The sequence below is a fragment of the Salmo salar genome, chromosome ssa06 (assembly GCF_905237065.1).
Source record: "Salmo salar chromosome ssa06, Ssal_v3.1, whole genome shotgun sequence".
NCBI classification, from domain to species: domain Eukaryota; kingdom Metazoa; phylum Chordata; class Actinopteri; order Salmoniformes; family Salmonidae; genus Salmo; species Salmo salar.
Window position 1 is genome coordinate 19,475,275 of NC_059447.1, and position 144,179 is coordinate 19,619,453.

General features: G+C 41.2%; 3 protein-coding genes across 6 annotated transcripts; 2 read left to right on the top strand and 1 right to left on the bottom strand.

Moving 5' to 3' along the window:
- Positions 1 to 17,439: 17,439 nt before the first annotated feature.
- LOC106606526 (uncharacterized protein DDB_G0271670-like) lies at positions 17,440 to 108,250 on the bottom strand. Of its 3 annotated transcripts, XM_045719897.1 has the most exons (7): positions 108,192 to 108,250; positions 100,255 to 100,443; positions 98,539 to 99,104; positions 97,989 to 98,015; positions 97,405 to 97,745; positions 96,789 to 96,883; positions 88,492 to 92,189 (listed from the first exon to the last, which is right to left on the bottom strand). In XM_045719897.1, the coding sequence occupies exons 2-7, from the start codon at positions 100,368 to 100,370 to the stop codon at positions 92,102 to 92,104; spliced, it is 1,233 nt and encodes a 410-aa protein (XP_045575853.1). In that variant the 5' UTR covers positions 100,371 to 100,443; positions 108,192 to 108,250; the 3' UTR covers positions 88,492 to 92,101. The 3 variants fall into 3 exon arrangements, with proteins under 3 accessions (XP_045575854.1, XP_045575853.1, XP_045575852.1); XM_045719896.1 differs by lacking the exon at positions 108,192 to 108,250 and having other exon boundaries at positions 100,255 to 101,540; XM_045719898.1 differs by lacking the exons at positions 88,492 to 92,189; positions 96,789 to 96,883; positions 97,405 to 97,745; positions 108,192 to 108,250 and adding an exon at positions 17,440 to 17,633 and having other exon boundaries at positions 100,255 to 101,540.
- On the top strand, positions 30,136 to 57,355 carry LOC123743397 (nuclear GTPase SLIP-GC). 2 transcript variants are annotated; one of them, XM_045719894.1, is made up of 16 exons: positions 30,169 to 30,263; positions 33,445 to 33,526; positions 33,747 to 33,862; positions 34,406 to 34,495; positions 34,649 to 34,740; positions 34,839 to 34,923; positions 35,478 to 35,526; positions 39,068 to 39,154; positions 40,807 to 40,900; positions 40,996 to 41,212; positions 52,031 to 52,255; positions 52,461 to 52,661; positions 54,439 to 54,699; positions 55,106 to 55,199; positions 57,115 to 57,236; positions 57,337 to 57,355. In XM_045719894.1, the coding sequence occupies exons 2-13, from the start codon at positions 33,454 to 33,456 to the stop codon at positions 54,691 to 54,693; spliced, it is 1,584 nt and encodes a 527-aa protein (XP_045575850.1). In that variant the 5' UTR covers positions 30,169 to 30,263; positions 33,445 to 33,453; the 3' UTR covers positions 54,694 to 54,699; positions 55,106 to 55,199; positions 57,115 to 57,236; positions 57,337 to 57,355. The 2 variants fall into 2 exon arrangements, with proteins under 2 accessions (XP_045575849.1, XP_045575850.1); XM_045719893.1 differs by lacking the exon at positions 57,337 to 57,355 and having other exon boundaries at positions 30,136 to 30,263; positions 57,115 to 57,235.
- Positions 60,688 to 86,679, top strand: LOC106606552 (NACHT, LRR and PYD domains-containing protein 1). Its single transcript, XM_045719895.1, has 11 exons — positions 60,688 to 62,118; positions 62,243 to 62,360; positions 71,237 to 71,321; positions 73,166 to 73,317; positions 73,422 to 73,498; positions 73,675 to 73,880; positions 74,040 to 74,290; positions 77,065 to 77,184; positions 77,414 to 77,564; positions 81,777 to 81,818; positions 82,258 to 86,679. The coding sequence occupies exons 1-11, from the start codon at positions 62,078 to 62,080 to the stop codon at positions 82,554 to 82,556; spliced, it is 1,542 nt and encodes a 513-aa protein (XP_045575851.1). The 5' UTR covers positions 60,688 to 62,077; the 3' UTR covers positions 82,557 to 86,679.
- Positions 108,251 to 144,179: the final 35,929 nt, after the last annotated feature.

The window sequence follows — 144,179 nt, forward strand, 5'->3', positions numbered from 1 at the left end:
AGTGCGGTAGGCGGACAGAATACTTCGGCTATCCCGAACTGATCTATCCTCTAATTCCTAACCTTACTTGCTCTATGAATTAATATTGACTGACATAAATCCTACCGTTTGGCCTAACAGACTAAATCTGGAATTTACAACTCATTGCTATCGACACACGACCGGAGGCACTCTCAAAATAGCTTGTTCAACTGGGAACACACAAACACAACCAATTTGTATAGAAAGCAGTCTGTTTGTACAATTCTGTTTGCACAATTGATATATAGAATTCAACAGCAAAGTCCAATTCTATTTTAGGTTTCTCGCACAGGGCGTCATATATGTTATCAAATTGACCCAAACATGCGGCCTAGTTTTATCTTAGATTCCTCACACGGGGCGCCATATGTCGTGTCTTTGGCATCATTAAAGTGAAGACTTATTTTATCAAATCAATTCTCTAATTATTATTACATGATTAAACTAATCATGTAAATGTAATTAACTAGGAAGTCGGGGCACCAAGGAAAATCTTCAGATTACAATTTTCCTAATATAACTTTTCAGATACTTTAATATCTGATCAATTAGTCTTCTAATTAATGAATAATTATTTTCCTCACGTTAATCTCATTCTAAACGTCGAAAGGTGTTGGTTATCTGCACGAACCCAGTCTTTGCTATGAATCATCCATACATCAATTGTCTTAATCATTTATTTACTAACGAACTAAATAATCACAGAAATGCACAAACAAACAATAGAAATGTGGTTATAAGGAATGTTCCCTAGTGGGCTAAACAGATATGGCGGCTTGGTTGGTTGAGGGAAGTGGGTGTGGACTGAGAAGGCCGGGGAAGACAAGAGTCACTACATGATAATTATAATAATTGAAATGCTAACCCTTTGCACATTAACGCTCACTCATTCGGGAATAATTGCAATCTATATATATTTACACTCAGTGTGTCATCGTGATCTCTGTTGGAATCGTCCGTCTTTCTGTTGGAAAGTTCATCGGCCTGTCTCTCTCTTCCACAAAGTCTGTGGTTAGAATGGATACCTCAGAGTAACATTCAGAAATTTTCTTATAGAATAGATGTTTCGGCAGTTGTGGGTCTTCGCATTCAGTCAACATAAATTCTAGCTGCAGGCTAGTAATTAGTATTGAAAATTTGCTCTTATTCTGTCAGTATCGGTAGTCTCAGAGTTTAACCATTTCCACCAGTGTTGCCAATGCTCCATGTGGTTTGGTTAGGAATTCAACAACCGTGGAATGCATGGTCTCTACTCAAACCTTAGCCCTCTCGGTAATCGAGGTACACATGGTCTGAAGTGGACTTCTCCAGGTGGGGGTTATGGAGTTGGAGTTGGTTTGAAATGTTTCTGGGGTTTCCATGAAAGTACATTCACACATTGTATTTATTATGTACAGTTTACCAGTACAAGAATGGCTTTACATCAATGTTACTCTCACTTTTATACATTACTGGATACAAACCTAAAAAAAACTGAAACCATATCATGACCAAGACTGGGCATCGATAAGGTATTATTTATGCATACATTTAAGCAATGAGATATATTAGATACACAGAACTAGTCAAAAACAGCAAAAAGGGCTGTCCCATGACGCCAGATCAATGTCTGTGCTCATGGGACAGGCCAATGACTTAGTTAAACTTTAAAAGGGAATTGGATTCTCTTTCGTTAAACAGTTTAAAATCACACTACATAATTTCACAAATAGTTTAATCTTTACTCATTCATTTTATACAATAATTAGATGCATACCTCCTAATGGAGGCACTTAACAGAGTTATGGTAATGTGGCTGTATTGTCTCTCATGAGGTCAAAAACATTAAACAAAATGGACCGGTCATAGCTGGATTCTCCACCGACCGTTTACACATTCTCCAAAACATGGACATTGTGCAGTTCTCAAGTTCTGTGACGTAGAAGAAGTTCCTTTGTTCTCTCTATGTGAAACCCTCTCTCTATACTGCCTGGACCTTAGGAGAATCTCCTCTAGGAATTTATGACCTGAGATAACAGAGCCTGGGTGTAGGGGGAAGAGAGAGGTGGTGAGAGAGAGGGGGTTGGTGCTTGCTATATCCAAAGAGGGCCACGTCATGACACAGTGATGTAACCAGTCAGGATGCTCTCGATGGTGCAGCTGTAGAATTTTTTGTCATGCCCTCTTCACAACTGTCTTGGTGTGTTTGGACCATTCTAGTTTGTTGGTGATGTGGACACCAAGGAACTTGAAGCTCTCAACCTGCTCCACTACAGCCCCATCAATGAGAATGGGGGCGTGCTTGGCCCTCCTTTTCCTGTAGTCCACAATCATCTCCTTTGTCTTGATTATGTTGAGGGATAGGTTGTTATTCTGGTACCACCCGGCCAGGTCTCTGACCTCCTCCCTATAGGCTGTATGGTCGTTGTCTGTGATCAGGCCTACCACAGTTGTGTCGTCTGCAAACTTAATGATAGGTTTGGAGTCGTGCCTGGCCACGCAGTCATGGGTGAACAGGGAGTACAGGAGGGTACTAAGCACACACCCCTGAGAGGCTCCAGTGTTGAGGATCAGCGTGGCGGATGTGTTGCTACCTACCCTCACCACCTAGGGGTGGCCCGTCAGGAAGTCCAGGATCCAGTTGCAGAGGGAGGTGTTTAGTCCCAGGATCCTTAGCTTAGTGTTGAGCTTTGAGGCTACTATGGTGTTGAACGCTGAGCTGTATAAAATGAATAGCATTCTCACGGCCTTGTGAATGTTGACCTGTTTAAAGGTCTTACTCACGTTGGCTACGGAGAGAGTGATCACACAGTCATCCGGAACAGCTGATGGTGTCATGCATGCCTCAGTGTTGCTTGCCTGGAAGCGAGCATAGAAGTGATTTAGCTCGTCTGGTAGGCTTGTGTGAAATAAGTTTATTCGTCACGTGCACAGGATACACTGTGTGAGTGTGTGTGCATGTAAATGAATGAATGTGGGTGTGCGAGAGTCTGTGTGGGTGGGAATGTCTGGAGTGGTGTGCGTAGACAGCCAGTGATTGCAGGTAGACAGTCATTGATAAGCTGTTCAGCAGTTTTTAATACTTCAGAGTTCGCCCTCAGTGATGAACTGTGCAGGCTTCACCACCCTCTGTAGAGCCTTGTGGTGGAGAGGGGTGTAGCTGCCGTACCATGCGGTGATACAGCCAGTCAGTATGCAGCTCAATGGTACATCTGTAGAAACTGGTGACAGGTTTTTTTGAGCCACCTGAGAAAGAACAGGCGCTGGCGTGCCTTCTTGATAAATGCACCAAGGAGTGGAATGTTACCACAAACACACCAGGTTTCTTCAGGCTAGTAGTGTGTCCTAGTGTTTACAATCTTTTGTTACCATGTTCATTTTTAAATGTATGTTGTCTTCGTAACACGATTATTTCTTTGTAATATGGTGGTGCATTTCCTAATTTCTCTCATTTACTTATATTAATGTAGTGAATATAAATTACAGTTTTAATGTTGAAATGTTGACATTTAACACCATTCAGTTTCTACAAATGTGTTGAACCAGAAGGGTGCAGAGTCATGTTATTAATAGTCAGATTGTATGTTTCTGACTGACTACTCTGTACTCTGGTAGTACTGTAGCCTACACAGGTCCATCCACCACAGAGATAGAAGGAAAATAAATATCCCAGAGGAAAAACTTTAACCTTGTGATGGTCCAATTGTTGCTGTTTACCAACGTTTCCACTCTATTCCTCTGGAATGTTGCCTTACTCTACTTTTGGAATAGCAAGCCTCTATTGAAACGGTGTAGTCAGAACATTATATGCAATTTTGAGTTTATGTATTTTTGTATTTTTCAGTTTATTTAATTGGTCTGAATTTTCATATCTTATCAAAAAGTCCTTTATTACTCAGATGCTTACTAAGTTTGTCTGCTTTTGAATGGAAGCATATTATTTGAGCTACTACAGTTTATTAATCATGTGTTGTTTTATTTTTCATTCATTCAAAGGATTCAGGTGACTATTGTTTATGCTTGAATTATTGATTAACCTGTTGGGGGTGGGGGGCAGTATTGACACGGCCGGATAAAAAACGTACCCGATTTAATCTGGTTACTACTCCTGCCCAGTAACTAGAATATGCATATAATTATTGGCTTTGGATAGAAAACACCCTAAAGTTTCTAAAACTGTTTGAATGGTGTCTGTGAGTATAACAGAACTCATATGGCAGGCAAAAACCTGAGAAGATTCCTTACAGGAAGTGCCCTCTCTGACAAAATCTTGTTCTTCTTGTCTCTGTTTATTGAAGACTGAGGATCTTTGCTGTAACGTGACACTTCCTACGGCTCCCATAGGCTCTCAGAGCCCGGGAAAAAGCTGAATGATATCGAGGCACCCCCAGGCTGAAACACATTTGCGCTTTTGGCAAGTGGCCGATCAGAGGACAATGGGCTTAGGCGCATGCACGAGTCGACCCCATGCTTTATTTTCTTTCGTCTTTTTACCTAAACGCAGATTCCCGGTCGGAATATTATCGCTTTTTTACGAGAAAAATGGCATAAAAATGGATTTTAAACAGCGGTTGACATGCTTCGAAGTACGGTAATGGAATATTTAGAAATGTTTTGTCATGAAATGCGTCGTGCTCGTCCCTTCTTTAACCTTTCGGATAGTGTCTTGAACGCACGAACAAAACGCTGCTGTTTGGATATAACTATGGATTATTTGGGACCAAACCAACATTTGTTATTGAAGTAGAAGTCCTGGGAGTGCATTCTGACGAAGAACAGCAAAGGTAATAACATTTTTCTTACAGTAAATCTGACTTTGGTGAGTGCTAAACTTGCTGGGTGTCTAAATAGCTAGCCCTGTGATGCCGGGCTATCTACTTAGAATATTGCAAAATGTGCTTTCACCGAAAAGCTATTTTAAAATCGGACATATCGAGTGCATAGAGGAGTTCTGTATCTATAATTCTTAAAATAATTGTTATGCTTTTTGTGAACGTTTATTGTGAGTAATTTAGTAAATTTTTTGTAGATTCACCGGAAGTTTGCGGGGGGTATGCTAGTTCTGAACGTCACATGCTAATGTAAAAAGCTGGTTTTTGATATAAATATGAACTTGATTGAACAAAACATGCATGTATTGTATAACATAATGTCGTAGGTGTGTCATCTGATGAAGATCATCAAAGGTTAGTGCTGCATTTAGCTGTCTTCTGGGTTTTTGTGACATTATATGCTAGCTTGAAAAATGGGTGTCTGATAGGACCTACTATCATAGGACCTACTGAAGAGATAAGTCTTCAGTAAAGACTTAAAGGTTGAGACTGAGTCTGCGTCTCTCACATGGGTAGGCAGACCATTCCATAAAAATGGAGCTCTATAGGAGAAAGCCCTACCTCCAGCCGTTTGCTTAGAAATTCTAGGGACAATTAGGAGGCCTGCGTCTTGTGACCGTAGCGTACGTGTAGGTATGTACGGCAGGACCAAATCGGAAAGATAGGTAGGAGCAAGCCCATGTAATGCTTTGTAGGTTAGCAGTAAAACCTTGAAATCAGCCCTTGCCTTAACAGGAAGCCAGTGTAGGGAGGCTAGCACTGGAGTAATATGATCAAATTTTTTGGTTCTAGTCAGGATTCTAGCAGCCGTATTTAGCACTAACTGAAGTTTGTTTAGTGCTTTATCCAGGTAGCCGGAAAGTAGAGCATTGCAGTAGTCCAGCCTAGAAGTAACAAAAGCATGGATTAATTTTTCTGGGTCACTTTTGGACAGAAAGTTTCTGATTTTTGCAATGTTACGTAGATGGAAAAAAGCTGTCCTTGAAACAGTCTTGATATGTTCTTCAAAGGAGAGATCAGGGTCCAGAGTAACGCCGAGGTCCTTCACAGTTTTATTTGAGACGACTGTACAACCATCCAGATTAATTGTCAGATTCAACAGAAGATCTCTTTGTTTCTTGGGACCTAGAACAAGCATCTCTGTTTTGTCCGAGTTTAAAAGTAGAAAGTTTGCAGCCATCCACTTCTTTATGTCTGAAACACAGGCTTCTAGCGAGGGCAATTTTGGGGCTTCACCATGTTTCATTGAAATGTACAGCTGTGTGTCGTCCGCATAGCAGTGAAATTTAACATTATGTTTTCGAATGACATCCCCAAGAGGTAAAATATATAGTGAAAACAATAGTGGTCCTAAAACGGAACCTTGAGGAACACCGAAATTTGTCAGAGGACAAACCATTCACAGAGACAAACTGATATCTTTCCGACAGATAAGATCTAAACCAGGCCAGAACTTGTCCATGTAGACCAATTTAGGTTTCCAATCTCTCCAAAAGAATGTGGTGATTGATGGTATCAAAAGCGGCACTAAGATCTAGGAGCACGAGGACAGTTGCAGAGCCTCGGTCTGACGTCATTAAAAGGTCATTTACCACCTTCACAAGTGCAGTCTCAGTGCTATGATGGGGTCTAAAACCAGACTGAAGCGTTTCGTATACATTGTTTGTCTTCAGGAAGGCAGTGAGTTGCTGCGCAACAGCTTTTTAAATTTTTTTGAGAGGAATGGAAGATTCGATATAGGCCGATAGTTTTTTATAATTTTGGGTCAAGATTCGGCTTTTTCAAGAGAGGCTTTATTACTGCCACTTTTAGTGAGCTTGGTACACATCCGGTGGATAGAGATACGTTTATTATGTTCAACATAGGAGGGCCAAGCACAGGAAGCAGCTCTTTCAGTAGTTTAGTTGGAATAGGGTCCAGTATGCAGTTTGAGGGTTTAGAGGCCCTGATTATTTTCATCATTGTGTCAAGAGATATAGTACTAAAACACTTTAGTATTTCCCTTGATCCTAGGTCCTGGCAGAGTTGTGCAGACTCGGGACAATGGAGCTTTGGAGGAATATGCAGATTTAAAGAGGAGTCCGTAATTTGCTTTCTAATGATCATGATCTTTTCCTCAAAGAAGTTCATCAATTTATTACTGCTGAAGTGAAAGCCATCCTCCATTTGCGAATGCTGCTTTTTAGTTAGCTTTGCGACAGTATCAAAAATAAATTTCGGATTGTTCCTATTTTCCTCAATTAAGTTGGAAAAATAGGATGATTGAGCAGCAGTGAGGGCTCTTCGATACTGCACGGTACTGTCTTTCCAAGCTAGTCGGAAGACTTCCAGTTTGGTGTGGCGCCATTTCCGTTCCAATTTTCTGGAAGCTTGCTTCAGAGCTCGTGTATTTTCTGTATACCAGGGAGCTAGTTTCTTATGACAGATGTTTTTAGTTTTTAGGGGTGCAACTGCATCTAGGGTATTGCGCAAGGTTAAATTGAGTTCCTCGGTTAGGTGGTTAACTGATTTTTGTCCTCTGACGTCCTTGGGTAGGCAGAGGGAGTCTGGAAGGTCAAGGAATCTTTGGGTTGTCTGAGAATTTATAGCACGACTTTTAATGCTCCTTGGTTGGGGTCTGAGCAGATTATTTGTTGCAATTGCAAACGCAATAAAATGGTGGTCCGATAATCCAGGATTATGAGGAAAAACATTAAGATCCACAACATTTATTCCATGGGACAAAACTAGGTCCAGAGTATGACTGTGGCAGTGAGTAGGTCCAGAGACATGTTGGACAAAACCCACTGAGTCGATGATGGCTCCGAAAGCCTATAACTATTAAGTTATAACAACATCACATTGACACATTTTGGTTAAATGGTAAATTGGAAAGAAACACATCCAGCTATTATTTCTGCATAAAAGCATGTATAAAAGGATTAACCTCTCTAGGGTCGGCGGGATGAAATCCTCCCACCTACGTAACAGCCAGTGGAATCCTGTGGCGCGTTATTCAAATACCTTAGAAATGCTATTACTTCAATTTCTCAAACATATGACTATTTTACACCATTTTAAAGACAAGACTCTCGTTAATCTAACCACACTGTCCGATTTCAAAAAGGCTTTACAACGAAAGCAAAACATTAGATTATGTCAGCAGAGTACCCAGCCAGAAATAATCAGACTGGCCCAGGAGTGTGAAGGTGAACGGAAATGCTGGAGCAACGAACCGCCCTTGCTGTCTCTGCCTTGCCGGTTCCCCTCTCTCCACTGGGATTATCTGCCTCTAACCCTATTACAGGGGCTGAGTCACTGGCTTACTGGTGTTCTTTCATGCCGTCCATGGGAGGGGTGCGTCACTTGAGTGGGTTGAGTCACTGACGTGGTCTTCCTGTCTGGGTTGGCGCCCCCCCCCCCTTGGGTTGTGCCGTGGCGGAGATCTTTGTGGGCTATACTCGGCCTTGTCTTAGGACGGTAAGTTGGTGGTTGGAGACATCCCTCTAGTGGTGTGGGGGCTGTGCTTTGGCAAAGTGGGTGGGGTTATATCCTGCCTGTTTGGCCCTGTCATTGAGGGTATCATCGGATGGGGCCACAGTGTCTTCTGATCCCTCCTGTCTCAGCCTCCAGTATTTATGCTGCAGTAGTTTATGTGTCGGGGGGCTAGGGTCAGTCTGTTCCATCTGGAGTATTTCTCTTGTCTTATCCGGTGTCCTGTGTGAATTTAAATATGCTCTCTCTAATTCTCTCTTTCTCTCTTTCTTTCTTTCTTTCTCTCGGAGGACATGAGCCCTAGGACCATGCCTCAGGACTACCTGGCATGATGACTCCTTGCTGTCCCCAGTCCACCTGCTCCAGTTTCAACTGTTCTGCCTGCGGCTATGGAACCCTGACCTGTTCACCGGACGTGCTTGTTGCACCCTCGACAACTACTATGATTATTATTATTTGACCATGCTGGTCATTTATGAACATTTTAACATCTTGACCATGTTCTGTAATAATATCCACCCGGCACAGCCAGAAGAGGACTGGCCACCCCTCATAGCCTGGTTCCTCTCTAGGTTTCTTCCTAGGTTTTTGGCCTTTCTAGGTAGTTTTTCCTAGGGAGTTTTTCCTAGCCACCGTGCTTCTTTCACATGCATTGCTTGCTGTTTGTGGTTTTAGGCTGGATTTCTGTACAGCACTTTGAGATATCAGCTGATGTACGAAGGGCTATATAAATACATTTGATTTGATTTGAAATTTGATTTGATTTAGTCATTTTGTATTTTCTTTATTGTTGATTATTGTTATGTCCATTGTGGGGGGAAAGAGGATGTTTGAAAATCATGTCCTCTTGTGGGTTTATTTCTCAATAAATAATGACTATAAATAGTTATGGTGTGGCGATTCCCTTCACATGAAACAATATGGTGTAGTGTTTAGGGTGAGGAGGGTTAATGATTATACTAAACAAAATAGCTTCTATATGATCAATACCAATGTTCAACATGATTAGAATTCATTTTCAAATTCCAATTATCATGGGTCTTATTACAAGAAATACATCATCAACGTGTCTTATATCAGTTGAATGCTTAAATTCTTGTTAATCTAACTGCACTGTCTGATTTACAGTAGCTATTACAGCGAAAACATGCCATGCGATTGTTTGAGGACGGCGCTCCACATCAAAATATTTTTCCACCGGCACAGGTTTCAGAAATTCACAAATAGCGATTAAATATTCACTTACTTTATAAATATCTTCCTCTGATTTGTCATCCAAAGGATCCCAGCTGTAACATGTAGTGTTGATTTGTTAGATAAAATCCTTCTTTATATCCCAAAAAGTCAGTTTAGTTGGCGCGTGGAGCGCGTCTCTGTCGTGGAGCGCGTCTCTGTCGTGGAGCGCGTCTCGCGTCTCTGTCGTGGAGCACGTCTCTGTCGTAGAGTACGTCTCTGACGTAGAGCACGTCTCTGTCGTAGAGCACGTCTCTGTCGTAGAGCACGTCTCTGTCGTAGAGCATGTCTCTGTCTCTGTCATAATGCAAAATACATAAGAAGACAGCAGTACATTCAACTGTCAACCAGCTGGACATTTACATATTGAAGTTTGTCAGAAAACCTCATATATATTCAACTGCATGAACCACACACAAAACACATTGAAATAGTACGGTGCAGAGACCATTTAGATTGATAAATGATCAGCACCATGAACCAGAGGGAGAGAGTCTTCTATGCCCTTCAACTGAACAAAGACAAAAGCTAGTCATCACTGTGTGTGTGTGTGTGTGTGTGTGTGTGTGTGTGTCTGCACACAAGCAATAGACAAGACTCAAGTATACTCTCTGAAAGGATCTGTTTCTGAGAGCCAATGTGGCAATAATGATTTCGATGTTCTATGATGGAATGTTGGTGCTGGTCCTGGCCCTGCCGCATACTCAGTGAGCGTGTGTCGTGAACGTGCAATTCCACATGTGAAAGTGAAATGTTCACATGTGGTGTTGTTTTACATGTGAAATGGCAAATGTGATTTTCACATAAAGGTTTTTCACACGTGAAAAAGCAATTCCACTGAAAACTGAAAATCACGTGAGGTGAAAACATGTTATCCGCCTCACATGTGAAAAGGTGGTGTTAACATGTAAAATATGGTTTCACATGAAACCATACTTGAAAATATTTTCAAATATGGTTTCACATGAAATTTAAGATCAAATGTTAAGTTTTTTTGTAAGTGTGGTGGTGATGACATGAAAATATATTGGGGACGACATCCATACAAGCATTACAGTCCGATTCCACCCCCCAACATAGTGTGAAATACTCATTAAAACAATAGCCTAAATCTAGACTTATTCTGATAGGGAGTGATAATTCTGATAATGACGAGATTCCGGTAATGTGTGTGTGGAGTTATGGTTTTGGGCAAACTCAGTCTCAGTGCTTACATACTTCAGGTGCACAGCAACTGTAACTGAAATCACTGTTTATAATTCATGTCATTATTATTCCGAACTTAATTGAACTTGAGGAGGTTCTGGACATCTATTATATCTGATAATTGTAAGTCACTCTGGATAAGATTCTCTGCTAAATTACTAAAATATAAAATGTCAAATGTAAATCTGATCTGGTTTATGGAACATGATCTTTGTGTGGTCACTTAACATCTTTCCTGTGAACTGTGTTTTGAATTAGGAGATTATACCAGGTCTAGTCAGTCAGATCAGTTCATGGCAGGTATATTATGTTGAACGAGGAGATTATCCCAGGTCTAGTCAGACAGATCAGTTCAGGTATATCATGTTGAATGAATAGATTATCCCAGGTCTAGTCAGTCAGATCAGTTCAGGGCAGGTATATCATGTTGAATGAATAGATTATCCCAGGTCTAGTCAGCCAGATCAGTTCATGGCAGGTGTATCATGTTGAATGAATAGATTATACCAGGTCTAGTCAGTCAGATCAGTTCAGGGCAGGTGTATCATGTGTTCTACTGAATGTATGTGTTCTATCAAACAAATATTACACATACAATACCAGTAACAAGTTTGGACACACCTACTCATTCCAGGGTTTTTCTTTATTTTTGCTATTTTCGACATTGTAGAATAATAGTGAAGACATTTATACTATGAAATGACACATATTTGAGATTCTTCAAAGTAGCCACCCTTTGCCTTGATGACAGCTTTGTACACTCTGGGCATTCTCTCAACCAGCTTCCTGAGGTTGTCACCTGGGATACATTTCAATTAACAGGTGTGCATTGTGGAAATGCTTTCCTTCTTAATGCGTTTGAGCCAATCAGTTGTGTTCTGACATGGTAGAGGTGGTATACAGAAGATAGCCCTATTTGGTAAAAGACCAATTCCATATTATGGCAAGAACAACTCAAATAAGCTAAGAGAAAAGACAGGCCATCATTATTTTAAGACATGAAGGTCAGTCAATCTAGAAAATGTCAAGAACTTTGAAAGTTTCTTCAAGTACAGTCGCAAAAACCTTCAAGCCCTATGATGAAACTGGCACTGATGAGGACCGCCACAGGAAAGGAAGACCCAGAGTTACCTCTGCTGTAGAGGGTAAGTTCATTAGAGTTAACTCAACCTCAGATTGCAGCCCAAATAAATGCTTCACAGAGTTGAAGTAACAGACACATCTCAACATCAACTGTTCAGAGGAGACTACGTGAATCAGGCCTTCTTGGTCAAATTTCTGCAAAGACACCCCTGCTAAAGGACACCAATATTAAGAAGAGACTTGCTTGGGTCAAGAAACACCAGGACTAGACATTAGACTGATGGAAATCTGTCCTTTGGTCAGATTTTTGTGAGACGCAGAGTAGGTGAACGGATGATCTCCGCATGTTTGTCATTCAAGTCACAGCATGGCTACCACAGCATTTTGCAGTGATACGCCATCCCAACTGGTTTGCGCTTAGTGAGACTATCATTTGTTTTCAACAGGACAATGACCCAACATACCTCCAGGCTGTGTAAGCACTATTTGACCAATAAGGAGAGTGATGAAGTGCTGCATCAGATGACTTGGCCACCACAATGACCCGATCTCAACCCAATTGAGATGGTTTGGGATGAGTTGGAACGCAGAGTGAAGGAAAAGCAGCCAACAAGTGCAAAGCTGTCACCAAGGCAAAGGGTGGTTACTTTATAGAATCTGAAATATAAAATATGTTTTGATTTGTTTAACACTTTTTTGATTACTACATGATTCCATATGTGTTATTTCATAGTTTTGGTGTCTTCACTTTTATTCTACAATGTAGAAAATAGTCAAAAATAAAGAAAAACCCTTGAATGAGTAGGTGTTTCCAAACTTTTAATTGCTACATTCAGTAGTTTAACTCATTTGGCCTGTATGTTTGCAAGACAAAGACATTGAGACGTGACATTGCACCCCAACACACAGCCTTTTCAAATCAAATCCCTGTTGTCATTTTTAATATGATGCACTCTGACTTCATGGAAACATCAACCAATAGAACAGTTGGGGTTACAGGAAAACTATAAATAGGAACACATTTACAGGCATGAGAGGATTGAGCGTGAGAGGGGGAAGGAGAGAGAGAAAGGGAAGGAGAGAGAGGGATGGAACAGTGAAATTGGTATAGTGAGAGCACATTCTACACTGTAGGTTCTATTGTTATTGTCACGTCCTGACCAGTATAAGGGTTATTTGTTATTGTAGTTTGGTCAGGATGTGGCAGAGGGTATTTGTTTTATGTGGTTCGGGGTGGTGGTTTATTTAGTAGGGCGTTTGATTTATTATTTCCGGGTTTATGGGTAATGTTCTATGTGGTCTCTGGTCTTTTGTATTTCTATGTCTGGTTTATTGGGGTTGGACTCTCAATTGGAGGCAAGTGTTTTCTCGTTGCCTCTGATTGGGAGTCCTATATATGGGTATGTGTTTGGTTTAGTGTTTGTGGGAGATTGTTTCTTGTTTTGCGTGTGTGAGCATGACAAGACTGTTTTGTTGATCGTTCGTTCTTCATTTTGTTATTTTGGTTTTTTCTTGGTTTAAAATAAAATACAAGATGAGCATCCACATTCCTGCTGCGTTTTGGTCCTCCATTCCAGACGACAACCGTTACAGTTATGAAGTAGGCCTACTTTTGTGCCAACCAATCTTCTAATTTCTCTAGACTTGTTCAGCGACGTTGTCACGTCCTGACCAGTAAAGGGGTTACTTGTTATTGTAGTTGGTCAGGAAGTGGTAGGGGGTGTTTGTTTTATGTGTTTCGGGGTTTGTGGTTTATGTTCTATGTTAGTATATTTCTATGTTCATCCTAGTCTTTCTATTTCTATGTGTAGGTTATTGGGTTGACCTTCAATTGTAGGCAGCTGTACCTCGTTGCCTCTAATTGAAGCTCCTATTTAGAAGGGGTGTTTTTTCATGGGTTTTTGTGGGTAGTTGTTCCTTGAGTAGTGTGTTCCTTACAGGACTGTTTCTCGTCATTGGTTTTTTTGTATAAAGTGTTTTGTTTTGTTTTCTTCGAATTTAATAAAGAAGATGAGCATTCACATTCCCGCTGCACCTTGGTCCAATCCTTACGACGCCCATGACAGATGTACATGTTTCTTCTGTTCTGTTCTTTCCATAAGAAGTACATCCACCCATGTCATAATAAGTAGGCCTTTTCTCAAATTCTGTATGCTGCGAACACCATGGCAGGGAAAATCTTATTTTGGGAGTGTGGGATAAAGCAATATATAAAACGCCACCTAGAATTGCGTAATCTTTTAGCCATATTGGGCTTTCTGGTGGCAGTTGAGAGGACTTAGGCTTTGTTTTTGATTCCATCCTGGAGGCAGTGTTGACTGTGTCACCAAGCAGATAGACTGTACCTGGGCATGGTGAGACCCACCTCCCCAGCAACACATAGGCCTACACTCACACACTGAGAACACAGGTGTCATTCATGCCTATTCCTACAATACATTAGATAGTAGCACTACTACAAACATAAGACCACACTGGCCCCAAAAAGAAAAAATATGTAGGCCTACATCCACAAGATACAATATCTATCACCACAAGTTGATACTAAAATTTACCATGGCATAGAACAATTTGAAACAAAGCCAACCAAACCAAATAATTGTTGAATTCAGAGAACAAGCCTGTCCATCGGGACATGATTTAAACCAGGTATTCCCAAACTGGGAACCTGTATATGTATTAGATCAGTAAGGAAGCCAGGAGGAGGAGGAGGAAGGGGGTTAACCTGTGTAAGCTATAAGGGTCCACAGACCCCCCAGTAGAAGGTGAGTTCTGGAGGTGTGTGTGACTGTGGACCAGTGTGGACCAGTAGGTGGGTCTCCAGGTGCTGCTTCCTTTTACAGTCGTTACCTGAGGCAGACCACATGACGGATGGATGGCAGACAAGGAGGAAAAGAAAAGAAACAAAACACAAACAAATGAATGAATTAAAAATGATGTAAAATTAAATGCAATAAACATCAATGCAACTCAGAAGCAAAACATTTATATAACTTAACAAATCAGAAGTCAAATGGAAGTTCTAAATAATGTATGAAATGTAAAAGCATTCAAATAAAATTCATAGAATAAAAAGGAAAGATACAGAACTCCTCTATGCACTTGCTATGTCCAATTTTAAAATAGCTTTTCGGTGAAAGCACATTTTGCAATATTCTCAGTAGATAGCCCGGCATCACAGGGCTAGCTATTTAGACACCCAGCAAGTTTAGCACTCACCAAAGTCAGATTTACTATAAGAAAAATGTTATTACCTTTGCTGTTCTTCATCAGAATGCACTCCCAGGACTTCTACTTCAATAACAAATGTTGGTTTGGTCCCAAATAATCCATTGTTATATCCAAATAGCGGCGTTTTGTTCGTGCGTTCAAGACACTATCCGAAAGGGTAAATAAGGGTGACGAGCATGGCGCATTTCGTGACAAAAAAATTCTAAATATTCCATTACCGTACTTCGAAGCATGTCAACCACTGTTTAAAATCAATTTTTATGCAATTTTTCTCGTAAAAAAAGCGATAATATTCCGACCGGGAAAGCGTGTATACGTACAAAGAGAGAGAAAATAAAAACATCTCGTGCCCTCGCGCACGAGCCTGAGTCTCAGAGTACTCTGACCGGCCACTATCCAAACGCGATAATGTGTTTCAGCCTGGGGCTGCCTCGATATCATTCAGCTTTTTCCCGGGCTCTGAGAGCCTATGGGAGCCGTAGGAAGTGTCACGTTACAGCAAAGATCCTCAGTCTTCAATAAACAGAGACAAGAAGAACAAGATCTTGTCAGAGAGGGCACTTCCTGTAAGGAATCTTCTCAGGTTTTTGCCTGCCATATGAGTTCTGTTATACTCACAGACACCATTCAAACAGTTTTAGAAACTTTAGGGTGTTTTCTATCCAAAGCCAATAATTATATGCATATTCTAGTTACTGGGCAGGAGTAGTAACCAGATTAAATCAGGTAAGGTTTTTATCCGGCCGTGTCAATACTGCCCCCTAGCCCTAACAGGTTAATCGTGATTAATTTAGTAAATTCACCGGAAGTTTGCGGTGGGTATGCTAGTTCTGAACAAAACATGCTAATGTAAAAACCTGGTTTTTGATATAAATATGAACTTGATTGAACAAAACATGCATGTATTGTATAACATAATGTCATAGGAGTGTCATCTGATGAAGATCATCAAAGGTTAGTGCTGCATTTAGCTGTGGTTTTGGTTTTTGTGACATATATGCTAGCTTGAAAAATTGGTGTGTGATTATTTCTGGCTGGGTACTCTGCTGACATAATCTAATGTTTTGCTTTCACTGTAAAGCCTTTTTGAAATCGGACAATGTGGTTAGATAAAGGAGAGTCTTGTCTTTCAAATGGTGTAAAATAGTCATATGTTTGAGAGCTAGCGGAACGCCTGTCCATAAGAGGTTTTAAGGCCCATACAGATCCGGGACCAGGCTATTCTATTTCCACCTCGAACGTCACAGTTTTGAGGCTGGGAAGAGACAGGAGTGGAAATCCATTTGAATCTTAAAAATATATATTTTTATAGCACTATTACGATTAACTCGGGTCCAGTCCCTTGAGATTATCAGGTTGAACAGCTTTGAATAAATCCAACCATGAAAGACAGAAAAAATAGAAGGAGAGCGAGATAGGTGGGATGGGAAGTAGTATAAGGGGGAATTCAGTGAGGTAAAATTTGCAGATAGAAATACAATGAATAGAGCTGATATGATGCCCAATTCTTCACCATATCTGTTCTACATACTGCATTTCTATGTGAACATTTTGTAAAGTTGCGCCCCTCTGAACAGACCCCAGTAGTAAGCATTTCGTATACCTTTGCCTGAGTGGCTCTTGGCCCTTGTGCCCAGGCACAGAACATTCTGGAAGAGCAGTGTTATCAGAGGAGGAGTATGTGGACACTATGGGGGCCAGGGCTCATCTGCTGTAGTGGAAACACGTGTTAGAGCCTGACACCAGGAGACTTAGACAGAGAAAGGACAGCAGGTTAGTTAACTTAGCCGGACATATAAAAGGTGGAGAAATGGGTCCTTCTCCTAAGTGGAAACTCACATAGCGTTAGCACTAACAAGCGAACAGAAACAGAGAAACACACAAGAAATGGCTGGTTGACTGATCATTTTAACTTATTTTGGACATTCTGGGCTTTTATTAAGGTGGTCTCCTAACGGGACACAGAGATTTTATAAATTAAGGAAACAGTGTGATATGCACAGGTTTGTAAACCATCAAACAGAAATAACCTCCTGTTTACCTTTTTACTAGGACAGGAACACTGGGTTGTGTTCATTAGGGAATGCAACAGAAAGCGTTTTGCAATAGAAAATGAACATTTGCGTCCAGGTTGCCCCTCCATGATTCAGTCTGTTTTCTTCCATTTGGTGCCTAATGAACACAACCCAGTTTCACTCCCCAGTCAGTTGTGTGCACACTAGGTAAGGTTCTCACCAGTCTTGCTCCTCTGACTCTTGACCGTTCAGTATAAACTGCTACAGCAGAGGCAGCCTGAGATGAGGAAGAGGAGGATGAAAGTGTGGTGGCAGCTGCTGCTGCTGCAGAGGCAGCCTGAGACGAGGAAGAGGAGGAGGAGAAGGCGGAGGCAGCTGCTGCAGCAGAGGCAGCCTGAGACGAGGAAGAGGAGGAGTATGTGGTGAGAGCATCTTTCCTCTCAGAGTGTATGGAACAGTCTTTACAGATGTAACCGTTGGCGACCATGGCGTGGCTGTGCGACAGTGTTGACGCCGCCGTTCGCACCCGTTGAGCTGTGGTCCGTCCTTGAACTCCTCCCTAGGGGAAACACACACAAGATTAACATTTTTAAGTACAACTCTGACTAGAAAACCATTTCTTCATTTATTTCTCATCAGTCCATTTATATGGTCTCAAAATATCATTATTTTGCACATCAGAGCTAGCCTTAAAGCAAGCCTGTGTTTACTTCCTGGAAAAGTGTTGTGATGATGCGTAATAAAAGATCACTACCCAGGTGAATGCTCACAAATATCATTAGAATGAATGGTGAAGTCTCACCTTGCAGATTGGTATCCTGATCTGAACCTAGACAGAATAAAGCATTATTAAATAATCCAAGCCAGCGGGAGATCATTGAATACTGATTCATTAATTGTATTGAGTCACACGGGTAATAACGCAGCTAATCTCTGTAAAACCACATCAAAGGGATTAAATGGAGAGATTATACAATCAGCCTGCCCCGTCTCTCCCCTGGTATTCCCACAAACCATCCATCAGTCCTGCCTTACATATCAGACAGACACACAAACAACAAACTGCAGTAAGTAAAATTAGCATGCTAGCTAGTTAGCTTAAACTGCTACAGTCCTAGTTTAACCTCTTATATTCTAATGCGGTTGACTGGTCCTAGACCTTTGCTTTAGCCATTGTATGACAGACTGTCTGACCATACCTGTCATGTTAAGCCAACGATATTCGGAGGAGTTGGCTAATGCACATACCGTACAGGTCTGGGACCAGAATAGAGCTAATGTATCCTCTCTATCAAACGTAACCCTTCCTCTGATCGTATGACCCATGCCCTGCCCTTTCCTCTTGGACTAACCCCAGTAGCCGTCTATGGTAGTAGTGGTGGTGGATCGCTGGCGGAGGCTGGACTGGTCCAGGATGGAGGATAGCAGGGAGGCAACGCTGGCAGTGGTGCAGCCCATAGAGGGAGTGTTGGTAGTGGAGAAGGAGAGTGTCTTGCGTGGCGTCTGATTCAGGGACAGGGACTGGTTCAGGGACCGGGACTGGTTCAGGGACCGGGACTGGTTCAGGGACCGGGACTGGTTCAGGGACAAAGACTGGTTCAGGGACAAAGACTGGTTCAGGGACAAAGACTGGTTCAGGGACAAAGACTGGTTCAGGGACAGGGACTGGTTCAGGGACAGGGACTGGTTCAGAGACCGGGACTGGTTCAGGGACCGGGAGCTGGAGGCAGACTGCTGCTGCTGCTGCTTTCTGCTCCTCACCATCCTGAGAGACAGGAGAGATTGGTAGAGATTATAGAAGTCAGTGTGTGCCTGTCTCTGTGTGTATCTGCCTCCAGCTGCCTCTGTGTCTGTGTGTATCTGCCTCCAGCTGCCTCTGTGTGTGCCTGCCTCTGCCTCCAGCTGCCTCTGTGTGTGCCTGCCTCTGCCTCCAGCTGCCTCTGTGTGTGCCTGCCTCTGCCTCCAGCTGCCTCTGCCTCTGTGTGTGCCTGCCTCTGCCTCCAGCTGCCTCTGCCTCTGTGTGTGCCTGCCTCTGTGTGTGCCTGCCTCTGTGTGTGCCTGCCTCTGTGTGTGCCTGCCTCCAGCTGCCTCTGTGTGTGCCTGCCTCCAGCTGCCTCTGTGTGTATCTGCATCTGTGTGTATCTGCCTCCAGCTGTCTCTGTGTGTACCTGCCTCCAGCCGTCTCTGTGTGTATCTGCCTCCAGCCGTCTCTGTGTGTACATGTTTAATGTTAATATAATGCTAATGTTTCTAACTTTTGTGTCTGCATGAGTGCGTTTGTGTGTGTCCATTGACTCCCTTCCCCTGTGTAGTCTGACCATGACTCTCTGACTGGACCCTGTGTAGTCTGACCATGACTCTCTGACTGGACCCTGTGTAGTCTGACCATGACTCTCTCTGACTGGACCCTGTGTAGTCTGACCATGACTCTCTGACTGGACCCTGTGTAGTCTGACCATGACTCTCTCTGACTGGACCCTGTGTAGTCTGACCATGACTCTCTGACTGGACCCTGTGTAGTCTGACCATGACTCTCTCTGACTGGACCCTGTGTAGTCTGACCATGACTCTCTCTGACTGGACCCTGTGTAGTCTGACCATGACTCTCTCTGACTGGACCCTGTGTAGTCTGACCATGACTCTCTCTGACTGGACCCTGTGTAGTCTGACCATGACTCTCTCTGACTGGACCCTGTGTAGTCTGACCATGACTCTCTCTGACTGGACCCTGTGTAGTCTGACCATGACTCTCTCTGACTGGACCCTGTGTAGTCTGACCATGACTCTCTCTGACTGGACCCTGTGTAGTCTAACCATGACTCTCTCTGACTGGACCCTGTGTAGTCTGACCATGACTCTCTGACTGGACCCTGTGTAGTCTGACCATGACTCTCTCTGACTGGACCCTGTGTAGTCTGACCATGACTCTCTCTGACTGGACCCTGTGTAGTCTGACCATGACTCTCTCTGACTGGACCCTGTGTAGTCTGACCATGACTCTCTCTGACTGGAATACAAATGGAGAAAGAACGAGGTCTGAGTATGAAAGAGGAGAGGCCCAGACAGATGGATAATGGAAAAGGGCACCATGTACCAGTCCTGTGTGGCTTAGTTGTTAGAACATGTTGCTTGCAACACCAGGGTTGTGGGTTCATATCACATGGGGGACCAGTATGAAAATGTGTGTACCTTTTGGAAAAGATCATGTAAATATAAGATGTGGAGTGGAGACAGAATGTAATTATTGTGAATATAGAATTGGACACTTCTGCACTCACTCATACCAGACCACACCCCCTGGCTGAGTATGCAGGCAGAGCCAAGACCAACATTCCATCATAGAACATCTAAATCATTATTGCCACATTGGCTCTTAGAAACAGATCCTTTCAGAGAGTATACTTGAGTCTTGTCTATTGCTTGTGTACACACACACACACACACACACACACACACACACACACACACACACACACACACACACACACACACACACACACACACACACACACACACACACACACACACACACACACACACACACACACACACACACACACACAGGTACTAACAATTGTGATTTGATGTTAAACACACAGCAGTAGGGTAATATTATCCTACAGTAGGTTGGGACTCCTCTCCTTTGTATGTCAGTCATCTAAATCCCCCTGACAGACAAGCAGGGCAGTTGAGGAGGAGAAAAGCATCTTAGCTGACTGACTGTGTTCAAGAACTTCCCTTCCTGTAATGGAGATGGGAGGCAGGAACAAAATGTAAGCACAAACACATGGTCTCATTCATGTTGCAACCACAACAGTGAGAGTCCATAAGACCAAGTTCTGAACAACAACATGTGGCAGCCATTTAAAACAATGCAACACTGAAGGAAGAACAGGGGGTGGGTCCCACACACAGCCAGGCTGTTCTCAGATGCCACTCCTTCTCTAAAGGCCCCCAACATATAAACAGGGGCTCTGGCTGTAGAGGCCTCCTCCATCAGTCAATCCCCAGGCCTGTGTGTGTTGTGTCCTCCTGGCCCTAAGACCTCAGGATTACACCATCCCATCCAGAGACAATTATGGGCTTTGCTTTCCTCCTCCTGCTCCACCTGGCTCTCCTACACACACCAACACCTCTCAATGTGACTGTGTGCTCTTCCACAGAGTGTGTGCTCTTCTAGGGAGTGTGTGCTCTTCCAGAGAGTGTGTGTTCTTCCAGAGAGTGTGTGTGTGCCCACTACAGATCATGCTAGAGGCCACACCAGGTAGGATGGGATATTAGCAGAGAGTTGTCTATGTTGTTACCCCACACACTATGTTAAAGGCCTAGAGCAGTCAAAAATGTGACTTTTTTTTATGAGGTTGGAATAATACTGTGAAATTGTGAAAATTATAATAATGCCATTTTAGTATAGGAGCTGTCTGAAAAGACTGCCTGAAATTTCAGACTGTTTTGGTGGGATGGAATTTTGGCATGCCTGATGACATCACCTGGCAATAAATTTGTTAATATACCAATAAGAAAACGAGTTCCAAACCTCTCTGTCAATAACAGCTAGTTTTCAGTTTTCACCTCCCCACTCAGACCACTCCCAGACAGTCCTAGCAAAATTATTGCTTGAGAAATTGTCCCCTCCTGTACTCCCTGTTCACCCACGACTGCATGGCCAGGCACGACTCCAACACCATCATTAAGTTTGCAGACGACACAACAGTGGTAAGCCTGATCACCGACAATGACGAGACAGCCTATAGGGAGGAGGTCAAAGACCTGTCCGGGTGGTGCCAGAATAACAACCTATCCCTCAACTTCACCAAGACTAAGGATATGATTGTGGATTACAGGTAAAGGAGGACTGAGCACGCCCCCATTCTCATCGACTGGGCTGTAGTGGAGCAGGTTGAGAGCTTCAAGTTCCTTTGTGTCCACATCACCAACAAACTATCATGGTCCAATCACACCAAGAAAGTTGTGAAGAGGGCACGACAAAGCCTATTCCCCCTCAGGAAACTAAAAAGATTTGGCATGGGTCCTGAGATCCTCAAAAGGTTCTACAGCTGCAACATCGAGAGCATCCTGACAGGTTGCATCACTGCCTGGTATGGCAATTGCTCGGCCTCAGACCGCAAGGCACTACAGAGGGTAGTGCGTACGGCCCGGTACATCACCGGGGCTAAGCTACCTGCCATCCAGGATCTCTGTCACGCCCTGACCTGAGAGAGCTGTTTTTCTCTGTTTAGTTAGGTCAGGGTGTGACATGGGGTGGGCATTCTATGTATTTTATTTCTATGTTTTGGCCGGGTATGGTTTCCAATCAGAGGCAGCTGTCTATCGTTGTCTCTGATTGGGAGCCATACTTAGGCAGCCTTTTCCCACCTGGTTTTTGTGGGTAGTTATTTTCTGTTTTGTTATTCTGTGACCTGACGAAACTGTTTGGCTGTTTTTGGTTTGTTTCTTTGGTAAAGTGTTTTCATTGTCTAAATAAATATAATGAACACTCACCACGCTGCGCTTTGGTCCCCTCCTTTCGACAGCCGTAACAACATCTACACCAGGCAATGTCAGAGGAAGGCCCTAAAAATTGTCAAAGACCCCAGCCACCCCAGTCATAGACTGGTCTCTCTACTACCGCATGGCAAGCGATACCGGAGTGCCAAGTCTAGGACAAAAAGGCTTCTCAACAGTTTTTACCCCCAAGCCATTGCATTGTGTGCCCCCCCAACCACTCTTTTACGCTGCTACTACTCTCTGTTTATCATATATGCATAGTCACTTTAACTATTCATTCATGTACATACATGCTACCTCAATTGGCCTGACCAACCAGTGCCCCCGCACATTGGCTAACCGGACTATCTGCATTGTGTCCCGCCACCCATCACCCGCCAACCCCTCTTTTACACTACTGCTACTCTCTGTTCATCATATATGCATAGTCACTTTAACCATATCTACATGTACATACTACCTCAATCAGCCTGACTAACCGGTGCCTGTATGTAGCCTCGCTACTGTTATTTTCACTGTCTTTTTACTGTTGTTTTTATTTCTTTACTTACAGGGTATTAGGATGTTGGGGGGGTAGACAGGAGACACTGCCCCTAACCAGGGTATTAGGATGTTGGGGGGTAGACAGGAGACACCGCCCCTAGCCAGGGTATTAGGATGTTGGGGTGTAGATGTCGGCTCACGTGATAAATAAACTTTGATTTGATTTGTTTTTTTCTGACCATTTTAATTGAAAACAATCACAGTAAGATACTAATTGTTCACCTAATACCTTTTTTGCACTATTGGTTAGAGTCTGTAAGTAAGCATTTCACTGTAAGGCCTACACCTGTTGTATTCGGCTCACGTGATAAATAAACTTTGATTTGATTTGTTTTTTTCTGACCATTTTAATTGAAAACAATCACAGTAAGATACTAATTTGTTCCCCATAAACAATTTATTATTGAGATGAAAACGGCTGCATTGGACCTTTAAGAATACCCTTTGTGCCCCTGTTCCCCACTCCATGTAATGTGGACTGTCTCCTGTCTACCCCCCCAACATCCTAATAACCTGGCTAGGGGCGCTGTCTCCTGTCTACACCCCAACATCCTAATACCCTGGCTAGGGGCGGTGTCTCCTGTCTACCCCCCAACATCCTAATACCCTGGTTAGGGGCAGTGTCTCCTGTCTACCTCCCCAACATCCTAATACCCTGGTTAGGGGCGGAGTCTCCTGTCTACCCCCCCAATATCTAATACCCTGGCTAGGGTCGGTGTCTCCTGTCTACCCCCAACATCCTAATACCCTGGCTAGGGGCGGTGTCTCCTGTCTACCCCCAACATCCTAATACCCTGGCTAGGGGCGGTGTCTCCTGTCTACCCCCCAACATCCTAATAACCTGGCTAGGGCCGCTGTCTCCTGTCTACACCCCAACATCCTAATACCCTGGCTAGGGGCGGTGACTCCTGTCTACCCCCCAACATCCTAATACCCTGGCTAGGGGCGGTGTCTCCTGTCTACCCCCCAACATCTAATACCCTGGCTAGGGGCGGTGACTCCTGTCTACACCCCAACATCTTAATACCCTGGCTAGGGGCGGTGTCTCCTGTCTACACCCCAACGTCTAATACCCTGGTTAGGGGCGGTGACTCCTGTCAACCCCCCAACATCCTAATACCCTGGCTAGGGGCGGTATCTCCTGTCTACCCCCCAACATCCTAATACCCTGGCTAGGGGCGGTGACTCCTGTCTACATCCCAACATCTAATACCCTGGTTAGGGGCGGTGACTCCTGTTTACCCCGCAACATCCTAATACCCTGTCTAGGGGTGGTGTCTCCTGTCTACCCCCCAACATCCTAATAACCTGGCTAGGGGTGGTGTCTCCTGTCTACCCCCCAACATCCTAATACCCTGGCTAGGGGCGGTGTCTCCTGTCTACCCCCAACATCCTAATACCCTGGTTAGGGGCGGTATCTCCTGTCTACCCCCCAACATCCTAATACCCTGGCTAGGGGCGGTGTCTCCTGTCTACCCCCCAACATCTAATACCCTGGCTAGGGGCGGTGTCTCCTGTATACCCCCAACGTCCTAATACCCTGGCTAGGGGTGGTGTCTCCTGTCTACACCCCAACATCTAATACCCTGGCTAGGGGCGGTGTCTCCTGTCTACCCCCCAACATCCTAATACCCTGGCTAGGGGCGGTGTCTCCTGTCTACCCCCCAAATCCTAATACAAATTCTAGGGGCTGTGTGACTCCTGTCTACCCCCGCAACATCCTAATACCCAGGCTTGGGTCTGTGTTAGGACTGTAGAGGGCAGCTTTACCCACACAGGGTCACACTGTGACTGTCAGCAGTGCCAAGGTCACTCTGCCCCCCTGTAGGGAACACATGCTCCCTGGAGGGCACTGCTAGGGTGAGAGAGAGCACTGAGAAGTCAGGGGGGAATGGAGAGTACAAACTGACTGTTATTAACTGTTCAGCATATCACAGGTGTGCTGTGCAAAGACAACATTTAGTCTCAGGGCAGGGAAAGGTACTATACTTCACAGTGGGCTGAGTGTGTTATGGTGGGATCAATCGTCAACACAGTCAGAGTGAATTTACTACCTGAAACCATGCTTATATATACCTGAAACCATGCTTATATCTGCACTGACTGTAAACGTCAGAAGGCACCCAGAAGAACCCATGATTGCATGGCACAGAGCTCAGAAGAGAATAACACACTAGACCCTGCACTATACTACCTTCCAGAACAACACACCAGACCCTCCACTATACTACCCTCCAGAACAATCACACCAGACCCTCCACTATACTACCCTCCAGAACAACACACCAGACCCTCCACTATACTACCCTCCAGAACAATCACACCAGACCCTGCACTATACTACCCTCCTGAACAATCACAACAGACCCTCCACTATCCTACCCTCCAGAACAATCACACCAGATCCTGCACTATACTACCCTCCATAACAACACACCAGACCCTGCACTATACTACCCTCCAGAACAATCACACCAGACCCTGCACTATACTACCCTCCAGAACAATCACACCAGACCCTGCACTATACTAAACTCCAGAACAACACACCAGACCCTGCACTATACTACCCTCCAGAACAATAACACCAGACCCTGCACTATACTACCCTCCAGAACAACACACCAGACCCTCCACTATACTACCCTCCAGAACAATCACACCAGACCCTGCACTATACTACCCTCCAGAACAATCACACCAGACCCTCCACTATACTATCCTCCAGAACAATCACACCAGACCCTGCACTATACTGCCCTCCAGAACAATCACACCAGACCCTCCACTATACTACCCTCCAGAACAACACACCAGGCCCTGCACTATACTACCCTCCAGAACAATCACACCAGACCCTGCACTATACTACCCTCCAGAACAATCAGACCAGACCCTGCACTATATTACCCTCCAGAACAATCACCCCAGACCCTCCACTATACTACCCTCCAGAACAATCACACCACACCCTGAACTATACTACCCTCCAGAACAACACACCAGACCCTGCACTATACTACCCTCCAGAACAACACACCAGGCCCTGCACTATACTACCCTCCAGAACAATCACACCACACCCTGAACTATACTACCCTCCAGAACAACACACCAGACCCTGCACTATACTACCCTCCAGAACAACACACCAGGCCCTGCACTATACTACCCTCCAGAACAATCACACCAGACCCTGCACTATACTACCCTCCAGAACAATCACACCAGACCCTGCACTATACTACCCTCCAGAACAATCACACCAGACCCTGCACTATACTACCCTCCAGAACAATCACACCAGACCCTGCACTATACTACCCTCCAGAACAAAACACCAGACCCTGGACTATACTACCCTCCAGAACAACACATCAGACCCTGCACTATACTACCCTCCAGAACAATCACACAGACCCTGCACTATACTACCCTCCAGAACAATCACACCAGACCCTCCAATATACTACCCTCCAGAACAATCACACCAGACCCTCCACTATACTACCCTCCAGAACAACACACCAGACCCTGCACTATACTACCCTCCAGAACAATCACACCAGACCCTGCACTATACTACCCTCCAGAACAATCACACCAGACCCTGCACTATACTACCCTCCAGAACAATCACACCAGACCCTGCACTATACTAAACTCCAGAACAACACACCAGACCCTGCACTATACTACCCTCCAGAACAATCACACCAGACCCTGCACTATACTACCCTCCAGAACAACACACCAGACCCTCCACTATACTACCCTCCAGAACAATCACACCAGACCCTGCACTATACTACCCTCCAGAACAATCACACCAGACCCTCCACTATACTACCCTCCAGAACAATCACACCAGACCCTGCACTATACTGCCCTCCAGAACAATCACACCAGACCCTCCACTATACTACCCTCCAGAACAACACACCAGGCCCTGCACTATACTACCCTCCAGAACAATCACACCAGACCCTGCACTATACTACCCTCCAGAACAATCAGACCAGACCCTGCACTATATTACCCTCCAGAACAATCACCCCAGACCCTCCACTATACTACCCTCCAGAACAATCACACCACACCCTGAACTATACTACCCTCCAGAACAACACACCAGACCCTGCACTATACTACCCTCCAGAACAACACACCAGACCCTGCACTATACTACCCTCCAGAACAATCACACCAGACCCTGCACTATACTACCCTCCAGAACAATCACACCAGACCCTGCACTATACTACCCTCCAGAACAATCACACCAGACCCTGCACTATACTACCCTCCAGAACAATCACACCAGACCCTGCACTATACTACCCTCCAGAACAAAACACCAGACCCTGGACTATATTACCCTCCAGAACAACACATCAGACCCTGCACTATACTACCCTCCAGAACAATCACACAGACCCTGCAGTATACTACCCTCCAGAACAATCACACCAGACCCTCCAATATACTACCCTCCAGAACAACACACCAGACCCTGCACTATACTACCCTCCAGAACAATCACACCAGACCCTGCACTATACTACCCTCCAGAACAATCACACCAGACCCTGCACTATACTACCCTCCAGAACAATCACACCAGACCCTCCACTATACTACCCTCCAGAACAACACACCAGACCCTCCACTATACTACCCTCCAGAATAACACACCAGACCCTGCACTATACTACCCTCCAGAACAATCACACCAGACCCTGGACTATACTACCCTCCAGAACAATCACACCAGACCCTCCACTATACTACCCTCCAGAACAATCACACCAGACCCTGCACTATACTACCCTCCAGAACAACACACCAGACCCTGCACTATACTACCCTCCAGAACAACACACCAGACCCTGCACTATACTACCCTCCAGAACAACACACCAGACCCTGCACTATACTACCCTCCAGAACAATCACACCAGACCCTCCACTATACTACCCTCCAGAACAATCACACCAGACCTGCACTATACTTCCCTCCAGAACAATCACACCAGACCCTGCACTATACTACCCTCCAGAATTGGCATTCCCAAACTGGGGCACGGGGTACGTGCAATGCCAGAAAAAATTCCTGAATAATGCCATCGGGGGTACACCAAATTAAAATGTGATTAACTTTTTTGTAATTTATGTTAAAAAATATATATAAATTACATTTCTTCACATTTTCAAACAGTACATTTATATTTTCCAACAGGACTATACATTTGGGTGAGTTTTTTTTCTCGCCTGATCATGTATTTAGAATAGATACACTAATTACATATGATCATGTATTTAGAATAGATACACTAATTACATATGATCATGGATGTAGAATAGATACACTAATTACATATGATTATGTATTTAGAATAGATACACTAATAACATATGATCATGTATTTAGAATAGATACACTAATTACATATGATCATGGATGTAGAATAGATACACTAATTACATATGCTCATGTATTTAGAATAGATACACTAATTACATATGATCATGTATTTAGAATAGATACACTAATTACATATGATCATGTTTTAAGAATAGATATACTAATTACATATGATCATGGATGTAGAATAGATACACTAATTACATATGATCATGGATGTAGAATAGATACACTAATTACATATGATCATGGATGTAGAATAGATACACTAATTACATATGATCATGTATTTAGAATAGATACACTAATTACATATGATCATGTATTTAGAATAGATACACTAATTACATATGATCATGTATTTAGAATAGATACACTAATTACATATGATCATGGATGTAGAATAGATACACTAATTACATATGATCATGTATTTAGAATAGATACACTAATTACATATGATCATGTATTTAGAATAAATAGATACACTAATTACATATGATCATGTATTTAGAATAGATACACTAATTACATATGATCATGTATTTAGAATAGATACACTAATTACATATGATCATGGATGTAGAATAGATACACTAATTACATATGATTATGTATTTAGAATAGATACACTAATTACATATGATCATGTATTTAGAATAGATACACTAATTACATATGATCATGGATGTAGAATAGATACACTAATTACATATGCTCATGTATTTAGAATAGATACACTAATTACACATGGTCATGTATTTAGAATAGATACACTAATTACATATGATCATGGATGTAGAATAGCAAATATATATTTGTACTTTTTGTCTACTGTCATCTATTTTGCTATGCAAATAGAAAACTGCAAAATAACTAGCAATATTGGCAACATTCTTAGATTTAACAACACCCAATAAAAGATGCAAGCCAGAAAGCTATTTTATTCAATTATCAGTAAAAGAAAGATTAATTATACCACTAAAACCATTAGCTTGAAAGATAAAAACAATAAAAATTCATGAACATGTTACAGCCAAAGCATTACTTAGTTGAATGAAGCAAAAGTTATTGTGTGAAAGGATTTGTTATGAGTTTAATTTGTTTTAAACACTTTTGCACAATCGCTGTAGTATACTGAGCAAGGTCATTCTATTTTATAGAGGGGAAATTAAGGGTTAAGAATGGCTACCACACTGAGGTGTTTTTCGTACCTCGCATAATTTTGCATGCAAATGAATATGAAAACCAGTCACAACAGCAGCTTGGCATTTATTGAGATGACTCATGTACTGAAGGCAGCTCTGCAGAGTGGTCACTATCTGACACAGCCACAAAGTCATAAAATCTGATTTGATACCTAACCTAACCCTACCTTTAACCACACTGCTAACCCTAGTACTTAACCATAACCTTAAATTAAGACCAAAAAGCTCATTTTCGTTTTCATGAATTTTTACAATTATTGCCAATTTTGACTTTGCAGTTGGCCCTTCTAGCAGAAACCCCTCAGTTATGCCTCCAGGGCACAACTCATGCCAATGAACGTTAATCTGCGTCACAACATGACAAAGAACAGCCACACCTATAGTATACCCATACTGCTGTACTCCTTTCAACACCACATACTCTTGTTGTTCAGCGTGTTTTCTTGCTGTAGAGAGCCGTGTCAGTAGCACAGAATATATATTTGCTGAAAATTGCCTTTATGTGGTAAGTATCAGCATATTTTTGTTTAAACATTTCACACATTTCACTGTCAATTCTCAGTTGATCAGTGTGGCCTCATTTAAAGGAAAGACATGTAATAATTTAAATTTCCTCATGCAAAAGGTTTTTGAAAGAATTTGCTTAGAAATGCCTGAAATAACTCAGGACTGCTTTCAGTAAGGAAACAAATCAGTCATTTTGAAGAGATATGCAACTTTATGTAATGTGTGTATAAAAATATAATTTTGTTTTATATAAGTAGCAACTTGAATTAAATGATCTTTGAATAGGGTTAAGCTTGGGCTAAATTGATTCAGATTTTGATTCACATCTTATAAGGTGATAATTAAATGCAAAAATTCCTGCAAATTAGATAAGCAAAATTAAGTAATGTAAGAGATTTGCAACTTTGGGCGCATTCGTAAATTCACTCTAGAGTGTCGGAGTGCGCTCTGGACGTTTGTAAATTTAAAGCGATGTCAGATTGTCTGTTTGTAAATTCAGAGCATTTTGCTCTCTGAGTGTTGGAGTAAGTACTTATAGACACAAATAAGAGAACACCGCACTGAACATTTTACGCACCCTTGTAGAGCTGCTAGGGTGTTTTCATGTTATCAAGAGGGTTCATGACTGTAACTGTGTTACTGGCAAACATTTTAATCAGTTTTATAGCAGATGTTTACCTATACCTGTCATAACAACGACGTTTAGGGCGTTCGTAAATTCTTCAATTACTCTGCGCTCTGGCACTCAAACCAGTAGATGGCCATTGTGAATTTACGAACGCACACTTTATGTAATGTGACTATAAACATATTTTTTTGTTTCAAAGTGGCGGCAAGAATTAGGTTAGCTTGAATTAGGGTTTAACTTGGATAAAATTGATTAATATCTTGTTAAGTGATAATTCAATGCTAAAGTTATTGCAAATGAGATATGGAAAAGTCATGAATGTTTTACAGATATTACAAAGCTGTTCTACTATAGAAATACATCTCCACTGCTCTGGTGCGTTGGTGAAACATACAATATATATATATTTCTAATGGCCAAATCACCTTTAAGTAACGTCAAACCAAATATTAAGTTGATATCATTTGATTTCAGTGGATTTCAGGTGATTTGGAGATTACATTTTTTTAATTGCACAATTGCTAAATTAATGTTTTTTCCAGGCCCATACTTTCAGGGTGAGGAATCAACAAAAATAAGTTCCCCTTAAAACAATTTCATATGTTAGCTTGGTAGCTTTTGTGGCATTCAATGGTACCTATAGTATCAAATAATTGATTGATATATTAGCGAAAATGCTAATATAGGTACCATTGAATTGTATTGGATTTGTGACACAAATACTAAAAACATAGCATTTGAAACATTGGCCAGGTAAGCAAAACCAAAGCATGGGTTGCTGCCATACCTTTTCCATAAACTGCTTTCAGGGTAAGGAAACCAATATGTACATTTGTAATTTTGTTGAACTATCCCTTTAACATCAAGGGGGGATTCTTAAAGAAATAAAAGCCCCTACTATGCAGAAACAGAGCCATCTAGTGGTCAGAACCTGGTAATATCAGCATTTAGGATAGGACACAAACTTTACAACTTCAATGACTCATTTCTCTGAACAGTGGAAAACATTTTTTTCTGAGAACACATAGATAGTGGTTTCCAGGAAATGATTCTCCCGAGTGAGGGAGGTGTTTCTTGTGTGTCTCTAGTTGAGACCTTCTGGGCAGAGATATGTGATGTATTGTGCCCTCTGTAGGTTGGCCCAATACCCCTAGACTTAGCGAGAGCAACAATGTTAGCCTGCTAGTTAATTGGTTTCATAACAGTGAATTTGCCCAAATACTTATGACTTCTTCAAATAGACGGAATAGATACATAAATTGCTTTCATTTCTAAACTGTAAAACGTATTATGCGAAGGCTTGCAAATTTGACTAATCACCGCAGTATTACAATATGACCGCACAAAACTGTCCAATCATCACACTACAAAAAGAGGCCTCATAATTGAAACAACACACTGACTACTTCCTGCTGACCTCTTGCCAGGTCCCCCTTACAAAAAAAATGTACAACTAAATGTCATTTTTCTGAGACCTGTGACACATAGCCTACTGTTGAATGTCTGAAAGTCTAAGGAGTATGAAAAAACATTGTCCATACACATCCATATATCGATTGCTGATTTAGAGGATCATCCAATCTTCTTTTATTGTTTTCTTAAAGGGGAAGTTCAGAATTTTACAAATGAATGGGCCAGGATTTTATTTTTATTTGGCGAAGAAAAGAAAATGCCCTTGAAAGAAACGGTTTGGAAGAGATGGAGGATGCAGTGTAAATCTGCTTTTGTAAAAAATATACTTTTCTTAGCAGGTTAGGAGGAGTAGGTTAAGGTTAGGAAAAGGGTTAGGGCAGGGGTGAAACATTCCATGGAGGGCCTAGTGTCTGCTGGTTTTCCTTTCAATTAAGACCTAGATAACCAGGTGAGGGGAGTTCCTGACTAATCAGTGACCTTAATTCATCAATCAAGTACAAGGGAGGAGTGAAAGACCACAGACACTCGGCAACTCCGTGGAGGGAGTTTTATACATGGTGCATCAGGAAAATAATCTGCAACAAGACTGATCAAGTTAAGATCTAATGTCTCTCTCTCTCTCTCTCTCTCTCTCTCTCATATTCTAACAGTATAAGACATATTATCCTTCATGTGATGTGATGTCATGTCAAATAATCCTGCATGTTCAATAATATGAGAAGATAAGTAGTAGAATCATGATTCTTTTTTTAAGAAAATAAAAAGTAGAATGCAAGATTAGAATGCAAGTCTAGATTGCAAATCTATTGGTGTAAAAACACTGATAAATTTGCATTCAGATAAACAGGTTACTCATGTGAGAATAAATGTCTCTGTGTGTCTTACTACTCTTTGAAATTTGATGTGAAAAATTATTGCGAACATCCTACAATAACAAAATGGTTGGGATTCACAAGAACATGAGCACTTGATTTTCTCTTGAAAATGAAGCTTAAATACTGAATGGCATGTGCTTTTGTTGTTTTAATAAATCAGAATGGTTTTCTTTATAGTTGCACTTGCACCTATAGGAATAAAGTTAATGTTATATCGCCTACCACAAATATGTAAACTGTACTATTTTTCTCTCCTTTCATAGTGACGTCTCATGGCATCATTTGATTTTGTCAGAGAAAAATTAACTGAGTGGAACCACAGTGACTTAATTCAGAGGTTTGAAGGTGAATATATTTGTGATGTATTATAATACATTGCATAATACATTGTGTAATAATACAATTATTGATTAACTGATTTTATTAAAATTATGTATTGTACATTGTATTATTATAAATGAAAGTAAAGATATCACCTCAATTGTAAACATGTATGTTTATTTGATACAGTCATTCTTATTGTCTGATATTAATATGCCTAAAATGTATGTTTCCTGATTTTCAGATGAAGAAATTGATGAAGAAGGTTTCCTCTCCCTTGAGGAGACTGATCTCATGAAGTTGATCCCAAAAGCAGGACCAAGGTGTAGATTTAGAAAAAAACACAACAAATTTCTGAAGGTACTTTACAATTTACAGTACTGCATCAGTAGTGCAGAATAAACAGTTTTCATTTAGTTCTCAGCTGTGACATTGTACTCCAACATGTCCACTGTACTGGCATATATTTTTCAGCTTACAAATGTCGTAGCATATCACAGGACATTTTGTGTTACATTTTGTGTTACACATGTAGGATCTTAATTTGCGTCAAGTTGCAACAGCAGGAAAATAATCCTGTCGCAACAAGAAATGTGAATTATTATGTGATTTATAATTAATGGCCATTTTTGTTGGGGTTACATTTTCGAAAGGGAAAATCAAATGTGAAATTTCACAGTGGAAATTACAAACTTCAGAAGCCTTTTTAAACCTCAAATGCATTACACGTTTTAAATGTCCTGCATTGCAGGTTGGAATGCCTGACTGAAATACGTAACAAATCGAGCTTTGATGTAAATTAGTGGTGTTGTAATTTAAAAAATAAAATGCCGGCCATGATGCGGGACTGTCCCGGATTGTGGTCACCCTAACTGAGCGTCATCTAATGTGTTTTAACTGCAGAAACGGCAGCAACACAATGATGATATGAACATTCAAGAGGCCACGTCTTTATCAGCCTCCATTAAGGCCTCCAAGAGTTCCTCAGGAAATGTACCATCTTTACCCTCCTCTATAACCATTTACATGAAACCTTAGCCCTAAAGTACAATAATTAACAAAACCAAATGTATATTTATTTTTTTAGATCAGTATACAGACCTTTATATCTGTCACTCTATAACTCAACACGGTTTCTGTCTCCAGATTACTGGTGAGATGGTCAATCAAGAGTCTCGTCAAAAAAACATAATTAAACCCCTCAGAAATCAACCTCCTAAACGCTCAGAGACTAAAAGGTAAGAAACACATCTTTCCTTTATTCATCACTGACTACATACTGTATATTGCCCCGTTGGCGTGGACAAAATGACAATTGTTGTGACTCTGCCGCCAGGTCATTGGATAAACTCTTAGGTACACTTGGAGGAAGTGTGCCCACAAAGAACACCTCTGAAGTGGGAGAAACAGTGTACGACCAGGTGGGTAAAATCTAGATCTCATTTATATGTGGTCACTAAGTCAGTGCTCCGTGGTGATTCCAAGACATCACTTCTTGGGACGTTTCATGCCATTTAACAGAGATGGACTATCATACATTAAGCTTAGGATATCAGTGCACTCCAGAGGGACTAAGATAATAACAATCAAATGCATTTATCAAGCGCTTTACATTTCAGTCATTTGGCAGACACTCTTATGCAGAACAACTTACATGAGCAATTAGGGTTACAGTCCTCGCTCAAGGACAAGTGCTATTTCAGCTAGTCGGCTTGGGGATTCAAACCAGCAACCTTTTGGTTACTGGCCCAACACTCTTTAAAACCGCTAGGCTACCTCGCAACACTATACAACATAGCAAACATCTATTGTAATCTAATCTATAAACAACATCAGTTAAAGGTTATCTGTGAAAACAACATTCAGGAAGAGACCAAAATTATTCAAGAAAATGGGTCTCAAACTAAAGCAATTGTGATCAGTTTTGTGGAATGAGTCCTTTAATAACCTGTTGATCATCTATGTGTTTCTTCAGAGTAAACCCTCAACCAGTAAGATACTCCCTCTTCAAGTGAATATCCCAGGTAAAAAGCATAGATGTTTCAGATTTACAAGTACAGAAAAACAACACAAAAATACTACTTTTACAAGATGACAATGCAAAACATCTGAAGTGATACTATATACACTGCGTGCACAATTGTTAGGCAAATTGTATTCCTCGGGATTAATTTTATTGTTGAACAAACACAATGCTCTCAGTCAATCCAGAATGTTATTGAAGCTCAAACCTGAATGTTTAACAAAGGAAAAGTGAGTTTTGTCTTTCTCAGGGAAATATTTTAGTGTGCAGAATTATTAGGCAACTATTAGTGTGCAGAATTAATAGGCAACTAAATTACAAAAATAATTTCTCTCAACTCACTTGTTGATTCGCAATTTTTAGAGTAAGTGTAACAGATAAGTAACACAAAATGACAATTACATAAAATGTTTGGCCTTTCAAAAATATTCAGTGACCAATATACAGTGGGGGGAAAAAGTTTTGATCCCCTGCTGATTTTGTACATTTTCCCACTGACAAAGAAAGGATCAGTCTATAATTTTAATGGTAGGTTTATTTGAACAGTGAGAGACAGAATAACAACAAAAATATCCAGAAAAATGTATGTCAAAAATGTTATAAATTGATTTGCATTTTAATGAAGGAAATACGTATTTGACCCCCTCTCAATCAGAAAGATTTCTGGCTCCCAGGTGTCTTTTATACAGGTAACGAGCTGAGATTAGGAGCATACTCTTAAAGGGAGTGCTCCTAACTGCAGCTTGTTACCTGTAAAAAAGACACCTGTCCACAGAAGCAATCAATCAATCAGATTCCAAACTCTCCACCATGGCCAAGACCAAAGAGCTCTCCAAGGATGTCAGGGACAAGATTGTAGACCTACACAAGGCTGGAATGGGCTACAAGACCATCGCCAAGCAGCTTGGTGAGAAGGTGACAACATTTGGTGCGATGATTTGCAAATGGAAGAAACACAAAAGAACTGTCAATCTCCCTCGGCCTGGGGCTCCATGCAAGATCTCACCTCGTGGAGTTGCAATGATCATGAGAACGGTAAGGAATCAGCCCAGAACTACACGTGAGGATCTTGTCAATGATCTCAAGGCAGCTGGGACCATAGTCACCAAGAAAATAATTGGTAACACACTACGCTGTGAAGGACTGAAATCCTGCAGTGCCCACAAGGTCCCCCTGCTCAAGAATACATATACATTCCCGTCTGAAGTTTGCCAATGAACATCTGAATGACTCAGAGGACAACTGGTGAAAGTGTTGTGGTCAGATGAGACCAAAATGGAGCTCTTTGACATCAACTCAACTTGCCGTATTTGGAGGAGGAGGAATGCTGCCTATGACCCCAAGAACACCATCTCCACCGTCAAACATGGAGGTGGAAACATTATGCTTTGGGGGTGTTTTTCTGCTAAGGGGACAGGACAACTTCACCGCATCAAAGGGACAATGGATGGGGCCATGTACTGTCAAATCTTGGGTGAGAACCTCCTTCCCTCAGCCAGGGCATTGAAAATGGGTCGTGGATGGGTATTCCAGCCTGACAATGACCCAAAACACACGGCCAAGGCAACAAAGGGGTGGCTCAAGAAGAAGCACATTAAGGTCCTGTAGTGGCCGAGCCAGTCTCCAGACCTTAATCCCATAGAAAATCTGTGGAGGGAGCTGAAGGTTCGAGTTGCCAAACGTCAGCCTCGAAAACTTAATGACTTGGAGAAGATCTGCAAAGAGGAGTGGGACAAAATCCCTCCTGAGATGTGTGCAAACCTGGTGGCCAACTACAAGAAACGTCTGACCTCTGTGATTGCCAACAAGGGTTTTGCCACCAAGTACTAAGTCATGTTTTGCAGAGGGGTCAAATACTTATTTCCCTCATTAAAATGCAAATCATTTTATAACATTTCTGACATGCGTTTTTCTGGATTTTTGTTGTTGTTATTCTGTCTCTCACTGTTCAAATAAACCTACTATTAACATTAAAGACTGATCATTTCTTTGTAAGTGGGCAAACGTACAAAATCAGCAGGGGGTCAAATACGTTTTTCCCCCACTGTAGCCACCCTTATTTTCAATAACTGCCATGAGCCTTCCATCCATGGAGTCTGTCAGTTTCTTGATCTGTTCACGATCAATTTTCGCTGAAGCAGCAACCACAGCCTCCCAAATGCTGTTCAAAGAGGTCTATTGTCTTCCCTCACTGTAAATCTCACGTTTGAGAAGGGCCCACAAGTTCTCAATAGGATTTAAGTCAGGTGAGGAAGGGGGCCAGGTCGTTATTCAGGCATCTTTGAGGCCCTTGCTGGCTAGCCAAGCAGTGGAGTACTTGGATGCATGTGATGGAGCATTGTCCTGCATAAAGATCATGGCTTTCTAGAATGCTGAGGACTTCTGCCTGTACCACTGTTTGACGAAAGAATCTTCCAGAAACTGGCAGTAGGTTTGGGAGTTGAGTTTCAGTCCATCTTCAACCCGAAAATGTCCAACTACCTCATCCTCAATGATAGCAGCCCATACCAGTACCCCTCCTTCACCTTGCTGGCACCTGACTCAAAGTGGTGCCCTGTGTCCATTACTGATCCAGCCACGGGCCCATCCATTTGGTCCATCAAGAGTCACTTTCATTTCATCTGTCCATAAAACCTTTGAAAAATCTGTCTTCAGGTATTTCTTTGCCCAATCTTGATGCTTCAACTTGTGAATCTTATTCAGTGGTGGTCTTGTTTCAGTCTTCTTGACCTTGGCCATGTCTGAGCACTTGACACCTTGTACGTTTGAACAATCCAGGTAGGTTGCAGTTATGGAATACGGTGGCACTGGAGGATAATGGGTTCCTGGTAGTTTGACGTTTAATTCTTCTCAAGTCTTTTGCAGTTAATTTGCGCCTTTTCTTCCCCATGCGTTTTTTGCGCCCCAGTTGACTATTCGCAACAAAACGTTTGATTGTCCGGTGGTCACGCCTCAATAGTTTAGCTATTTAAAGAGTGTCGCATCCGTCTGAAAGGCATTTTACATTTTTGGCTTTTCAGTGTCAGTTAAATCTCTTTTTTGGCCCTTTTTACCTGAGGTAATGAGGCTGCCTAATAATTATGCACACCTTGATATAAGGTGTTATTCACTTTCGCCACACCCTCCCTCATTACACAAATACATATCACCTGAAAATGATTAAATCCAATAAGCATTCAAGTTTATATGGTTTGGAGTTCGAAAATGTGAATAGAAATAATGATTAGATCAGAATACTCACTTGCCTAATAATTGTGCACGCAGTGTATATATATATATATATATATATATATATATATATATCACTTAGTAAATCATAAGTCATATTATTGAATTATGATGTACTTTACTCTTGAGTTGCAAGTACCCCTTTGTACCGTTTATCATAAGCATGCAGTAAGTAGACAATCTGAAATGCTTTTTCACCAACTGATGCAACTCATTTGCTTAACAGTATTGGCTATAACGAGATTGGAAGATCTGTTACTGCTGCTGGATGATTTGTGTATTAATTAATAAAAGATGTTTCCAAATGTTTCCAGGCAAAAGGAAATCTGATGAGATCTATGCAAACAAAAAAACAAAGAAACGTCAACGTGGTGCCACTGTCGGAATAATTGAACCGTTTGGTATGTGGATGTTGTTTATATGGACCACAATCATTTTAACCCTTTACAGTTGTGGGAATTGACCTATATGGATAGGGCTTCATTTAAATGTACTTCCAGAAGAAATATGGAAAGCATATGCGTAACCATAGTAGCAATTAAAAGGGAACAGTTTGGAGATTATGGGAAAAGTATTAGACTAAAGGTGATAACATCACAGTACACCTGAATCCAAAAATTACACTGATTGATATTATGTGCATTTTACATTTACTTTACTATTTGCTGCATTTGTTGATAATGAAATATTAAATACAATCTAGATAAATTTAGTAACATGATAAGAATAATCTGGGGTAGGTGCAACATAAGACAAAAAACATTAAAAGGGTTTCAGTGAGAGGACTAACTGGTGTCTCCTTAAGTGATAATGCCAGAGAAGCCGGTGTTTGGAGGATATGTTGGGCTCCCGAGTGGTGCTGCGGTCTAAGGCACTGAATCTCAGTGTAAGAAGTGTCCCTGTAGTCCCTGGTTCAAATCCAGGCTGCATCACATTCGGCCATATTTGGGAGTACCATAGGGCGGTGCACAATTGGCCCAGTGTTGTCCTGGGTAGGCCGTCATTGTAAATTAGAATTTGTTCTTAACTGACTTGCCTAGTTAAGTTTACGGGTGTTGTTAGGCCCGAGACGGAGTCGGCTGGAATGCGCTTTTAACCAATCAGGATTAGAACAACCCGTTGTATGACTACTGCTAACATACAGTCACGTCAAACGTCAAAAAGAATAACAACAGTAGCTGCATTTGCATTTCTTTAAGCTGTTTTCGAGTGACATTTATTTAGACTTGATGGTGTTTGGCTTGCTTGTATGACATCAAAGCGGCATATATTATCATCCTCAACATCTCATCTTTCAAAAAACATGTCCTCTTAATTTTCAACATTTCTCTTACTCAAACATTTATTTTGGTAAAAGTTGCCCAATTAGCGGGAGGGATGGGGGCAACTTGTTGCCCCGCTTGGTGCTCAAGTTCAGAATGGCTGTCAGTCAAAACCCTTACAGAGCCTTGAAGTGGAAACCCTGAGCTCTGATGTCATGTATAGCATGTTACTGTACAGCCACTGATATACAACTTAGGCACTTATCAGTGTCCAAATCTGACATTTTCAACCCAGTGGGGTACTCCTTTAACTCAACACATGGTACAAGTGTAAAGGGCTACAAACTTTTTAAAGATAATATCGAAACCATTTAAGATAATTTGTTATTGACATTACTAATTGAGAATCCTACAAATGTACATGACTGACAGTTCACTGTTCACTGTTTACACTTTGCACAGTTAGGGAAGCTACAATTACAGTTGACTGTAAAATTTCAGATGTTTTCAGAACTCAAAAGTGGTGTTATAGAGTCCAGTGCTCTGCTCTTGTAGCCATCCCTCTAACAGTAGTACATGTATGGTTGTTTGAGTGGAGTACTCCTTTAACTCAACACATAATATAAAAACATCAGCACACAGCAACATTTTATCTCAGTTTATGATATAGCAGATCTGAATGCCACTGTGCATTCCTCTCATTATTTCCCTGTAACACGTTTTCCACCTTTATAAACATGTTGACACAACAAGGTTATAGCTGGTTGGTGACCTGTGTTTAACTCTGACAGAAACTGAAACCAAGACAGAGGTGAAGAAGATCATGCAACATGTCAAAAGTAAACTTGATGATCTGCCTTCTACAAAATTAATTGACTTCCTCAGGTATGCATTTTTAAATGTGGTGAGAAAACACATGGAGAGAAACGCATACAGGCCACGAAATTGCTTTAATTGTTTTCGTTTTTCATTTCTAACAGAGGTAAAATGCAAAAGCTGGAGAAAGACAGAAAAGAGATAGTGGGTGTTTTTGGGAAGACTGGAGCTGGTAAGAGCGTCTTGATTAACACCATCTTGGGTGAGCCAAAATTGCTGCCCTCTGGAAACCAAGGGGCATGCACCTCGGTCATGATTCAGGTGGAGGCCAATATGACAGACTCGAAGTACATCGCAGAGATTGAGTTCATGACAGAGGAGGTAATAGCATCTGTTTCATCTGTTTATATCCTAATCTCACAGTGTTTTTAAAGTGGTGTCATGAGGAATAGTACAATTAATGAAAGTCTTCTTTGAAAAATATCAAGGTAACTAAAACTAAGATCTGAATCGAGGTCTGTCATTGACCCAATATATACCTTGCATTAAAAGAAGCAACAATATAAGAAACAACAATACAAACCTTTATCACACTTCCTGTTTCCGGTCACAACTTGCAGACTTGTTTACGCTGCTGTGCGTTTTTGTTGCCGATCTTACTTTGATACCTGACGGTTTTTTACTTTTTCATTACCGTATATTTTTACTTTTTCCCTCACTCAACTTTTTTCCTCACTCAACTTTTTTCATTCATCCCCGGAGGTTTTATCTGGACATGGTTCGTCAGGACTTCAAACAGCCGAAGCTAAGTAACATTAACATGATGCCTTCTAATTGCAGTCGTTGTATTTATAATATACAGGAGAACGATCGCCTTACGGCAAGGATAGCTGTGCTGCAAGCCCAGCTTCAGACGCGATCGTTAGGCAAGGGTAATTTCAGTGTAGGAAAGGATGAAACAGCGTCTGTGCCACCAGTAAGTACAGATAGTAACGTTAGTATAAACCCCCTCGCACGGTCCCCGCAGCCGGACATCTTTCTCATGGCTTCTGGAGGGAAACGCTGTAGGAATGCTCAACCGGTGTCGCTTATTCAGCCGACAGAAACTTTCAACCGGTTCTCCCCATTAAGCGAGTCGGAGTCGGAGGCCGAGACTTCTCTGGTCTCTACTCCTCCCGTTGTGGGGTCTGAGACGCCGACGGCTCCCACCATTAGCTCTGACAAATTGAAAACCCTAGTCATTGGCGACTCCATTACCCGCAGTATTAGACTTAAAACTAATCATCCAGCGATCATACACTGTTTACCAGGGGGCAGGGCTACCGACGTTAAGGCTAATCTAAAGACGGTGCTGGCTAAAGCTAAAACTGGCGAGTGTAGAGAGTATAGAGATATTGTTATCCACGTCGGCACCAACGATGTTAGGATGAAACAGTCAGAGGTCACCAAGCGCAACATAGCTTCAGCGTGTAAATCAGCTAGAAAGATGTGTCGGCATCGATTAATTGTCTCTGGCCCCCTCCCAGTTAGGGGGAGTGATGAGCTCTACAGCAGAGTCTCACAACTCAATCGCTGGTTGAAAACTGTTTTCTGCCCCTCCCAAAAGATAGAATTTGTAGATAATTGGCCCTCTTTCTGGGACTCACCCACAAACAGGACCAAGCCTGGCCTGTTGAGGAGTGACGGACTCCATCCTAGCTGGAGGGGTGCTCTCATCTTATCTACGAACATAGACAGGGCTCTAACTCCTCTAGCTCCACAATGAAATAGGGTGCAGGCCAGGCAGCAGGCTGTTAGCCAGCCTGCCAGCTTAGTGGAGTCTGCCACTAGCACAGTCAGTGTAGTCAGCTCAGCTTCCCCCATTGAGACCGTGTCTGTGCCTCGATCTAGGTTGGGCAAAATTAAAAATGGCGGTGTTCGCTTTAGCAATCTCACTAGTATAAAGACCTCCTCCATTCCTGCCATTATTGAAAGAGATTGTGATACCTCACATCTCAAAATTGGGTTACTTAATGTTAGATCCCTCACTTCCAAGGCAGTTATAGTCAATGAACTAATCACTGATAATAATCTTGATGTGATTGGCCTGACTGAAACATGGCTTAAGCCTGATGAATTTACTGTGTTAAATGAGGCCTCACCCCCAGGTTACATTAGTGACCATACCCCCGTGCATCCGGCAAAGGCGGAGGTGTTGCTAACATTTACGATAGCAAATTTCAATTTACAAAAAAAAACAACAATGACGTTTTCGTCTTTTGAGCTTCTAGTCATGAAATCTATGCAGCCTACTCACTCACTTTTTATAGCTACTGTTTATAGGCCTCCTGGGCCATATGCAGTGTTCCTCACTGAGTTCCCTGAATTCCTATCGGATCTTGTAGTCATAGCAGATAATATTCTAATTTTTGGTGACTTTAACATTCACATGGAAAAGTCCACAGACCCACTCCAAAAGGCTTTCGGAGCCATCATCGACTCAGTGGGTTTTGTCCAACATGTCTCTGGACCTACTCACTGCCACAGTCATACTCTGGACCTAGTTTTGTCCCATGGAATAAATGTTGTGGATCTAAATGTTTTTCCTCATAATCCTGGACTATCGGACCACCATTTTATTACGTTTGCAATTGCAACAAATAATCTGCTCAGACCCCAACCAAGGAGCATTAAAAGTCGTGCTATAAATTCTCAGACAACCCAAAGATTCCTTGATGCCCTTCCAGACTGCCTCTGCCTACCCAAGGACGTCAGAGGACAAAAATCAGTTAACCACCTAACCGAGGAACTCAATTTAACCTTGCGCAATACCCTAGATGCAGTTGCACCCCTAAAAACTAAAAACATCTGTCATAAGAAACTAGCTCCCTGGTATACAGAAAATACACGAGCTCTGAAGCAAGCTTCCAGAAAATTGGAACGGAAATGGCGCCACACCAAACTGGAAGTCTTCCGACTAGCTTGGAAAGACAGTACCGTGCAGTATCGAAGAGCCCTTACTGCTGCTCGATCATCCTATTTTTCCAACTTAATTGAGGAAAATAAGAACAATCCGAAATTTCTTTTTGATACTGTCGCAAAGCTAACTAAAAGCAGCCTTCGCAAATGGAGGATGGCTTTCACTTCAGCAGTAATAAATTTATGAACTTCTTTGAGGAAAAGATCATGATCATTAGAAAGCAAATTACAGACTCCTCTTTAAATCTGGGTATTCCTCCAAAGCTCCATTGTCCTGAGTCTGCACAACTCTGCCAGGACCTAGGATCAAGGGAGATACTAAAGTGTTTTAGTACTATATCTCTTGACGCAATGATGAAAATAATCATGGCCTCCAAACCCTCAAGCTGCATACTGGACCCTATTCCAACTAAACTACTGAAAGAGCTGCTTCCTGTGCTTGGCCCTCCTATGTTGAACATAATAAACGGCTCTCTATCCACCGGATGTGTACCAAGCTCACTAAAAGTGGCAGTAATAAAGCCTCTCTTGAAAAAGCCGAATCTTGATCCAGAAATTATAAAAAACTATCGGCCTATATCGAATCTTCCATTCCTCTCCAAAATTTTAGAAAAAGCTGTTGCACAGCAACTGACTGCCTTCCTGAAGACAAACAATGTATACGAAACGCTTCAGTCTGGTTTTAGACCCCATCATAGCACTGAGACTGCACTTGTGAAGGTGGTAAATGACCTTTTAATGACGTCAGACCGAGGCTCTGCATCTGTCCTCGTGCTCCTAGATCTTAGTGCCGCTTTTGATACCATCGATCACCACATTCTTTTGGAGAGATTGGAAACCCAAATTGGTCTACATGGACAAGTTCTGGCCTGGTTTAGATCTTATCTGTCGGAAAGATATCAGTTTGTCTCTGTGAATGGTTTGTCCTCTGACAAATCAATTGTAAATTTCGGTGTTCCTCAAGGTTCCGTTTTAGGACCACTATTGTTTTCACTATATATTTTACCTCTTGGGGATGTCATTCGAAAACATAATGTTAAATTTCACTGCTATGCAGACGACACACAGCTGTACATTTCAATGAAACATGGTGAAGCCCCAAAATTGCCCTCGCTAGAAGCCTGTGTTTCAGACATAAAGAAGTGGATGGCTGCAAACTTTCTACTTTTAAACTCGGACAAAACAGAGATGCTTGTTCTAGGTCCCAAGAAACAAAGAGATCTTCTGTTGAATCTGACAATTAATCTGGATGGTTGTACAGTCGTCTCAAATAAAACTGTGAAGGACCTCGGCGTTACTCTGGACCCTGATCTCTCTTTTGAAGAACATATCAAGACTGTTTCAAGGACAGCTTTTTTCCATCTACGTAACATTGCAAAAATCAGAAATTTTCTGTCCAAAAATGACGCAGAAAAATTAATCCATGCTTTTGTTACTTCTAGGCTGGACTACTGCAATGCTCTACTTTCCGGCTACCCGGATAAAGCACTAAATAAACTTCAGTTAGTGCTAAATACGGCTGCTAGAATCCTGACTAGAACCAAAAAATTTGATCATATTACTCCAGTGTTAGCCTCCCTACACTGGCTTCCTGTTAAGGCAAGGGCTGATTTCAAGGTTTTACTGCTAACCTACAAAGCATTACATGGGCTTGCTCCTACCTATCTTTCCGATTTGGTCCTGCCGTACATACCTACACGTACGCTACGGTCACAAGACGCAGGCCTCCTAATTGTCCCTAGAATTTCTAAGCAAACGGCTGGAGGTAGGGCTTTCTCCTATAGAGCTCCATTTTTATGGAATGGTCTGCCTACCAATGTGAGAGACGCAGACTCAGTCTCAACCTTTAAGTCTTTACTGAAGACTTATCTCTTCAGTAGGTCCTATGATTAAGTATAGTCTGGCCCAGGAGTGTGAAGGTGAACGGAAAGGCTGGAGCAACGAACCGCCCTTGCTGTCTCTGCCTTGCCGGTTCCCCTCTTTCCACTGGGATTCTCTGCCTCTAACCCTTTTACAGAGGCTGAGTCACTGGCCTACTGGTGTTCTTCCATGCCGTCCATGGGAGGGGTGCGTCACTTGAGTGGGTTGAGTCACTGACGTGGTCTTCCTGTCTGGGTTGGCGCCCCCCCCCCTTGGGTTGTGCCATGGCGGAGATCGTTGTGGGCTATACTCGGCCTTGTCTTAGGACGGTAAGTTGGTGGTTGGAGACATCCCTCTAGTGGTGTGGGGGGCTGTGCTTTGGCAAAGTGGGTGGGGTTATATCCTGCCTGTTTGGCCCTGTCCGGGGTATCATCGGATGGGGCCACAGTGTCTTCTGATCCCTCCTGTCTCAGCCTCCAGTATTTATGCTGCAGTAGTTTATGTGTCGGGGGCTAGGGTCAGTCTGTTACATCTGGAGTATTTCTCTTGTCTTATCCGGTGTCCTGTGTGTATTTAAATATGCTCTCTCTAATTCTCTCTTTCTCTCTTTCTGTCTTTCTCTCGGAGGACCTGAGCCCTAGGACCATGCCTCAGGACTACCTGGTATGATGACTCCTTGCTGTCCCCAGTCCACCTGGCCGTGCTGCTGCTCCAGTTTCAACTGTTCTGCCTGCGGCTATGGAACCCTGACCTGTTCACCGGACGTGCTTGTTGCACCCTCGACAACTACTATGATTATTATTATTTGACCATGCTGGTCATTTATGAACATTTTAACATTTTAACATTTTGACCATGTTCTGTTTTAATATCCACCCTGCACAGCCAGAAGAGGACTGGCCACCCCTCATAGCCTGGTTCCTCTCTAGGTTTCTTCCTAGGTTTTTGGCCTTTCTAGGGAGTTTTTCCTAGGGAGTTTTTCCTAGCCACCGTGCTTCTTTCACATGCTTTGCTTGCTGTTTGGGGTTTTAGGCTGGGTTTCTGTACAGCACTTTGAGAATATCAGCTGATGTACGAAGGGCTATATAAAAATAAATTTGATTTGATTTGATTTGAATGTACCCTAACATCATTGCACATCACGGCACATATTTGTGGGGAGGGGGTTCCTTGTAGAAGCATTGGTCCTCTTAAATTCTTATTCCAGGTTGCACATCAAAATATTTAAGGGCATACCCGATGGTTTGCTCTGCCATACAGTCATGAAGATGTCTTAAATTCAAGGGAAAAGTGAGATCAAAACACAGTGCAGACACAATCTGGCCAACTTGCAAGCATTTTAATACCAGGTGTAATTGTAAGTAAAAGCAAGGCCAGAGTTCAGAATGTAATCCTATCACAGCTGTTTGGATAGGGATAATGCAAGGTGTAAATTGGGTCAGAGTACAGTTTCTTATATGTGTTTTGGATACTCAATTGAGTGTGTTCCAGGTGTTAAACAATAGATACTGTAGATAGATTAGTAGCAGGTCACAGATAGACACTACACTTTTACTTCCACACCTCATCCCTAGGGGCAGAAGCAACCGGGTCCAGGTGCTGTGCCAGGCTCGTAGATTGGCATGCCCATGAGTCAATTAGCATATTAAAAGCCCCATCAACATCTGCCTGTTTAAGCTAAAGATATCTGGTTTTGTGCATGGGCTGCGTCTCAATCCACCGCATCCGCCGATGTCGGCCTTCCGCATCTTTGGTGGAAGGTGGCAGAGCTACAGCAATGTTTTTCAGACCAGAAGACATTCCGAAAATAAGACTTGTAGCGTTTATGCTAAAATCTCGGGGGTGTTTTCTGGTTTGCTCTATGACCACCACAAGATTCACGGGACTCATCTGAAGTCATCTGAAGTCAGTACAGCAAATGTGCCAACTTCTGTCTGTAGAGTCTAAATGGTTTAAGCTACAAATTAATATGAACCCACCATCGAAAGCTGAGACTATTATGAACACATACGACATATATAGCGACACCCACAAGCTTTACAAGACTTGTCTGAAGGTAACCCGGTACCAGTTTCAAAAATGTATGGAAGTAAGTTTTGTGGCAAATATATATATATATACACATAAAAGTTTTAGAACACCTATTCATTCAAGGATTTTTCTTTATTGTTTGTATTTTCTACATTGTAGAATAATAGTGAAGACATCCAAACTATGAAATAACACATATGGAGTCATGTAGTAATTAAACAAATCTAAATATATTTGAGATTCTACAAAGTAGCTACCCTTTGCCTTGATGACAGCTTTGCACACTCTTCACATTCTCTCAACCAGCTTCATGAGGTAGTCAGCTGAAATGCATTTCAATTAACAGGTGTGCCATCTTAAAAGTGAATCATGTGGAATTTCTTACCTTCTTAAAAAAACTTCTTAGGGATAGGCGTCCCGCTAGCGGGACACCTGTCGACAACATCCTGTGAAATTGGAGGGCGCTCAATTCAAATAAATAATCGTAATATTAAACATTCATGAACATACAAGTATCTTATATCATTTAAAAGCTTAGATTCCTATGAATCTAACTGCGTTGTTCGATTTACAGTAGACTTTACAACGAAAGCATGGCATGCGATTGTCTGAGGATGGCGCCCCACATCAACATATTTTTTAACCAGCACAGGCTTCACAAAATCACAAATAAATCACATACTTTTGAAGATCTTCCTCTGTTTGCAATCCCAAGGGTCCCAGCTACAACATGAATGGTCATTTGTTAGATAAAATCCTTCTTTATACCCAAAAAAGTCAGTTTAGTTGGTGCCATCGATTTCAGTAATCCACTCGTTCAACATGCAGACAAAGGAATCCAAAAAGCTACCACTAATCTTCAGGTACTCTAAAATGTAAATAAACTATAATATTTCATACGGAAAGTAGTATGTTCAATAGGAAGTAAAATTAGTAGCACGCACCCTCCTCCTCGCGCGCTGAAAGACTGATATTGTACCGGTGGTCTCTTCACAAAAACTCAAACTTCTTGCTCGTTTTTGAAGAAACAAGCCTGAAACCTTGAATAATGACTCTTGACATCTACTGGAAGCCATAGGAATTGCAATCTGGGAGACGGATTTACATTGGAACAATAGGTTTCCATTATAAGAGCCTAGGACCTTAAAAATATATATAAATTCTGTTATAGTCTCAGACATTATTTTAACATTTTTAGAAACTTCAAAGTGTTTTCTATCCAATGCTACCAATTATATGCATATCCTGGCTTCTGGGCCTGAGTAACAGGCAGTTTACTTTGGGCACGTCAGTCAGGAGGAAATTCAGGAAACTAGACCCTATGCGTTTGAGCCAATCAGTTGTGTTGTGACAAGTTATAGGGAGGTATACAGAAGATAGCCCCATTTGGTAAAGACTAAGTCCATATTATGGCAAGAACAGCTCAAATAAGCAAAGAGAAACGACAGTCCATCATTACTTTAAGACATGAAGGTCAGTCAATACGGATTTTTTTAAGGACTTTTAAAGATTCTTCAAGTGCAGTTGCAAAAACCATCAAGCGCTATGAGGAAACTGGCTCTCATGAGGAAGACCCAGAGTTACCTCTGCTGCAGAGGATACGTTCATTAGAGTTACCAGCCTCAGAAATTGCAGCCCAAGTAAATGCTTCATAGAGTTCAAGTAACAGACACATCTCAACATCAACTGTTCAGAGGAGACTGTGAATCAGGCCTTCATGGCTGAATTGCTGCAAAGAAACCACAAAAAAAGGACACCAATAATAACTTGCTTGGGCCAAGAAACACAAGCAATGGACATTAGACCGGTGGAAATTTGTCCTTTGGTCTGGATTCCAAATTTGACTTTTTTGGTCTTTGTGAGACGCGATGTGGGTGAAAGGATGATCTCCGCATGTCTATTTCCCACCGTAAAGCATGGAGGAGGAGGTGTTATGGTGTGGGGGGTGTTGCTGGTGACACTGTCTGTGATGTATTTAGAATTCAAGGCATACTTAAGCAGCATGGCTACCACAGCATTCTGCAACGATATGCCATCCCATCTGGTGTGGGCTTAGTGGGACTATCATTTGTTTTTCAACAGGGCAATGACCCAACACATCTCCAGGCAGTGTAAGGGCTATTTTACCAAGAAGAAGAGTGACGGAGTGCTGCATCAGATGACCTGGCCTCCACAATCCCCCGACCTCAACCAAATTGAGATGGTTTGCGATGAGTCAGACCGCAGAGTTAAGGAAAAGCAGTCAACAGCATATGTGGGAACTCCTTCAAGTCTGTTGGAAACTCATTCCAGATTAAGCTGGTTGAGACAATACCAAGAGTGTGCAAAGCTGTCATCAAGGCAAAGGATGGCTATTTGAAGAATCTCAAATATAAAATATATTTAGATTTGTTTAACACTTTTTTGGTGTTATTTCATAGTTTTGATGTCTTCACTATTATTGTACAATGTAGAAAATAGTAAAAATAAAGAAAAACCCTTGAATGAGTAGGTTTTCTAAAACTTTTGACTTTCCTTATATATAGAGATTTGAAGTCGGAAGTTTACATACACCTTAGCCAAATACATTTAAACTCAGTTTTTCACAATTCCTGACATTTTATCCTAGTAAAAAATCCCTGTCTTAGGTCAGTTAGGATCACCACACGTTTTAAAAATGTGAAATGTCAGAATAATAGTAGAGTGAATGATTTATTTCAGCTTTTATTTCTTTCATCACATTCCCAGTGGGTCAGAAGTTTGCATACACTCAATTAGTATTTGGTAGCATTGCTGTTAAATTGTTTAACTTGGGTCAAACATTTTGGGTAGCATTCCACAAGCTTCCCACAATAAGTTGGATGAATTTTGGCCCATATCTCCTGACAGAGCTGGTGTAACTGAGTCAGGTTTGTAGGCCTCCTTGCTCGCACACGCTTTTTCAGTTCAGCCCACACATTTTCAATAGGATTGAGGTCAGGGCTTTGTGATGGCCACTCCAATACCTTGACTTTGTTGTCCTTAAGCCATTTTGCCACAACTTTGGAAGTATACTTGAGGTCATTGTCCATTTGGAAGTCCCATTTGCGACCAAGCTTTAACTTCCTGACTGATGTCTTGAGATGTTGTTTCAATATAACCACGCAATTTTCTTTCCTCATGATGCCATCTATTTTGCGAACTGCACCAGACCCTCCTGCAGCAAAGCACCCCCACAACATGATGCTGCCACCCCTGTGCTTCACGGTTGGGATGGAGTTCTTCGGTTTGCAAGCCTCCCCCTTTTTCCTACAAACATAACGATGGTCATTATGGCTAAACAGTTCTATTTTTGTTTCATCAGACAAGAGGACATTTCTCCAAAAAGAATGATCTTTGTCCCCATATGCAGCTGCAAACTGTAGTCTGGCTTTTTTTATGCCGGTTTTGGAGCACTGGCTTCTTCCTAGCTGAGCGGACTTTCAGGTTATGTCGATATAGGACTTGTTTTACTGTGGAGATAGATACTTTTATACCTGTTTCCTCCAGCATCTTAGACAAGGTCCTTTGCTGTTGTTCTGGGATTGATTTGCACTTTTCGCACCAGAGTACGTTCATCTCCTTCCTGAGCGGTACGACAGCTGCGTGGTCCCATAGTACTTATACTTGCGTACTATTGTCTGTATAGATGAACGTGGTACCTTCAGGCGTTTGGAAATTGTTCCCAAGGACGAACCAGACTTGTGGAGGTCTACAATTTTTTTCTGAAGTCTTGGCAGATTTATTTTGATTTTCCCATGATGTCAAGCAAAGAGGCACTGAGTTTGAAGGTATGCCTTGAAATACATCCACAGGTACACCTCCAATTGACTGAAATTATGTCAATTAGCCAATCAGAAGCTTCTAAAGCCATGACATAATTTTTGGGAATTTTCCAAGCTGTTTAATGGCACAGTCAACTTAGTCTATGTAAACTTCTGACCCACTGGAATTGTGATACAGTGAATTATAAGTGAAATAATCTGTCTGTAAACAATTATTGGAAAAATTACTTGTGTCATGCACAAAGTAGATGTCCTAACCGACTTGCCAAAACTATAGTTTGTTAACAAGAAATTTGTGGAGTGGTTGAAAAACAAGTTTTAATGACTCCTACCTAAGTGTACGGAAACTTCCAACTTTAACTGTATATACCTATAGGTGTCCTAAAATTCAACATCAAATAGCTAAATTACCTATGGTTTGAACATCTAACAACAATTCCATATGGCCTAGGACCCCTAGACATTGCATTGCTACTGTAGCGTTAGAAGTAGGCTGGCTAGGTGGTTTCTTAACACTCAGAGATACAGTATGTATTACACATTTGTTATGGTTTTACATTTTTATTAGGAATGGAAAGATGAGCTATGGTCCATCTTCAGTGACAGATCTTTTGAGGATGGAAATGATGAAGAACATGAAAGGGATGATGACGATGACGATGATGAAAAGATATCAGCTTTGTATGGAAAAGATGGATGTGGGGCAACCTTAGAAGAACTAATGGACAGGAAGCACTTCAGAGAAATTCCAGAGTTTCGTTTATCAGTCAAGAAAATATTTCTATGTGACACAGTAAGTGACAGTGTCATGCTAGTTCACTTCTGTGAAGATTGTGTGCTTTGGTGAGAAATGTTTTTTGTTAGAAAAACATTTTAGGTCGGCAACCAGGTCTGATTACAAATCTTTTAGGTTCTTTGATCTTTGTCAATGTGTTATTTTAAGAAAAACACCTATTTTTTTCGTCATTGCATGTAATGATGCTTTATTACAATTGCAGGCTGAAGAACTCTCTGAAAAGATAACTTGTTACACACGGAGTGACACACAGAGTGATACATTTAAAAGACAGTATTGGCCGCTTGTGAAGTGTATTACCATCAATGTGCCAAACTCCAAAGACCTGCTGGAGCATGTTGTGCTGGTTGACCTTCCAGGCAATGGAGACTGCAACAAGAGCAGAGATGAGATGTGGAAATTGGTAATTATTTACAATTCTTATTGATGATGATCCTATGTTCTAATTACAATTGCATACATCCAACTTCTAATTTGGTTGGTGATAGATCAAAATCATAGGTACAGGTCCAAATGGCTGGCTATATATATGTATTTTATTTTATTTATATTTATGTATAATTGATTAATAAATACATATTATATTATCATAGCTGCGGAAAGTAGTTTGGGATGCAGAAGAAAAGAAATCGCCGGCACTGAAGACGTCTATATCGTTCCCTAATGCAGGACTAGTAAAGGCCCAGTGTTACAGACGTCTATATCGGTCCCTAATACAGGACTAGTAAAGGCCCAGTGTTACATCGTTCCCTAATACAGGACCAGTAAAGGTCCAGTGTTACAGACATCTATATCGTTCCCTAACGCAGGACTAGTAAAGGCCCAGTATTACAGACGTCTATATCGTTCCCTAATACAGGACTAGTAAAGGCCCAGTGTTACAGACGTCTATATCGGTCCCTAACGCAGGACTAGTAAAAGGCCCAGTGCACTACCTTGGTGAATAATTTTTCTTGAAATACTTTGCAAATGCAACTTATTTCTAAGTGAAAACTGAAATGTTCTATTCATTTCTTACACATTTTAGTAGACACTCTTATACAGAGCAACTTTCAGTAGTGAGTGCATACATTTTCATACTTGTCCCCTTTGGGAATCGAATCCACAACCCTAGCATTGCAAGCACCATGCTCTACCAACTGAGCAACATCAACACATCACATCATCACAAACCTCTTGATGTCTTTTTCTTCATGGTGATGGAAAGTCTACAGTTAAAAACCTAGATGACCAGCCTATGTACAATACAGTAATGTACATTTACATTAAGTGGTTTGTAAGGATGGTAAATTAATACTGCACACCAAGTGGCTGTTTTACATGTTAGTTGAAAAAAAGGTAACTTTTTTTATGTGGATGCTTTGTGTCTTTGCCCATAACTTTGCACATTTTGATGTAAATATTTGAGGAAAGGGTTTTGTTGATTCTGGAATCCATTAAAATGACAATAGCAGAGAATATGACAGGCAGTAACTCTTACAATTCCATCTATAATCCCATAAGATACTGTTATTAATTAAACATGAATTAAACAACTAACCAAAACATAGTTTTGCCTGCACTACAGATGTCTATATAGGTCCACTAATACTAGTAAAGGCCCAGTGTTACAGATGTCTATATAGGTCCACTAATACTAGTAAAGGCCCAGTGCACCACAGATGTCTATATAGGTCCACTAATACTAGTAAAGGCCCAGTGTTACAGATGTCTATATAGGTCCACTAATACTAGTAAAGGCCCAGTGTTACAGATGTCTATATAGGTCCACTAATACTAGTAAAGGCCCAGTGTTACAGATGTCTATATAGGTCCACTAATACTAGTAAAGGCCCAGTGCACCACAGATGTCTATATAGGTCCACTAATACTAGTAAAGGCCCAGTGCACCACAGATGTCTATATAGGTCCACTAATACTAGTAAAGGCCCAGTGTTACAGATGTCTATATAGGTCCACTAATACTAGTAAAGGCCCAGTGCACTATTTGAGTGTAAGAAAATAAAAAATTATTGCGTTTTTTTTGTTGATTTTTCAGGGATGCTGCAGCACCCTTAGCACTCCTACTTCCCACGGCTATGTATGTAGGCCTATAAAAGCTATGTATGCTATGAATAATATATTCTGTATATTGTACCTTTACTGTTGGAATGTTTTAAGTTAATGTTACACTTCTTCAGTTTGTTGGAAACTGCTCTGCTGTGTGGATTGTAAGCGACATTGCACGAGCAACTTCAGAAAAGGAATCATGGGAGATTTTAGACAGCACCGTTAGCCTCTTTGGACCTGGTGGAGAATGTCGAAGCATCAGTTTCATCTGCACCAAGACAGACGACATTGAGGAAAATCAAAAGGCTGATGCACACACCTGTATTTTGCGCAGAAATGAAACAACCAAGAGGCAAGTGAGGGATAAATTCAACAAACAAAAATAAATTAAGGTAAGTTATGTCTGACATAAAGGAGCATTCTGTGACTTGTCAACATGCTCATACTGTATGTTGTAGTGGTTAAGATTGAGTCATTTCATGGAATTAAATGAAAGCAAGATTACATTGTACCGTAAAGCTTTTGATCAGACATTTTCGTTGTCTAATATACAAAACAAACAATTGAGTAATAGGTACGTATTTTTATTTACAATAAGTTAAGACAGTTATTCTAATCTGGTTTTTATCAGTCATATTCTTCAAAATCTTCAAAATATATTTGATTACTTTAAATTAGTTGAAGCACATCTCCTTGAGCTCAGCATGAGCACAATGAATATTCATTTTTAGACCTTGCAAAATGTCAGTGTGCGGACTTAATTTAATTGGCTGTCATTGTCTCATAAAACCATTTCAGAAACACTTCAGTGGGGGAAAGGGTTTCCTTCAGGTGTTTACTGTGAGTTCCAAGGAATACCAAAAGGAAAAGCATTTGCAACAAGAAGAGACAGGTACGATAACTGAACGTGTTTTTTTTATTCTATGACATACACTCTTAGAAAAATGGTGCTATGTAGAACCGTATAGTTTTCTTCGGTTTGTCCCCACAGGGCAACTATTTTCGGTGCTTGGGAACTGTTTGCAGAGGGTTCTGTCTAGAACCCTCTATGTAGAGTACTTCAAAGAACCCCTGTATATGGTTCTACCTAGAACCCTCTATGAAGGGTTTTGCCTAGAACTGTCTATGAAAGGTTCTACTGAGAACCCTTTTTATCTTTGGAGGGTTCTTGCTAGAACCCTCTATGAACGGTTCCACCTGCCTTATTAGCCTTTAAAATGTTATTATTTATGACAATACATTCCATATATCACAAAGTCTTTCTTTGAGGGCCTAGTTATACCCAAACACAGTGGTGTTAGGAATATCCTGGTTTACAGGCCACATCAGGCCTGCAAATCACATTATGCTGGCTTGCAAAGTTGGAATCCAGCCAGAGTTAGGATATCCAACAAGTGGAATTGTCACCTGCAACCTGCATTCAGAATGACTGCCAGGGTAGGGAAGATTGAATACTAAACCATCTCAATCATCTAAACTGGAACACCCATCTCAGTAATGGGCGCAATACATCCAACAGATTGGATACGTTTAGAAAACAGTATGTTATTTATCTTTGTGTAGCATAAAATGTATCAACCAATCAATGTACCTGCGAAGAAAAACAGATATTACTGTAAAACAAACAATTCTGAAAATCTCCCTGCAATAGAGCATACTGGGAAGTATTATATATGGTTCTATGTAGAACCCTTCTTGCCTTCCAAAGAATCATTTTTTCTTCCAGAGAATCATCTAAGAACCCTTTCTTCTAAAAACTGTTCTTAGGATGTTAAAGGTTCAAGGTAGAACCACCTGCCTTACAAAGAAACCTTGTCTTCCAAAAAGGGTTATTAAGCTCAAACGGTTCTTGGTAGACCCCTATCCCTCCACAAAGAACCATTTTGTAAAACGTTTTTCTAAGCCTGCAGAGACAGATTGTCACAGGCTTCGTATTGAAGAGACCAAGGCGCAGCGTGTTGAGTGGTCATCTTTTACTTTTAATGAAAACACTTAAGAAAGAAAAACAAATGACAGCCAAACAGTTCTGTCAGGTATACTAACAAACTAAACAGAAAGCAACTACCCACAAACAACAACGGAAAAACAGCCTGCCTAAGTATGGCTTCCAATCAGAGACAACGATAGACACCTGCCTCTGATTGGAAACCATACCCGGCCAAAACATAGAAAAAAAAACATAGAATGCCCACCCACCTATCACACCCTGACCTAGAAAACACAGCTCTCCTAGGTCAGAGCATGACACAGATTACATCTACTTGTGTCCTGTATTGATATGCCTATGCTTTCTTTTAGATTATTTGTGTGTATTGTAATGCCAACTGCTTTACATAGCAACAAACTTCACCCAAGCAGAATACCTATTTGAATATGACCTGTAGTATATGTTAAATTGCAATACGTCCCAGTCAACAACAACTCCAAATGTAACCTGGACAATATGATAGTCAATAATGCAGGTTGTTGTTTTCTATCAAATATCGTAGGTAGTGTGTATACATACAGCATGCTAAGCTATCCTCATGTCCTCTGAAACATTTCACTTTATTGTAAGGAGACTCATCTTCTAGGCAAAGAATATCTTGTTCTTTTGCCTCATACTAAGTACTGATTCCTATCTTGAGATCTGCATGCATAACTACCGTAGACTTATGGCCTTAATCAATAATTCAGTTAATCAAACTGAAACAGAAATAGGAAAATTAAATGATCAAGAATTGAATCCAGGATCAATAATAGCATCAAAGAACACAGACACCAACCAAAGGTAGAAATACATCTCTTGTTTTTAATTGATGTTGCAGAAATACCCAAACTTCAGGAATTTCTCAGAAATCTCAATGATCGTCGCACAAAGATTTCAGATTATGTTTCTGGAGCCTATGGGATCCTCTCTCTGATACAAGGAGCCAAAAGCAGCGACATGGTATTGTACTTACAGCAGAACAAAAGTATTTCTCTCAGCTAACATACTCCTTATATGTGAATCAGTGTATTATATAGATTATGTTGAGTTTGGATTTCAGACAGACAGCAAAGAAGAGGTGTGCCAGGTTCTGGAACAGAGGCTAAAGGATGAGATCAAGTCCATTGGTCAAATTATGGATGAGGCTTATGAGACTTTTGATCGATGCCTCTCAGAAGGAGTTCGACAGTCTGAAGAATCATACGAGAAATTAATGAACAAAGTGATAGAACCAGTAAGCTGTAAAAAAAGTTTTAAAAATAGGACTTTTCCATTGACACCCTATATCCATATTAGCCATTTTGTGGTAGCGCCAGGGAAGCTGAAAATCAAAACACTCAAACAGGGCCCCATAGAGATTTGATTACTTTTTGTAACTCACATTGGCGTGAGATAGATTCAGACTGAAGTACAGTGCATTCAGAAAGTAATCAGACCCCTTCCCTTTTTCCACATTTTAGAAAATGTATTAAATAAATAAATATATTTTCCTCATCAATCTACACACAATACCCCATAATGACAAAGCAAAAACAGGTTTTTAGACATTTTTGCAAATGTATAAAAAATACAAACTGAAACACCTTACATAAGTATTCAAACCATTTGCTATGAGACTCGAAATTAAGCTCAGGTGTATCCTGTTTCCATTGGTCATCCTTGAGATGTTTCTACAACTTGATTGGAGTCCACCTGTGGTAAATTCAATTGATTGGACATGATTTGGAAAGGCACAAACCTGTCGATATAAGGTCCAACCGTTGACAGTGCATGTCAGATGAAAGACCAAGGTCGAAGCAATTTTCGAACAGCTCCGAGACAGGCTTGTGTTGAAAAACAGATCTGGGGAAGGATACCAAGAAATGTCTGCAGCATTGAAGGTCCCCAAGAACACAGTGGCCTCCATTATTCTTAAACAGAAGAAGTTTGGAACCACCAAGATGCTTCCTAGAGCTGTCTGCCCAGCCAACCTGAGCAATCGGGGGAGAAGGGCCTTGGTCAGGAAGGTGACCAAGAACCCGATGGTTACTCTGACAGAGCTCCAGTGTTCCTCTGGGGAGATGGGAGAACCTTCCAGAAGGACAAGCATCGCTGCAGCACTCCACCAATCAGTCCTTTATGGTAGAGTGGCCAAACAGAAGCCATCCTCAGTAAAAGGCACATGACAGCCTGCTTGGAGTTTGACAAAAGGCACCTAAAGGACTCTCAGACCATGTGAAACAAGATTCTCTGGTCTGATGAAACCAAGATTGAACTCTTTGGCCTGAATGCCAAGCATCACATATGAAGGAAACCTGGCACCATCCCTATGGTGAAGCATGTTGATGGCAGCATCATGCTGTGGGGATGTTTTTCAGCAGCAGGGACTGGGAAACTAGTCAGGATCGAGGGAAAGATGAACGGAGCAAAGTACAGAGAGATCCTTGATGAAAACCTGCTCCAGAGTGCTCAGGACGTCATACTGGGGCAAAGGTTCACCTTCCAACAGGACAAAGTCTCTGTCCTTGAGTGGCTCAGCCAGAGCCCGGACTTGAACCCAATCGAACATCTCCGTTGAGACCTGAGAATAGCTGTGCAGCGATGCTCCCAATCCAACCTGACAGAGCTTGAGAGGGTCTGCAGAGAAGCTCCCCAAATACAGGTATGCCAAGCTTGTAGCGTCATACCTTGAAGACGCAAGGCTGTAATCACTGCCAAAGGTGTTTCAACAAAGTAAAATAAAGGGTCTGAGTACTTACAGTACCAGTCCAAAGTTTGGACACACCTTCTCACTCAAGGGTTTTTCTTTATTTGGACTGTTTTCAACATTGTAGAATAATAGTGAATACATCAAAACTATGAAATAACACATATGGAATCATGTAGTAACCAAAAAAGTGTTAAACAAATCAAAATATATTTTATATTGAGATTCTTGTAAGTAGTCACCCTTTGCCTTGATGACAGCTTTGCACACTTTTGCATTCTCTCAATCAGCTTCCTGAGGTAGTCACCTGGAATGCATTTTAATTAACAGGTGTGCCTTGTTAAAAGTTAATCATGTGGAATTTCTTTCCTTCTTAATGCGTTTGAGCCAATTAGTTGTGTTGTGACATGGTAGAGGTGGTATACAGAAGATAGCACTATTTGGTAAATGACCAACTCCATATTATGGCAAGAACAGCTCAAATAGTCAAAGATAAATGACAGTCCATCATTACATTAAGAGATGAAGGTCAGTCAAGCCGGACAATTTCAAGGAAGACCCAGAGTTACCTCTGCTGCAGAGGATTAGTTCATTAGAGTTACCAGCCTCAGATATTGCAACAAAAATAAACATTTCACAGAGTTCAAGTAACAGTAACATCTCAAACATCAACTGTTCAGAGGAGACTGCACAAATCAGGCCTTCATGGTCGAATTGCTGCAAAGAAACCACTACTAAAGGACACCAATAATAAGAAGAGACTTGCTTGGGTCAAGAAACACGAGGAATGGACATTAGATGGTGGAAATCTGCCCTTTAGTCGGATGAGTCCAAATTTGAGATTTTTGGTTACAACCACCGTGTCTTTGTGAGATGCAGAGTAGGTGAACGGATGATCTCTGCATGTGTGGTTCCCACCGTGAAGCATGGAGGAGGAGGAGTGATGGTGTGGGAATGCTTTGCTGGTGACACTGTCATCTATGATTTATTTAGAATTCAAGGCACACTTAACCAGCATGGCTACCGCAGCATTCTGCAGCAATATGCCATCCCATCTGGTTTGCGCTTAGTGGGACTATCATTAGAACAATGATGCAACACACCACCAGGCTGTGTAAGGGCTATTTGACCAAGAAGGAGAGTGATGGAGTGCTGCTTCAGATGACCTGGCCTCCACAATCACCCGACCTCAAACCAATTTAGATGGTTTGGGTTGGGTTGGAGTGAAGGAAAAGCAGCCAAAAAGTGCTCAGCATATGTGGGAACTCCTTCAAGACTGTTATAAAAGCATTCCAGGTGAAGCTGGTTGTGAGAATGCCAAGAGTATTGAAAGCTGTCATCAAGGCAAAGATTGGCTACTTTGAAGAATCTAAAATATCAAATATATTTTGAATTGTTTAACACTTCTTTCGTTACTACATGATTATACTGCATGTGTTATTTCATAGTTTTTATGTCTTCACTATTATTCTACAATGTAGAAAATAGTAAAAATAAAGAAATCCCTTGAATGAGTAGGTGTGTCAACTTTTGACTGGTACTGTATGTAAATGTAATATTTCAGTTATTTATTTATTTTTTGCCAAATTTCTAAATACCTGTTTTTGCTCTATCAATATGGAGCATTGTGTGTAGATTGATGAGGGGGAAAAAACGATGTAATCAATTTTAGAATAAGGCTTTAACATAACAAAATGTTGAAAAAGTTAAAGGGGCCTGAATACTTTCCGAATGCACTGTAAATGTGAGAGTAATCTCTCGTGGGCAGACGCACGTAACATAACTGTTTTTGGCAGCATCTGTCAACAAAGCGTGTGATGCAAAATCTAAAGAGGAATTTTATTCCAGTAAGCAGATTTTTTGTCACTGGTCATTTGGACTAATCATGATTTCCAAGGTGCTCGCATCTTTCGAATTTTGGCCCCTAGATTTGCCTGTAACTTGCAAAAGAAGGGGGTTGGAGCTATCACCCTGCTTCCACTGGTTCAATCTTCAACCTGTGCAGGCTCCGGGCAAAGACCAATACACAAGAACATTTTGGCCATAAGGCCCTCTTTGCCGACGATTGTACCTCAACGGATCTACCTCAACGTATCTGAGCTCCGGAATATCGACCATGTAAGATACATGGGGAACACCATCTCTGAAGATGGCTCACTTGACCAAGAAATAACAAGCAGAATCCTGCTCAAGCCAGTCATTGGGAGGACTGAGGAACAGGATACTCAACATCACACCATCCCTCTTTCCACAAAACTGAAAATCTATACTATGCTAGTGATCACAACCCTGCTGTATGGCTGTGAAACTTGGACCCTGAACAATCCCCACATCAAACAGCTTGAAACATTCCATACACAATCTCTGAGATCTATTATGCGTATCCGATGGCAAGACAAGGTCTTATACTTGGAGGTAATGCAAAGAGCAAACAGCATAAAGGCACAGCTCCGATGGACTGGCCACACCATCAGGATGCCCCAACAACAAAGGATTTTCTTTGACGAGCTGCAGCAGGGGCATTGAAAGACAGGCCAGCCCAAAAAGTGCTTAAAAGACAACCAGCAATAGGCACCTTCGAGCGAGATAAAAACAATCATCTAATTGAAGCCAGAGAAAAGTGTCATTACTGCACAACCGGGCCAACAACACCAACAGAAGAACTGCATTTCAAAACTTGGACTCCTGAGCCACTCAAGAACCCACAATAAACCAAAGTGACGTGCACAAGATGTAATTATCCTAACCGATGGAGTCCCAGAGAGAGAGAGAGACATGGGAGAGTGGTACGTTCCTATAAACATGAAATGATCATGTGTTGAGTCTCTCGATTTTCACATTTCTCTGGCGATAGCATGCATTGGCTCCCACAGATATAGAATTGCACAATAGTGGAAAAGCAGCTATTGATAGATTCTTATGCATTACAGATTTTGAATGCTGTGCTGTTAAAAACATTGAACATATTTCAATTTTGTATTCCCAGAGAGGGAAAAAAGGCAGTGGATACCATAAAGTAGTGAAGACTTTATGCAAGAATGGCGGCGTGTACAAACCAAAAGGGAAAAGGGAAAGGAGAAAGGAAATAAACCTTAATGACAGTTTAGCTTCATGTATGATCAAGCTCATTGATGAAGAGTTTAAGACATATTTCCCGTAAGTCATTTAATCATTATCAGTAGAAAAATGTAAAATCAAGAATTAATACTGGAATTCAATCAACTTGGAATTCAATCAAATCTGGTAACCATACTTCTGATTTGGACATATTGTGTTTCAGAAATGAGGGCAAACGTGGCCCAATCAGGGAGCAGATTGATACATTCAGCCTTGACACAAACAGTTTGTTTGGGAAGCACCCAGAAATGTCACTGCATTTGATATTCCTCAAGACAGAGGTAGGTTTTTTTTTATATCTGGAAAAGCAACATTGACATACACAACCGATTTTGCCTGTGCTAAGCTGTACTCGGTTTCTTTTTGTCCTAAAAAACTCCCTAGTTCTTTCCGATGACAAGCATACCCATGACATAATGCAGCCACCACCATGCTTGAAAGTATGAAGAGTGGTACTCAGTGATGTGTTATGTTGGATTTGCCCCAGACATAACGCTTTGTATTCAGTGCAAAAAGTGTATTTCTTTGCCACATTTTTTGCAGTATTACTTAAGTGCATTGTTGCAAACAGGATGCATGTTTTAGAATATTTGTATTCCTTTTTTTCACTCTGTCATGTGGAGTAACTACGATGTTGGTGATCCATCCTCATATAACAACTATTCAACTCTGTAAATGTTTTAAAATCACAATTGGCCTCATGGTGAAATCCTGAGCAGTTTTCTTCCTCTCTAGGAAGGACGCCTGTATCTTTGTAGTGCCTGGGTGTATTGATACACCATCCAAAGCCGAATTAATAACACCATGCTGAAAGGGATAGTCAGCGTCTGTTTTTTGTTGTTGTTTTTTGCACATCTACTGTACCAATCAGTGTCCTTCTTTGCAAGGTATTTTAAAAACTTCTGGTCTTTGTGGTTGTATCGGTGGTTGAAATTCACTACTCTATTGAGGGACCTTACAGATAATTGTATGTGTGGGGTACAGAGATGAAGTAGCCATTCAAAGCCTCTATGAACTACTATTATTGAACACATAATAAGTCCATACAACTTATTATGTGATATGTTAAGCACATTTCTACTGCTGATCTTATTTAGGCTTCCCATAACAAAGTGGTTGAATTCTTATTGACTCAAGAAATGTCAGCTTTAAATTGTTTATTGAAGATGCAATATGCAGAAATCCCTCCACTTTTTCCTGTTTGCTAAAATTCTAATAGTTTGCCTAATTTCAGTTTATGTAACAAAACAAGCATTTAAAAAAAAGTTATATTTTTTTATCCTTTATTTAACTAGGCAAGTCAGTTAAGAACAAATTCTTATTTACAATGATGGACTACAAAAGCAATCATTGTGTAGAGAATCATTGTACCATCTAAGCCGCAGTGAAATGTATTTTCCATAACCAAAAATATTGTATTTTCAGCTGTTTGAAGCTAGCGTGCAAAACCAAAAGTGAAAGACGCAAAAACAAAACTTACGCATGGGAAACATAGAAATAAATTAAGCACGGGACGTATAGAAATAGATAAATAGATACATTGGCATATAAAATGTTACTGATCTGGTAAAGATATTGAATCTCAAAATATGATTATTTTACAGAAATAGAGCATGTCTGTCTTTTGATAATAGAAAGGAAGATGTCCAGGCCACTTTTATGTCTGTTTTAGATTACGGGGATATAACCTACATGCATGCAGCAGCCATCACACTTAGACCTCTGGATGCTGTTTGCCATTGTGCCCTTAGATTCATTACTGGTGTTAATTTTAGATCTCACAATTGTGTATTGTATCAAAAGGTGGGTTGGGCCTATATGTATGTAAGAAGAGAGCAGCGTTCCCTTTTGTTTATTTACAAAGCACGCATGCAGAAACTTCCAGCATATCTGATTTCACTCATTAAGGTTAAAATAATAAAATACAGCACAAGAACACAATATTGGATAGCACTAGAGCTACCAAAAGTAGTTTCAGAACTAGGAAAAAACAACTTAAATTTTCATGCTCTGCCGAAGTGGAATATGCTGCAAAATGAGCTCAGGCTTGAACGCCTTGTTGTCACAGGCGTCGAAATGAGTAGACCAAGGCACAGCATGTAGAGTGCTCATCGTCACATATTTTAATGGAAACGAAAACTAGACAAAAATAACAAAATGACAGCCAACAGTTCCATCAGGTACAAACTAAACAGAAAACAACTACCCACACCCACGCATGAAAAACAGGATGCCTAAGTATGGCTTCCAATCAGAGACAATGATAGACAGCTGCCTCTGATTGTAAACCATACCCGGCCAAAACATAGAAAACAAAACATAGAAATAGAAATCTAGAAAAACCCCACATAGAAACAGAAAGCCCAAAACCACCCAAAGAAACCACCTGTCACACCCTGACCAATCTACTATGGAAAATGACCTCTTACCAGGGTCAGGACGTGACAGTACCCCCCCCCAAAGGTGCAGACTCTGACTGCACCCAAACAAAAACCCAACAAAACAACCCCAAACACAAAGGGAGGGCAGGGAGGGTGACAAACGTCTATGGCGGCTCATGTGCTACACCCAGAACCTCCCTCTCCCTCCAATCCTCCAGCAACGGAGGTGGCTCCGGCTCAGGGCGTAACCCCCGTTCCGCCCGCAGATCCCTCCGCTTCTGTAACCCTGGCCTGTGGATCATTATCGGAGGAATCGGACTGTAGATCATTACCGGAAGCTCTGTGCTGTAGATCACCGCTGGAGGTTCTGACCTACAGGCCGCCGCTGGAGGCTCCGGACTGAGGAGCGCCGCTGGAGGCTCCGGGCTGAGGAGCGTCGCTGGAGGCTCCGGGCTGAGGAGCGTCGCTGGAGGCTCTGGGCTGCGGAGGCGTACTGGAGGAAGAGTGTGAGGAGCAGGCACAGGACGTACTGGGCTATGGAGGCGCACTGGAGGTCTGGAGCTTGGGGCTGACACACCCTGTCCTGGCTGGATGGTTCTTCTCGCCCAGCACGGGCGGAGCGCAGGTACAGGACCAACTGTGCTGCGCTGGTGAATGGGGGGCACCGTGCGTAGAGCAGGCGCAGGATAACCTGGACCGAAGAGACGCACTGTAGACCAGATACGCTGAGCCCGCGCATTTCTTCCTGGCTGACGGCCCACTCTCGCACGGCAACGGTGAGGAGCTTGTACCGAGCGCACCGGGCTGTGAGTGCGCATGGACGAAATAGTGCGCATCACCGCATAGCACGGTGCTTGTTCAGTCACTTGCTCCCCACAGTAAGCACGGGGAGTTGGCTCAGGCCTTAGCCAATTTTTTTTGCCACTGCCTCTCGGTCTCCTGTTGCCTTCCTAGCCATTCCTCCCAGTATCGCCGTTCCGCCCTCGCTGCCTCTATCTCCTCCGGCGGGCGGCGATACTCTCCCGGCCTTGTCCACGGTCCTGCCCCATCTAGGATCTCCTCCCAGGTCTATGACTCCAGATACTCCCCATCCTGCTTGGTCCCGCTCCTCCTCCTGGAGAGTGCACGCTTCTTGATCCGTTGGTGGTGGGTAGTTCTGTCACAGGTATCGAAATGAGTAGACCAAGGCGCAGCGTGTAGAGTGCTCATCGTCATATATTTTAATGGAAACGAACACTAGACAAAAATAACAAAATGACAGCCAACAGTTCCGTCAGGTACAAACTAAACAGAAAACAACTACCCACACCCACACATAAAAAAACAGGCTGCCTAAGTATGGCTTCCAATCAGAGACAATGATAGACAGCTGCCTCTGATTGGAAACCATACCTGGCCAAAACATAGAAAACAAAACATAGAAATAGAAATCTAGAAAAATCACACATAGAAACAGAAAACCCCAAACCACCCAAAACAACCACCTGTCACGGCCTGACCACTCTACTATGGAAAATGACCTCTTACCAGGGTCAGGACGTGACACTTGTGCCTTTTAATCAATTTGAAGCATTGTTTGAGGAAATGCTTAAGGAAGAATATACTTGTTTCTGATGTATGGTTGTGTGCTTGTTGCTGAATGTATTGTTTTAGCTATTTTAATAGGGCACACTTGCGAAAGAGAAATTGTTTTAAATGTGTTTTCCCTGAATAAATATAGGTAAAGGAAACCACTGAAATGCAATTTTGTAATTTGGGTGAACTATCACTTCAACATAAATGAGAGGTCTTCTTGATCATGTTTTTCTATCTGAAAGGAAACTGAGTTGAAGGCAAAACTAAATTGTGACCTCCGTGAGAAAAAGAAAAAAATGTACTCCACTCTAACCGAGTCAATCAAGGACTCCATGCATCAATGCTATATAAGTTAGTCTTGAAATGAACATGTATACTGCTCAAAAAAATAAAGGGACCACTAAAATAACACATCCTAGATCTGAATGAATGAAATAATCTTATTAAATACTTTTTTCTTTACATAGTTGAATGTGCTGACAACAAAATCACACAAAAATGATCAATGGAAATCCAATTTATCAACCCATGGAGGTCTGGATTTGGAGTCACACTCAAAATTAAAGTGGAAAAACACACTACAGGCTGATCCAACTTTGATGTAATGTCCTTAAAACAAGTCAAAATGAGGCTCAGTAGTGTGTGTTGCCTCCACGTGCCTGTATGACCTCCCTACAATGCCTGGGCATGCTCCTGATGAGGTGACGGATGGTCTCCTGAGGGATCTCCTCCCAGACCTGGACTAAAGCATCCGCCAATTCCTGGACAGTCTGTGGTGCAACGTGGCATTGGTGGATGAAGCGAGACATGATGTCCCAGATGTGCTCAATTGGATTCAGGTCTGGGGAACGGGCGGGCCAGTCCATAGCATCAATGCCTTCCTCTTGCAGGAACTGCTGACACACTCCAGCCACATGAGGTCTAGCATTGTCTTGCATTAGGAGGAACCCAGGGCCAACCGCACCAGCATATGGTCTCACAAGGGGTCTGAGGATCTCATCTCGGTACCTAATGGCAGTCAGGCTACCTCTGGCGAGCACATGGAGGGCTGTGTGGCCCCCCAAAGAAATGCCACCCCACACCATGACTGACCCTCCGCCAAACCGGTCATGCTGGAGGATGTTGCAGGCAGTAGAACGTTCTCCACGGCGTCTCCAGACTCTGTCACGTCTGTCACGTGCTCAGTGTGAACCTGCTTTCATCTGTGAAGAGCACAGGGCGCCAGTGGCGAATTTGCCAATCTTGGTGTTCTCTGGCAAATGCCAAACGTCCTGCATGGTGTTGGGCTGTAAGCACAACCCCCACCTGTGGACGTCGGGCCCTCATACCACCCTCATGGAGTCTGTTTCTGACCGTTTGAGCAGACACATGCACATTTGTGGCCTGCTGGAGGTCATTTTGCAGGGCTCTGTCAGTGCTTCTCCTGCTTCTCCTTGCACAAAGGCGGAGGTAGCGGTCCTGCTGCTGGGTTGTTGCCCTCCTACGGCCTCCTCCACATCTCCTGATGTACTGGCCTGTCTCCTGGTAGCGCCTCCATGCTCTGGACACTACGCTGACAGACACAGCAACCTTCTTGCCACAGCTCGCATTGATGTGCCATCCTGAATGAGCTGCACTACCTGAGCCACTTGTGTGGGTTGTAGACTCCGTCTCATGCTACCACTAGAGTGAAAGCACCGCCAGCATTCAAAAGAGACCAAAACATCAGCCAGGAAGCATAAGAACTGAGAAGTGGTCTGTGGTCACCACCTGCCGAACCACTCCTTTATTGGGGGTGTCTTGCTAATTGCCTATCATTTCCACCTGTTGTCTATTCCATTTGCACAACAGCATGTGAAATGTATTGTCAATCAGTGTTGCTTCCTAAGTGGACAGTTTGATTTCACAGAAGTGTGATTGACTTGGAGTTACATTTTGTTGTTTAAGTGTTCCCTTTATTTTTTTGAGCAGTGTATTATCTGAGATAAAGTGTTGTGACCTAGTCATGAAAATGATAATGATATTTGTGAAGTAACAAGTTTTCAAACATACTGTACAGTGCATTCGGAAAGTATTCAGACCCCTTCCCATTTTCCACATTTTGTTACATTACAGCCTCATTCTAAATATATATTAACATTCTAAATATATATTAAATAAAAGCATGTCCCTCATCAATCTACACACGATACCCCATGATGATAGAGCAAAAACAGAAATACCTTACATAATTATTCAGGCCCTTTGATACCAGACTCGAAATTGAGCTTAGGTTCATCCTGTTTCCATTGATCATCCTAGGAGATGTTTGTACAACTTAATTGGAGTCAACCTGTGTAAATTCAATTGATTGGACATGATTTGGAAAGGGACTATATATAAAGTCCCATCGATGACATGGCATGTCAGAGCAAAAACCAAGCCATGAGGTCGAAGCAATGGTCCGAAGACCTCCGAGACAGGAGTGTGTCAAGGCACAGATCTGGGGAAGGGTACCAAAAATGCCTGCAGCATTGATGGTCCCCAAGAAAACAGTGGACTTCATCATTCTTAAATTTAAGAATTTTGAAATCACCAACACGCTTCCTAGAGCTGTCTGCTCAGCAAAACTGACCAATTGTGGTAGAAGGGCCTTGGTCATGGAGGTGACCAAGAACCTGATGGTCACTCTACAAGAGCTCCAGAGTTCCTCTGTGGAGATGGGAGAACCTTCCAGAAGGACAACCATCTCTGCAGCACTCCACCAGTCAGTCCTTTATGGTATAGTTGCCAGACGGAAGCCAGTCCTCAGTTAAAGGCACATGACAGCCCGCTTGGAGTTTGCCAAAAGGCACCTAAAGGACTCTCAGACCATGAGAAACAAGATTCTCTGGTCTGATGAAACCAAGATTGAACTCTATGGCCTGAATGCCAAGCGTCACGTCTGGAGGAAACCAGGCACCACCCGTACGGTGAAGCACGGTGGTGGCAGCATTATGCTGTGGGGATGTTTTTCAGCGGCAGGGACTGGGAGACTAGTCAGGATCGAGGGAAAGATGAACAGAGAAAAGTACAGAGAGATCCTTAATGAAAACCTTCTCCATAACACTCTGGACCTCAGACTGGGGTGAAGGTTCACCTTCCAACAGGACAACGACACTAAGCACACAGCCAAGAAAATGCAGGAGTGGCTTGGGGATAAGTCTCTGAATGTCCTTGAGTGGCCCAGCCAGAGCCCGGACTTTAACCCAATCGATCATCTCCAGAGAGACCTGAAAAAAGCTATGCAGCGACGATCTCAATCCAACCTGACAGAGCTTGAGAGGATCTGCAGAGAAGAATGGGAGAAACTCCCCAAATAGAGTTGTGCCAAGCTTGTAGCGTCATACCCAAGAAGACTTGTGGCTGTAATCCCTGCCAAAGGTGCTTCAACAAATTACTGAGTAAAGGTTCTGAATACTTATGATAATGTGGTATTTAAGTTTTCATTTTTTATATATTAGCAAAAATACCTAAAACCCTGTTTTTGCTTTGTCATTATGGGGTATTGTGTGTAGATTGATGAGGGGGAAAAAAACAATTTCATCAATTTTAGAATAAGGCTTTATCGTAACAAAATGTGGAAAAGGTCAAGGGGTCTGAATACTTTCCGAATGCTCTGTATGTAGAATGTGCAGTGTTAATAGCATATGAAGTCGTACAATGGTTATGGAAACAATATGATGACTGTGTTTTAGGGGCATCAGAGCATACAGGAAAAGATTCTCTGAAAAGGATGAAAGATGAGCTACATCATCACATGAAGAATAACAACATTTTCCATAAGGCCAAGGAAGATATGCTGGGTTGTTTAATCAACCTAAAGGTTTGACACATTCAGGGCCGGATAGCATATGATAGCAAAATGTGTAGAATTGCTGGAAATTTGCCTTGAAACTGTTAAATCTTCTATCAGCTTCATGGCAAAATGTGTAGAATAGCAGGAAATTAGCACAAATATATATCATCCACATGGAAAAATGTGATCATCAGCATGAGCTGAGTTATAAAACAACACGTTTTCCTCTGTCCCATGGCAAAAAGTGTAGAATTGCATGAAATTAGCTTTAAAACCGCACATTTTTCTCTCTGCATCATAGCAAAATGTGTTGAAATGCAGTATGCAGTAAGTTAGCTGATACAAGCTTTGGACACATTATACAGTATAGTTAGAAACATGTATTAAAGTGGCACTCCACAATGATACAATACTACAAAATACAGATTTGTTTTTATCACATTGTGTTTCACTCAAATTTAGTTTTGAGACACTAAAAACAATCATTGTCAAACTTGGTACAGGCATCATCTACAATGAATTGCATCATCTATACACGTATGCATAAAAATGTACAGTTGATAAAGGACAATTACGCACAAAAAATAATATATTAGTTGGAGGATAGGGTGGCAGGCTTTGGCTCAGTCATTTACATTATTGTTACCTGATAAAATGTCACATAATGTATTATTTTCATTAAGACTGATAAAATGTTAATTTTGGTTGGACAGCTGACAAAAAAGTTCAACCCTAATTTCGTTGAATAACCCACAACAAAGCAAGGCATGACGTTAATTTTCAATGGAATCATTGTTGCAAAAGTATATACACGTTTATCTAGGGGAGTGTTTTGTATCGACCAGTCTCAATAGCGAGAAGGGCCACTCCACATCTACATTTTTCAAGTTTCGATATTGCTTGGATAAAACAGTATGTACATAGGGTTCTGTCCCAAAAGTGCATTTAAAAAGGCAGTAGGAGTGCTGTCACCTTGAATAGCAGCATTTGGCATGTATGTTACCGTTCAAATTAAATTCAGTTGTGTAATGTCTGTATATGTAACAACCCTTCACGTTACAGAGCAGATGGATTGATATTGGCTAATGGTAAACATAGTATATTATCTATGTACCCAAGTGTTGTTGCTATTGTCAATCTTTCACACAGCAGGTTAGGGGTGCATTTTCAGATGAGTTTAGGTTAGTACTTCTCTTGGGATCTGCATGTTTCCACAGGTCACCATAGCAAATATGTTTGCACTTGCTGAATTTAGATATTTGCGGCTTCAAATCAAACCAAAATACACTCAAGAAGAACCTAATTTATAAACACCTGGTGCACAGCATTTAGACCTGGTTGTGGTAAAGTACAATTATCAGTTAATGTGAGAGTGGACTAAATAATCATTTCTGTCCTACATTAGGATCACATCGTGATGCAGCTGAAGTGTAAACTACAAGAATCCATGGATCTCTCACTCAAGACCCCCAACAGCTCGTTTCTCCCAGGTAAATGAAACGGACCAAATGAAAAATAGTTTTGAAGGGTCATCCAACTCCGATTTCTAACTCGGGCCTTCTTCTAGAGCTCTGACTTTCCTACCTGAAGATCACTGACGTCATGATTTGACCCTGTATTTTTCAGAGTTCCCTGTTGTCTTGAAAGCACCATAACTCAGTCAAATGAACTGTCCCTTAACCTCGTTTTGTTATAACATCTTTGGTCTGACGGACCCTTACGTGACAACCAGAATGCAATGTATGATGTCAACAAACATGGAGCCACACATAGCTGGCAAAAAGCTTAGCATTAGCATAAACAGTACAACCTTCAAAAAAGTATTTTGTTGTCCATTAAAATCTATGCAAGAATCTAAATGCATTATTTGTTAATACATGATGCTCCATGCATACATACAGTATGCTACAGTAGAAATGAAAACACAATATAAAGAAAATGAGGCACTTACTTTGATAGGAACGCACACAACTGTAAGGAAAACAACAATGTAAGGAAAATAACAATGAAGACAATGCGGGCGCCAGACAAAAAAATGTGCCGGGGGGGAAAGTTTGTGCAAGGCCTGTTCTGACTAGAGATGCACAAATGTCTGCATACTTGATCTGCGGAAACATTGGGGAAGTGCTTGGGCTCTCATCGAAGAGAGAAGTTTGTACGGTTCAGTAAAGCCTCAAACATAAATTGTCCGCAACAGTGATATGGGCTACTTCTTCGTGAATTAATAAGGAGGCGGAACACACCTCAATTCAAACTGTTGTTAGAAAATACATCTTTATAAAAAATATGTACAAGTTGAAACATAGCCAATAGATAATTAGCAGGCAGCGTGCCTTGTGTTGAGGGCATAACAATCACATGTTGGAAAAGTGAGTGCATTCTGACATCACACACATAAAAAAACTCACACCTGGGCAACCATTAGAGATATTTGGAACTCACTCGTGAAAAGGTAAAATAATATGTTAAAGATTTCTTTAAACAGCCACTACAAACATCAGCTAACTTTATCCACCACAAGCTAACAATCAATAGAATTGATGGAGACATTTGAGCATGTTTTGTTGTCTTAAATGGCCAAAACACCTTTAAGCAACATCAAACCATCACAGCACAGTTGAAAAACATATGACACATAGAAATCCAATATGGATGGTGTTAAGAGATAGATGGGAGGGGTTGAGTGGAGCTGAAGGGTGGGACTAATAACAACAAGATAACAAATGTACAATATACTGTGTCTGTAAAATGTACATAGGTTCAGAACTTTTGTGAAATAGCACAGTTAAATTTATATGGCAAATAGAAATCAAACTGGATGGACATCAGAAATAGATGGGAGAGGTGGAGGTTAAAGGAAGGCCAGGACTAAAAACAAACAAAATATAACTATTGTAAAATAGATTTTGCCCATAAAATGTATATAGTGTGTACCGTATAAGCTGGAAATAGAAGACTAAATGTTGTTGTTTATTAGTTTACTCCAATTAGGGGAGGGGTGGTAGGGTTTGTTGGAAATAATAAAGGAAAATATATTTCAAAGAGACGTGTGTGTGTGTGTGTGTGTGTATATTTTATTTATTTTTTACCCCCCAAAATATATGGGGGATTGGAAAGGATGCAGACAATTGCATTGATGGAAGCTACAATCTATCCCCAATATTAAAGCTGATCTACACCCCCCCCCCCCCCAATGTTTTACATATCGAACCAAATACAGAGTTCATTTTTAGTTCATTTTAGGTGATTTGGCCACTATCTAACATCAAGTTCTAAAATCCTGAACTTCCCCTTTAAAAGTTGATGCTTGTCCTGAATCCTTTCTCTTATGCAGATGATGTCACTGTGGAGTACAACAAGATGAAGATGTACTATGAGAAACTGATGGGTTGCTCTAGTACAGTACAATTCACTCCAAGATTGGATTTACACACAAAAACTACCACATTTGAGTCACAGTCTGGGAATGGTAGGAAGTGTGTGCAGGTATGTTTGTGGGGAGTTGATTAACCACATCTCAACAATAATTCAGTCTGGGAGTGTTTGATCCCATGTACTATGGTTGCCTGGTCTTCCTTTTTCTGTTACAGGTGTCACCAAATGTAACAATGTTAACTCCTGAGATTGACAAAGAACTTACAACACATAACCGCAAGCCTACATATAGGTAACTGTTGATCACTGAAACTTCCACTACTTTATCTTGGCCTTTTCCTATGGTCATGTTTACCACTAATCAGTTCCACACAAAATCTACAAAGACATTATGTCAAGAGTGCTTGACACTTTTGATTTATAAAATTAGTTTACAACTGTCACATTTGCCCTTCATCTGCCTCGCAGGCTCCAATGCCCCAAGGCAGGTCTTTTCCAGTGCAGTTCCACTGGACTGGTGTTTCTCATGGAAGGGAAGGGAGATATGATTTACATGATGACTCAATGGGACAGCAGCCTCCTGGGCTCCATGACACCAGCAGGACCCCTATTCAGCATTGACTGTCCTCAGCAGTGTGTCCGCCAACTGCATCTCCCACACTGTATGTGTGATGGTAAGTGATGCATCATTTCTAATAATACAATAATAAAATGGGTATGACATGACAATACCACTGAATAATACATTCAATAATAATACATACTTTGGATGAGACTTACAGTAAATTAAAGCATTATTTACAGTCAATTAAAGCATTGTTCTTATTCTGCAGAGAAGGATGACAATTTGTCCGTGGCCCATGTTACTGATGGCAACATGGAGATTGTTCAGCCACTCAAGACGACTGCTACACACGTGATTGTAACCATCACACACCTCTCCCTCTTTGGCCTCATCAGAAATTGGTTCTCCTTCCTCCCAGTCCGAAGCCAGGTGCTGCTGTTCTTCCGACCACAATGGAACAGACCCCAGAAGCGCATACTGAATGTTATGTTGTTGCCCAAGAATGTGCCACTTTGTGAGGTAATATTTACAGTATCAATAAATTCATTCTGCACACTGCAAGAGCTTTTTGGGAGACTGAATAAGTCAAGCTACAGTGCCTTCAGAAAGGACTCACACCCCATGCCATTTTTTTACGTTTTGTTGTTACAGCCTAAATTGAAAATGGATTAAATTGAGCTTTTGTGTCACTGGCCTACACATAATACCCCATAATGTCAAAGTAGAATGATGTATTATTATTTATTTTTATTTTTTACAAATGAATTATCAATGAAAAGCTGAGATGTCTTGAGTCAATAAGTATTCAACCCCTTTGTTATGGCAAGCCTAAATAAGTTCAGGAGTAAAAATATGCTAAACAAGTCACATAATAAGTTGCATGGACTCACTCTGTGTGCAATAATAGTGTTTACCATGATTTTGAATGACTACATTATCTCTGTATCCCACGCTTATAATTATCTGTAATTAATTGTCATCGGCAAGGACTAGGGAGAAACTGAATAGAGTGAAGCACAGGCAAAATCCTACAGGAAAACCAGGTTCAGTCTGCTTTCCAACAGACACTGGGAGACAAATGTACTTTTTAGCAGGACAATAACCTAAAACACAAAGCCAAATATACACTGGAGTTGCCTACTAAGACAACATTGAATGTTCCTCAGTGGCCTAGGTACAGATTTGACATAAATCCACTTGAAAAACTATGGCAAAACTTGAAAATGACTAGGTAGCAAAAATCACAACCATGTTGACAGAGATGGAATACTTTATTTAACCTGTTGGGGCTAGGGCTAGCCTTAATCCCCCAGTTGGGATTGCTAGCAAGGCGGGAAATTCAAAACATCAAAAATCTAATAATTTCAATTTCTCAAACAATCAACTATTTTACACCATTTAAAATATAAACATCTCCTTAATCTAACCACATTGTTCGATTTTCAAAGAGGCTTTTCGGCGAAAGCATAAAGTTAGATTATGTTAAGACAGTACATAGCCAAAAAAGTACAAACATCCATTTTCAATTCAAGGACAGGCGTCACCAAAAGCAGAAAACCAGCTAAAATGATGCACTAACCTTTGACAATCTTCATCAGATGACACTCCTAGGACATTATGTTATACAATACATGCATTTTTGTTCCATCAAGTTCATATTTATATCCAAAAACAGCATTTTACAGTGGCAGAATTTTTTTTCCCTCAAATGCTTCCGGTGAATCAACGTTACAATTTACAAAATTACTATTCGAAAACATTGGTAAATTATAATATTGTCATTCAAAGAATTATAGATTAACATCTCGTAAATGCTACCGCATTGCGAGATTTCAAAATAACTTTACTGGGAAATCACACTTTGCAATAAACGGGGTCCTATGCTAAGAACATGCTAAGAACAATAGGCTAGGATATACAGGTTAGCACCATCTAATATCAATAATACTATTGTTAATAATCCCTTACCTTTGATTATCTCCATCAGAAGGCACTTCCAGGAATCCCAGGTCCACAACAAATGTGGTTTCTTTTGACAAAGTTCATTATTTATGTCCAAATAACTCCAAATTGTTCCATGTTGTTAGGCGTTCAGTAGGCTCCTCAAAAGTAGAGCGGGGGGGGGGGGGGAAAGTCACAACGAAAAGTAAAAAAAACAAATCTATTTACGTTCGTTCAAACATGTCAAACGTTGTTTAGCATCAATCTTTAGGGCCATTTTTAACGTGAAACATCAGTAATATTTCAACCCGACCTCTCCTGTGTCTTGAAAACCGTTTTTGAAAAATGTCTCGCCTCACATGCATGCGCAGGTGCTTGCAATAATGAAGTGATGACATCCCAGGGACATCAACTTCTCTTCGTTGTCATCCGGTCTCTGTTCATCATAGACGCTTCAAACAACTTTATAAAGATCGTTGACATCTAGTTGAAGCCGTAGGAAGTGCGAAATGAATCCTTTGTCACTGTGTGATCTATTAGCAATGACTCGAAAATAGTACAGCCACAAAATTCTCATTTCCTGGTTGTATTTTTCTCAGGTTTTTGCCTGCCATATGAGTTTTGTTATACTTACAGACACCATTCAAACAGTTTTAGAAAATTCAGAGTGTTTCCTATCCAAATCTGTTAATACTATGCATATCCTAGCTTCTGAGTTGGTGTAGGAGGCAGTTAAAAAAGGGCACATATTTTTTTCAAAATTCTCAATACTGCCCCCTATCCCCAACAGGTTTTAAGAATAAGGCATCACTGCAGTACCTGGTTCGAATCCAGGCTGCATCACATTGGGAGTCCCATAGGGCGGCACACAATTGGCCCAGCGCCGTCTGGGTTTGGCCGGGTAGACCGTCATTGAATTTGTTCTTAACTGACCTGCCTAGTTAAATATGTAAAAAAAAAAAAAAAAAAAAATATTGTACAATCCAGGTGTGCAATGCTCTTAGAAACATACCCAGAAAGACTCATAGCCAAAGGTTATTCTAACATGTATTGACTCAGGGGTGTTAATACCTATGCAAATTAGATATTTAATTTAATATTTAAATATTAAATATTTATTTAATTTTCAATACATTTCTAAAAACATGTTTTTACTTTGTCATTGTCGGGTATTGTGTGTAGTTGGGTGAGTAAAGGAAAATCATTTGGAATTCAAGCTTTAACACAACAAAATGTGGAATAAATCAAGGGGTATGAATACTTTCTGAAGGCACTGTAGTAGCCATTACTTGATTTCTGTTAGTGTGAAGGTTTCAGTTTGCCCTGAAGTAATGCACCTATTATCTTTGAAGGTAGAACATCAACAGAAAGGGAGTACTTTCATTCAATCCAGCTCCAAGTGCACATTGACTCCTAGAGGAAAATATGGTCTCTGCTGTAAGCTGGTGGCAAATTCTAGCACAAAGACAAAAGTAAGCATGGCCATCACATACAACCATATATTCCTATATAAGTATTCCTTTGTAATGTGCTACTACTGGTTTGTGGTGTTGGGTATGATGTGTGGTTTTTATGTGCATGTACCTGACACCATGAAGTTCCCACAGGAAAAAACGTTGTGTTATATGACCAGCTACAGTATCTCAATCTCTCTGTTACTCTCTATATTTGGCTAATATTCTTTTTCATTTTGTGTTTCAGAGTGGACAGTTTGACTATGACTATAGCCCAAACTTCCACCCCACATTTCAGGTGTTTTTAGACTGCATGTCGGGTGCAGAGAACATCAGACTGAGTCTTTTAGACAGAGGAAGTAACGACCAAAGAGTGTGGGAGTGTCTAATTCCAAAAGGTTAGATGAAATGCCAGTTTGTTATTACACTGTACACCCCTCACACATTTAAACTGTATTCAACACACTGTACACCCCTCACCCCTACTCATTTAAACTGTATTCAACACACTGTACACCCCTCACCCCCTACTCATTTAAACTGTATACAACACTGTACACCCCTTAACCCCCTACTCATTTAAACTGTATTCAACACACTGCACACCCCTTACCCCTACTTATTTAAACTGTATTCAACACTGTACACCACTCACCCCTACTTATTTAATCTGTATTCAACACTGTACACCCCTCACCCCCTACTTATTTAAACTGTATTCAACACTGTACACCCCTACTCATTTAAACTGTATTCAACAAACTGTACACCCCTCACCCCTACTCATTTAAACTGTATTCAACACACTGTACACCCCTCACCCCCTACTAATTTAAACTGTATACAACACTGTACACCCCTCACCCACTATTCATTTAAACTGTATTTAACACACTGTACACCCCTCGCCCCCTACTCATTTAAACTGTATTCAACACACTGTACACCCCTCATCCCCTACTCATTTAAACTGAATTCAACACACTGTACACCCCTCGCCCCCTACTCATTTAAACTGTATTCAACACTGTATACCCCTACTCATTTAAACTGCATTCAACACACTGTACACCCCTCACCCCTACTCATTTAAACTGTATTCAACACACTGTACACTCCTCAACCCCCTACTCATTTAAACTGTATTCAACACAATGTACACCCCTCACCCCTACTCATTTAAACTGTATTCAACACACTGCACACCCCTTACCCCTACTTATTTAAACTGTATTCAACACTGTACACCACTCACCCCTACTTATTTAATCTGTATTCAACACTGTACACCCCTCACCCCCTACTTATTTAAACTGTATTCAACACTGTACACCCCTACTCATTTAAACTGTATTCAACAAACTGTACACCCCTCACCCCTACTCATTTAAACTGTATTCAACACACTGTACACCCCTCACCCCCTACTAATTTAAACTGTATACAACACTGTACACCCCTCACCCACTATTCATTTAAACTGTATTTAACACACTGTACACCCTCGCCCCCCTACTCATTTAAACTGTATTCAACACACTGTACACCCCTCATCCCCTACTCATTTAAACTGAATTCAACACACTGTACACCCCTCGCCCCCTACTCATTTAAACTGTATTCAACACACTGTACACCCCTCATCCCCTACTCATTTAAACTGAATTCAACACACTGTACACCCCTCGCCCCCTACTCATTTAAACTGTATTCAACACTGTATACCCCTACTCATTTAAACTGCATTCAACACACTGTACACCCCTCACCCCTACTCATTTAAACTGTATTCAACACACTGTACACTCCTCAACCCCCTACTCATTTAAACTGTATTCAACACAATGTACACCCCTCACCCCTACTCATTTAAACTGTATTCAACACACTGCACACCCCTTACCCCTACTTATTTAAACTGTATTCAACACTGTACACCACTCACCCCTACTTATTTAATCTGTATTCAACACTGTACACCCCTCACCCCCTACTTATTTAAACTGTATTCAACACTGTACACCCCTACTCATTTAAACTGTATTCAACAAACTGTACACCCCTCACCCCTACTCATTTAAACTGTATTCAACACACTGTACACCCCTCACCCCCTACTAATTTAAACTGTATACAACACTGTACACCCCTCACCCACTATTCATTTAAACTGTATTTAACACACTGTACACCCCTCGCCCCCTACTCATTTAAACTGTATTCAACACACTGTACACCCCTCATCCCCTACTCATTTAAACTGAATTCAACACACTGTACACCCCTCGCCCCCTACTCATTTAAACTGTATTCAACACTGTACACCCCTACTCATTTAAACTGCATTCAACACACTGTACACCCCTCACCCCTACTCATTTAAACTGTATTCAACACACTGTACACTCCTCAACCCCCTACTCATTTAAACTGTATTCAACACAATGTACACCCCTCACCCCTACTCATTTAAACTGTATTCAACACACTGTACACTCCTCAACCCCCTACTCATTTAAACTGTATTCAACACTGTACACCCCTCACCCCCTACTCATTTAAACTGTATTCAACACTGTACACCCCTCACCCCCTACTCATTTAAACTGTATTCAACACTGTACACCCCTACTCATTTAAACTGCATTCAACACATTGTACACCCCTCACCCCTACTTATTTAAACTGTATTCAACACTGTACACCCCTCACCCCTACTTATTTAAACTGTATTCAACACTGTACACCCCTCACCCCCTACTTATTTAAACTGTATTCAACACTGTACACCCCTACTCATTTAAACTGTATTCAACACACTGTACACCCCTCACCCCTACTCATTTAAACTGTATTCAACACACTGTACACCCCTCACCCCCCACACATTTAAACTGTATTCAACACACTGTACACCCCTCACCCCTACTCATTTAAACTGTATTCAACACTGTACACCCCTCACCCCCTACTTATTTAAACTGTATTCAACACACTGTACACTCCTCAACCCCCTACTCATTTAAACTGTATTCAACACTGTACACCCCTCACCCCCTACTCATTTAAACTGTATTCAACACTGTACACCCCTCACCCCCTACTCATTTAAACTGTATTCAACACACTGTACACCCCTCACCCCCTACTAATTTAAAATGTATTCAACACAATGTACACCGCTCGCCCCCTACTCATTTAAACTGTATTCAACACACTGTACACCCCTCACCCCTACTTATTTAAACTGTATTCAACACACTGTACACCCCTTACCCCTACTCATTTAAACTGTATTCAACACACTGTACACCCCTCACCCCTACTCATTTAAACTGTATTCAACACACTGTACACCCCTTACCCCTACTTATTTAAACTGTATTCAACACTGTAGACCCCTCACCCCTACTCATTTAAACTGTATTCATCACAATGTACACCCCTCGCCCCCTACTCATTTAAACTGTATTCAACACACTGTACACCCCTCATCCCCCACACATTTAAACTGTATTCAACACACTGTACACCCCTCACCCCTACTCATTTAAACTGTATTCAACACTGTACACTCCTCACCCCCTACTTATTTAAACTGTATTCAACACACTGTACACTCCTCAACCCCCTACTCATTTAAACTGTATTCAACACTGTACACCCCTCACCCCCTACTCATTTAAACTGTATTAAACACTGTACACCCCTCACCCCCTACTCATTTAAACTGTATTCAACACACTGTACACCCCTCACCCCCTTCTCATTTAAAATGTATTCAACACAATGTACACCCCTCGCCCCCTACTCATTTAAACTGTATTCAACACACTGTACACCCCTCAACCCCCTACTCATTTAAACTGTATTCAACACTGTACACCCCTCACCCCCTACTTATTTAAACTGTTTTCAACACACTGTACACTCCTCAATCCCCCTACTCATTTAAACTGTATTCAACACTGTACACCCCCTCACCCCCTACTCATTTAAACTGTATTCAACACTGTACACCCCTCACCCCCTACTCATTTAAACTGTATTCAACACACTGTACACCCCTCACCCCCTACTCATTTAAAATGTATTCAACACAATGTACACCGCTCGCCCCCTACTCATTTAAACTGTATTCAACACAATGTACACCCCTCACCCCTACTTATTTAAACTGTATTCATCACACTGTACACCCCTCACCCCTACTTATTTAAACTGTATTAAGCACACTGTACACCCCTTACCCCTACTCATTTAAACTGTATTCAACACACTGTACACCCCTCACCCCCTACTTATTTAAACTGTATTCAACACACTGTACACCCCTCACCCCCTACTCATTTAAACTGTATTCAACACACTGTACACCCCTCACCCCCTACTCATTTAAACTGTATTCAACACAATGTACACCCCTCACCCCTACTCATTTAAACTGTATTCAACACACTGTACACTCCTCAACCCCCTACTCATTTAAACTGTATTCAACACTGTACACCCCTCACCCCCTACTCATTTAAACTGTATTCAACACACTGTACACCCCTCACCCCTTACTCATTTAAAATGTGATGAGATTTTCTTCTCCACATCTTCAGATTTCGAACCACCTCAAGTCAATCCGATCAACCCTAATCCTGGTAGGGTTTTGTTTTCTCTCTCATTGTCAATGGCTATATGTCTGATATGGAATGTGTTTGTTTGTTACACAAAGGAATCAATAATTGGTTTGTTAACTTTATTTGTAGATCTTGTAAGTACGGCATCAAGGGATCAGTCTCATTTAAACTGTATATATTTATACTCCGGACTCCGACATTGCTCATCCTAATTTGTCTATATCTCTTAATTGTTTTTTTTTTTACTTTTTAGATTTGTGTGTATTGTTGTGTAGAGATATATGTTAGATATCACTGCACTGTTGGAGCTAGGAACACAAGCCTTTCTCTATACCCTCATTTGATTTGTTAAAATAGATACATTGTGTTTGGTGGTTTGTTATGTAGATTTTTTTTGGGGGGGGGGGGTTTAGTTAATTATGGCTCTAATAATATAACCATTTTCTGACATGAATCTCAGGTGCTGAGCCTGAACTGAACCAGCTCTCAGGTGAAGCATTTGTTGATGAACATATGGCTGATCTCATTCAGAGGGTCATGATGGCGCTGCCTGTAGCAGATTACCTGTTAACAGAGAACATGATCCAACAGGAAATGTACACAATAATCTGCAGTAAATCTACTAGTCAGGAGCAAATGAGACTGGTTTTTGATGCTACACGAAAAGGAGGAAGAAGAGTGAAATCTGCCTTGTACACTTCTCTCCAAATCCATGAACCTCGTCTTGTCCAGGACCTGGGTAAGATCAAACTCCTCTGATCCCCGTAGCTCAGTTGGTAGAACATGGTGCTTGCAACAACAGGTTAGTGGGTTAAATTCCCAGGAGCACCCATACGTAATAATATATGCACGTGTGACTGTAAGTCCCTTTGGATATGAGCGTTTGCTAAATGTCCTATATTACCTTCGTTTTTGCTCTCACACTATGTGTGCCTGAATCATGCAGAGACTTTAGAATGGCCCATGTAACTTACAAAGGTTCCCAAAATAACCCTAATATTTCATTTAGACGGCCCGCAATTATGGCTTGTACAGACAGAATACAGTATTTGTCTGTCCGTCAAAAGTTGAACTAATTTCAGCGTGTTTGGAGTATTGCAGCATTCTTAATTATTTTGTTGCATAACAATCACTGCCCTCTTATAGACATAATACAATACATTTAAAGATCAGTTACCAGATAATTCCTGCTACAATACTGTAGGGTATTGTTGCAGAGTTCAGTGCAGTGGGTTTGATTCCCAGGAGCACCTATTCGTAAAAATATATTCATAAATATATATATAGTCCCTTTGCATAAAAGTGTCTGATAAATGTCATATATTTTATTATTATTGCTCTCCCACTATGAGTACCTGAAACATGGAGGGACATTAGAATGGCCCCTGTAAATTGCAACGCTTCCCAAAATAACCATAATATTTCAAATAGACGGCCCGCACTTAGGGCAGACAGAATACATTTTGTGGACGGAGAGTATATTGTTCCTATAGTGTGTATTCGCATAGTATTTATTTGTGTGTGTGTGTATTCAGTGTGTATTCCCATTGTGTGTATTCTTATGTATTTTGATGGGAAGTATGTACATTTACAGTAACATTTCTAATCCCATTCTTCTACCAATGGCAGCAGCAGCTTCCCGCTGATGAATGTGATCGCTTGGGTTGGTCCTCCGCTGGACAAAGGGCAGCAAGCGGTCCCTCTTCCAGAGCAGGATGTCACAATAATACAGTCACTATGCTCTTAATCTGCATTGGAGTGTTGGGCGATATGACTGACAGCAGAAAGTCTATGATGATTTAAAGTGAAAGCTTCTTGTGAAATCTATAGTCTGTTATAGTAGTTTGTTAGACTGGAAATCCAGTGTGTTTGTGCGAACATTCCAATCTTTGCCACTTCATGTCATGCCAAACAGTCTTTTAAATTATGCTAATTTGTATTTGGGTTACATTGAGAAACAGTCTATTTTCAATCCTCTCAAAAATATTTTCTTGCCTAACATCATTATTTGGAAACGGTATATTGATGATATTTTTGTTCTATGGAGGGGTGATGCAAAACAGCTCCAGGCATTTTATGCTTTTCTTAACTCCTGTTCTGAACATCTGAGATTTACTATGCAATCTGATACACGTCAAATCAGTTTTCTTGATCTTCTGAGAAGATAATGTTCTATACACTAATCTTTACAGGAAACCTACTGATCGTAACAGTTTGTTGAGGGCTGACAGTTGTCACCCACTTCCCTTGAAAAATAGTTATCCCTACAGCCAATTCTGTCGAATCAAAAGAATTTGCAAAAAACTATCAAATTACAACAGAAATATGGCTGAGATGCAAAGAAAATTCAAGGATAGGGGGTCCAAAAATGATCAGATTAATACTGCCATTGAGAAAATTCAAAAGAAAATGAGACATGACCTTTTGTCAAGATCAGTCTCGTAAAAATAAGCATTCTTGCGCTCTAACTACCCGCTATTCAAAGTGCTCTGAACAAGTTATGGGAATCGTTCACAAACATTGGCACATTCTTAAATCTGATGATAGTCTCGGTAATGTGTTTTCGGACCTTCCCTTGGTCGTATTCTCGCGGGGCAGAAATCTCAGAGACCAATTGGTACCCTCTGATTTACCACCCCAAGATATTCCTGAACAATGTCTATTTGCGCCCCTATTGGATGGAAATTACATGTGTAATGGCTGTGCTCAATGCAATGGTGATCCTTCAAACACCCACAAACAGGGAAATCGATCCCAATCAAAGGTGTTATTACGTGCTCCACTAAGGCAGTTATTTATCTTATAACTTGTCCTTGTGGTAAAAATTATGTGGGTAAAACAAAGTGTGAATTAATAGTACGTATATCAGAGCAGCGTAGCACCATTAGGTCCAAAAACTCGACTTACCCAGATGCGGCCCACTTTTTGGAAGCAAACCACTCGATTTCATCTCTGCGTTATATTGGCATCGAACATGTGAGGGGGTGACCTCGATAATTTATTGTTAAAATGAGAGGCTGCCTGGATTTTTTATTTAAAGACCCTTGCTCCCTTCGGTCTCAACGTAGACTTTGATCTGAAGCCATTCTTGTGATTATTGTGACTTTTCCATTGTAATTGTTTGTAGGCTTATGTAGTCTAAATTGAATCTATGATCGTATGCTATTCATTTGTTTTTTGTAATGTTCTTTGTATGTCATTTTAATATTTGAGAATTAACCAATGATATTAGGCCATACTTGGCCATGATTACAGACACCTGTGTGTGTGTGTGTGTGTGTGTGTGTGTGTCTTTTGAATCTATATAAACGAGTCATCCTGCAGTGTTTGTGATTATACCCTGATGAAGACAGCTTGCCTGTCGAAACGTTGAACATTACATTTTTGCATCTGAGCTCTTAGAGTGTGCGGCTCTCCTTTATTTTCAAGTTTTCCACTCCGCAAGCCAGCATCTCGCCTAAATAGGTGTGCGTTTCTTTTTCCTCTAGATTATGCCAAACAGTCTGGCATGACAATAATCAATCAAAATCAGAAATAAGTTTATTCGTCACGTGCACAGGATACACTGTGTGAGTGTGTGTGCATGTAAATGAATGGATGTGGGTTTGCGTGAGTCTGTGTGGGTGGGAATGTCTGGAGTGGTGTGCGTAGACAGCCAGTGATTGCAGGTAGACAGTCATTGATAAGCTGTTCAGCAGTTTTAATGCTTCAGAGTTCGCCCCCAGTGATGAACGGTGCAGCCTTCACCACCCTCTGTAGAGCCTTGTTGTGGAGAGGGGTGCAGCTGCCGTACCAGGCGGTGATACAGCCAGTCAGTATGCAGCTCAATGGTACATCTGTAGAAACTGGTGGCAAGTCTTTTCAGCCACCTGAGGAAGAACAGGCGCTGGCGTGCCTTCTTGATAAATGCACCAATGAGTGGAATGTTACCACAAACACACCAGATTTCTGCATGCTAGTAGTGTGTCCTAGTATTTACAATCATTTGTTACCATGTTCATTTTTAAATGTATTTTGTCTTTGTAATACGATTATTTCTTTGTAATAGGGTGGTGCATTTCCTAATTTCTCTCATTTACTTATATTAATGTAGTGAATATATATTACTGTTTTAATGTTGAAATGTTGACATTTAACACCATTCAGTTTCTACAAATGTGTTGAACCAGAAGGGTGCAGAGTCATGTTATTAATAGTCAGATTGTATGTTTCTGACTGACTACTCTGTACTCTGGTAGTACTGTAGCCTACACAGGTCCATCCACCACAGAGATAGAAGGAAAATAAATATCCCAGAGGAAAAACTTTAACCTTGTGATGGTCCAATTGTTGCTGTTTACCAACGTTTCCATTCTATTTCTCTGGAATGTTGCCTTACTCTACTTTTGGAATAGCAAGCCTCTATTGAAACGGTGTAGTCAGAACATTATATGCAATTTTGAGTTTATGTATTTTTGTATTTTTCAGTTTAATTAATTGGTCTGAATTTTCATATCTCATCAAAAAGTCCTTTATTACTCAGATACTTACTAAGTTTGTCTGCTTTTGAATGGAAGCATATTATTTGAGCTACTACAGTTTATTAATCATGTGTTGGTTTATTTTTCATTCATTCAAAGCATTCAGGTGACTATTGTTTATGCTTGAATTATTGATTAATCCTTTTATACATCCTTTTATGCAGAAATAATAGCTGGATGTGTTTCTTTCCAATTGACCATTTAACCAAAATATGTCAATGTGATGTTGTTATAACCTAATAGTTATGTTTAGTCATTTTGTAACTTGTTGATTATTGTTATGTCCGTTGTGGGGGAAAGAGGATGTTTGAAAATCATGTCCTGCTATGGGTTTATTCCTCAATAAATAATGACTATAAATAGTTATGGTGTGGCGATTCCCTTCACATGAAACAATATGGTGTAGTGTTTAGGGTGAGGAGGGTTAATGATTATACTAAACAAAATAGCTTCTATATGATCAATACCAACGTTCAACATGATTAGAATTCATTTTCAAATTCCAATTATCATGGGTCTTCTTACAAGAAATACATCATCAACGTGTCTTATATCAGTTGAACGCTTAAATTCTTGTTAATCTAACTGCACTGTCTGGTTTACAGTAGCTATTACAGCGAAAACATGCCATGCGATTGTTTGAGGACGGTGCTCCACATCAAAATATTTTTCCACCGGCACAGGTTTCAGAAATTCACAAATAGCGATTAAATATTCACTTACTTTATAAATATCTTCCTCTGATTTGTCATCCAAAGGATCCCAGCTATAACATGTAGTGTTGATTTGTTAGATAAAATCCTTCTTTATATCCCAAAAAGTCAGTTTAGTTGGCGCCATCAACACGCAGAGAAAGGAATCTGAAAATCTACCGCAAACTTTGTTTCAACAAGTCAGAATACGTTTCTATATACTCCTCAGATACCCTAAAATGTAATCAATCTATAATATTTCTTACGGAAAGAAATATGTTCAATAGAAATTTTAGCATGTGCATCCTGTCTTCATGGCGCCACCATCACGAATTTCCAAGACTGTGTCCCTGTACTAAAACTTATATTTCTTATTCGTTTTTGAAATTACAAGCCTGAACACTTCAACATAGACTGCTGACACCATGGGGAAGCCATAGGAATTGCATCCAGGGAGCTAATTTTCAATATGACCTTATACTTGCCATTCTAAGAGGATGGTCTTTCAACAAAAAAAATCTGGTTGGTTTTTCTTTGGATTTTCTCCTACCATATCTATTGTATTATGTTCTTCTACATTATTTTAACATTTCTACAAACTTCAAAGTGGTTTCTTTCCAATGGTACCAATTATATGCATATCCTGGCTTCAGGGCCGGAGCAACAGGCAGTTTACTTTGGGCATGTCATTCATGTGGAAATTGAGAAAAAAGGGGCCTAGCCCTAAGTGTTAAAAGCAGGTTTGTATGAGCATGAATTCAAGTCATGGTTTTCATATGGTTGACCTTGGGGTTAGTGTTGGCTGAGCTGGTTCAGGAAAGGCCGTCCACACAGTGTACCTCAAGCTGATAGGTTACTTTGGTTTCCATTTCATGTTTTCCCACATCGACCAATAGATAATCCATGTCTAGTTTTTTGAAAGGCTGCTACATCGCTGTACATAATGAATGGGCTGTTGTAAGACTCCACAATAGGCTTGTGTATCAGCTACATCTGAAACATGGAGTGTCATAGAGCATGTCTTTGTCATAGAGCACTTATCTGTCATGGAGCGCGTCTCTGTCGTGGAGCGCGTCTCTGTCGTGGAGCGCGTCTCTGTCGTGGAGCGCGTCTCTGTCGTAGAGCACGTCTCTGTCGTAGAGCACGTCTCTGTCTCTGTCATAATGCAAAATACATAAGAAGACAGCAGTACATTCAACTGTCAACCAGCTGGACATTTACATATTGAAGTTTGTCAGAAAACCTCAGATATATTCAACTGCATGAACCACACACAAAACACATTGAAATAGTACGGGGCAGAGACCATTTAGATTGATAAATGATCAGCACCATGAACCAGAGGGAGAGAGTCTTCTAAGCCCTTCAACTGAACAAAGACAAAAGCTAGTCATCACAGTGTGTGAGAGTGTGTGTGTGTGTGTGTGTGTGTGTGTGTGTGTGTGTGTGTGTGTGTGTGTGTGTGTGTGTGTGTGTGTGTGTGATTGTGTGTGTGTGTCTGCACACAAGCAATAGACAAGACTCAAGTATACTCTCTGAAAGGATCTGTTTCTGAGAGCCAATGTGGCAATAATGATTTCGATGTTCTATGATGGAATGTTGGTGCTGGTCTTGGCCCTGCCTGCATACTCAGTGAGCGTGTGTCATGAACGTGCAATTCCACATGTGAAAGTGAAATGTTCACATGTAGTGTTGTTTTACATGTGAAACGGCAAATGTGATTTTCACATAAAGGTTTTTCACACGTGAAAAAGCAATTCCACTGAAAACTGAAAATCACGTGAGGTGAAAACATGTTATCCGCCTCACATGTGAAAAGGTGGTGTTAACATGTAAAATATGGTTTCACATGAAACCATATTTGAAAATATTGTAGGCAGCTGTTCCTCGTTGCCTCTAATTGAAGGTCCTATTTAGAAGGGGTGTTTTTTCATGGGTTTTTGTGGGTAGTTGTTCTTTGAGTAGTGTGTTCCTTACAGGACTGTTTCTCGTCATTGGTTTTTTGTATTAAGTGTTTTGTTTTCTTCGAATTTAATAAAGAAGATGAGCATTCACATTCCCGCTGCACCTTGGCCCAATCCTTACGACACCCGTGACAGACGTACATGTTTCTTCTGTTCTGTTCTTTCCATAAGAAGTACATCCACCCATGTCATAATAAGTAGGCCTTTTCTCAAATTCTGTATGCTGCGAACAACATGCCAGGGAAAATCCTATTTTGGGAGTGTGGGATAAAGCAATATATAAAACGCCGGCTAGAATTGCGTAATCTTTTAGCCATATTGGGCTTTCTGGTGGCAGTTGAGAGGACTTACGCTTTGTTTTTGATTCCATCCTGGAGGCAGTGTTGACTGTGTCACCAAGCAGATAGACTGTACCTGGGCATGGTGAGGCCCACCTCCCCAGCAACACATAGGCCTACACTCACACACTGAGAACACAGGTGTCATTCATGCCTATTCCTACAATACATTAGATAGTAGCACTACTAGAAAAAGAAGACCACACTGGCCCCAAAAATAAAAAATATGTAGGCCTACATCCACAAGATACAATATCTATCACCACAAGTTGATACTAAAATTTACCATGGCATAGAACAATTTGAAACAAAGCCAACCAAACCAAATAATTGTTGAATTCAGAGAACAAGCCTGTCCATCGGGACATGATTTAAACCAGGTATTCCCAAACTGGGAACCTGTATATGTATTAGATCAGTAAGGAAGCCAGGAGGAGGAGGAGGAAGGGGGTTAACCTGTGTAAGCTATAAGGGTCCACAGACCCCCCAGTAGAAGGTGAGTTCTGGAGGTGTGTGTGACTGTGGACCAGTGTGGACCAGTAGGTGGGTCTCCAGGTGCTGCTTCCTTTTACAGTCGTCACCTGAGGCAGACCACATGACGGATGGATGGCAGAGAAGGAGGAAAAGAAAATAAACAAAACACAAACAAATGAATGGATTAAAAATTATGTAAAATTAAATGCAATAAACATCAATGCAACTCAGAAGCAAAACATTTATATAACTTAACAAATCAGAAGTCAAATGGAAGTTCTAAATAATGTATGAAATGTAAAAGCATTCAAATAAAATTCATAGAATAAAAAGGAAAGTTTTCCATCTTCCTAGGTTAGAGGGTGGTTAAACCTTCCAGACTTGGAAATGTATCAACTCTCTACCCAAGGCTTTTACTTGTGACATATAGTAACCTTTCGGTTACTGGCCCAACACTCTAACCACAAGGCTCTAACCACTAGAAACCATAAATGACTTGGTAACAAGAAATATATTTATGTCCATGACAGAATGAAAAAGTTATTTTGTTCTGACCAATGTAGATAGTTTCAAATACATGCAATATAAAAGTTTCAAATCATGAAATTTCAATTTTAAATATTTTGGACTTCAGAGCAACCTTGAGGGAGTCGGAAAAGGAGGCTCATATAATAGGGCATATCTACAAAACCTTGTAGAGAGCATATCCAACTGACGATCTCTTAGAAAAAAATATAAACTATTGGAACCAAGATTTTAAAAGACCTGATGTTGGCATAAAATGGCAGGAAAGTTGGAGCATAACTAACAAAATTACAGTTAACGAAAATGTATGCTTAATCCAGTATAAACTAATGTTTAGAATTTATTATACAAGAGAAAAATTCTACAGCACAACAGCGAAGTCATGTCTCAAGTGTAAAACTAATAATAACTCCATTAACCATACTTTCTGAGAATGCTACAAAGTTTGGAAGTTATGGGCGGAGCTAGAAAGTTGTCTATCAGAAGTATTACAACGTAAACGTACTTTTAATCCATCTGTCTGCATATTTCAAGACATGTCATGTGGGGGTGTAGTGAGATACCCAATGGGCTGGACGATTCTCTTCTCATCACTCATCTTGAAAAAACATTTACTAAAAAGTTGGAAGTCAATCAATCTGTTACAATTGACACAATTGAAAAATAAAATTATTTATTATTGAAATTTTGAAATAGCATGGGTGACTGAGAAAAACAAATTGGTACAGTTTAAGACCAAGTGGCAAACAATAATTCAGGCACTAGGGATGGGGGTGTGAGCATGCAGGTCTGGGCAGATGATATGTAGTCATTGTTTGTATGTGTCTGTAAATTGTTGTTTGTATATATACAGTTCTTTGAGAATGTAAGGAAAATGTAAGGAAAGGAAAGGAAAATCAAATATTGTAAGGAAAATCAAATATTAGAACATATACCAACCATAGAAAAAATGCTTCTTTATGAGTGAAATGTCCACAGTGTAAGAGCTGCAACACAGTTGACAGAGAACTGTCTGTCTGTCAATCTCTGGTTGCATTCCAGGTTGTCTTTATTCAAAATGCGTAGATGATCAAACCTTAAGAAAACACCTTAAAACACAGGAACCACGTTAATATGAAAAAGCAATCTTCTGAGATGTACGCATGTGCAAGAAAGAAAGGCAACGTTACAGGTTCTCTCTTTGGTGACAGCCCATCCCTTCCTCCCTCCTCTCCAGATGTTTGGATTAGCAACTTCTGTGTCAAACAGGCCTTTGTTCTCTGTTTGACGTTTGTTCAACTGCATTGTCAGGATCGTATGTCATTCTGTCTGACTCTGACACCAGTGTCATTTAGGAAGATGTTAGATAAGACATCATGGAATATGGACTACAGGACTATATCTTCTCCCAGTTTCCTTGAAACAATCTTTAAAGTGAAGTGAAACATTCACAGAGATACATCTGATTGATCTTTATGGGTCTCGGCCTTTTCAAAATAATCTTAAAAAAAACTTCTCAGTGCTTGTATGGAAACACACAAACACCTGCTGTATCTGACTAGGGAGACCAGTAGCCAGAGTACAGTCACTGACTGGTGAAAGAGGTGTGACCGGCTGGCCACTGGCCCTAGTGGTTCACGTAACCCCTGTGCACTGATCTGGAAATAGGTCACGCATTGAATTAACTCTGGGTCAATCAGGGTGACAAAGTGGCCCCCTTGCACGTATAGAGCACTTGAGAGGGAATTTGTGTGTGTGTGTGTGTGCGCACACACATGGGAGTGTGTGTGTGTGGGTGAGCGTGTTGGCTACTTACACAACGAGCCATTCAAAAAGTGGGGGTGTCCGTCTCCCGTCACGTGGTCTTTTACATTCATACTCCCACAGTAACTGGAGTGAGCTGCAACAAACTATTAATAATCATATTTACATACCAAAACTTTTCATTCTGCAGGCGAGTGGCGACCAAGAGTTTGTGACGCATTGTATATAACGACACACAAAGAGAGGGTAAGAGGGAAATTCGCATGTCACCAAGGGAACCAACCAAAGTGGAAAGAAGACCATTTGTTTATGATGTAATCAAGTGGACTTGTATTAAACCGGAGATGGATGAAGAGAGAAAACACACACATAAACAAAACACAAAGACAGACAGAGAAAGTGAGAGAGCAGATGAGCAAGAGAGGGAGAAAGAGAAAGCGAGAGTGTAGGAGGAAAACAAAGATGAGTGACATGCAGTGAGGTGGTACAGGAGTTCTGTCTCTGTCTAAAATAGATGATTGTTTGAGAAATTGAAATTATTCGATTTTTGCTGTTTTGAATTTCGCGCCATGCTAGCAATCCCGTCAGTGGGATTCTATCCCCAAGAGGTTTTTAAGAAGTATGGAGGACTGTTTCAGTGATGAGTAAATATGATTATTAATGTATACGAAACGCTTCAGTCTGGTTTTAGACCCCATCATAGCACTGAGACTGCACTTGTGAAGGTGGTAAATGACCTTTAAATGACGTCAGACCGAGGCTCTGCATCTGTCCTCGTGCTCCTAGATCTTAGTGCTGCTTTTGATACCATCGATCACCACATTCTTTTGGAGAGATTGGAAACCCAAATTGGTCTACATGGACAAGTTCTGGCCTGGTTTAGATCTTATCTGTCGGAAAGATATCAGTTTGTCTCTGTGAATGGTTTGTCCTCTGACAAGTCAATTGTACATTTCGGTGTTCCTCAAGGTTCCGTTTTAGGACCACCATTGTTTTCACTATATATTTTACCTCTTGGGGATGTCATTCGAAAACATAATGTTAACCTCTCTAGGGTAGGTGGCACCAAATCGTCCCACCTACGTAACAGCCAGTGTAATCCCGTGGCGCGTTATTCAAAAACCTCAAAAATGCAAAAACTTCAATTTTTCAAACATATTACTATTTTACACCATTTTAAAGACAAGACTCTCGTTAATCTAACCACACTGTCCGATTTCAAAAAGGCTTTACAACGAAAGCAAAACATTAGATTATGTCAGCAGAGTACCCAGCCAGAAATAATCAGACACCCATTTTTCAAGCTAGCATATAATGTCACATAAACCCAAACCACAGCTAAATGCAGCACTAACCTTTGATGATCTTCATCAGATGACAACCCTAGGACATTATGTTATACAATACATGCATGTTTTGTTCAATCAAGTTCATATTTATTTCAAAAACCAGCTTTGCAATATTAGACGCAGGCCTCCTAATTGTCCCTAGAATTTCTAAGCAAACGGCTGGAGGTAGGGCTTTCTCCTATAGAGCTCCATTTTTATGGAATTGTCTGCCTACCCATGTGAGAGACGCAGACTCAGTCTCAACCTTTAAGTCTTTACTGAAGACTTATCTCTTCAATAGGTCCTATGATTAAGTATAGTCTGGCCCAGGAGTGTGAAGGTGAACGGAAAGGCTGGAGCAACGAACCGCCCTTGCTGTCTCTGCCTTGCCGGTTCCCCTCTCTCCACTGGGATTCTCTGCCTCTAACCCTATTACAGGGGCTGAGTCACTGGCTTACTGGTGTTCTTCCATGCCGTCCATGGGAGGGGTGCGTCACTTGAGTGGGTTGAGTCACTGACGTGGTCTTCCTGTCTGGGTTGGCGCCCCCCCCTTGGGTTGTGCCGTGGCGGAGATCTTTGTGGGCTATACTCGGCCTTGTCTTAGGACGGTAAGTTGGTGGTTGGAGACATCCCTCTAGTGGTGTGGGGGCTGTGCTTTGGCAAAGTGGGTGGGGTTATATCCTGCCTGTTTGGCCCTGTCCGGGGGTATCATCGGATGGGGCCACAGTGTCTTCTGATCCCTCCTGTCTCAGCCTCCAGTATTTATGCTGCAGTAGTTTATGTGTCGGGGGGCTAGGGTCAGTCTGTTACATCTGGAGAATTTCTCTTGTCTTATCCGGTGTCCTGTGTGAATTTAAATATGCTCTCGCTAATTCTCTCTTTCTTTCTTTCTTTCTTTCTTTCTTTCTTTCTTTCTTTCTTTCTTTCTTTCTTTCTTTCTTTCTTTCTTTCTTTCTTTCTTTCTCTCGGAGGACCTGAGCCCTAGGACCATTCCTCAGGACTACCTGGCATGATTACTCCTTGCTGTCCCCAGTCCACCTGGCCGTGCTGCTGCTCCAGTTTCAACTGTTCTGCCTGCGGCTATGGAACCCTGACCTGTTCACCGGATGTGCTTGTTGCACCCTCGACAACTACTATGATTATTATTATTTGACCATGCTGGTCATTTATGAACATTTTAACATCTTGACCATGTTCTGTTATAATATCCACCCGGCACAGCCAGAAGAGGACTGGCCACCCCTCATAGCCTGGTTCCTCTCTAGGTTTCTTCCAAGGTTTTTGGCCTTTTTTAGGGAGTTTTTCCTAGGGAGTTTTTCCTAGCCACCGTGCTTCTTTCACATGCATTGCTTGCTGTTTGGGGTTTTAGGCTGGGTTTCTGTACAGCACTTTGAGATATCAGCTGATGTACGAAGGGCTATATAAATACATTTGATTTGATTTGATTTGATGAGCATGCAGAGGTAGATGGACAGAGCTGGAGAGAGAGGCTCTGAAGACTGAAAGAGAGTTATCTGTGGTAAACCCCCGTCCCCTTTCCAGCCCGGGACCAGATCAGTATTTTGCTTTATTTAGCCGACAACTCAGACTATAAATTTGTATTTTTGCGTAATTTAAACAACTCATCTGACTAATGTTAACCTGTTTGGGATAGGGGGCAATATTTTCACGGCCGGATAAAAAACATACCTGATTTAATCTGGTTACTACTCCTGCCCAGTAACTAGAATATGCATATAATTATTTTATTTGGATAGAAAATACTCTAAAGTTTCTAAAACTGTTTGAATGGTGTCTGTGAGTATAACAGAACTCATATGGCAGGCCAAAACCTGAGAAGATTCTATACGGGAAGTGCCCTGTCTGACCATTTCTTGTCCTTCTATAGCCTCTCTATCAAAAATACAGCCTTTGTGCTGTAACGTGACATTTTCTAAGGCTTTCATTGGCTCTAGGAAGGGGTCAGAATGTGGAATGATAGCTCTGCAGTCTCTGGGCGAAAAACAGCAGGGGTTTTGGTGAGTGGTCCTTCTGGGAACAATGACACTGAGGCGCTCGTGCATGAGACGACTCCATTTTTTTCTTTCAGTGTTTGAACGAATACGTTGTCGCCCGGTTGGACTATTATAGCTATTTTACGAGAAAAATCGCATAAAAATTGATTTTAAACAGTGTTTGACATGCTTCGAAATACGGTAATGGAATATTTTGAATTTTTTTGTCATGAAACGCGCCGGCGCGTCACCCTTCGGATAGTGACTTGAACGCACAAACAAAACGGAGCTATTTGGATATAACTATGGATTATTTCGAACCAAAACAACCTTTGTTGTTGAAGTAGAAGTCCTGGGCATTCTGACGAAGAACAGCAAAGGTAATCCAATTTTTCTTATAGTAAATCTGAGTTTGGTGAGGGCCAAACTTGGTGGGTGTCAAATTAGCTAGCCGTGATGGCCGGGCTATCTACTCAGAATATTGCAAAATGTGCTTTCACCGAAAAGCTATTTTAAAATCTCACACCGCGATTGCATAAAGGAGTTCTGTATCTATAATTTTTAAAATAATTGTTATCTTTTTTGTCAACGTTTTATCGTGATTAATTTAGTAAATTCACCGGAAGTTTGCGGTGGGTATGCTAGTTCTGAACAAAACATGCTAATGTAAAAAGCTGGTTTTTGATATAAATATGAACTTGATTGAACAAAACATGCATGTATTGTATAACATAATGTCCTAGGAGTGTCATCTGAGGAAGATCATCAAAGGTTAGTGCTGCATTTAGCTGTGGTTTTGGTTTTTGTGACATATATGCTAGCTTGAAAAATGGCTGTGTGATTATTTCTGGCTGGGTACTCTCCTGACATAATCCAATGTTTTGCTTTCGCTGTAAAGCCTTTTTGAAATCGGACAATGTGGTTAGATAAAGGAGAGTCTTGTCTTTCAAATGGTGTAAAATAGTCATATGTTTGAGAGCTAGCGGAACGCCTGTCCATAAGAGGTTTTAAGGCCCATACAGATCTGTGACCAGGCTATTCTATTTCCACCTCGAACGTCACAGTTTTGAGGCTGGAAAGAGACAGGAGTGGAAATCCCTTTGAATCTTAAAAATATATATTTTTATAGCACTATTACGATTAACTCGGGTCCAGTCCCTTGAGATTATCAGGTTGAACAGCTTTGGATAAATCCAACCATGAAAGACAGAAGAAAAAGAAGGAGAGCGAGATAGGTGGGATGGGAAGTAGTATAAGGGGGAATTCAGTGAGGTAAAATTTGCAGATAGAAATACAATGAATAGAGCTGATATGATGCCCAATTCTTCACCATATCTGTTCTACATTTCTATGTGAACATTTTGTAAAGTTGCGCCCCTCTGAACAGACCCCAGTAGTAAGCATTTCATATACCTTTGCCTGAGTGGCTCTTGGCCCTTGTGCCCAGGCACAGAATGTTCTGGAAGAGCAGTGTCATCATGGACACTATGGGGGCCAGGGCTCGTCTGCTGTAGTGGAAACACGTGTTAGAGACTGACACCAGGAGACTTAGACAGAGAAAGGACAGCAGGTTAGTTAACTTAGCCGGACATATAAAAGGTGGAGAAATGGGTCCTTCTCCTAAGTGGAAACTCACATAGCGTTAGCCCTAACAAGCGAACAGAAACAGAGAAACACACAAGAAATGGCTGGTTGACTGATCATTTTAACTTATTTCGGACATTCTGGGCTTTTAAGGTGGTCTCCTAACGGGATACAGAGATTTTATAAATTAAGGAAACAGTGTGATATGCACAGGTTTGTAAACCATCAAACAGAAATAACCTCCTGTTTACCTTTTTACTAGGACAGGAACACTGGGTCATGTTCATTAGGGAATGCAACAGAAAGCGTTTTGCAATAGAAAATGAACATTTGCGTCCAGGTTGTCCCTCCATGATTCAGTCTGTTTTCTTCCATTTGGTGCCTAATGAACACAACCCAGTTTCACTCCCCAGTCAGTTGTGTGCACACTAGGTAAGGTTCTCACCAGTCTTGCTCCTCTGACTCTTGACCGTTCAGTATAAACTGCTGCAGCAGAGGCAGCCTGAGATGAGGAAGAGGAGGATGAAAGTGTGGTGGCAGCTGCTGCTGCTGCAGAGGCAGCCTGAGACGAGGAAGAGGAGGAGGAGAAGGCGGAGGCAGCTGCTGCAGCAGAGGCAACCTGAGATGAGGAAGGGGAGGAGTATGTGGTGAGAGCTTCTTTCCTCTCAGAGTGTATGGAACAGTCTTTACAGATGTAACCGTTGGCGACCATGGCGTGGCTGTGCGACACAGTGTTGACGCCGCCGTTCGCACCCGTTGAGCTGTGGTCAGTCCTTGAACTCCTCCCTGGGGGAAACACACACAAGATGAACATTTTTAAGTACAACTCTGACTAGAAAACCATTTCTTCATTTATTTCTCATCAGTCCATTTATATGGTCTCAAAATATAATTATTTTGCACATCAGAGCTAGCCTTAAAGCAAGCCTGTGTTTACTTCCTGGAAAAGTGTTGTGATGATGCGTAATAAAAGATCACTACCCGGGTGAATGCTCACAAATATCATTAGAATGAATGGTGAAGTCTCACCTTTCAGATTGGTATCCTGATCTGAACCTAGACAGAATAAAGCATTATCAAATCATCCAAGCCAGCGGGAGATCATTGAATACTGATTCATTAATTGTATTGGGTCACACGGGTAATAACGCAGCTAATCTCTGTAAAACCACATCAAAGGGATTAAATGGAGAGATTATACAATCAGCCTGCCCCGTCTCTCCCCTGGTATTCCCACAAACCATTCATCAGTCCTGCCTTACTTATCAGACAGACACACAAACAACAAACTGCAGTAATTAAAATTAGCATGCTAGCTAGTTAGCTTAAACTGCTACAGTCCTAGTTTAACCTCTTATATTCTAATGCTGTTGACTGGTCCTAGACCTGTGCTTTAGCCATTGTATGACAGACTGTCTGACCATACCCGTCATGTTAAGCCAACGATAGTCGGAGGAGTTGGCTAATGCACATACCGTACAGATCTGGGACCAGAATAGAGCTAATGTATCCTCTCTATAAAACGTAACCCTTCCTCTGATCGTATGACCCATGCCCTGCCCTTTCCTCTTGGACTGACCCCAGTAGCCGTCTGTGGTAGTAGTGGTGGTGGATCGCTGGCGGAGGCTGGACTGGGCCAGGATGGAGGATAGCAGGGAGGCATCGCTGGCAGTGGTGCAGCCCGTAGAGGGAGTGTTGGTAGTGGAGAAGGAGAGGGTCTTGCGTGGCGTCTGATTCAGGGACAGGGACTGGTTCAGGGACCGGAACTGGTTCAGGGACAGGGACTGATTCAGGGACCAGGACTGGTTCAGGGACAGGGACTGGTTCAGGGACAGGGACTGATTCAGGGACAGGGACTGGTTCAGGGACAGATTCAGGGACAGGGACTGATTCAGGGACAGGGACTGGTTCAGGGACAGGGACTGATTCAGGGACAGGGACTGGTTCAGGGACAGGGACTGATTCAGGGACAGGGACTGATTCAGGGACAGGGACTGGTTCAGGGACAGGGACTGGTTCAGGGACAGGGACTGATTCAGGGACAGGGACTGGTTCAGGGACAGGGACTGGTTCAGAGACCGGGACTGATTCAGGGACTGGGAGCTGGAGGCAGACTGCTGCTGCTGCTTTCTGCTCCTCACCATCCTGAGAGACAGGAGAGAGATAGGTAGATATTATAGAAGTCTGCATGTATCTGCCTCCAGCTGCCTCTGTGTGTGTCTGCCTCTGTGTGTATCTGCATCTATGTGTATCTGCCTCTATGTGTATCTGCCTCTGTGTGTATCTGCCTCTGTGTGTATCTGCCTCTGTGTGTATCTGCCTCTGTGTGTATCTGCGTCTGTGTGTATCTGCCTCTGTGTGTATCTGCCTCTGTGTGTATCTGCCTCTGTGTGTATCTGCATCTGTGTGTATCTGCCTCTGTGTGTATCTGCCTCTGTGTGTATCTGCCTCTGTGTGTATCTGCCTCCAGCTGCCTCTGTGTGTACATGTTTAATGTTAATATAAGGCTAATGTTTCTAACTTTTTTGTCTGCCTGAGTGCGTTTGTGTGTGTCCATTGACTCCCTTCCCCTGTGTAGTCTGACCATGACTCTCTGACTGGACCCTGTGTAGTCTGACCGTGACTCTCTCTGACTGGACCCTGTGTAGTCTGACCATGACTCTCTGACTGGACCCTGTGTAGTCTGACCATGACTCTCTCTGACTGGACCCTGTGTAGTCTGACCATGACTCTCTCTGACTGGACCCTGTGTAGTCTGACCATGACTCTCTGACTGGACCCTGTGTAGTCTGACCATGACTCTCTGACTGGACCCTGTGTAGTCTGACCATGACTCTCTCTGACTGGACCCTGTGTAGTCTGACCATGACTCTCTCTGACTGGACCCTGTGTAGTCTGACCGTGACTCTCTCTGACTGGACCCTGTGTAGTCTGACCAAGACTCTCAATGACTGGACCCTGTGTAGTCTGACCGTGACTCTCTCTGACTGGACCCTGTATAGTCTTACCATGACTCTCAATGACTGGACCCTGTGTAGTCTGACCATGACTCTCTGACTGGACCCTGTGTAGTCTGACCGTGACTCTCTCTGACTGAAACCCTGTGTAGTCTGACCATGACTCTTTCTGACTGGACCCTGTGTAGTCTTACCATGACTCTCAATGACTGGACCCTGTGTAGTCTGACCGTGACTCTCTCTGACTGGACCCTGTGTAGTCTGACCATGACTCTTTCTGACTGGACCCTGTGTAGTCTGACCATGACTCTCAATGACTGGACCCTGTGTAGTCTGACCATGACTCTGTCTGACTGGACCCTCCGCTGCTGTGGTTCTGGGAGGAGAAGTCAGCCAGGCTGTCATTGCCATAGAGACCGCCAGTGGTCTGCAGACGCAGGCTCCGCCGCGACATCCTGGGCGAGTTGAACACGGGAGCGATCTGATGCGCCTTCTCAAACTCTAGGGCCACAGTCGAGTAGCTGGAGCTAAGGACAGAAGGATAGGGAAAGAGAGAGAGAGAAGAAAGAGAGCAGGAGAAAGAGATGAGAGGAAGAGAGGAGATGGCAAGAGAGTGGGATAGTGATATGGCATAGAGAGGAAAGCGAGGACAGGGGAAGAGAGATGATACAGTGTGATATGGCAAGAGAGACAGCAAGGGAGAAGAAATTAGATGGCAAGAAAGAGAGGGAGAGAGAGAAACAGAGGGGGAGGGGGAAGGGAGAGAGAAAGAGAGGTGTGGTGAATTTAGGTACTGTATGACTCAGTCACAGTGCCTGAGCATCTTATCATTTGCTGTAAGACAGAGGCCTTGGTCTGAATCAGATCAGCACTTCTGTGGTTTCAGCTTACCGCAACATGAAATCAACAACCCTCTCCCTCTGAGTCAGTCAGGGCCAGTATTCATAACAGTTAACTTATTCATTATCACCTAAAAGGCTAAACTGATCCCAGATCAGCACTCCTACTCTAAGAGCTTTATTAATGCAGGCCCAGGGCTTAGTTAGCATAACGTGATTAATACGGACATTCCCAACTTCCTCCCATCCATTGACTGTATCTTAGTCACATATATAAACTAGAGAGAGACACTTTGTTTTGTAAACAACAGCAACACAGCATTGGGACAGCTGTAGCAGCTCAGTAGGGAGAGAATGTTACCATAGGAACTGTTCCTGGAGCTGAACACTGGGCTCTCTGGAAATGACTCACCCAATAAACACGAGGAAAGAATACAAATGGAGAAAGAACAAGGACTGTATGTGAAAGAGGAGAGGCCCAGACAGATGGATAATGGAAAAGGACACCATATACCAGTCCTGTGTGGCTTACTTGTTAGAATATGTTGCTTGCAACACCAGGGTTGTGGGTTCATATCCCATGGGGGACCAGTATGAAAATGTGTGTACCTTTTGGAAAAGATCATGTAAATATAAGATGTGGAGTGGAGACAGAATGTAAATATTCTGAATATAGAATTGGACACTTCTGCACTCACTCATACCAGACCACACCCCCAGGCTGAGTATGCAGGCAGGGCCAAGACCAACATTCCATCATAGAACATCTAAATCATTATTGCCACATTGGCTCTTAGAAACAGATCCTTTCAGAGAGTATACTTGAGTCTTGTCTATTGCTTGTGCACACACACACACACACACACACACACACACACACACACACACACACACACACACACACACACACACACACACACACACACACACACACACACACACACAGGTACTAACAATTGTGATTTGATGTTAAACACACAGCAGTAGGGTAATATTATCCTACAGTAGGTTGGGACTCCTCTCCTTTGTATGTCAGTCATCTAAATCCCCCTGACAGACAAGCAGGGCAGTTGAGGAGGAGAAAAGCATCTTAGCTGACTGACTGTGTTCAAGAACTTCCCTTCCTGTAATGGAGATGGGATGCAGGAACAAAATGTAAGCACAAACACATGGTCTCATTCATGTTGCAACCACAACAGTGAGAGTCCATAAGACCAAGTTCTGAACAACAACATGTGGCAGCCATTTAAAACAATGCAACACTGAAGGAAGAACAGGGGGTGGGTCCCACACACAGCCAGGCTGTTCTCAGATGCCACTCCTTCTCTAAAGGCCCCCAACATATAAACAGGGGCTCTGGCTGTAGAGGCCTCCTCCATCAGTCAATCCCCAGGCCTGTGTGTGTTGTGTCCTCCTGGCCCTAAGACCTCAGGATTACACCATCCCATCCAGAGCCAATTATGGGCTTTGCTTTCCTCCTCCTGCTTGCTGCTCCACCTGGCTCTCCTACACACACCAACACCTCTCAATGTGACTGTGTGCTCTTCCACAGTGTGTGTGCTCTTATAGGGAGTGTGAGCTCTTCTAGGGAGTGTGAGCTCTTCTAGGGAGTGTGAGCTCTTCTAGGGAGTGTGTGTGCTCTTCTAGGGAGTGTGTGCTCTTCCAGGGAGTGTGTGCTCTTCCAGGGAGTGTGTGCTCTTCCAGAGAGTGTGTGTTCTTCCAGAGAGTGTGTGTGCCCACTACAGATCATGTTAGAGGCCACACCAGGTAGGATGGGATATTAGCAGAGAGTTGTCTATGTTGTTACCCCACACACTATGTTAAAGGCCCAGAACAGTCAAAAATGTGACTTTTTTTTATATGAGGTTGGAATAATACCGTGAAATTGTGTAAATTATAATAATGCCATTTTAGTATAGGAGCTGTCTGAAAAGACTGCCTGAAATTTCAGACTGTTTTGGTGGGATGGAATTTTGGCATGCCTGATGACATCACCTGGCAATAAATTTGTTAATATACCAATAAGAAAACGAGTTCCAAACCTCTCTGTCAATAACAGCTAGTTTTCAGTTTTCACCTCCCCACTCAGACCACTCCCAGACAGTCCTAGCAAAATTATTGCTTGAGAAATTGTCCCCTCCTGTACTCCCTGTTCACCCACGACTGCATGGCCAGGCACGACTCCAACACCATCATTACGTTTGCAGACGTCACAACAGTGGTAGGCCTGATCACCAACAATGACGAGACAGCCTATAGGGAGGAGGTCAGAGACCTGGCCGGGTGGTGCCAGAATAAACCTATCCCTCAACTTCACCAAGACTAAGGATATGATTGTGGACTACAGGTAAAGGAGGACTGAGCACGCCCCCATTCTCATCGACTGGGCTGTAGTGGAGCAGGTTGAGAGTTCCTGTGTGGAGATGGGAGAACCTTCCAGAAGGAGAACCATCTCTGCAGCACACCACCAAAAAGGCCTTTATGGTAGAGTGGCCAGACAGAAGCCACTCCTCAGTAAAAGGTACATGACAGCCGCTTGGAGTTTGCCGATAGGCACCTAATGTCACGTCCTGACCATAGAGAGTCCTTATTTTCTATGGTGGAGTAGGTCAGGGCGTGACTGGGGGCTTAGTCTAGCTGGTAATCTCTAATTGGGGATCATATTTAAGTAGTTGTTTTTCCCACCTGTGTTTGTGGGATATTGTTTCTGTGTAGTTGCCTATGAGCACTGCTTGAGCTTCACATATCGTTTGTTCATTTATTGTTTTTGTATTTTGCGAAGTTTCACATTATAATAAATATGTGGAAAAGCTACTCACGCTGCGCCTTGGTACAATTATTACGACGATTGTGACAGAATATCCCACCAAACCAGGACCAAGCAGCGTGTTCACCAGGTGAAGGATTTCTGGACATCGGAAGGAGATAATGGAAGACAGCAACGACGACAGGGTTCGCAGCTACAGAAAGCCCAAGGACAACCCCAAGTAAAAAAAATGTTTTTGGGGGGGGGCACATGGAGCTGGCGACTGGGCAGAGGGAAGAGCCAGAGACTGTCAGGGAGGCAATGGCGAAGTTGGGAGAGAGTGAGATGAGAGAGATGTGCAAGTGTGTTCTGCTCAACATCCGACCAGAGGATCCGGTTAGCAGTCTGGTGCAACCTGTGCCTGTTCCTCGCTCTCTCCCTGAAGTGCATGTCCCCAGTCCGGTACGTCCTGTGCCTGCTCCTCGCACTCTCCCTCAAGTGCGCCTTCCCAGTCCGGTACGTCCTGTGCCTGCTCCTCGCACTCTCCTTCAAGTGCACCTTCCCAGTCAGGTACGTCCTGTGCCTGCTCCCCGCACTCGCCCTGAAGTGCGTGTCACCAGTCTGGCGACACCTGTGCCGGTTCTACGCACCAAGTCTCCAGAGCGCCTCCACAGGCCAGTACGTCTTGTGCCAGCTCCTCGCACTCACCGTGCAAAGTGTGTCGTCGAACCGGTACCATTGATGCCGGTTCTACGCACCAGGTCTCCAGTGCACCTCCACAGCCCAGTGCGTCCTGTGCCAGCTCCATGCACCAGGCCTCCAGTGCGCCTTCACAGTCCAGAGCTTCCGGCGACGGTTACCAGTCCAGAGCTTCCGGCGACGGTTCCCAGTCCAGAGCTTCCGGAGACGGTCCCCAGTCCAGAGCTTCTGGCGACAGTTTCCAGTCCAGAGCTTCCGGCGACAGTTTCCATTCCAGAGCTTCCGGCGACAGTTTCCAGTCCAGAGCTTCCGGCGACGTTTCACAGTCCGGAACCTCCTGAGACGGTCCACGGTCCGGAATCTCCTGAGATGGTCAACGGTTCAGAACCTTCAGCGGGGATCAACGGTACGGAGCTTCCAGGCAAGGCGTGCAGTCCTTCTCCAGGGCAGGAGCCTCCCTCTGCTCCGATGCCCAGTCCAGGTGTCCAGTCCAGCTCTAAGGCCGGAGCCTTCCCCTGCGCCGATGCCCAGTCCAAGCACGGCGTCCAGTCCTGCTCCATGGCCGGAGTCTTCCTCCGCGCCGATGCCCAGTCCAGACACGGCATCCAGTCCCGTTCCATGGCAGGAGTCTTCTTCTGCACAGATGTCCAGGCCAGGGCCGGTGTCCAGTCACGCTCCATGGCAGGAGCCTTCCTCGGTATCGAGATCCAGTCCAGGCACAGTGTTCAGCCTGGGTCCATGGCTGGATCCGCGGGATGAGCCACCACCAAAGATGGTGGATTCGCATTCTGAGTGGGTTCTTCTTCCCGCAACAGTGCCGCCTCCGATGCTGGCAGATCCGCGGGTTGAGAGGGTTCTTTGTTCTGCACCAGAGCCGCCACCGACACTAGACACCCCCCCAACCCTCCCTTTTGGTGTCAGGTTTTACAGCCGGAGTCTGCACCTTTGGGGGGGGGGGGGGTACTGTCACGTCCTGACCATAGAGAGTCCTTATTTTCTATGGTGGAGTAGGTCATCAAGGCAAAGGGTGGCTACTTTGAAGAATCTAAAATCTAAAATATATTTTAATTTGTTTATCTTCTTACATCTAGACGTTCCGCTAGCGGAACCCTGTTCCGCCAGCGGGACACCTAGCCAATAGCCAATGGGATCGCATGGCGTGAAATACAAAAACGACTAAAATACCACAATTCAATTTTCTCAAACAATCAACTATTTTACACCATTTTAAAGATAAGACTCTCGTTAATCTAACCACATTGTCCGATTTCAAAAAGGCTTTACAGCGAAAGCAAAACATTGGATTATGTTAAGAGAGTACATAGACACAAATAATCACACAGCCATTTTCCAAGCAGGGAAATATGTCACAGAAACCGAAAACACAGCTAAATTATGCACTAACCTTTGACGATCTTCATCAGATGACACTCCTAGGACATTATGTTACACAATACATGTATGTTTTGTTCGATAAAGTTCATATTTATATCCAAAAACAGCATTTTACATTGGCGCTTGATGTTCAGAAAATGTATTTTCCACCAAAAACTTCTGGTGAATTTACAAAAATACTCATTATAAACCTTGACAAAATACATAACAATTATTTTAATAATTATAGATAGACTACTCCTTTATGCAACCGCGGTGTCAGATTTTAAAATAGCTTTACGGAGAAAGCACATTTTTCAATATTCTGAGTACATAGCTCAGCCATCACGGCTAGCTATTCAGACATCCGCCAACTTCGGGGTCACCTAAACTCAGAATTAGTATTAGAAATATTGTATTACCTTTGCAGATCTGCGTCAGAATGCACTCCCAGGACTGCTACTTCCACAACAAATGTTGTTTTTGTTCGAAATAATCCATAGTTATGTCCAAATACCTCTGTTTTGTTCGTGCGTTCAGGTCACTATCCAAAGGGTAACGCGCGAGCGCATTTCGAGACAAAAAAGTCAAAATGTTCCATTACCGTACTTAGAAGCATGTCAAACGCTGTTTAAAATACATTTTTATGTTATTTTTCTCGTAGAAATGCGATAATATTCCAACCGGACAATAGTGTATTCATTCAAGGAGGAAAAGAAAAAACACCGTGCTTGCGGGAACGCGCATTTCCAATCTCTTTGTCCCCAGGCAGTCCACTGAGAAACTGAGCTACTATAATCTGCCCAGAGACAGGAGAAGGCTCAATCCACTTTCTAAAGGCTTTAGACAGCCAATGGAAGCCTTAGGAAGTGCAATGTGACTCATAAGTATTTGTAGTTTCTCTACGGATTCAAAAGTAGAACTACAGTTCTCACACCTGACACTTCCTGGATGAAATTTTCTCAGGTTTTTGCCTACCATATGAGTTCTGTTATACTCACAGACACCATTCAAACAGTTTTAGAAACTTCAGAGTGTTTTCTATCCAAATCTACTAATAATATGCATATTCTAGTTTATGGGCCAGAGTAGTAACCTGTTTAAATTGGGTATGTTTTTCATCCGTCCGTGAAAATACTGCCACCTATACCACAACAGGTTAAATCATTTTGCCACAACTTTGGAAGTATGCTTGGGGTCATTGTCCATTTAGAAGACCCATTTGCAACCAAGATTTATCTTCCTGACTCATGTCTTGATAAGTTGCTTCAATATATCCACCAAATTTTTCTTCTACATGATGCCATCTATTTTGTGAAGTGCACCAGTCCCTCCTGCAACAAAGAACCCCCACAACATGCCACCCCCGTGCTTCACGGTTGGGATGGTGTTCTTCGGCTTGCAAGCTTCCCCCTTTCTCCTCCAAACATAACAATTGTCATTATGGCCAAACAGTTCTATAGTCTATATCAGACCGTATACAACATGTATGACAAAAATGTGTTTTTACTGCTCTAATTACATTGGTAACCAGTTTATAACAGCAATAAGGCACATTGTTTTTTTTTGGTATATGGCCAATATACCACTGCTTAGGGCTGTATCCAGGCATTTGCGTTTCGTCGTGCATAAGAACAGCCCTTATTTTGGCTATATACCACACCTTCTCGGGCCTTATTGCTTAATTATAAATAGTTCAAAGGGGTTTAAATGTACTTTATACTACTTTATTTATTGATGACAGGTGATACAAAAGGAGTTAGAAAATGATGGGACAGCAACTGAAAGCCAAGTTCAAACAACCTCCACAATGGCATGGGCTTCCTTGGACCAGGTATGCATTGGGTTGTGAACCAAGTCTCTCAGCATACCGGGCAGACACCTACAGACCTTTGCTTTGTAAAGTATATTGCAGTATAAAAGCATAAAGAACGCTTATCCTTAAAAAATGTATGTACTCTAAGTGTAAATTAAGGATGATACCTATATGATGGTTTTATTTAAAACAATATGTATTTACTTTCCTTTATCTTGCAACATTCCATTGTGTAAGGCGGCATCTCCCAGCATTAGTCCACAAGGTATAGATTATTTTGTTTTCTATATAAAAAATACATTATAATGTACCTTGCTCATTTAATCATATATTCCTCTATTTCCACCCTCTATTTATGCCAGCACCATTCTTAAAGAATAAACAAGGTTTTGGAGCTTAATTAAATAAAAATAAATATTACAGTAACAATTTATTTGTTGTTTTTTTCTCAGGCAAAAGAAAAAATCCTGACACCTTCCCTTCAACCAGTACACCACCAAAGCAACAGTGTTTTCCCAAACCTTCACAACCAACCTCTAAATTCGGTAAGTACTTCTAAAACGACTCTTTTATTACGAAACCGGATAGATTGTTTTGTTATAGTTAATCCCAAAAAATATCAACACGTTCATGATCATTGTATGTAATAACACAGAGAGACAAGCCATGATGGCAGCAGAGATGTGTGTGACACAAGTCCTTGAGAAACTAAAAACTCTTCCCAAGAAGGAATTCATTGACTACCTCAAGTAAGCACTTAAAAATGTTAAATATGTGTAATTTGAATGAATTATACGTTACCCTCCTGTAGTAGAGTTAAAATGGTTATTCCAGCAAACTTCAAATTATTAGAATAGTACACAACGCAGAACAGAACAATCAGGTTGAGGGTCAGTGGCCAAAGCCCGCGAACAGGAATATTCCAAGTTCAGACAGAAGGGGGGAGTCAGATCGCCAGGAACTTTACTTTTGGTTTCTAATTTTAATTGTTGCTCTACTGGTGATGCCTGTTGATGTTAGGTAGGCAGCTACAGTAGCTGAATGATGTTAACATCTTCAGGTTTTGTTTCATTAAATGTATTTTACTTTATCTGGGTGCTTACGTCACCTACTAACACCCTGGTACTACCCATAGATCCCGCTCTCCTCAGTCTGAGAAAACACTGAGAGAGAAAGGTACGGGTTGCAGATTACTCCTTTGTAGAAGTCCGTAACGTGAAATAAATAAACGTCCCAAGCTTAATGCTGTAGATATTGTTATAAGGGGATGTGAGACTATCGAAACACGTAACTTTCAGAGTTTTATTGTTATTATTAATATAGTTACAGAGTGCTAAAAGTGTTGCTAGCTAGTATGACTTTCTTTCTGTGATGCAGACGGCTAGCTGAGCTGCCGACTAGTGATGGTGTTGCATTATGGGGGATGTAGTTTTTGCCCTCTAAGGCGATTTTTACGTTGTAACTTGTTTGTGTTGCAGTGGTTTTGTACATGAGTTGTTGTATTTTGCTACTATCAACACTGAAAGCACCTAGCAATGTATTGGGGATGTGAGACAGGATATGTGTTTTACCTTTCTTCATGCTCCTGTGTAGAACAACTTGTCAGGTGGTGCATTGGAGACTGATGTGTTCCTGTCCTGTCTTTTCATAATACTATTGCAGGTATGGTTCTATTGTCTAAGAATTAAGATTATACATTCTTTGTATTAAGGACTGGTTATTATTTTATACTATACATTATGGCTTTATGTATGAGTGTGATTGTGAGAGTCTGAGAAAACACTGAGAGAGAAAGAACAACTTGTCAGGTGGTGCATTGGAGACTGATGTGTTCCTGTCCTGTCTTTTCATAATACTATTGCAGATCAACATAAAAGCCTAAAAGACAGCCGTGGTGTCGCTCTTCATTTCTTGGTTCTCCTGTGGTGCATAAGAAACCCGCTACACTCCCGTGATGAGAATCACATCCATCCCGTATAAAATAATGTTTACCGACTGACTCTTGAAAGCAGACGTTGTCTGATTTATTCATTTAATGTGGACATTGCATTACCTCAATATGAACCATATAAGACAACAGCCAACAGGCCTTTGGCACAATCACAGCCAGGTCATTAGCCGCAATTGAAAACAAAATTCAAAGCGTTTCACATTGTATGTACAATTTCTTGAAAGAATGGCATTTGATTATGCTTTGGGGGCAAAATGACAAAGTTAAGGACAGGTGTTAAAAACAAAGTCTTTGTTGGAGTATTTGGGAAGACAGGAGCTGGTAAGTGCTCTTTGATAAATGCCATCGTGGATGAGCCTAATTTGCTGCCCAATGGTGAAAACATCAGCGCATGCACCTCAGTTATGATTCAGGTGGAGGCCAACATGACTAACTACAGTTACGAGGCAGAAATTGAATTCATTTCAAAAGAGGTAACTTGACATATTGTAATGGTAGTGTATAGGGCTGGGCTGTATGCCGTTTTTTGCAATATACCGGTATTGATGCACGGAACGGTTTCGGTATTTACTTTACCTTCTATAATGGTATTTGATTGTTTGGTTTGTTTGTTAAATGTGATACGCAGTGTGTAAGGTCCATTTTTATGGTTTACTTTGCTACTTGAGTCATCTCTCTCCATGCCGCTTTCCACACAGACCTAGCCCCGGCTCCTGTCACTCAAGGAGCGCATTTGTTTTTCCTCGACCACGAGACACTTGCGTTCGTTCAGTCTGCATGGTCAATGCAGCATATGCAACAATGTTGATGACAACAATGCAGTTGTCACTTTGCTTCTTAATTTAAATCTACTAGCATTCAATAATTACACTATTAGCTTGTGTTTCTTAGCTTGTGTTTCATCTGCAAACAGCTAGTTAGTCTTTTCTTAGCAAGTTGTTCCTAAATCTTGCTAGCTAGCTACTAAATGTAACGTAAACTAACTCACTTTTGTACATCGCACTGGTCCGTACAATTGACCTTATTTTAGAGCCCAAAAACGTAATACTTCCAGATCAACTGTAATATTAATACCATTGTAAAGCACAATTTCTCCCCTTTCCAACAAAATCAATGACGAGATCTTCATGATGCCCATTTCTGCATGATTCAAGAAGGCAATGAGCTCCGTCGTGTCTTTTTAAAAATTGCAGGTGGGGAAGCTAAACCTATTGCGTGATAGTGAGAAGGAGAGATGTCGTGTGGGGAAACTGCTTTTTTCACTCGATCTGTCCAACTTATCACCTTATCGCCTCTAAAATGTGAATAAAACACTATAAAGAGTTTATATAATGTGTAATTACAGTTGAAGTCGGAAGTTTAAATACACCTTAGCCAAATACATTTAAACTCCGTTTTTCACAATTCCTGACATTTAATCCTAGTAAAAATCACCACTTTATTTTAAGAATGTGAAATGTCAGAATAATAGTTGAGACAATTATTTATTTCAGCTTTTATTTCTTTCGACACATTCCGAGAGGGGCAGAAGTTTACATACACTCAATTAGTATTTGGTAGCATTGCCTTTAAATTGTTTAACTTGGGTCAAACGTTTCAGGTAGCCTTCCACAAGCTTCCCACAATAAGTTGGGTGAATTTTGTCCCATTCCTCCTGACAGAGCTGGTGTAACTTAGTCAGGTTTGTAGGCCTCCTTGCTCGCACACACTTTTTCAGTTCTGCCCACAAATTTGCTATAGGCTTGAGGTCAGGGCTTTGTGATGGTCACTCCAATACCTTGACTTTATTTTCCTTAAGCCATTTTGCCACAACTTTGGAAGTATGCTTGGGGTCATTGTCCATTTAGAAGACGCATTTGTGACCAAGCTTTAACTTCCTGACATGTCTTGAGATATTGCTTCAATATATCCACATAATTTTCTTCTTCATGATGCCATCTATTTTGTGAAGTGCACCAGTCTCTCCTGCAGCAAAGCAACCCCACAACATGATGCTGCTACCCCGTGCTTCACGGTTGGGATGGTGTTCTTTGGCTTGCAAGCATTCCCTTTTTCCTCCAAACATAATGATGGTCATTATGGCCAAACAGTTCTATTTTTGTTTCATCAGACCAGAGGACATTTCTCCAAAAATTACAATCTTTGTCCCTATGTGCAGTTGCAAACCGTAGTCTGGCTTTTTTATGACGGTTTTGGAGCAGTGGCTTCTTCCTAGCTGAGCGGCCTTTCAGATTATGTCGGTATAGGACTCGTTTTAGTGTGGATATAGATACTTTTGCACCTGTTTCCTCCAGCATCTTCACAAGGTCCTTTGCTGTTGTTCTGGGATTGATTTGCACTTTTCGCACCAAAGTACGTTCATCTCTAGGAGACAGAACTTGTCTCCTTCCTGAGCGGTTTGACGGCTGTGTGGTCCCATGAACGTGGTGAACAAATGAACGTGCTACCTTCAGGCGTTTGGAAATTGCTCCCAAGGATGAACCAGACTTTTGGAGGTCTACAATTTCTTTCTGAGGTCTTGGCTGATTTCTTTTGCTTTTCCCATGATGTCAAGCAAAGAGGCACTGAGTTTGAAGGTAGGCCTTGAAATACATCCACAGGTACAGCTCCAATTGACTCAAATGATGTCAATTAGCCTATCAGAAGCGTCTAAAGCCATGACATCATTTTCAACTTAGTGTATGTGAACCTTTGACCCACTGGAATTGTGATACAGTGTGTTATAAGTGAAATAATCTGTCTGTAAATAATTGTTGAAAAAATTACTTTTATCATGCACAAAGTAGATGTCCTAACCGACTTGCCAAAACTATAGTTTGTGAACAAGAAATTTGTGGAGTGGTTGAAAACAAGTTTTAATGACCCCAACCTAAGTCTATGTAAACTTCCGACTTTAACTGTACAAAGCTATTTGAAGGTTTGTGTCAAATTTGAATTGGGTTTTTAAGGCGGTGCTAAAGTGATCTTCAGAAGTAAACAGCGGCTTTTGAGAGTCATGATAGCTTGCAGTGATGATGCAAAAAATGACTAGGTATCCCCCCTTACCCTGTCCCTGTCCCTTTCTTGTTTTTAAACGGTGAGAGAAGTGCTGCACATGGTAGAGAGAGACTATAAGACAGAATTAGTTGCTCTATGCGTGCTGTACGTTACACCATGACACGTCACGATGCAACGTACAGGCCTCTCTCATCTTTTTAAGTGGGAGAACTTGCACAATTGGTGGCTGACTAAATACTTTTCCCCCCCACTGTATATCTGCCATTTCTGTGTGCCATATTACAACAGCAAAGGAGTTGCTGCAAACAACAAACTCAGTTTAAAAAAAAAAATGTACGCAAGATAGAATAGCAGAATATGTACTGCATTATATTTTACCTCGGAAAATGCTGCTCACCTCCGCTTCATCAACAAAGCAAAATCAATAACAACGGCTCATAACTTTCTCAAGTAATGTCAAGCCAAGGTAATGGGCAACTGTAGGACAGATTGTCCACTTTGATATATACCAAGGTGTAAAAGCCTTTCATTTTCTTTTGAGGTGTCTGAAAAGTACATCAACATGCACTTTTGTATTAATGCTCTATTTTTAAAGCATTTAAGTCAGTGCTCCTCTGTGTGGATTGTGAATGACATTCAACGGGCTGCCTCTGAAAGAGAGCCATGGATGATTTTGGAAAGCAGCTTCAGTTACCTGATACAAGGCGGAGAATGTGAGAATATCACCTTCATCTGCACCAAGACAGACGACATCAACCCTAAGAACTACCTGGGGTGAGCTGGGGATTATATATTTTACTGCCTGCTATTTAAACCAGTGATCCTTTGTGCCCTGAAATCTATACAGACTGATTCTGACTTAGGAAATCGAGAGAACAGGTTTAGAATATAGGGGTCAATGTAAGAACAAACTCTTTGAATATTCGTTTCCGTTTCAGCACAGACTGGTAGATTTAAAAAAAATACTCTGATCTTGTAGATGATTTAAGCACATTTTAGGGTTAGGAAAGTATGTATGAACCATTAAAAAAAACAGGTTTGGAGAGTCTTTACAAAATAAATATAATGATGAATACATACAGTGGTTTGATTCATCCTTAAAGTTGCCATATTCAATTGTTCAAGACATTAAATAATTGCAGGTGAAAAAGTATACAATAGGGGTGGAAGACTAGTCCTATAAATGTACCCTAAATCTCACAAATCATGGAACTGTGGGTCAATGGTCCAGTCGTCGTGAACCATGCGCCTGGCTCCAGGTTTAACCTGCTACGTGTGGTCTGAGTTCCATTATGATTCAAATAAGCTACATGTTGTCACAGTATCCACAGAAAATGGTGCCCCTCCTCGGCCGGGCGGCGCTCGGCGGTCGTCGTCGCCGGTCTACTAGCTGCCACCGATCTATGTTCTGTGTTTGTTGTGTTTTGTCTGTTTAAGTCCGCACCTGTTTCCGTTTCTGTAATTAGTAGGGGGGGTATTTAGTTTGTTCCTTTTGGTTTGTGTTTTGTGCGGGATTGTTTATTCGTCAGCGGGCAGGTCTGTGAACGTTCTGTGTTTTTGTAAATTTTTCCCCAGCGGATTCTCGCTAGAGGAATGTTATATTTGCCGGGCTGCGCCCCGTGCGTATCTTTGTTTTCTCTGGGTTAACTGTGTTCCCGTGTGGTCTCTGGGCACACCCTATGCCCTTTTTGTTACGCCGAGTGTTTTTTTCGGTGCAATAAATATACCGTTCTACAGCACTACTGGACTACGTCTCCTGCCTGACTCTGCCTTTTCCTCCTGCCTTACGGAATCGTGACACATGTACCAAATTATTGCACAACGTTAGCCTAATATGATCCAATAATGCTAGCAACCCTCAGGAACAATTTACACAGACTTGACAGAGGAAAGAAAGGTAAAAGGAATTAAATGAAATTATGCAAAATACAAGCTACAAATTGAAGAAAACGAACACTAAGTGACAGTTATAAATGTATGTGGGTGTTACTGACGGTGGCTCCCGATAGTGGCTAATATTTAACATGATACAAATTGTAAAAAATATACATTTCTTCCACTTTGACATTACAGAGTATTTTGAGTAGATTGTTGACCAAAAAAGACAATTAGATCTATTTTAATCCCACTTTGTAACACAATAAAATGTGAAGAAATCCAAGGGATCTGAATACTTTTGCACGATACTGTATGCATGTGTAGTAACTAGCTACATGGGTAGGTATTATAATAAATATGCTTACAGTACTGTTACAGAGGTATTATTACTTAAGCAATGTCACTGATATACCTGGGGGGGGACTCTGCCTCAGACCCGGATCTGCTACGCTTCTCCTCTTACCAGACCTCGAGGGTGTCTGATGCACCGGCTCCACCGTCAGCCACAATGGGTTTTGTGGCCGGCTCGAGGTGCAAAAACTGCCGGATCTCCTCTGGCCGTTTTCATCGGCAGCACTATGGTGACAAACATTTTGGTTCCCGGGGCAAAAACCCTGTGCTATCCTGGAGCACATGTACAGGACATTACTAGGCTGCTTCCTACAGTTCTACGACAGCTGCCGGGGGCTGACGCTGTCGTAGTCCATGTGGGGTCACACAACATTAGGAGGTGTAGCTCGGAACTGCTGAAACTGGATTTTAAAGAACTGATTCAAATTCCAAAAAGTGCATGATTATTTCAGGTCCTGTGATATCGCTGGGCAGCGGTAGCAAAAGATCGAACAAATCAAATCAAATCAAATGTATTTATAAAGCTGGATATTTACATCAGCTGATATCTCAAAGTACTGTACAGAAACCCAGCCTAAAACCCCAAACAGCAAGCAATGCAGGTGTAGAAGCACGGTAGCTTGGAAAAACTCCCTAGAAAGGCCAAAACCTAGGAAGAAACCTAGAGAGGAACCAGGCTATGAGGGGTGGCCAGTCCTCTTCTGGCTGTGCCAGGTGGAGATTATAACAGAACATGTCCAAGATATTTGAATGTTCATGGATGACCAGCAGGGTCAAATAATAATAAACTGGAGCAGCAGCACGGCCAGGTGGACTGGGGACAGCAAGGAGTCATCAGACCAGGTAGTCCCGATGCATGGTCCTAGGGCTCAGGTCCTCCGAGAGAGAGAGAGAGAGAGAGAAAGAAAGAAAGAAAGAAAGAAAGAAAGAAAGAAAGAAAGAAAAAACGAAAGAAACAAAGAAAGAAAGAAAGAGAGAGAATTAGGGAGACCATACTTACATTCACACAGGACACCGGATAAGACAGGAGAAATGCTCCAGATATAACAGACTGACCCTAGCCCTCCGACACATAAACTACTGCAGCATTGATACTGGAGGCTGAGACAGGAGGGGTCGGGAGACACTGTGGCCCCATCCGACGATACCCCCAGACAGGGCCAAACAGGCAGGATATAACCCCACCCACTTTGCCAAAGCACAGCCCCCACACTACTAGAGTGATATCTCTAACCACCAACTTACCATCCTGAGACAAGGCCGAGTATAGCCCACAAAGATCTACGCCACGGCACAACCCAAGGGGGGCGCCAACCTGAACAGGAAGATCACGTCAGTGATTCAACCCACTCAAGTGACGCACCCCTCCTAGGGACGGCATGGAAGAGCACCAGTAAGCCAGTGACTCAGCCCCTGTAATAGGGTTAGAGGCAGAGAATCCCAGTGGAGAGAGGGGAACCGGCCAGGCAGAGACAGCAAGGGCGGTTTGTTGCTCCAGTGCCTTTCCTTTTACCCTCACACTCCTGGGCCAGACTACATTCAATCATAGGACCTACTGAAGAGATGAGTCTTCAATAAAGACTTAAAGGTTGAGACCGAGTATGCGTCTCTCACATGGGTAGGCAGACCATTCCATAAAAATGGAGCTCTATAGGTTAAATCCCTGCCTCCAGCTGTTTGCTTAGAAATTCTAGGGACAGTAAGGAGGCCTGCGTCTTGTGACCGTAGCGTACGTGTAGGTATTTACGGCAGGACCAAATCATAAAGGTAGGTAGGAGCAAGTCCATGTAATGCTTTGTAGGTTATCATTAAAACCTTGAAATCAGCCCTTGCCTTAACAGGAAGCCAGTGTGGAGAGGCTAGCATTGGAGTAATATGATCAAATGTTTTGGTTCTAGTCAAGATTCTAGCAGGCGTGATAAGCACTAACTGAAGTTTATCCGGGTAGCCGGAAAGTAGAGCAATGTAGTAGTCTAACCTAGAAGTGACAAAAGCCTGGATCCATTTTTCTGCATCATTTTTGGACAGAATGTTTCTGATTTTTGCAATGTTACGTAGATGGAAAAAAGCTGTACTTGAAACAGTCTTGATATGTTCGTCAAAAGAGAGATCAGGGTCCAGAGTAACGCGGAGGTCTTTCACAGTTTTATTTGAGACGACAGTACAACCATCAAGATTATTTGTCAGATTCTTGCGACCTAGAACAAGCATCTCTGTTTTGTCCAAGTTTAAAAGTAGAAAGTTTGCAGCCATCCACTTCCTTATGTCTGAAACACAGGCTTCCAGCAAGGGCAATTTTGGGGCTTCACCATGTTTCATTGAAATGTACAGCTGTGTGTCATCCGCATTGCAGTGAAAGTTAACATTATGTTTTCGAATGACATCCCCGATAGGTAAAATATATAGTGAAAATAATAGTGTTCCTAAAACGGAACCTTGAGGAACACCGAAATTTACAGTTGATTTGTCAGCGGACAAACCATTCACAGAGACAAACTGATATCTTTCCGACAGATAAGATCAAAACCAGGCCAGAACTTATCCGTGTAGACCAATTTGGGTTTCCAATCTCTCCAAAAGAATGTGGTGATCGATGGTATCAAAAGCAGCACTAAGGTCTAGGAGCATGAGGACAGATGCAGAGCCTCGGTCTAACGCCATTATAAAGGTAATTTACCACCTTCACAAGTGCAGTCTCAGTGCTATGATGGGGTCTAAAACCAGACTGAAGCATTTCGGAAACATTGTTTTTCTTCAGGAAGGCAGTGAGTTGCTGTGCAACAGCTTTTTCTAACATTTTTGAGAGGAATGGGAGATTCGATATAGGCCGATAGTTTTTTTATATTTTCTGGGTCAAGGTTTGGCTTTTTCAAGAGAGGCTTTATTACTGCCACTTTTAGTGAGTTTGGTACACATCCGGTGGATAGAGTGCCATTTATTATGTTCAACATAGGTGGGCCAAGCACAGGAACCAGCTCTTTCAGTAGTTTAGTTGGAATAGGGTCCAGTATGCAGCTTGAAGGTTTAGAGGCCATGATTATTTTCATCATTGTGTCAAGAGATATAGTACAAAACACTTGAATGTCTCCCTTGATCCTAGGTCCTAGCAGAGTTGTGCAGACTCAGGACAACTGAGCATTGGAGGAATACGCAGATTTAAAGAGGAGTCCGTCATTTGCTTTCTAATGATCATGATCTTTTACTCAAAGAAGTTCATGAATTTATCACTGCTGAAGTGAAAGCTATCCTCTCTTGGGGAATGCTGCTTTTTAGTTAGCTTTGCGACAGTATCAAAAATACATTTTGGATTGTTCTTATTTTCCTCAATTAAGTTGGAAAAATAGGATGATCGAGGAGCAGTGAGGGCTCTTTTATACTAAGCTAGTCGGAAGACTTCCAGTTTGGTGTGGCGCCATTTCCGTTCCAATTTTCTGGAAGCTTGCTTCAGAGCTCGGGTATTTTCTGTATACCAGGGAGCTAGTTTCTTATGAGAAATGTTTTTTTGTTTTTAGGGGTGCGACTGCATCTAGAGTATTGCGCAAGGTTAAATTGAGTTGCTCAGTTAGGTGGTTAACTGATTTTTGTACTTGGACGTCCTCGAGTAGGTGGAGGGAGTCTAGAAGAGCATCTAGGAGTCTTTGGGTTGTCCGAGTATTTATAGCACGACATTTGATGATCCTTGATTGGGGTCTGAGCAGATTATTTGTTGTGATTGCAAACAATAAAATGGTGGTCCGATAGTCCAGGATTATGAGGAAAAACATTAAAACCTCTTCGGGATAGGGGGCAGTATTTTCACGGCCGGATGAAAAACGTACCCAAATTAAACTGCCTGCAACTCGGGCCCAGAAGGTAGGATATGCATATTAAGAGTAGCAAACACTCTGAAGTTTCTAAAACTGTTTGAATGATGTCTGAGTGTAACAGAACTCATATTGCAGGGAAAAACCTGAGAAAAATCCAACCAGGAAGTGGGAAATCTGAGGCTTGTAGTTTTTCAAACCATTGTCTATTCAATTTGTAGTGTTAATGGGGTCATGTTGCACTTCCTAAAGCTTCCACTAGATGTCAACAATCTTTAGAACCTTGTTTCATGCTTTTACATTGAAAATGGAGCGAATAAGAGCTATGGTAAACTGGTGACCCAGAATAAGGCATGTGTTCTGTCACACGCTCAGCCTTGGGAGCGAGCTGAGTTCATATTCATTCCAAAAGAGAACGGATTTGTCCGGTTGGAATTTTATTGAAGATTTATGTTAAAAACAAGCTAAAGATTGATTCTATACATCGTTTGACATGTTTCTACAAACTGTAGTATAACTTTTTAGACTTTTCGTCTGGACTTAGTAAGCGTGTGTCTTGTGGATTTGGATAGTGAACCTAACGTGCAAACAAAATGGAGGTATTTGGACATAAAGATAAACTTTATCGAACATTTATTGTGGAGCTGGGATACCTGGGAGTGCATTCTGATGAAGATCATCAAAGGTAAGTGAATATTTATAATGCTTTTTCTTAGTTTTATTGACTCAAAGATGGCGGGTTTCTGGTTGGCTTGTTGTTGTTGTCTGAGCGCCTTACTCAGTTTATTGCAAACGTGTGTTTTCGCTGTGATGTGAGGCTTTTTTGAAATCTGACACAGCGGTTGCATTAAGGAGAAGTGTATCTATAATTCTGTGCATAACACTTGTATCTTGATCAAAGTTTATGATGAGTATTTCTGTAAAATGTGTGCTCATTGTGCTCATTCACCGGATGTTTTGGAGGGAAAACATTTCTGAACATTACGCGCCAATGTAAAATGGCGTTTTTGGATATAAATATGAATTTTATTGAGCAAAACATACATGTATTGTGTAACATGAAGTCCTATGAGTGCCATCTGATGAAGATGATCAAAGGTTAGTGCTTCATTTTAGCTGTATTTCTGGTTTTTGTGATGCCTCTCCTTGCTAGGAAAATGGCTGTGTGGCTTTTCTTGTTTAGGTACAGTCCTAACATAATCTAATGTTTTGCTTTTGCCCTAAAGCCTTTTTGAAATCGGACACTGTGGTTGGATTAATAACCTTTTAGGGCTAGGGGGCAGTATTGTCACTTTCGGATGAAATACGTGCCCATATTAAACTGCCTCCTACTCAATCTCAGAAGCTAGGATATGCATATTATCAGTAGATTTGGATAGAAAACACTCTACAGTTTCCAAAACTGTTTGAATGATGTCTGTGAGTATAACAGAACTCATATGGCAGGCAAAACCCTGAGAGAAATCCAACGAGGAAATGAAAATCTGGTTCCTGTAGCTTGAAAAATGGGTGTCTGATTATTTCTGGCTGGGTACTCTGCTGACATAATCTAATGTTTTGCTTTCGCTGTAAAGCCTTTTTGAAATCGGACAGTGTGGTTAGATAAAGGAGAGTCTTGTCTTTAAAATGCTGTAAAATAGTCATATGTTTGAAAAATTGAAGTTTTTGTATTTTTGAGGAATTTGTAATTGGCGCCACGCCTATCATTGGATATTGGAGCAGGTGTTCCGCTAGCGGAACGTCTAGATGTAAGAGGTTAAAGGTATTGTTCACGTCGGCTAACGAGAGCGTTGTCACACAGTCATCCAGAACAGCTGCTGCTCTCATGCATGCTTCAGTGTTGCTTGCCTCGAAGCGAGCATAAAAGCATTTAGCTTGTCTGGTAGGCTCGCGTCACTGGGCAGCTCGCGTCTGAGCCTTCATATCCATGCATAACGGACCAAATAATGAAAGACAGGCATTGTAGCTTTGAATTCCGCAAAGCTAGTGTGGAAGAGTTGAAAAAATGTGCGATCTTTAAATAAGGGCAAACCACCTGGAAACGACAACCTGGATGGTAAATTACTGAGGTTGGTAGCGGAATACAGATCACCGACCATTTCGAATCCCACGTACATTCTCCACTATGCAATCTGGTTTACGAGCTGGTCATGGGTGCACCTCAGCCACGCTCAAGGTCCTAAACAATATCTTAACCTCTCTAGGCTAGGCGGGACGAATTCGTCCCACCTACGTAACAGCCACTGCTATCCTGTGGCGCGATTTTCAAAACCTTAAAAATCCTATTACTTCAATTTCTCAAACATATGACTATTTTACAGCCATTTAAAGACAAGACTCTCGTTAATCTAACCACACTGTCCGATTTCAAAAAGGCTTTACAACGAAAGCAAAACATTAGATTATGTCAGCAGAGTACCAAGCCAGAAATAATCAGACAAATAATCATTTTTCAAGCCAGCATATAATGTCACCAAAACCCAGAAGACAGCTAAATGCAGCACTCACCTTTGATGATCTTCATCAGATGACAACCCTAGGACATTATGTTATACAATACATGCATGTTTTGTTCAATCAAGTTCATATTTATATCAAAAACCAGCTTTTTACATTAGCATGTGACGTTCAGAACTAGCATACCCCCCGCAAACTTCCGGGGAATTCGCTAACATTTTACTAAATTACTCACGATAAACGTTCACAAAAAGCATAACAATTATTTTAAGAATTCTAGATACAGACCTCCTCTATGCACTCGATATGTCCGATTTTAAAATAGCTTTTTGGTGAAAGCACATTTTGCAATATTCTAAGTACATAGCCCAGGCATCACGGGCTCGCTATTTAGACACCCGGCAAGTTTAGCACTCATCATAATCATATTTACTATTATAAAAGTTTCAATACCTTTTGTTGTCTTCGTCAGAATACACACCCAGGACTGCTACTTCCATAACAAATGTTGGTTTGGTCCAAAATAATCCATCGTTATATCCGAATAGCGGCGTTTTGTTCGTGCGTTCCAGACACTATCCGAAATAGTAAAGAAGTGTCACGCGCATGGCGCAATTCGTGACAATAAAATTCTAAGTATTCCATTACCGTACTTCGAAGCATGTCAACCGCTGTTTAAAATCAATTTTTACGACATTTTTCTCGTAGAAAAGCGATAATATTCCGACAGGGAATCTCCTTTTCGGCAAACAGAGGAAAAAATCCCAAAGGCGGGGGCGGTCGGGGTCATGCGCATAAGCCAGTGTCTCTTGATCGGCCACTTGAGAAAGGCGATAATGTGTTTCAGCCTGGGGCTGGAATGACGACATTCTGTTTTTTCCCGGGCTCTGAGCGCCTATGGACGACATGGGAAGTGTCACGTTAGAGCAGAGATCCTTAGTAAATGATAGAGATGGAAAAGAAGTTCAACAAATGGTCAGACAGGCCACTTCCTGTAAAGGAATCTCTCAGGTTTTGACCTGCCATTTGAGTTCTGTTATACTCACAGACACCATTCAAACAGTTTTAGACAATTTAGGGTGTTTTCTATCCATATGTAATAAGTATATGCATATTCTAGTTACTGGGTAGGAGTGGTAACCAGATTAAATCGGGTATGTTTTTTATCCAGCCGTGTCAATGCTGCCCCCTAGCCCTAACAGGATAACCTCCATAGATAAAAGACAGTAATTGTGCAGCCGTTTTCATCGACCTGGCCATGGCTTTCGACTCTGTCAATCACCGCATTCTTATCGACAGACTCAATAGCCTTGGTTTCTGAAATGACTGCCTCGCCTGGTTCACCAACTATTTCTCAGATAGAGTTCAGTGTGTCAAATCGGAGAGCCTGTTGTCCGGACCTCTGGCAGTCTCTATGGGGGTGCCACAGGGTTCAATTCTCAGGCCGACTCTTTTCTCTGTATATATCAATGACGTCGCACTTGCTGCTGGTGATTCTCTGATCCACCTCTGCGCAGACGACACCATTCTGTATACATCGGCCCCTTCCTTGGACACTGTGTTAACCTCTCTGGGGTATGTGGGATGCTAGCTAATTCAAAACAACAAAAATCTCATAATTGAAATTTCTCAAACATACAACTATTATATCCCATTTTAAAGATACACTTCTCGTTAACCTCTCTAGGCTAGGTGGCACCAAATCGTCCCACCTACGTAACAGCCAGTGTAATCCTGTGGCGCGTTATTCAAAAACCTCAGAAATGCAAAAACTTCAATTTTTCAAACATATGACTATTTTACACCATTTTAAAGACAAGACTCTCGTTAATCTAACCACACTGTCCGATTTCAAAAAGGCTTTACAACGAAAGCAAAACATTAGATTATGTCAGCAGAGTACCCAGCCAGAAATAATCAGACACCCATTTTTCAAGCTAGCATATAATGTCACATAAAACCAAACCACAGCTAAATGCAGCACTAACCTTTGATGATCTTCATCAGATGACAACCCTAGGACATTATGTTATACAATACATGCATGTTTTGTTCAATCAAGTTCATATTTATATCAAAAACCAGCTTTTTACATTAGCATGTGACTAGCATGTGACTAGCATTCCCACCGAACACTTCCGGTGAATTTACTAAATTACTCACGATAAACGTTCACAAAAAGCATAACAATTATTTTAAGAATTATAGATACAGAACTCCTCTATGCACTCGATATGTCCGATTTTAAAATAGCTTTTCGGTGAAAGCACATTTTGCAATATTCTCAGTAGATAGCCCGGCATCACAGGGCTAGCAATTTAGACACCCAGCAAGTTTAGCACTCACCAAAGTCAGATTTACTAGAAGAAAAATGTTATTACCTTTGCTGTCTTCGTCAGAATGCACTCCCAGGACTTCTACTTCAATAACAAATGTTGGTTTGGTTCAAAATAATCCATAGTTATATCCAAACAGCGGCGTTTTGTTCGTGCGTGCAAGACACTATCCGAAAGGGAAAAATAGGGGTGACGAGCATGGCGAAATTCGTGACAAAACATTTCTAAATATTCCATTACCGTACTTCGAAGCATGTCAACCGCTGTTTAAAATACATTTTTATGCCATTTTTATCATAAAAAAGCGATAATATTCCGACCGGGAATCTGCGTTTAGGTAAACAGAGGAAAGAAAATAAAGCATTCGGTCGACTCGGGCATGCGCCTAAGCCCACAGTACTCTGATCGGCCACTTGCCAAACGCGATAAAGTGGTCCAGCCAGAGCCTGCCTCGATATCGTTCAGCTTTTTCCCGGGCTCTGAGAGCCTATGGGAGCCGTAGGAAGTGTCACGTTAGAGCAAAGATCCTAAGTCTTCAATAAAAACAGCCTAGATGAAACACATCTTGTCAGACAGGCCACTTCCTGCATGGAATCTTCTCAGGTTTTGGCCTGCCATTTGAGTTCTGTTATACTCACAGACACCATTCAAACAGTTTTAGAAACTTTAGGGTGTTTTCTATCCAAAGCCAATAATTATATGCATATTCTAGTTACTGGGCAGGAGTAGTAACCAGATTAAATCGGGTACATTTTTTATCCGGCCGTGTCAATACTGCCCCCTAACCCTAACAGGTTAATCCAACCACATTGTCCGATTTCAAAAAGGCTTTATGGCGAAAGCATAAAGTTAGATTATGTTAGGACAGCGCAGAGACAAGAAAAACCACACAGCCATTTTCCAAGCAAGGAGAGGCGTCACAAAAAACAGAAATACAGCTAAAATGAATCACTAACGTTTGATGATCTTCATCAGATGGCACTCTTAGGACGTCATGTTACACAATACATGTATGTTTTGCTCGATAAAGTTCATATTTATAATCAAAAGCCCCATTTTACATTGGCGTGTAATGTTCAGAAATGTTTTGCCTCCGAAAACTTCCGGTGAATGAGCATATCAATTTACAGAAATACTCATCATAAACGTTGATAAAATATTCAACAGTTATTCAAAGAATTATAGATACACTTCTCCTTAATGCAACCACTGTGTCAGATTTAAAAAAAGCTTTACGGTGAAAGCAAACTTTGCAGTAATCTGAGTACTGTGCTCAGAAATCAAAACAAGCCATACAGATACCCGCCATTTTGGAGTCAACAGAAATGACAAAAATGTCATTATAAATATTCACTTACCTTTGATGATCTTCATCAGAATGCACTCCCAGGAATCCCAGGTCCACAATAAATGTTTGTTTTGTTCGATAAAGTCCATCATTTATGTCCAAATACCTCCGTTTTTTTCGTGCGTTTAGTATACTACTCAAAATGCAGGAAGCACACGCAAAATGTCTAAAAAAGTTCTATTTACATTCGTAGAAACATGTCAAACGATGTATAGCATCAATCTTTAGGATGTTTTTAACCTCTCTAGGCTAGGCGGGACGAATTCGTCCCACCTACGTAACAGCCACGGCTATCCTGTGGCGCGATTTTCAAAACCTTAAAAATCCTATTACTTCAATTTCTCAAACATATGACTATTTTACAGCCATTTAAAGATAAGACTCTCGTTAATCTAACCACACTGTCCGATTTCAAAAAGGCTTTACAACGAAAGCAAAACATTAGATTATGTCAGCAGAGTACCAAGCCAGAAATAATCAAACACCCATTTTTCAAGCCAGCATATAATGTCACCAAAACCCAGAAGACAGCTAAATGCAGCACTCACCTTTGATGATCTTCATCAGATGACAACCCTAGGACATTATGTTATACAATACATGCATGTTTTGTTCAATCAAGTTCATATTTATATCAAAAACCAGCTTTTTACATTAGCATGTGACGTTTAGAACTAGCATGCCCCCCGCAAACTTCCGGGGAATTCGCTAACATTTTACTAAATTACTCACGATAAACGTTCACAAAAAGCATAACAATTATTTTAAGAATTATAGATACAGACCTCTATGCACTCGATATGTCCGATTTTAAAATAGCTTTTTGGTGAAAGCACATTTTGCAATATTCTAAGTACATAGCCCAGGCATCACGGGCTCGCTATTTAGACACCCGGCAAGTTTAGCACTCACCATAATCATATTTACTATTATAAAAATGTCATTACCTTTTGTTGTCTTCGTCAGAATACACACCCAGGACAGCTACTTCAATAACAAATGTTGGTTTGGTCCAAAATAATCCATCGTTATATCCGAATAGCGGCGTTTTGTTCGTGCGTTCCAGACACTATCCGAAATAGTAAAGAAGTGTCACGCGCTTGGCGCAATTCGTGACAATAAAATTCTAAGTATTCCATTACAGTACTTCGAAGCATGTCAACCGCTGTTTAAAATCAATTTTTACGACATTTTTCTCGTAGAAAAGCGATAATATTCCGACAGGGAATCTCCTTTTCGGCAAACAGAGGAAAAAATCCCAAAGGCGGGGGCGGTCGGGGTCACGCGCATAAGCTAGTGTCTCTTGATGGGCCACTTGAGAAAGGCGATAATGTGTTTCAGCCTGGGGCTGGAATGACGACATTCTGTTTTTTCCCGGGCTCTGAGCGCCTATGGACGACGTGGGAAGTGTCACGTTAGAGCAGAGATCCTTAGTAAATGATAGAGATGGAAAAGAAGTTCAACAAATGGTCAGACAGGCCACTTCCTGTAAAGGAATCTCTCAGGTTTTGACCTGCCATTTGAGTTCTGTTATACTCACAGACACCATTCAAACAGTTTTAGAAAATTTAGGGTGTTTTCTATCCATATGTAATAAGTATATGCATATTCTAGTTACTGAGTAGGAGTGGTAACCAGATTAAATCGGGTATGTTTTTTATCCAGCCGTGTCAATGCTGCCCCCTAGCCCTAACAGGTTAACATAAATCTTCAGTAATATTCCAACCGGACGATTCCAATATCTTCAAAAATGAAATGGAACAGAGCTAAATCTCACGTGAGTGCGCGCCACTGAACTCATGTCATTCCCTAAGTCATCTGACTCCAGGACCTCTTGTTCGCTCAATATATATAGTAGAAGCATGAAACATTGTTCTAAAGACTGTTGACATCTAGTGGAAGCCTTAGGAAGTGCAAAATGAACCATAAGTCACTGTATACTGGATAGGCCAAGACTTGAAAAACTACAAACCTCAGATGTCCACAATTCCTGGTTGGATTTTTCTCAGGTTTTTGCCTGCCATATGAGTTCTGTTATACTCACAGACATCATTCAAACAGTTTTAGAAACTTCAGAGTGTTTCCTATCCAAATCTAATAATAATATGCATATCCTACCTTCTGAGCCTGAGTAGCAGGCAGTTTACTACGGGCACGCCTTTCATCCGGACGTCAAAACACTGCCCCCTACCCTAGAGAAGTTAACAAACCTCCAAACAATGCTAGTAGGGCTCTCAACATGCTCAGCACTGCCACATATGACTTATGATTGGCTGAAACAAATTGATAATAATAAGATTGTGGGTGATGTTTGGTTAGACTTCAGTGCAGCTTTTGATATAATAACATATAATAACATATTGCTGCATGAACTTAGTTGATATGGATTAAACATCCTCTGCCTTATCATGGATGGAGAGTTACCTAGCCAATAGAACATAGAGGGTTTTCTTTGATGGAAGTCTCTCTAATGCAAATTTGATTGAGTGTGGTGTACCGCAGAGAAGCCGCTTTGGACCATTATTGTTTTCTCTGTTTACTAATGACATTCCACTGACCTTGAATAAAGCCTGTGTGCCCATGGATACACGTCAGCTACAACAGTAAAATAAATAACTGTCACCCTTAACATAGAGCTCCAGTCAGTTTTAGAATGGGTAACTAGCAGCAGGCTGGTGCTAAATATAAAAAAACTAAAAGCATAATTCTTGGGCCAAATCACTCGCTCAACCCTAAACCTCATCTGGATCTATTATTGAAAAATGTGGCTATTGAGAAAGTTGAAGAGATTAAACTGCTGGATGTCACCCTAGATAGCAAGCTATCATGATCAAAACATTTAGAGTCAATGGTTACTAAAATGGAAAGAGGTCTGTCCATGGTAAGGTGTTTTTCTGCTTTCTTGATATTTTAGTCAACCAGACAGGTCCTACAGGCCCTAGTTTTGTCGCACCTGGACTACTGTCCAGTTGTGTGATCATGTGCGGCAAAGAAGGACATAAACAAAGTAGCAGTTGGTCCAAAATAGAGCAGCACGTATTGCACTTGTACACTGAGGGCGAATGTCAGTTACATGAAAAGCGTTTTATTCTCAGAAAAATAAACTATTCCAGGTGAAAGTCAAAGGGAGGGAAGGGGGGACACTATTACACTAATAAAATATTTCCTTCTTGCTTGATAGAGGACTAAAGCCATAGCGAAACAGTGCAAAACTCCTGTCAGCTCAACTTTTAAGATGAATGGACTAGCTGTAGGTTGCTCTGGATGGGAGTGTCTGCTGAATGACAAAATTATAATGTAAATGTAGTGCTACGTACATTTATGAATATTTTGTATTGAATATGTTTTCATGTTTCCTGCTTGGACTCTAGGAAAGCAGTTGCTGCCTCAGAATTGCTTTAGATAAATCAGCTATCCTTGTTTTTTATTACCAAATTCTTAAATTGATGCATGCCACGTGCAGGTCTGAAAAGTACACAATGTATAGAGGAACAATCGAGCAACACAGGTATAATGTATGTGCCCTCTGTCACGGTCGTCGTAGTGAATGGACCAAGGCGCAGCGGATACGTGAATGCTCATGTTTATTTTACAAAATAAAACACGAAAACAACGAACAGTCTTGCAGGCAACACACAGCTATGCAAAGAACAATCTCCAACAAATCCCATGACAAACACATTCCTAATTATAGGACCTTCAATCAGAGGCAACGATAGACAGCTGCCTCCAATTGAAGGCCCCAATCCCAATTACCTAAACACAGATCTAAACACCCTAGAACAGACATAGAAATATACAAACATAGAACAATGACCAAAACCCCGGAATACATAAATCAAACACCCCTCTACATACACACACACCCCAAACCATATAAAACAAATACCCCCTGCCACGTCCTGACCATACTATAATAACAAATAACCCCTTTACTGGTCAGGACGTGACACCCACATTGCAATTTACATTTCTAATATAAGTACTACAATTCTAGATCACCAGGTTTAACGAACACTGAACTGCATCTCGACCTTGAAAAGGTAATCAACACCTACACTAGTTAAAACTGATGTAAAGATCCTTCAAAACTGTCTAAATGATAATGTTCTATATTTTGCTTTTCAATCAGAAAGGAGAAAATGAGAGGAAACGAGGCTGCATCCAGCACAGAAATGAACAAGTTAAGATAATGTTGGGAGAGAGGTTCAACAACGAAGTTGTGAAAAAGGTTCGTTTTTATGTTCACATTACAAAGGTGCAGAGCTTTCGACTCAAGTCACATGACCTGGACTCGAGTCTGACTCAAGTTACAAATTTGATGACTCGAGACTTGACTTGATGGAAAATACAATAACTTGAGACTTGACTTGGACTTGGAGACTCGAGACTCGACTTTGACTTGAGACTGATGATTTGAAATTATCTGGCCAGGTTTTGTAATGTTTTGTCACTCATTTTGTGGCACAGAGTCTATGTGGATTATTCTACATGCAGCCAGAGACAGTAGCCACAGCGTCATTCTTGCAACAAAAAACTGTAACAGATTGGCTTGTGAAATGCACACTCTATACTCTGATTGGACCAGAAAACTGTCTAGGTCGGGTGAGCTAGCGAATAGATTGCTGATTTTCTGTACAGCTATAGAATCCCATGCCTTTGCTATAGGATCAGGTGCATGGTTTTCATTGTTCATATTTTCCGGGTTATGTCAGAGTTACATGTGTCTGTATCCTATGTCTCTGTCATTTTTGTTTTGCGTAATAGGAACGCGCATGCCTCAGTGACCATAGAAATAGACTATTGAATATTGAATAAGAGAAAATTATTGTTCCACGTATGCATGGTGTTGAAATATCATTAATAATCATTGTCTGATTAAGATGAATATACCAATGTAACAATGGATGTGGAAATTGCCTTTTACATTGTAGAACCAGTTTATCAGTTGTAATTGCCAATTGGGTAATTGTATGGTCCTGGGGGCCAATTGCTTTTATTATGTAGGTCTACCTGTTTGAGCTCCTGTTAGACACATTCAATTTGGTTTCTCAAGGGGAGGCTGAACAGTCTTGCACTCTACCTGTGTTTGTTCAGATAGGACAGGTTAAGCCTGATAAAGAGGCTATTTCTTTTGGGCTATTGCCCGTGTATATTTGGTCAGTCTACTTGTATATTGTGAATGAAATGGCACTTTCACCATTGGATCACCAAGACCTGTAAATAAATCTACGCTCTGAGCACGTCAACCTGCCTTGCCTTCTGCTGATTTCATGCCCTTATGACTGATACAAAATTACATAGGCTAATCAAAATGTGTTGTAGACAAAATAATCAAATGGGCTGTCTGGCAGCCTCAATAAATAGACAAAGATTTGAGTTTGAACAATAGTTGCATGTATAGATGTTTTTTTACTTGACTTGAGACTTGACTTGAAAACTTGTGACTACGTTCGACTTGACTTGCTCTAGAATGTATGACTTGGACTTGACCCGAGTCTTGACCCGTTCTACTTGGGACTCGACTTTAGACTCGGATCTTGTGACTTGAGACTTGCCTGTGACCTGAATAATTGTGACTTGGTCCCACCTCGGCAAACCTGTGCAGCAAAGACAATGGTAATTTCATTTGGACTTAACTGTGTGTAGATGTAAACTCTAAGAGAAAATGTATATTTATTTTAATTGTTTAAATTTGTATTATTATTAGTTTTATTTGATTTAACCTTTATTTAACTAGGCAAGTCAGTTATGAACAAATTGTTATTTACAATGACGGCCTACTTGAGTACATTTGTAAAGAGTTGACACCAAACTACATCATGGTGTTGTTTACAGCAGCTCCCAAGAATATTTACCTGGTAAATAGTGTTGCACTAAACCATTATTACTGGCTTGTGTTATTATACATTTTTGGTCCTGCAATATTTGAGGGGCATCTTATGAAGTCTTCATAAAGCATTCATATAGGCTTCATAAGCACTGAATAAATGGGTCAGAAATCATCTAGAATGTATTTCATGTTCTAAAAAAGATTAATAAATGTGAAAAAATAAATTGATGGTTACAGTTATGCCACATTATGAATCTTTATAGAGCATGATATACGGTTATAGATTATGTCTAACATCTACAGTTGAAGTCGGAAGTTTACATACACCTTAGCCAAATACATTTAAACTCAGTTTGTCACAATTCCTGTCATTTAATTCTGTCTTAGGTCAGTTAGGATCACCACTTTATTTTAAGAATGTGAAATGTCAGAATAATAGTTGAGAGAATTATTTATTTCAGCTTTTATTTCTTTCATCACATACCCAGTGGGTCAGAAGTTAACATACACTCAATTAGTATTTCGTAGCATTGCCTTTAAATTGTTTAACTTGGGTCAAACGTTTTGGGTAACCTTCCACAAGCTTCCCACAATAAGATGGGTGAATTTTGGCCCATTCCTCCTGACAGAGCTGGTGTAACTGAGTCAGGTTTGTAGGCCTCCTTGCTTGCACACGCTTTTTCAGTTCTGCCCACAAAATGTCTATGGGAATGAGGTCGGGCTTTGTGATGGCCACTCCAATACCTTGACTTTGTTGTACTTAAGCCATTTTGCCACAACTTTGGAAGTATGCTTGGGGTCATTGTCCATTTGGAAGACCCATTTGTGACCAAGCTTTAACTTCCTGACTGATGTCTTGAGATGTTGCTTCAATATATCCACCCAATTTTCCCTCCTCATGATGCCATCTACTTTGTGAAGCGCACCAGTCCCTCCTGCAGCAAAGCAACCACACAAAATGATGCTGCCACCCCCGGTGCTTCATGGTTGGGATGATGTTCTTTGGCTTGCAAGCCTCCCCCTTTTTCCACCAAATGTAACAATGGTCATTACGGCCAAAAAGTTATATTTTTGTTTCATCAGAACAGAGGACATTTCTCCAAAAAGTACGACCTTTGTCCCCATGTGCAGTTGTAAACCATTTTTTATGGTGGTTTTGGAGCAGTGGCTTCTTCTTTGCTGAGCGGCCTTTCAGGTTATGTCGATATAGGACTTGTTTTACTGTGGATATAGATACTTTTGTACCTGTTTCCTCCAGTATCTTCACAAGGTCCTTTGCTGTTGTTCTGGGATTGATTTGCACTTTTTGCACCAAAGTACATTCATCTCTAGGAGACAGAATGCGTCTCCTTCCTGAGCGGTATGATGGCTGCGTCGTCCCATGGTGTTTATACTTGCACACTATTGTTTGTACAGATGAACGTGGTACCTTCAGGCGTTTGGAAATTGCTCCCAAGGATGAACCAGACTTGTGGAGGTCTACAATTTCTTTCTGAGGTTTTGGCTTTTTTCTTTTGGTTTTCCCATGATGTCAAGCAAAGAGTCCCTGAGTTTGAAAGTAATCCTTGAAATACATCCACAGGTACACCTCCAATTGACTCAAATGATGTCAATTAGCCTATCAGAAGCTTCTAAAGCCATGACATCATTTTCTGGAATTTTCCAAGCTGTTTAAATGCACAGTCAACCTAGTGTATGTAAACTTCTGACCCACTGGAATTGTGAAACAGTGAATTATAAGTGAAATAATCTGTCTGTAAACAATTGTTGAAAAAATTACTTGTATCATGCACAAAGTAGATGTCCTAACCGACTTGCTAAAACTATAGTTTGTGAACAAGAAATTTGTGGAGTGGTTGAAAATGAGTTTTAATGACTCCAACCTTAGTGTATGTAAACTTCAGACTTCAACTGTACTGTACGTAGTGCTTTATGAAGCCTTCAGAAGATACACTTAAAATAAAGCGGGACCAATTTTTGTAATCAAGAAAAAGCATTATGTTACATTTAAAAAAAAACAATCTAAACATTATCCATAAGGAGATACATCCATATCTGATATGATTATACACAAACCAACACAGATTTGTAATACTAATACAGTTTGTCACATTCTTCACTCCTCTTCAGTTGCCTTAAATAACTGAGAAGGTACCTCGTGTTAAACTATAATCAGTTATTTTCCAGTAAGCAATAATGTTTGTCTACCTTTGGACTTTAATTATAAACTTTAAATCTGATAGCAAAATTGCCATTCTATCCACTTTACGAAACTTTTGGCAGTCATATTTTAAAAGTCTTAAACATTTGAAATATTGCTGGTTTTAATAATTAACACTGTATGGAATAATATGAGGCTTGTAAAATGTACATTAAAGTAAGACATAAACGTGGTTACTTGATGCCAAAGATTTCCCAAGCGTTTACATGAAATAAACATATGCTCTTTATCTTCTGACAAAAAAGGAGAAGGTGCAAGACTCAATATATTAAATTAAACGTTGATGTATTCAGTAGATCTTTCTGATAGTTTTTTTTCTGAAGACAGTTTCAATGTTTGTAGTTACACACTGCTGCAGTAAATGTTTGTTTGATCAGATAACACCCTCTTCCAGTTATTCTGCATTACTGATATGGTTGTTTTTTCTTTTATCAATAGATTGTCCTACAACTACATCCTTTAGGGACTATATCTAATGAATTGTTGGTGCCACATCCTATTGTAGTATCATTTAGCAATAAAATACAACTTTCTGGAATGGCATTTCGAATAGTCAATAATTCAGTAATCCAGTGTCTTGTATAGTCTTCCCTGTGGCTCAGCTGGTAGAGCATGGTCTTTGCAACACCAGCATGGTGTGTGCAACACCAGGGTTGTGGGTTTGATTCCCACGGGGGGGCCAGTACAAAAAATAAAAAATAAATGTATGAAATGTATGCATTCACTACTGTAAGTCGCTCTGGATAAGAGCGTCTGATAAATGACTAAAATGTAAATCTATATTGAAGCTTTGGTTTGTCATTACCAAACAACTATTTTCAGCAAATAATACTTGAATTACCCCAATGCTTATAGAATGTTTTTCTTTCATTTACATACAGTATAATATACTCAGATCCCCAAATTATATGATTTCTAATATCATGGCTCCTTCACCACCTCCTGCTTTATACCAACTCAGTATGACATCTTGATAGAAAGGTGTAATGATTGTTAGATCTGGACAGTGTTTGATTGCATTGAAATGCATGCTTAGTTTAAGCGAGTCTTTACCCAATCTATTGATAAATCATTTTGGTAATAACTTCCAATATCTAGATGAGTGATCTATAATATATTTACATTCAATATCTACAATGTTTAGACCACCAGTAACATAACCACCAATCATATATATTTGGGTACTGATGGGGTATGACCATTGAACTATGCTGATAAGGCATTTATTTACATGTTATATTCTTCAAGAATAAATAGGTACATATCATTCATTCCATAAAGTCCAAAAATGGATGTACCAATTGCAGATTGCCCATTGAATTAAAATACATGTATTTTAGTATTTTTATAACACAGAAAATACATTTGGCCCTTAAATGAGTTATATAATAACCTGTGGCCTTTGGTCAACATGCTGTGAACAGTACTAATATCTTACACAATTGACACAGTTCAGAGTGTTAGTCTTCAGAGCTTGGTGGTTCCTTATTACTCGCTGCATTCAAGTTCACGTTATCTTTATTGTCCCAAATGGGAAATGTGTTGTGCAGTCAGGGTTCAACAATAAAAAAACAACAACATTGAAGGCATTGACAACCATACAACCGCATTAGTGTCAGAAATAAGATTCAGTGCCTTACCATGAGTGTGGCATAATCAGAGGTGCAGGTGGAGGCGCTAAGGGGGTTGAAAGAGTGTAGCGATAGTGTGGCAATAACGAAGTGTATACAGATCTGCTATCGTAATTTGATCACTCTGTTGTGAGAGAATTTTCCTGAATTTTCTAAAGTTTGTAGTTTCCACTTTAAAATGTCAGACTTGATTTGCTCTAACAAAACACATAGTAACCCCTATAAAACGCCCATTAAATATAATCCACATAATAATAATTTACTGTTGCTGCAGGATTATTTTCCAGTTATGAGAAACTGGTCAAATTAAGATAGAAGATCTGTATGTATGCTTCAAAGTCAAGCTCACTTTAAATGTTTTTTTTTACTTCATTGTCCTTGCTTTGTAAATCAACCTGCACTTCAACTTTCTTTTAAGCTCTTCCACTCATTCACCAACACCTCATGGCCTCACACAATAGTGCCATCAAACTTCTGATACCCATGCTGAACATTTGGGGTGATAGGGGGCCACAGCTTTGTGAACCACTATATTAAAATTGTAGATCATTAATAGTATTTTGAAAAAAGTAAATACAATTTTCTGAAGTATCTTGTTACAAATAACATGTTTTTTTTCCAGGCCTTTCAAATACAAATGACAAAATACTCAAAAGTAATTGAAAAACTTTTTTCAAATGCATGCAACAGAAATACAGCCCATCTCTTACTGCATTAGTGCAATTTGTAAATTGTTCTTACCCATCCAATAATAAACCACCAAAGTCAGATCTTTCTAATGTTTTAAATTAAAACATCTACTCCATTCTATCCAATGCCTTGTGCTTTGTGTTTAAGCACGGCTGTGCTGCAGCCATGAGTACGAGGCGAAGCTGAGCTATTTCAAAGCATCACAAGCAAAATGTATCATTTATTTTCTTTTTCTCATATAACCCTTCCAGAAACCTTTCATTCAAATGGAAAACATCTTCCAGGTGTTTACAGTGAGTGCTGAGGAATATCAAAATGATGGGAATCCCATTCTGGAACACGAACAAACTGGTAAGATAAGTGCCGACATGAGATGCTTTCATCAAGGCAAAAACAAAGACCATTGTTAGCTAAAAGAAGCTTACACATTCCATTTGTTTACTGTAACCCATGAACACTAACTAACATCCTGAGAAGGATGTGAGTAGCAACGAATGTAACTGTTTTGAGTTTAAAACTTCTTTGGGATAGGGTCGGTATTTTGACGTCCGGATGAAATGCGTGCCCGAAGTAAACTGCCTGCTACTCAGGCCCAGAAGCTAGGATATGCAACTTTACAGTTCCTAAAACTGTTAAAATAATGTCTGTGAGTATAACAGAACTGAAATGGCAGGCGAAATGACAAACCATCCCAAAAAGGACAAACCACCCCCCCCAAAAAAAATCATTCTACCACTGATTTCAATGGCTGGCACTTTTATAATAGGGCAAAATTGTGCCCGATTGCAGTTCCTAGGGCTTCCACTAGATGTCAAAAGTCTTTAGAAAGAGTTTCAGGCTGGTTTTTGGAAAAATGAGCCAGGAATTGTAGTTTTTCTAGGTGGCTCCCATTTTGGCTGTAGTGTTTTCAAGCGTGTGAATGAGAGCGCGTTCCTTTGTATTTTTCGCCGGTAAAGACAATAATGATTCTCCGTCTTAAATTTTATCATTTATTTGCTTTTTAGGGTACCTAAGGTTTGATTATAAACATTGATTGACTTGTTTGGATAAGTTGTGTGCATTTTGAAGGAGGGAAACCGAGTGGATTATTGACTGAAGCGCGCCAGCTAAACTGAGTTTTTATGGATATAAAAAAGGACTTTATCGAACAAAAGGACCATTTGTAATGTAACTGGGACCTGTTGGAGTGCCAACAGAAGGAGATCTTCAAAGGTAAGGCATATATTATATCGCTATTTCTGACTTTCGTGTCGCAACTCCCTGGTTGAAAATGATTTGTTATGCATTTGAGTGCTGGGCGATGTCCTCAGATAATCGCATAGTTTGCTTTCGCCGTAAAGCCTTTTTGAAATCTGACACGCCGGCTGGATTAACAACAAGTTAAGCTTTATTTTGATGTATTGCACTTGCGATTTCATGACAGTTTAATATTTATAGTAATTTAATTTGAATTTGGCGTTCTGCAATTTCACCGGAAGTTTTCGAAATGGGACGCTGCCACTACAAATAATCATGTGACGATTTAAGCTTTTATTACATGTAGCAAGAATAGCAACAACAACAAAAGCATTTAACATTGACGCTAAAATGCCACAGTAACCCCTACAAAAATGAGATATTTGCGCCTTCAATGTTTTTCTATGGTCATTCAACTCGTTCAACTGAAATTGTTGAACCTACCTATGCTCTTCACCCTTTAAAAAAAACAATACTGTGTTTTGTGCTGTGATTAATCTCTCGTGGACAAGTGTATGTAACATAAATAGTAGTAGCATCTGTTGACAGACTGTGGGATGTGAAGAGTAACAATGAACTTTGTTCCAGTATGCAGATGTTTCATCATTGATCATATGGCCAAATCACAATTTCACAGGTGCTCTCATCTTTTGAATTTGGGTGTACATTTCCGTTTAGGGGGGTTGAGACTTCACTAGTCTTCGTAGTATACCCTCACGGAAAAACCACATGATTTCACATTTGGAAAATCACATGAAAGTGTTATTTCACATGTGAAATAATGGGAAACCATGTGGTTTTAGAACACTTCACATGTAATGATATTTCACATGTGGATATGTGGGTTTCACGTGATAACATGAGCTTTTACATGTGGATTCAAATTTTCACATGATGCCCTGCAAACTAAAAAAAGTATTTAGGATTTCCCCAGAAAGTCACAAAATAGCTGCAGCACTTTCAACTTACATATTTGACACACTTTGACTAAATTGTGTACCGTATGTTTATTTATACAGTAATTATTATTCAACATGTCCTCACATATGATTTGAACTCACAGCTTCTAGGTTCATGGCATTCTGATCTTCTTGCTAATCCACCATGTCTGTGTCAATAATTAATTTCACCTGTATTCCTACAGTATGGACTTCGAAGTAAATTGTAGCTTTGTATATAAACCAATCAAGAAAAACTATTATATGTATCATAGTGATTCAGGAGTAAAATTAAAACAGAATAATATGCCCCACCAGCATTAGACAGCTACAGAAAACCTTAAAATTGCTGAAATAAATAGAGAGAATTGTCAAATTAACTGATAACTAAAATAGCAGTGCACTATTTCGCTAAGTGCAGAGATGCATTATAGGTAATGAATCTTTTGGGGACTTCTGACAACGCCGAAGAATTTGCGGCGCAGCGTACCCTAAAGGCTGTGAGTTCAAATTCCAGGTGGGTTCATATTGAAAATTCAGTATTAAGTGATCATGTCAAATCTAATCATATTGTAATTTTTTTAAAGATTTGTACACTATTTTAGCTGAAAAGCATACCACTTACCTTAAAACTCCCATACCATTTAATTACTTCAGATGAAATTTGCAGTTTCACATGTGCCAAAATTTTCACATGTGAAAACAAAAGGGACATGAGGTCAGTTGTTCACATGTGAAACCACATGTACTGAATATAGAGTTCACTTGTTAACTTTTCACATAAAATGTTTTCACCTCATGGGAATTGCAGAATCATATGTCAAATTTGCAGTTCACATGTGAAAAAGGTTCATATGTTGTCACGTGTAGTTTCATGGTATCACATGTTAAATAAATATATCCCCTGTTGTCACATTTTTCACATGGGATCATGTTTTCACGTGCTCAAATGTTTTCACGTATAGTTTCATGTTATCATATGAAATTCATATAAGATCACATGAAATTCATGTTTTTTTCCCATAGGGGTATTTTCTAACACGTCTCCCCACAGAACTTAATTGAGCATCTGACGCAATTACTTAAGATTTTAGTTCTGGGTGTCTGAGATTACACTGTGATTGACTAGCTAGATTGAATGTATGTACTCTACCTACAACTTTGGTACCTGAGGCTAGGGTTTCAGAGACGGAAAAACAGATCTTGTATATCTTATTGTATATCAAATTGTAACAACTTTTGTCACTAATGTTGCAGAGATACCACAACTCAAACAAGTTCTGGAGGATATGAATGAGAGACACACAAAGACTGCAATTAGAGACTATGTATCTGGAGTCTATGGGATCCTCTCGTTGATCAAAGCAGCCAACTCCAACGACATGACGATGGTATGACATGCAAAAATCTATCTAGTGAAAGTAAGTCATGAATGAAGTGTCCTTCTTAGATTGTGTGTCTTGTGTCTTAGGTTGAGACGAAATCAAACATGTACCAACTGCTAAAGGATTCACTGGAGGAGCAGCTTTCTACCATCACATCCCTCATGACAACACATTACGATGACCTTAAAAAACTCCTGTCAGAGTAAGTTGCCAAGTCAGAAAAGTCATGCTTGCAGATTGCCAAGGACAAAGTAATCACACGAGAGGCAGTGAGTTTAAGCTAACTGAAAATCATGTTTATACACTGTATGTACAGTAGCTAGTTATCTTAACTTGTATGATGCCTTTCAAAGCAATCACATTGTATTTAGTACGCAATTTGGCATGTCTACACCTTGTCAGAGAGTCCTGGATGAAAGCTAAACATGCTGAATGAATCAAGAGTTTTATGCATGTTGTTCCATTGAACATGTCAGCAACACAACTAAATAATTTACAGTTTAATTGCCAGAAGAGTGCCTTGGTCCTTGTTTTTGATAGCATATGCTAATATTTTTCCATTGTCCTTTTATTTTAGAAAAAGGATGGCAGAGGATACCATCGTACACTGTCATCTTTATGCAGGAATAATGGGTTCTGTAGGTCAACAAATGGAAACATCACAGACCTCAACACAACGTTGGCTAAATCTATGTACACTGCCATAAATGAGAAATGTTCCCGTAAGTACTGTTCTCACAGAGCCAAGTATTGTTTCACATTAGTCAATCCATTATCTCTGTTTGAATAAAGGACAACTAATGGTGTGGTTATAATTTCTTGTTTCAAAGGAATGCTGGAACAACAGGAGAATCAATCTATGAGAAGATTTGCAACTTCAGCATCATCTCAGACAACATGGTCAAGGAGTGGGAGAACATCCTCATGTCTCTGTATCTGATGTTTCTCACCACCGAGGTATAGTGGCATTATTTATTTGACTAGATAGGGTAATTTTCCTGAAGAAAATGTTGTGCTTGCTTCAGCTGTCAAAGTAGTTTTATGGTAGTAAAAAAGCCAATGTGTTTTATTAGAGGTAGTGACTCTAGTGACTTTATTGTATTCGGTTAGCATTTAGTGGAATGCAACAAAGGTGGCCAATGTTTTTGGCTCGGAGTGTGTTCATGTTTATGCAAGCTTGTTACTGTAACTACAATGGTGCTCTCACAGTGAAAAGTTTAGCTACTATCATAATGGCAGGCATTATGCTTATCCAGACCATTGAATCAGCATGTATTGTGGGTGTGACTTTTTCCACCAAGATGCTGCAGCGAGTGAGAGATGTGCAACTGGCTCACAGAAATGGGCGGCACATAGTTAATTGATTACCCCATCCAGTACGGTGGGAATATAGGGAATATGCCATGGGCCAGCTGCCTGGTAGCAAACTCACTGTAGTAAATGCAATGGTAGTTGCAATAGCCTAGTGACTGTTGTGTAGCCTAGTGACTGTTGTGTAGTAGTAGGTAATCATATGGGTTTTCTATAGTAAGAGAGGTTATTATTGTAGTGTGGGTTTGTTATTTTAGTGAGTTGGAGTCAGCTGTGTGGTCAATCAAGTCTTATAATGTACTCTCCCTATGCTATAATTTAAACATTCTGAAAATTCCATGGCAATTATTTTCAATAGTTGGTTGGAGTTACTAAAATAGATGCATCTCTTAATTGGTTCAGGATATTTCTGTTCTGATTTGTTAATAAGAATAGCAGAGAAATAGCCAAAGATTCTGTAAACTCTAAATTGTCTGTCTAAGTTGTTGGGAAGGTGGTTAAAATTGCAGTTGTTTCTAAAGGTTGAGAGAAAACAGTATTTTACACAGTTACTAAAACATCTGTGTTTTGTAGATTGGTATAGTTTGATTGCTGAACAGCAGAGGAATAGACAAAGATTTATTAGTCTCTAAGTTATTGCCTAACTTGTTGGGAAAGTGGTCCACATTTTTGTCAGAAGTTAAAGTGTTTACAGTGTTAGAAAATAGTTGTATTTTGTAGTTTGGGCAGAACATAGTTGTATTTTGTAGTTTATTTGAATATATTATATTTTCAATTACTTAGCTGAATAATTGCAACATGTTAAGTGTTGGTCCCATGTTTCATGAGCATAAATAAAAGATCCCAGAAATGTTCCATACTCACAAAAAGCTTATTTCGCAAAAATTCTGTGCACAAATTTGTTTATATCCCTGTTAGTGAGCATTTCTCCGTTGCCATCCACCTGACATGTGTGGCCTATCAAGAAACTGATTAATCAGCATGCTCATTACACTGGTGCACCTTGTGCTGGGGACAATAAAAGGCCACTTCAAAATGTGCAGTTTTGTCACACAATACAATGCTACACATGTCTCAAGTTATGAGGGAGCATAGAATTGACATGCTGACTGCATGAAGGTCCACCAGAGCTGTTGCCAGATAATTTAATGTTAGTTTTTGTACCATAAGCCATCTCCAACGTTGTTTTAGAGAATTTGGCAATATGTTCAACCGGCTTCACAACCGCAGACCATGGTGTAGTGTGGGCAAGCGATTTCCTGATGTTAACGTTGTTATCAGAGTGCTCCATGGTGGCAGTGGGGTTATGGTTGGGCAGGCATAAACTACGGACAACGGACACAATTGCATTTTATCAATGGCAATTTGAATGCGCAGAGATACCGTGACGAAATCCTAAGGCTGTCCCTGAGGCTGGCACTGGTCTGTTTCACCTGTCTTTGTGATTGTCTCCACCCCACTCCAGGTGTCGCCCATCTTCCCCATTATCCCCTGTGTACTTATACCTGTTTTTTTCTGTTTGTCTGTTGCCAGTTTGTCTTGTTTGTCAAGCTTACCAGCGTTCGTCCTGTCAGCTCCTGTCTTTTCCCAGCCTCTCTTTTTCTCATCCTCCTGGTTTTTGACCCTTGCCTGCTCTGACCCTGTACCCGCCCGCCTGACCAGTCTGCCCATCCCTGACCCTGAGCCTGCCTGCCGTCCTGTACCTTTGCTCCACCTCTGGATTACTGAACTCTGCCTGTTCCTGACCCTGAGCCTGCCTGCCTTGACCTGTTGTTTGCCTTCCCCCGGTGGTTACAATAAACATTGTTACTTCACACAGTCTGCACTTGGGTCTTAGCTTGATTCCTGATAGAGGCCCCATGTCGTGCCATTCATCCACTGCCCTCACCTCATATTTCAGCATGATAATGCACGGCCCCAAGACGCAAGGATCTCTGGAACCGTAAAATGTCCCAGTTCTTCACCAGACATGCCACCCATTGAGCATGTCTGGGATGCTCTGAATCGATGTGTACGACAGCATGTTCCAGTTCCCGCCAATATCCAGAAACTTCACACAGCCATTGAAGAGGAGTGGGACAACATTCCACAGGCCACAATCAACAGCCTGATCAACTCTATGCAAATGAGATGTTGTGCTGCATGAGGCAAATCAAATCAAATCAAATGTTACTTGTCACATGCTCAAAATACGACAAATGTAGTAGACCTTACAGTGAAATGCTTACTTACAGCCCTTAACCAACAATGCAGTTCAAGAAAGAGTTAAGAAAATATTTACTAAATAAACTAAAGTAAAAATAGTCAAATAAAAATAAAAAGCAACACAATAAAAATTAACAGTAACGAGGCTATACACAGGGGGTACCGGTACTGAGTCAATGTGCGGGGGTACAGGTTAGTCGAGTTATTTTGTACATGTAGGTACGGTTAAGGTGACTACGCATAGATAATAAACAGCAAGTAGCAGCAGTGTAAAAACAATGGGAAGGGGGGCGTGTCAATGTAAATAGTCCAGGTGGCCATTTTATTAATTGTTCAGCAGGCTTATGGCTTGGGGGAAGAAGCTGTTAAGGAGCCTTTTGGTCCTAGACTTGTTGCTCCAGTACCGCTTGCCGTGCGGTAGCAGAGAGAAGTGTCTATGAATTGGGTGACCGGAGTCTTTGACATTTTTTGGGGCCTTCCTCTGATAGCGCCTAGTATATAGGTCCTGGATGGTAGGAAGCTTGGTCCCAGTGATGTACTGGGCCGTACTCACTACCATCTGTAGCGCCTTACAATCAGATGCCGAGCAGTTGCCATACCAGGCGGTGAAGCAACCGATCAGGATGCTCTTGATGGTGCAGCTGTAGAACTTTTTGAGGATCTGTGGACCCATGTCAAATCTTTTCAGTCTCCTGAGGGGGAATAGGTTGTCGTGCCCTCTTCATGACTGTTTTGGTGGTCACACTGTCTTGGTGGTCACTACTGTCTTGGTGGTCACACCAGATACTGACTGGTTTTCTGATCGACGCCCCTACCTTTTTTTAGGGTATCTGTGACCAACCGATGCATATCTGTATTCCCAGTCATGTGAAATCCATAGATTAGGATTTCAGCCGAAGAATAATAATAATAACAGAAAAGCAAGGCACATTAATTATAAGACAAAAATGTGCCTGAATTTAAATCTCTTCTACATCCAAAAGGAAAATGTTTTGAAGGATAGTCTGAAGTGAGATGTCCTCCTGAAGAAGAAAGTGATTTATGAATCTCTGACTGACGAAGTCAAGACCATAATGTGCCCATGTTATGAGGGTGAGTCACCAGTTTGATTATGATGAACTAAGAATCATTAGACAGCAAGATTTTACTACAGGTAATACCAAACCTTCTAAATATTTGATTATTTAAACCTAGCTGTGCTGATTACTTTATTGCAATCCATTTTTCATTATGACTATTGTATTGAAGCGGATAATACATACACTTAGTGTACAAAATGTTTCCATGCTCATCCATGACATAGACTAACGAGGTGAATCCAGGTGAAAGCTATGATCCCTTATTGATGTCACTTGTTAAATGAACTTCACACAGTAGATGAAAGGCAGGAGACAGGTTAAAGAAGGATTTTTAAGTCTTGAGACAATTGAGACTTGTATTGTGTATGTGTGCCATTCAGGGTGAATGGGCAAAACAAAACATTTAAGTGCCTTTGAACCGGGTATGGTAGTAGGTGCCAGGCACACCGGTTTGAGTGTGTCAAGAACTGCAACGCTGCTGGGTTTTTCACTCTCAACAGTTTCCCGTGTGTATCAAAAATGGTCCACCACCCCAGGGACATCCAGCCAACTTGACACAACTGTGGGAAACATTGGAGTCAACCTTGGGCCAGCATCCCTGTGGAACGTTTCCAACACCTTGTAGAGTCCATGCCCTAATGAATTGAGGCTGTTGTTCCTAATGTTTTGTACGCTCAGTGTATGTATCATGTATAATAGATCATCTCATGTTTTAAGAGGCTTCAAACATATCTGGAAAGGGAACCTTGAAGAAGACTCAGGAACTCCTGGTCAAGCACATCGACTCATCGAAAAACCCCATGTTTGACAATGCTCAGAAAAGGATGTTGGAAGGTTTTGAGAACCTGAGGGTTAGATGATTTTATATCACCATTAAAATGATTAGTCAACACAAAATGACAGCAAAACATGGAATAGTGATCAGACTACATTTGATGTGTTATAGACATACATAGAGCAGACGCTGAGAACTAAACTACTGGAGTCATTGAAGCGGTCCCTGAAGACCCCTAACAGTTTATCTCTCCCAGGTAAATGACAAGTTCCTCTATTCTATTTTAGCCCTGTTGTGTTCTATATCCCCTACCTGACTTCTGACTGAAGGTTATGCTTGTGATTTACTTCAGATGTCAGTGAGC

Excerpts from the sequence above, each read along its gene's own strand:
- LOC123743397 (XM_045719893.1), top strand. The coding sequence starts at position 33,454 with ATGGCATCATTTGATTTTGTCAGAGAAAAATTAACTGAGTGGAACCAC. Across the intron at positions 33,863-34,405 it reads AACACAACAAATTTCTGAAG|AAACGGCAGCAACACAATGA; the intron begins GTACTTTACAAT and ends TTTTAACTGCAG. Across the intron at positions 40,901-40,995 it reads AAATTAATTGACTTCCTCAG|AGGTAAAATGCAAAAGCTGG; the intron begins GTATGCATTTTT and ends CATTTCTAACAG.
- LOC106606552 (XM_045719895.1), top strand. The coding sequence starts at position 62,078 with ATGATCAAGCTCATTGATGAAGAGTTTAAGACATATTTCCC. Across the intron at positions 62,361-71,236 it reads TGATATTCCTCAAGACAGAG|GATCACATCGTGATGCAGCT; the intron begins GTAGGTTTTTTT and ends GTCCTACATTAG. Across the intron at positions 77,185-77,413 it reads ATTCTAGCACAAAGACAAAA|AGTGGACAGTTTGACTATGA; the intron begins GTAAGCATGGCC and ends TTTGTGTTTCAG.
- LOC106606526 (XM_045719897.1), bottom strand. The coding sequence starts at position 100,370 with ATGTCGCGGCGGAGCCTGCGTCTGCAGACCACTGGCGGTCTCTATGGC. Across the intron at positions 98,016-98,538 it reads TACCACAGACGGCTACTGGG|GTTCAGATCAGGATACCAAT; the intron begins GTCAGTCCAAGA and ends TATTCTGTCTAG. Across the intron at positions 96,884-97,404 it reads GAGTCAGAGGAGCAAGACTG|CAGACGAGCCCTGGCCCCCA; the intron begins GTGAGAACCTTA and ends TTTCCACTACAG.